General features: G+C 37.0%; 2 protein-coding genes across 3 annotated transcripts; one reads left to right on the top strand and one right to left on the bottom strand.

The window, feature by feature from the left end:
* Positions 1-43,458: 43,458 nt before the first annotated feature.
* LOC134806872 (uncharacterized) lies at positions 43,459-115,829 on the top strand. 2 transcript variants are annotated; one of them, XM_063780286.1, is made up of 7 exons: positions 43,459-43,903; positions 82,962-83,324; positions 96,972-97,089; positions 104,997-105,166; positions 106,298-106,369; positions 114,530-114,619; positions 115,648-115,829. In XM_063780286.1, the coding sequence occupies exons 1-6, from the start codon at positions 43,807-43,809 to the stop codon at positions 114,595-114,597; spliced, it is 888 nt and encodes a 295-aa protein (XP_063636356.1). In that variant the 5' UTR covers positions 43,459-43,806; the 3' UTR covers positions 114,598-114,619; positions 115,648-115,829. The 2 variants fall into 2 exon arrangements, with proteins under 2 accessions (XP_063636356.1, XP_063636354.1); XM_063780284.1 differs by lacking the exon at positions 115,648-115,829 and having other exon boundaries at positions 114,530-114,690.
* On the bottom strand, positions 93,684-95,290 carry LOC134806670 (uncharacterized). Its single transcript, XM_063779998.1, has 2 exons — positions 93,844-95,290; positions 93,684-93,764 (listed from the first exon to the last, which is right to left on the bottom strand). The coding sequence occupies exon 1, from the start codon at positions 95,288-95,290 to the stop codon at positions 94,286-94,288; it is 1,005 nt and encodes a 334-aa protein (XP_063636068.1). The 3' UTR covers positions 93,684-93,764; positions 93,844-94,285.
* Positions 115,830-144,179: the final 28,350 nt, after the last annotated feature.

Here is a 144,179-nt window from a genome sequence, read left to right as displayed (position 1 = left end):
GCCTTGCCGATGTAGCAGTACATAAATTACTATTAATTAATTAATGTTCTTGTTCACGTTCAATAATCAGGCCTCGGAGTTTTCATAGCACGGTAAGACAAAAGTGAAATATGGAGTCGATATTAACATTGAAATACGGTATTATACTGTATTTAAAATAAATTATTTTACACCATGCATGAAATAAAGCACCAGATAATTATTAGTAAAACACAGATAGGAGTTATTTTTAAACACAAGTTCTATTTAATAAATCGGATATAAATATAATAATTAAATAAATAAAAAATTAAAAAACACGACTGCGAAAAAGCGAACTGAAAAGATAAAAATATTTTTTAGTTGTGTTAGTTACTCAACTTAATGAATGTAAAAAATTATTAGAATATGAGTGTTTAGTGAAGGTTATAAACAACAAACGCAAAAGTTTTATGCTCATTTAGAATCGTGACTGTACCTGTGTATTTTATTTCAATTGCAGTCGTGGACCTTGATGTATTGACATTTTCCCATTTAAAAGGTCCCCGACTGCAATTGAAATAAAATACACAGGTACAGTCACGATCCTAAATGAGCATAAAACTTTTGCGTTTGTTGTTTATAACCTTCACTAAACACTCATATTCTAATAATTTTTTACATTCATTAAGTTGAGTAACTAACACAACTAAAAAATATTTTTATCTTTTCAGTTCGCTTTTTCGCAGTCGTGTTTTTTAATTTTTTATTTATTTAATTAATTTTGGGGTCATGATTTCGTTAATAACCATTTGTAGTCACTTTATATTACTTTTGCGAAGGCGTCCTCAGTACAGAAAGGCACGCAGAGCGCCGCATATATCGGGCTACGCCCGACTACTTTGGAACGCGTACAGTGCGCCACGAACGTCGGGCTACGCCCGACGCTTTGAGCAAGAGGGCACTGAAGGAGTCTTGGTAAGGGTACAGCGTGTCACGTATGTGGGCCTACGCCCGACACTTAGTATGAGAGAGTGGAAGGCGCCTGGCTTTGGACCGAGTGCAGCGCGCCACGTACGTCGGGCTACATCCGACTCTTTTACCATTAGGGCGCCGAAGGCGCCCGGCTTTAGAACGCGTACAACGCGCCTCGTACACGCCCGACGCTTTGAGTAAGAGGGCGCCGAAGGCGCCCGGCTTTGGTAAGCGTACAACGTGTCACGTACGTCGGGCTACGCCCGACACTTTTAGTATGAGAATGTTGAGGGGACTGGCTTTGGACCGCGTGCAGCGCACCACGTACGTCGGGCTACGCCCGACGCTTTGAGTATGAGGCCGGCTTTGGTAATCATACAGCGTGTCACGCTACGCCCGATACTTTTAATATGAGAGAGTCGAAGTCGCCTGGCTTTGGACCGCTTGCAGCGCGCCACGTACATCGGGGTACGCCAGAACCTTTAAGTGTGAGGGCGCCCGGCTTTGGTATGCGTACAGCGTGTCACGTACGACGGACTACGCCCGACACTTTGAGCAAGAGGGCACTGAAGGCGTCTTGGTAAGGGTACAGCGTGTCACGTATGTGGGCCTACGCCCGACACTTAGTATGAGAGAGTCGAAGGCGCCTGGCTTTGGACCGAGTGCAGCGCGCCACGTACGTCGAGCTACATCCGACTCTTTTACCATTAGGGCGCCGAAGGCGCCCGGCTTTAGAACGCGTACAACGCGCCTCGTACACGCCCGACGCTTTGAGTAAGGGCGCCCGACACTTTTAGTATGAGAAAGTAGAAGTCGCCTGGCTTTGGACCGCGCGCAGCGCGCCACGTACGTCGGGCTACGCCCGACTCTTTTAGTATGAGGGCGCCGAAGGCGCCCGGCTTTGGAACGCGTACAGCGCGCCACGTACGTCGGGCTACGCCAAAACCTTTAAGTGTGAGGGCGCCGAATGTGCCCGGCTTTGGTAAGGGTACAGCGTGTCACGTACGTCGGACTACGCCCGACACTTTTAGTATGAGAAAGTAGAAGTCGCCTGGCCTTGGACCGCGCGCAGTGCGCCACGTATGTACGTCGGGCTACGCCCGACTCTTTTAGTATGAGGGCGCCGAAGGCGCCCGGCTTTGGAACGCGTTCAACGCGCCACGTATGTCGGGCTACGGCCGATGCTTTGAGTATGAGGGCGCCGAAGGCGCCCGGCTTTGGTAAGCGTATAGCGTGTCACGTACGTCGGGCTACGCCTGACCCTTTTAGTGTGGGGGCGTCTTTGGCGCCTGGCTTTGGACCGAGTGCATACCGAGTGTGGAGCTCACCCTTCGGCCTTAAAAAAAATGTCATCATCATCATAAAATAATGTTAAAATTAAATCAAACCATACGGTTATAATGATACTTTCACGATTTGTTCTGCCAAAGTCGGTGCAGAGTTAGCTTAGACGGACTCTGTATCGTATCGATTAATAAATAGAAGTTATATTTTAAACTTTTCGATTCCATAAGCGCAATTACAAACATGTTTTAAAAACTATGAGTAGTATGTACCTACCTAATATAATATAAGTAATTATATTTTTTTATGATCAGCGGTCAAACCCTTTCCTTTTATTTTAATAAGTATCCCATTCAATAATAATATTTGGTTTTATGAGATTAGCTTCTCTTAACATATTTTGTCAATTCTTACTTTCTCAAAATGAAACTTAAACCCACATGTTGCATATATAGTATCAATCGGCTTTCAGCCCTTCATTTTGATACCCTACTCGATAGGTTTGCACGATATTTTTTTCTAAAGGTTGCGTAATATGGCGTATTAAGTCCGCCATATTGTTTTTATAATGACGTCACATAGCCTATGTTACCCGGGATGACGTAAGGATTCTAATGATGTATCATACGTCTAAATCGGATAAGGCATTCAGAAGTTAAGGTGGAATAAAGAAACTCACATACATACAAACATGAACGCTGAAAACAATACACTCTTTTTGTTTGGGCAGTCGTGTAAAAAGTAGGTGAGTTGACCGTGACGTCACGATGTAATGTTTTATATAAATTCCATATTAGCAAATCGTTTTGACAGTTCTAAAAAAGTAACTGATTTGACTAATAGGAAAATACCCTATTTAAGTCATACCATACTCTTCCTCATTCAATGCTTTCACTCGGGAATGCCTTTTAAAATATTCTAACTTATTCGTCTAAGTAGTGAAATATTATATTATACAAGAGCTAATCTTGCTTTTGTCGTTGCTTAGAACATACATGAAATTAAAACGACCCGAATTATACTTGATAAGTACCCCGATAAAGTTTGCACATGGTTATAAAATCTATTAATATATTTACCAATGTTGTCGACACAACATTGTGGGCTCCCTACTTTATTCAGGTAGTGACCTCTGTCAATCACAGGTCCAAATAAGCTTAATTGAGTTGTAAATATTCAGAGCGACCCAGAAAATATCGAGAGCATTATTCCCTACTTAAGTCGAGGCATTTATAGGATCGTTGAATTTCGATAAGGTCATAAAGACTTGTGCTATTAAACATTATGTTTAACATGAAGAAAGATTACCTACCTACATGATATGTAAATTGCCGTAACAAAAGTACTTGAATCATAACTAATAATAATATTTTTACAGGTAATACTTTCCGATACGATACGAGGCGTTACCGACAAATAAGGAAAATAATTACAATTGTTTATTTTATTTTGATTTAGATGAAGTTTGGTAGTTAGATTGGACCGCGAGCCACGAACAGTTTTCCATGACCAATGAAATCGCCTCCCGGGCGATAACTCGTATATTGGTTAACGGCTATGTATGATGATCCCTCATGGACGTCAGCTGGCGCTCCGTTGGTGGGTTAATAAAATAAATGTTGTCATCGCCTCCCGTTTGATACTTGACAAAGTACCTAAACTAGTTTAGATGTTATTATAAATTATAAAACCATTTACGGACATAAATGGTAGGCGTGTATTTTGTACATGTTTATGCAAGTAACTGACGGTCTTTCCACCGCTATACAACCGGCTGACGGTTTTTTAAATTTATAATAGCATCTAAACTATCATCTGACAAAGTATCAAGCGGGAGGCGATGACGATATTTGCTCCTGGCCCGCGGTCTAGATACTTAGTTTGAGTTCCGGGAAATGACATAGGATAGGATAGGATAGGTTAGGATAGGATAGGGATTTTTGTATCGTAAGTCATGTGAATGAGAGGAGTGACAACGGAGGGAAGGGGTTGTATTTAATTTGTAATAAATCGTGCATTGTTCAACTATTGCTAAACATTTTCTTTGTGATAAATATCGTATAAAAATATAAGTAATACTCCACAATCCACAAATAATTCCGTTGCATAAACATTTTAACCGCAGTAAACGATTGAAAACTAAGTTGATCCCTTTGATGAACAATTACCAAACAACAAATGAACATCAAACGGAATTTTGAATAAATCAAAAACGGCCACCACTTTATTCTCACATCAAAGCCGAGGGCTGGTCCAAGGGAAATCTGATATCAATAACGTATTTGGAATACTGATTTATGAAGTTTGGCTCTACCCATGTGATTTGATGTACCGATCAGGATGTAGCTTATGCTGGCTCGATTTATCCAGCCACGCCAAACGAAGGTCGGAATATACTATAATAATATGTATAAAGGAGTACTCTTTCAGCCACAATACATCGTAGGACGTCATAAGGTGACATTCGGATGGCAACTGCAATTGCATTAGGTACTGCTGCAGCGTTGGCGCGGGCGCTGTCACTGTCACTTTCCTGGTGAGTGACGTACGTTACCGCCGCTATTAGGACGTTCAAAAGATCCACTCCCTAGTCGCTAGCAGTAGGTATATGGTAGCTGTGATAAATTTTAGAGTCAACTGTTGTTGTTTTTCTCTATAGGTAGGTACAATAAGTAAAAAAAAATATTATTAAATACCACTACCACAATTCGCTTCCACTAAAGAGTTTATAACCACTTAGGGCTCCCCTACTAACCGTAAAAAGTCTTACGTAAAAAGTCACACCTATTAAAATCAAGTTAAATTAAACCATCATAACATACGAGGCCGATAGGTCAAGTGAGCTACGGAAAACCTAACACCATGCCAAAACCAAATAGCGTAAGTTATCAAAAACGAAATGAACGAAATCCCTTTCAAAATATATGCCCGACTTTCTTAGTCACGCGAAACACATCCACGCTTCAGATGCAAAAGGCGATAACTGACTGGTTATTTGAAATTCACATGAAAGCTACTTTGTTTGAGTAGAAAAAGTCGAGGATTCCAAACCCTTACTTATGCTTTGGTATGGAAGTGTGGTGGCGCTTATTTCGTTTTAGATTTAATGTGTTGATAACGCATGGCATGGCAATATGGTTTTTGTTTCTTGGAGTTTTAGTTTCTTGTTAGTGTTGCGGGAATTCTTTTTAGGTGCCGACTGCCGACTGATAAATGGCAGTGTATTGTGTACCTTTTTCCCATCTACTCCTAAACTACTTTTATAAAGATTGCCCAGAATTCATTGCAAATTAGGAAAACATAGATAAAGGCCTTGTATCCGTCATGATAAATTTGCGAGCCCCGCCCCTAAAAGTTTTTTTTTCGGTAGCAAGTGAACGCACAAAGACATCCTGGTCGTATTTTTTTTGAGATGTTTACTCTCCGACGGTAGAACACCCACTGACAGCGTCGTTGCACTTGGGCCCTATCACACTGGCGATTTGCGAGCGAGTTGAAAGCGAGGCGAGGGCCCAGCGGCAGCGAGTTCGCTGCGAGTGTGCAACGATCTCGCCGCAAGCACAACCATGTGCTTGTTCAGATATTTAGGTACCATGTTCGATCCGAGATATCTGATTTAGACCGTACATTGCAGTTTGAAAATAATAATCACCACCACAGGTTAATATACATATAAGTAACTAAATTTTAAATTATGGTCAATACCAAATCTGTCTGTGGGAAATTCCGTACACAAGCGTATTTTCCTAAATCAAAAGCAATCGCTGTTTTATCGACATACTCGTAGTTAACAATAGTGTAACTGTTTCAGAAAAATGTGCTCTTGCTCTAAATTTGCGATAGGTTTCCTTAGAAATCTGCTCTTACGATGATCTATGGACGTATCGGCTTAAAATTTATGGGCGCATATATTTCATATCAATTACATTTATGCAAATAAAAACAAGACCAAAATAAATAAAGACTTTTCTAATTAATTATTAAGTCACGCTTCAAGCACTGCGCCGTATAGCATGCCGCAGAGCAGTTTCAAATTAGGTTAAGGTTTTTAAACCGCACCTACGACCTTCAGTGTTGTTAGGCGGCAAGCCACAATAAATCATTAATCATTTAAGTCTAAATACCTACTAAAGTAGTCTCTAGAAATAGATTACCTATATTGAAGAAACGAACATATTTAAGTGAGTTTATAGAATTATTTTTATACGATTTGATTTATTTCTTTCATGTACTAATATCTTTTCTTATCTAATTTGCGGTGGTTAAGCCTTTGTACGACACATTTATGTTTTATCTGAGGTAACCAATATTCCTTTCTTTTCGTACAATAAAATGTTTACTTTAAGCAAATCGATATATGTAAGGCTTAGGTTTAGGTAGCCATTTGTTGAAAACCTCGTTCAACGGTCATACTTGTGTCGCTTAACTTCAAACTCGGGTAAATCCTTTCGACCCTCTCAGAAAATATGTACGTTACGTACAAATAGCCATACATTTGACGTGCCCCTCCCCCGCAAAAATCGGCAGACTGTTTTTTACAGAAAATTACAGACCAGGCGTCTCTAGTTGTTAAATGCTCTAAGATATAGGGCTTAACAAATAAAATTTAGCCTAGGTGACCGCCAGTCTTCGTGAAAATTGATTGAGTTCGATGTATAAATTTCTTGGAGGATATAACCAAATGGAGACGCCTTGTCTGTAATTTTCTGTACAAAACAGTCTACCGATTTTTGCGGGGGAGGGGCACGTCAAATGTATACGTAACGTAAAAATAGCCATTACAGATAAACGTCAGTCATACATTCTGCCGTCCTAGTCTAAAAGGCAGTTTTTTGACAAAAGCTAGTTTCGAGATAATCGCAAAAAACCAACCCAAACATCTTTCTTGAATTTCTACGAAACGGAAAAACTTTTTCCATTTTTTCTTTTTGTATGTGGTAGGTATATATATGTACTTATTTTAGGCATTTATAGTATGTTTCTAAACATCTCAGTTTTTTTTTAATTTTTATAAAAAAACACTTTAGTATTATGGTTAAAAATGTGTAGGTCGTACTAGTCAAGAAGGCGGTAAACATGCGTTATGCGGCGTTCTAACTTAGTTACGAAGTAGAAACTAGGTAAAAACGCCGTATATGTCACATGCTGCCTTTTTGCTTAGTAACAATGAATAATTCGTACTAGAGATCCTAAGTTAAAAGACCTTATAGCAGCTGTTCGGCCTTTTTGGTTAGTATACTAGGAAAAATTAAGATTTTGTCCAGATTTTCGACTAGCGTGCTAGTGTAAAAGAACGTATACCACCACAAAACACCTAATATACTGTTTTATAGATTAGTATTTATGGAAGAAATGGGAATAAAAAACAGTCACGTAGTTTAAATGTTTATTTATATGCGAACAAAAAACGCCATACTACTAGGCTATTATTAAAAAAACGAGATCCAGCGATTATTTTTTGGATTATGATCTTAATTACCATACAAAATTAATATTTAAATCGGGTTATTCCCACTAGTTACCATCAAGTTTTTACCAGTGGTAACAACTACTGGAAAACAAATCCCATTAGTTACCACTGGTAACAACTTGATGGTAACTAGTGGGTATAACCCGATTTAAATGTTAATTTTGTATGGTAATTAAGATTATAATAGCCTAGTAGTATAGTGATTTTTGTTCATATAATAAATAAACATTTAAACTGTACTGTAAAAAAATGTTGGTGGTAACTACTGGAAAAAAAAATCCCAGTACATAATTACCACAAAACTGAGTTGGTGGTAGCTATTTTATTTATATCATAGGCTATATTTACTCTACTAATGACATTACATATACTTCTAATGAGCATGAGCAACGAAACTTAAAAGAGTCGTAATAAGCTCAGCCGAATTTATACTTCAGATAAAAACGGAGATTCGTACTCATTTTAAAACAACGTGTTAGATTGTAATAAATTGCACATACAATGACATGAGGTATATCTATGCCAGTACTAATGAAATAAAACTAATGAAAATAAAAAAACTAATGAAATAGAGGAAAAATAAGTTTTGTATGAAAAACTGATATTCGCTGTATTTTTTAACTATGGTATCTGAAGCTACACATTAATTACAGGCATAGATATACCTTATACAGTTAGTACAAAGTTTTAGAGCAATCTAGCTAATCGTTTTAAAATGAGAGCGTAACTACGTTTGTATGGAGAACCCAGCTTGCTGCTGATTTAAATCTTAGCAAATATTTATCTTTGTAGGTGACCAGTTTTTGCATACACGTAACTCAAAATAATACATTATGTTTTACCGAATTCGTGGCATCTCTAATAGTTATTTTAGTTTGTTATATTGATAGGCATCGAATCATCGAGAGTTTCATCGCACGGTAAGACGTTAGCGAGCTATGTAGTCTACATTAGCAATAAAATTAAACTCGTATTAATTCCTGCACATACTCTGTCATTTATTTAATTCTAAAACGCCTTTTAGCGGTTGTAATTAAAAATCAGATTCAAATTTTAATAAAATTATTTTTCTATTAGATTACAAACTCATAGCTTTTACTATTTTAACATACAACTATTACCTAATACACAAACATACCAACCTATTTTAAGATACATATTGCTTTTTTTATAAAACGTCATACGTAAACGTCAGGTGACTTATTAGGCTACCAAAAGCAAGTGAGTGGTTAGATATTGACAAACTACAATAAAAATAATTCAATTCCGCTTGAGGCATTGCTTGGGGCCTATGGTGCGATATGAACTAGATAAAACCTACTTAGGTATTTAATGGCCTAATATACATATATATTGGTTTTTGGATGGACCCAGGTTCCATACAAAGATACCCATGGTCCTTTGTTCTGGTTATCTAAATAAATTAGGCGGAAAATGTTATTCTGCCCATAAGAATTCTCATTAAATTTCACTTTTAAACTCTTCATTATGTCAAATACCTACTTGACTTATAGGGAATTAAACCCGATACGATTAGCTCTAATATCAATTTGATTTTATTTAAATAAAAGTAGTCAAACCGTCGAATGAAAAAATAAAACTTAAACAACGTTTGCTGTAGAAAAGTACGTATGAACAATTTAACCATCACAAACTACGCTAGAAAGACGTATTTGCTGTCGAGCGAAAGTATTTGCGAGGCAATTTTAAAGTATATACCTTGATAAAAATGATAATACTCGATGGTACTAATTGTGAACACTACATATTATTTATAACATATGATGGTAATGCAATAATAAAGTATTTTTCTTACCTTGGCGTTCGGTCAATATTTCGCGCGCAAAATGCCACCTCCGCTCGACGCATTCCGGCAGCCACAAGCCTGCGCTTGCGGCTGACGGCTTTTACTTAGCGTAAGGTGTCTTTCGGCGCGCGGGGAGCATGACGAAGGTTGGAGCATATACTGCGTTATAGACTAGTTAGACGCACTTTCAACCATTATAAAAGTTTGTTTGCGTTTAATACGAAGTATATATAGGTATAATACCATACAAAATAAGAAGAACGTATAACAGTTATACGTTTCTAAAGACTATTATGGTGACGTAAAAAAGTTAAGTGATACTAGGCTTAAATGACGTATGCGACATTTAAACAAAAAAAAATATTATACCATTTTTCAGACTAGTATCAGATCTAAAATTTTGCTAAAGATCCTAATCTTAAAGTGCGTATAGCGTCTTTTACGTATTTTTAGCTTAGTTTTTGGCTTATACGTTATGTTAGGCTAGACATGGTGGATAAGATTTTACGCAAACAAGAGCGTAAAAAAACGTATAGCTGCATATACGTTGTTTTAGCCTGGCTTTGTCAAATAGTCGCTTTTTAGACTAGGAACGCTTAGAAAATTAGTGCAAATACGGTCTTTTACGATATTTTTCTTGAAAACTAAGCCACTTATCGGAACACGGGCCAGTGCCTACTCACAAGGGAGCATAAAATCTAGTTCTAGTAATTATTCAATATTTTATTTTATATTTAATAATAATTACTCATTAGTAAACAACGATTCTCCTAGAGATTTATAAACTAGGTATACATTTTCAAAATTAATAGTAAACAGCAATCTAGTATTAACTAATACGTCTCAATTAAATGCTAAGACCAGTTAATTAAAACAAAGTGGAAAGGTAACGAAACGCAATTTATTTTCTACTCAACACAGAACCGATTCACATGTAAATTTATTGTGGCAAGAATAATATTATTAAAAATAATCGCTGGTGAAAAAGCTAGTAGTTGCGTGACTTCTAGTAAGAAGGGTGCTGCTTTAGTGATTGGCGAAGCGGTATTTATTACCACTGTGAGTGTAATGTGTCCCAGTCTATTTGTGAATAATACTAGTTTGTGGCTAATTACTGCACCTCGTATCGCGTCTATTTTTTTTGATTCATATATATTATATATTATACAGTATAGAGGCGTCAAAAATTTGCCAATATTATCTGTGTGGATTTGGTTGACTGTTTGCTGGTTAAATTTCTCAAGAATTTATTCAACCAGTCAAGCAGTCCAGCACAAGCCCTAGGTTGAAAAATTACGAGTACTGTATTACCTACTACAGGCGAATTGAAAAATAAATTTGCGGCGAAGGAAATGGCCTCTACCCTCGGCTACACGAAGCCAGAGAAGCATATGATGTCGGCAATTAATAACCTATAAGTTTAATGTACTTACGACGCATTTGCCGGAATGTTAATAAACGGGATCTGTACCCGCCTACTTGCCGCCCGTGCCGCCCTAAAATAATTCGTTTATGAACCGCTCTGCTTTTCTTAGCCCTCCGGCTTAGATCGTGAGAGTCACTTTGCTTCCACTAACTTACGCCCACTTCCGTGAGTGGCCGCTCGACGCTCGAAACTTGAGCCTTTTTCTAACTAGCCTCGTAAAGAAATCAATAGCGCCGGTATGTCATGACCGTTAATACAAAACTGATGAAGTACCCAGTTTATAACCTGGAATAAAATGGGTATAAAAATAACTACATATTTCATGTATTTATAAGTATTTGTAATCCTCAGAGTTGGTACGCATTACCAGGCGTGGCTCACTCCGCGATTTCGTCGTTTTGTACAAGTACATCCGTCCCACACCAATTTTGGTGGCTATAGCCATAAGCTGCGCGTGGCGCTGTCGCCACCTAGCGGTCATATCTGTCCTAATCGTAACAGACGCGTTTTGTTAGAGAGTGAATCTTCTGTACCTAGTACTATTATTTATTCTGTGGCATTACCAAGAAATAACCTAGATCTAGCTTAGGTACATATGTACAGTCAGCATCAGCACTATTAGCTTAGCACCCCTGTAATATTTATATGCAATTATGCAGGGATGCTGCGCTGACATATTCGATCCATATCGTATCTTTAGCAAATTTTTGCCGTATCTTAAAGTTCGAATCAGGCCGGCTGTCCCTATTTTTCTTTCTGGATACTGACTTATTGAAAAATATATTTTCACAATTTGCTGAGGACATCTGTTGGAGAGGAAATACCTACTTAAACAAACCATTCTGTTGTCACTAGGGTATACTCTCGGTACTTGTTTTCCATACAAAATCTGTCCCGAAACCTGGAATTATCGGTTCCCGCCATATAAATTCAATACCGGGAGCATTTCCTAGTCATTACTTAATGCATTTTGAATCCTAACTTACATGTAACTCACCTGTTATTTGTACAGCGTAGATTAAGCCCTTTTTTACATTTTATGTTTTTCGGTGAAAAAAAAACCGATAACCTAAATCCCCTGTTGGCGTTAAAAAGTCCCTGATGCTTAATCCAAGGGCATATCAATGCCGGACTAGGTGTCATTCGTGGCTAATCGGATCGTTTCACGCGCATGGCTTCGGATCCAATTTCAATATCGATCACGAGTTTAATAGATTTTAGATTTTTATTGTCTTCAAGCACTTATTTGAAGATTTAACTAAACGGATACAGACAGTATTACGTACTTACTTTTGTGCATTTAGTTGGAACTAATAATTCTGCGGGAGTTCAAATGATGGGCTAATTGTGACCAAACAATTAAACGTAAAGTATTTTTATGTCACTTGGGTATTATTTAGTGTAAACCGAACCGAATTTTTGAACAATTAGCAAAAACTAGTTTTCATCTATCGTACTTAAATTCCAACCCTTCCATAGTTATATTGGTTGAAACTAGGTTAAAACAGATACAGAAAAAAAAAAAGAAACTGTAAAAAGGAACTGAAATATAAAAATAAAAAGCAGTTAAAACTCGTTTTAATCACGGCACATTTCGGAAACCTAATCTTTGCTAAAAACGCAGTCAGATAAACTAGATTTAGCCAGTGCATCTAGTAACTAGTTTTCAGTTAGAAAAAAAAAAAAATTATCATTAATGAGTAAATAAATTAATGCTATCCACTTGCCATTCTATTAACTAACACCTTTAAAATGTATGAACTTTTTCGAAGTAATGACGGCTCTGATCTTTATGCAGAGCATTTACATTTATTAACCCTTTGAAGCAAGTATAAAAACATAAAGCAAATTAATTACTAAATAACTATTAAAGTATTTTTTTTGAACCCCCTACGCTTTATGCCAAAAAAATCCATTTTTTACCAAAAATGTCTTACATCATTTTGGAAAAGACCTCTTCACACTGCTAGATCAATTTTTATCAAACATTTTTAAGCACCACTGCAAGGAAACTCACTTTCACGTTTAATAACCCGTATCGATTGATTGGTCCATGCGTTTGAGAGCTACAATGCCACAGACAGACAGACAGACAGACCGACAGACATTGGCGTCAAACATATAACACCCCTTTTTTGCGTCGGGGTTTGAAAATGAATTTGTAGACCTGTTTGTGTCATGCAAAAATATTCTTGTAAGCAGGTATTTTCAATTTAATATTAACGTGATTATTTTTTGTATATATGACAGACTAAAATGCACTACTCACGTTTAGTGATAATGACAGAAGGGGACGGTGGTCATTCCATGAGGGTCGAGCCAAATTGAAGGCCTTCCCATTGGGTTCCAAACACACATTTTTATTATCATCCGGACGCCATTTAATTTTCGCTGGCAAGGCCAGTGTTTTAGCAATGTCATATATGACTTTATTTTTGCTGTTTTTCAAGCTCGATTAACTTTTATGGGCCATGACGCTTTTTTGGTAACTTTATGAATTGTGATTGTTAGATTAAAGCTAATTGGTTTAATCAACCGGCGCGTCATGAATTCAGCATTAAAACTTTCATAGAAATCTTAACAGATTAGGTTCAGTTTTTTTTTTAGGTTTGATAATTTTGTTGCTCTAATTTGTCTACAGTTTTTTTATTAGGTAAGTCTAACTTGCTTTTTGTTTGTATAAATGCTTCAGACATTTTCCCTAAAGAGGAACTAACCGTATCTACTAATACTAAAAGAGCCACGGCCATATTTTAGTAAATTAATTTTACCCAAGCAGCAACAGAGCAGCACAGTTAGCCATAAACTACGCTTAATATTCAAAATTAATAATCTGACGCAAACTTCACAGCTCAGATAGGTCATATTATTTTGCACGTGTCTGGTCACTCCACCGAAAGTTAGGGACAAAAACACGTTCATTAAATATTTCACTTTGGTCCCTCTATTCTCTCCACCTCACTGTATGTCTTGTAAGGCCACGAAATAGACTTAAATTGTTATAATAGCTAAACAACCACCGCATCTCATTACTGACAGTGACTTCGTCCGCGTCGACGCTGCATCAGTAACGTTGCAACAGCATTGCTGCTGCGGTCATTAACCAAATGTTAACAAAGTGAATTTTGAATTATATAAGTACCTACAGTGTAGTAACTAAAACGTCACCTCCGGTTTTCCTGAATTTAAATTTAAATAAAACAGCTAAATCAGTCGCAGAGGGCCTACCGCGAACCACGTTCGACGTGTTGCCTCCCTGTCACGTTTACGTACGAATTTACAAGTGCGACAGAGAGGCAACACGTCGAACGTGGTTCGCGGTAGGCCCTCTGGTTACAAAATCCTCCTCTAACTTGCCGCTAACTGCGCTACCCCAGCTTCGAAAGTAATAAATGATCGTTGACTAGGACCAAACATTATGCGCTGTCACGTCCGGGTCAAGCCGAGTAATGAATGCGCACAAAGTTATACCACGACCACCCTTCATTTCCTTTCATGTAGACTTTTTGTAATGCTAATAAAGGTCATTATCAATTAATCGAGCTGCCATTTAAAGCTGTCATGCGAGAGCAGACTACAAATATAGACTTTTGCGTTTGTTGAATCTGATCAGTATCGTATAATATGTGAAAGTTTCTTTATACTTATGCGTTTGCGTGGTTTATTGTATCTCTGTTTTGATACATAAGCTTTTCATTCTAATTGATTGGACAAAATGATATAATATAATTTTGTGTTCGTCATTAAAGGCCCCAAGTAGGTATACATATTTATCACTGGCCGAAACAGTTTTACTCCATGTTAACGTATCCCTTAGGCGTTTCCTCCAAAATTCTTTGATGTCTACACATCTCATCTCTGTTTTAGTGTTATCAAATAACAATATAGGTAAGTCATGTTATATAATTTAACAACAAGTTGAACAATTTAATTGCAAATTGGAACATACCCATACTAGTACCTAGGCATTATTTGGGTTAAATCATATTAATTATTTTTATTAGTTTGAATTGATATTTGCAGTTAGATGTATTTTATAATTTTTGATGTGTTTTTTTTATTGTATGTAATTTCCATGTTGACGTGTAAAACCTATTTGCTCAATAAATGTTGATGTTAATTTTATGTTCCACACGTTGATTTTACTGTTAAATATTTGTTTATACTATATAGCGGCTAACAAAATACACCTACGTTCCAAAACTTCATTAAAATAATATATCTTGTAGTTTCCTAGTGAAATGGCTGTGATACCTGTGACATACGGATATATGGATGAACGGAGAGACGAACATGACTTACATGACAAAATAAGGGTTCCGTTTTAGCTCTTTTGCCCAAAGAACATTTAAGAAAAAATAAAAATGTCCATTTTGCTTATTTATTATGTTCATTATGTTCAAATGTCTTCCACAATTAGAGACTAACTCTTATCCGAAGTGAGAGGCCAATTCCAACGTACACTGATATCAGAAAGACAATATTACTGATGTCATTCAGTTATAGTCCATTTAGCTCGTACTTGTCCATACATGTATTGGCTCGGGCGGGATAACTAAGCGATATGTAGGTACGTTCGTCAGTGTACGTTCGTATTGGCCTATTTGTTACACACGCATTTATTATTATGTTATTTGTTGCATACGCGCGTTCATTTCGCTCGGACTTGTCCGTACGTAAAAGTATTAGCACGAGCGAGACGCGAGGCGAATGATAACTAACTGAGATCATTCAGATGTCGTATTTATGTCAATTGTACGTTCGAATTGGCCTGTGTATCTAATTGAATAAACATCAAGAAAAATAAAATGTACGTTACGTGCCGCAATATTCCAAAAACCACATCTTTCCAATACATCAATTTTAAGGCCGTCCAAAATATGCTGTGCAATTAGGACCCAGGTGTTGGCTTCGAAGGCCTCTGGCGCTGCGCCAGCAACTGGGCAAACAAGTTTTATTTTTCGGGGTTCGGTTTGGTGACACTGCGCGTCCGAGCAACTCTGATTGATTTTTGGATGTTGTTGACAGCGAAAACGTATTAGGCCAATCAAATTAGATCCAAAAAAAGTGTTGTGAGGAATTAATTCCCAGCAAGCCGGAAATAATTTTAATAATTCATTTGGTCCTAAATGCGTATAATCCGAGTTTGCTATATCCCAGGTGTGGATAAATTTTGGGAGCCTTGGGAGATACAATTTACCTTGGATTGACAAAACCACTCGATGTAGAAGGAACCCACCGTCAATTACAATGTCACTACCAGCAAGGTTGTGGTGGATTAGAACTGGTGAAAGAAAAAATGTACTTATACCAAAACAAAAAATAATATCAAAGTGGCGGTCATTTTTTACAATCTTTTCGTATCTTTCGGATCCTCAGATGTCAATTTTTATCATGATCAGAGCAAATTTTCCATCAGTCGTACCGTTATTGAACTACAAGCAAAAAACTGAAAAAGAGCAAAACATTTTCCACAACTCCTGGAATGGAGCAAACTCTGATTACACTAATTTAGAACCAAATGAAGGTATTAAGATGATTTCCAGCTTGCTGGGAATTAATTCCTGGAAAAAATCTAATTTGATTGGCCTATATGTCTATGAAGAAGTGTTAAAAAGAGTAGGAGAGAAAAGGCAACTGTTGAGGACAATACAGAGTTGGAGAGGGAAAATGATTGGTCATCTTATACGACGTGACGCTTTTATAAATAACATAATAGAAGGAAATATTGCAGGCAAGAGAGGAAGGGGAAGGCCGAGGATAAGCTACATAACACAAATAAAAGAAAAGGTAGCTGTAATGTCGTATAAGGAAATCAAGGAGGCGGCCCTGGATAGAGTCAAATGGAGAGACCTACACTGACAAGAGTCTAACTCTTAAATTTACGACGACGATATGTCTATGAGCACAACTGAATAATTTGTCTTAAATGGATTCAACACAGTCATAATAAACGACATTAGAAAGCGCTAGGATGAGGACATGAGTTTTGTTGTTGAGTCATTTGCTGGCTGAGTATTAATTTTAAACAGAAGACCTCTACCAAACCACAGATGAGTAATGGAATTTGTATGCAGCCTTGTAGCCGCGTAAAAAGAGACTGCAAATTTTTTGAGTGACAGTAACTATGTAGATACTTCGCCACGTAGATATTAACCAGCAAAGTTAACCTTGCCCAACATTTTTTGATTACCATTTACCCTTAAGTTTCCCTCTGAGTTAGAAGGTCAGATGGCAATCGCTTTCGTATAAACTATTTACCTACGCTAATTCGAGTAATTATCTCACCAAGCAAGCCCCATGCCCCATGCTCCTTTAGCAAGCTTGCTAAATTCCTGTACCTACAATGCCAGCAAGGTTTAAGAATTAAATGGCCTCCTAACCTAGTCGATTGTGACCCTGCCTACGAAACAGGAAGTTCCGGGTTCGAACGATAAAGGGATTTATTTGTGTGTTTATCACGAGTTCTTGGATTATGGATGTTGTCTATGTATCCAGTCGATCTGTGTAAGATTATCCTCAAATATTAGGCCGAGCTCCGCGTAGGGCCGAATGTCCAGAGCTGCCCACAGGTGAGCGCATACACGCGAGGCCGAAAACCGAGCTCCGGGATATAAATTAAAAAAACCTAGGTTAGGTTTTTTTAATTTATAATTATTAAATTAGTGTATTATATATTTGTGACAAACTTTACTGAAACATAATAAAATTGTGTTTAAAACGCTAACAAAATCCAATACCTAATTTCTAACTTCTTAGTTAAAAACGGTAAGAGATTTTCTGTTTTAAGGCGGAGGTGAAAAATTTCAATCATGAAGTCCCCGGTGTCGGGTGCCTTGGACATAGTTTCTAATAGGCGACGTAACGTGACGCTCTAACAATGAAAACACATGGGACGATTTACTAAACGACGTTCCGCACGTTGGTATAGGGAATTATATAATTCTTACTCGTATTACTTATGTAGCAATTGGCATTGCCCATAAACGCCTGTCAAGTCTAACAAAGAAAACACAAATTTTGTGTTTGTTAGAAAGGGACAAAAACAAAGGGTTGCTAAGTTTTTCGAAAAGGTAAGAGAGTGGGTCTTTCATACAGAAAATAAGATGTAGATTGCAGAAAAGTCTAAGAAAACAAATCATGTCAGGTCATGCTGAAATACCACAAATATTTTATTCTCTGTGACAGTTAAATAAAATGTAAAAATGATTAAGTACAAGAAAAGGATTACCTCATTATTACAATTAGTCGTTTTGACTCGTAAGAATATAATCATTTAATATTATAATAGAGGAAGGAGGAGACTGAGCAGGAAAGCGGACCCTGGCGCCAGGCCGGGAAAACGCTAGGTCGAAGAAGAAGAAGAAGAATATTATAATAAATGCATTTAGATTTACTACAGATAATTGATAATAGGTTACATCCCAACAAACAATTTGGTCGTATATCAAGTAGCTATACGACTCGAAGTATTATAAAAGTAGCATAACAGTCGTCATTTTGACTGATGGTGCATTATGCAACTAAATAGTCGGATAAACTTATTGTCGTGTAGCAAGGTCGAATAAATGTTTATTCTACCATTTTATACAACTAAATAGTCGGTGAAACTTGTAGTCGTATAGCAAGGTCGAATAAACATTTATTCTACCATTTTATACGACTAATAGTCGGTAAACTTATTGTCGTATAGCAAGGTCGAATCAACGTTTATTCTACCATTTTATACGACTAATAGTCGGTAAACTTATTGTCATATAGCAAGGTCGAATAAACGTATGTTCTACCATTTTATACGACAGTCGTATAGTAGGTATCACGACGACTCCTATATAACTTTCTTACACGACAGTTGGTTGCATAGAGGTCCTCATTATTACGGTCGTAATAATGTCGTAATGGCGACCGCTATCCGTATTTAAGTAGCAAAAGTGCTATTATACTACCGCTATTCAATCAACAGTCGAATAGATGTGGTAAAATAAACTTTTATACAACTTTTGAAAAGCTATGGCGACTATTCCAAATCAAACGTATAGATTATACAACCTCAAGTGGTATAACTGTCCTATAAGGTAGCTGCTTAATAATTTATTAATTAAAATAATTAAATAAGTAAGAATTTTAAAAGCGCATCAACAATTAGTTATAAACTTATATAGCAAACATCAGTAAATTTAACTGCGCAGTAGTTTACAGATATAATATACACTTTTGCCTCCAATATCATAAACCACCAACTTAACCCATTAACGGCTGGCGGTGCCATACGGCATCGCTTTTCCTGTGCTTAGTATTTCGCTCTCTAAAGATACAATAAGCAGAAAATGAAGGAGTTTTGTGATTAATTACATACTCAAGGATACCAGTTATCAATTTAATTACATGTTTTAAGCAACTTGAATTGTTCCTGCTGGTTTCAGGTACCCAAAAATTGGGTATAGAAAAAAATACAAATTTTTGGTGTTTATTCTAAGTAAACTGGTCAGAAATCGTTGGTTTTCTGGTAAAATATTTATGTAATGTATTTTATCAGGACGTGGGATGTATAATTGATGCAATGATATACATAGACTATTAAATTTTGATTTCAGATTTTGTATATGGCATGAGAAAATTCTCCGATGCCGTACGGCACCATTAGCCGCTTATGTGGTCTTATCACTTGATATGTGTTACATGTTCTATGTTTTATTTTCCCCTATTTGTTAGCGTTTTCATCATGATTTTAGAATCTTATCGGGCTTTTTAAAAATCTCGAATACAATTACTGTCAAAAAAGTAAGGATTTTGAGTTTTAGTGGCTATGTTGAACCTCTTGCCCATACAGTCTATCTAGGTCCAACCCACTTAGTTGGTTGTTACTTCATTAGTAACATCACTGGTTGTTATTAAGATATCTGGTGTGGTAGGGTGATGCTGTTTACATCTAAGACATCGTGATCCCGGTTTCCATTCCATAGAGAACTTCAGATAGAACCATAAACCGACTCTTCCTATACGCCGAGCCACTGATTTTCTAGCCAATATAGTAGAATTGGGAACATCAAGCTACGTTGTGATGACAGTTTTTATCACTTGCTGGTTATTAGTATACAGACGTATGCAGACTTCTTAATAAACAGTCTGTCCTCAAGGGTTGCGACAATCTCAGACTGGTATCCGAGTTGCTGATGATTTTCGCTATGATGGTGTTGGTCATTACATATTTGGTACCATGTGCTGAGGATGTACGTAGAATGTGCTTTGGAACAGTGTAAAAGCCAATCTAGATAACAATGTTGCAGGACTTTTTGCCAAATGTTTTTATAACTTTCATGTTCAATAAATGCTGACAAATAACAACATGTTTTTATTGACACGGTAGAGGGCTAGCGATGCCATGCGGCATCAGTATTTTTTTTCTAAACTACAGGTCGGATTTAAATTTTAATTTCATATTTCTGTTTCTGAGGCCTAATTTATTAATATATCTGAAAATCATCAAAATCGGCGACATAAAAATAATTCAGCCGCTAATGGGTTAAAAAAAATGGCTACTTATACCTTCTTTCAAAGATACAATTTCACACCACTTGCTGTTAATATTGATGTCATTTTGACACAAGCCAAAGCGGAACTTGCGTTGAAGAAATAAGTTATTTATACGACCTTTAAGCGGCAATAACTCAACTTAAAGTCGTATAAATATCGTATTTCTAACCACTACTCTTCCTTAAGTCGATTAAGCGTTGTAGTAGTTACTATTTATACGATGAAGTGTCGAATCGGCGACGCATATACGACGACTATGCAACTAAATAGGTATTAAAACGACCATTATTCAACTTTTTTACGACTTTAAGTTGAATAAGCTGCGCCCAAATCGCGTCGTATAAACGTATATACGACGTTTATATGACCATAAAATTTGGTCGTATAAACCTAAATTTTGCCTCAAATTGTTAGTTGGGATATAAATCATCATATCATTTTGCACAAAGACTGTTACAATATTTAAAATTAGTATAAATATTTCTTATTTTGTTTGCTTTAATTATCTGGTAGTTAGCACTACCAGACTTTTTTTTCTGAAAGGCATAAACTTACTCTGTAATCCCGCTTCGTATTCCAATGCAATAGGCCCCCGCATATTCCATTGCTAAGGTGTTCGGTGTCGTGGCAAAGCGCCAAGTTGCACTGATTCTACCTGTTTCTGCTCCTGCTCCTGCCATGCAGCGATTATCATGTTTGAATGGAACGTAGGTACATGGCTAATTTATAACGGATACCTGTACTGAATATTATGAAGCAATGACGAAGTAAATACTAAATAAACTGCCTATCTTTTAACTGAAAACAAAGTATTTTTTTTTAAATAGAAAGCTAAATTCTGCTGATGAAATTCACGAGGAATCGAGGAAACTACACATATCTTATAGGCATATATGCATAGATTTATGTATTTTCATTCTAAAAGTGATATTTGATGAAATGTAACTGCTGATAAAGATCAAAACGGGACACCCGAGCGACACATATTCTTTAAGTATTTAATCTTGGACTTGAAAATCATTCAAGCAAGGCTTTTATTTGATAGTAATATAATATTGTTTCTCAAATTATTACCTACTTTATATACCTACCTACGTTAAAAGCAGCAGTTGGGATTCAAACATTTACTGTAACAAACTTCTTTTCCATTCAACTTTACTCCGCCGGCTAAAATGAAGTTAAAGTTGAACAATGAACAATAGGGTTTCCATTTGATGGAACCCAAAAACTAAACTTGGGTGCAATGCGGTATCCATGAAGGCTTTTGTTCTGGTTTCGAAGCGAATAATTTACCTACATTTCTATACACTGTACTGAGTTTTTTTAGCGTTGTAACGGCCTTTAAATATGTAGATAGAAGATTTTGGGGTTGAGCATGGTATAATAATATACTCCGCCTGGTACTCCATTCCCGTCTTTTCTAGGTCACCTAACTAATGTTACTGTGCATTCCGTAAGTTTGTCTATCTAATTTGAATTCTCCCCTCATCTACTCGGAGGTTAGCTGGAAGAGATCCCTTACAGGGATAAGTTCGCCTTTGTACCTTTATTTCTGTAAATATTATGTAAACCTGTGTTGTGTACAATAAAGTGATTACTACTACTACTACTACTACTAACTGACACGGGCCTACGTCATCATGCGACAGCGCTATATGATAATATGCGATAGCGCTATATATAGCGGCCATGTTGTTGTGACGTAGGCCCGTGTCACTCTGGGAATGGAAGACCATGTTTTTTTAGACTATGGGGTTGAGAAGAGTTAAGACGTAGGTAGTTACGCTTTAAAAAGTAGGTACGGTTCGTTATCGACACCGATCTACCTACCTACGTGTAGTACTTTTTAATACAAATGTCAAATATATGAAAGTTAGCTAAGCTGTTTTAAATAAGTGTTTTTTTGTTTTTCCTCGTTTATTTATTATTTAGTTGATTACACTTGAGTTGAATCTAATATTAACTACGTAAAGGCTCCTCTTTACGTTGGGCCAACTCCAACGCCAACGAGGGACGCAGCCATGCGGTAGAATGAGATAGCAATATCACTTGCTCCCTCTAACGCATAAATGCGTCCCTCGTTGGCGTTGGCGTTGGCCCAACGTGAAGAGGAGCCATAATAATGATTAAATTTAAAATATATCGGTTATTATTAATTACTTATTTAGAAAATAGTACCTACTTAGGTACAAGTGTAAGAAATGAAGAGTATTTATTATATAAATAATAACAGAATTCTAAATGATCGTTAAAATTACCTATTGAAAGAGACCTTAAAACATGACAGTATTTATAATACATTACAGTTAAGGCCCCATGGGTTCTACATTGTTTGTTATCATCACACCGTTGTTTTATTAGACGTTTGTGATATTTACGACTTAAAATAGGGTTCCAGGAGAGTCAGCCGTATATCAATAGTAATATCTCAAAATTATCTCTTTCTACACATGTTTGTATTATTATATCATATCGTAGATCTTTCATGATAGTGTCCTCTGAAATTTGATAGTTTGAATCACTATTTTATAAAGTAGAACACGTTTATAAATAAGAGAAAATGCAAATAGTCCTGCCTTTTGCTGTGCCTGAGAATTTCAATATATACTCGTACAGTATTTCACAGCGCATACTTCGATTCTTCGGACACGTGGCTAGACGCGAAGATAGTCTAGAGGTATTGATGATGGTCGGTCACGTAGAAGGGAAGAGAAGTAGAGGAAGAGCGCCTACCCGGTGGATAGACACAGTAAAGGCATATGCAGGACCCAAGGCCCAGACCTGCCTGCAAATGGCGCAGGATAGGAGTGCCTGGAAGAAAGTGGTATTAAGCGTTGGTAATCATGACCCTCAGCAATGAGGATACGACTGGAAAGAAGAAGATTTCACAGCATGTTGAACAATTTTGGACTTACAATACTTGAGTGACCCGTTTTAATACTTTGAGTCTCACGGAAGTTTCGTTATTTTATTAAGTAAAAGTATTTCACAGATTGCGATGAATGTATGTATATAGGCCCCGTGCATGAACTATAGGGGGCAGCATAGGAGCCGTCAGACTTTTGGCGCGAGGCGTAAATGTGTCGTTTATGCTTCCGATGTAGCCCACAAGATGGCAGAACCTACCTACTATGCACAAGGAAACGTACCGACGAGAACGGTAGATGGTAGCCCTTGCTTTGGCAATGTACATGTACACATACGTTTCCGATTCAGCCCACAAGATGGTAGACCCTCCAACGCGCACGTCCCTATAAATTAATGCTCCATATACTCTGGATAAGGTAGATATTTAGAAGCATGGTAGAAATAATCCTCCAAAGTAGCCTGTAGAGTATGATTTCTTGGTAGTGGAGAGCAAAGGGGGAAATGATAAAAGATTATACAAACGAGCGAATGGAAAGGAACTGTCTTCTTGATGAGATTTCATGTAGTTAAGAGGTAGATGTAGAAACCCAGAAGACAACAACAACCTAGAGAAAACAAAAGACCTAGAGGACGAAGTCCAAAGTGATGGTCGGACCAGATCTCCGAACAGCTGGAGCTACCTGTTACCACCGCCCTCCATCAAGCCACAGACCGAAACAGTTGGAGGCAATTCATAAAACGTAAGTGGAGTCACGATCCTCAGCAATGGGGGAATAAGAAGAAACGAACGATTAAGAAGAAGAAGAAGAAACCCAGGGTGAATACATAAGGAAGTCATCACGCGGTAGGAAATTCTAGCAGATTTTTGTAAACCTTTATCCGAATGACTGGTGAATTTTTATTTTATTTTCATTTGTAGGTACTAACGTATTTTATTAAGTCTCTAATTTTATTATTGCATGGAAGCCGTGTATTTCTGTGTGTATTTCATAGTTTAATGCAACTGCAACTGTTGTTATTTTCCGGATACAAAGCATTGTAGGTATTTGGCTTATTATTTAAGCGTGAATTTCTAATACGGTAAGGCAGTCGGTAACCAAATTTGGTGATTAAGAATATTTTGTATTTACGTATTCACAGGTCTTCATTCTCAGGTCTCATTAGATAGAGTCTGCTGATTGACAGATTATATAATTTCAACAACAAACGGATATTGCTCATGCCTATACAGTATTATTCGTCATCCTCCCAAATTTCGGATAGCAAATCGATTCTTCAATACACAAATCGCTAACTAGGCGCTGATTTGACTCAAGTCCTTACGTCAGGGACTGTCGGTTACACAAGTGGTTATAAAATGTTCACTTCTATAAAAAGACGTTACTGTAATTTGAAATTAAAAATAACCCACTTTTTCCATAAATATAAAATGCAGTTAAATTGCATCATTCAGTTTAACTGCATTATATATTTGTAAAAAGTATTTATACTTTATTATTTTTCCTATTTGGCCGCCGCCTACTCTATGGATGAGTGGCTGTCGATAATGTCACATATATATTATATGTATTATATGTCACATATATACCTATTTCATAAAAATATGAAATGCAGTAAGGAAAACGTTTATCTAAGATAAGATTATAAAATAGTGATTTAGTGTACATACGATGTACGAAAAGACATTAAATGTCGTTTCTTTCGTTTCAGGTATGTAGGTTTATTTTTAGTTATTCTCTTACGAATGTAATAAAGATAAAAACACATAGTAAATAAAACTTTTGTTTCAGATCAAGCAACGCATTATTATTATTTGTCCATCATACTATTGATAAAAAAATTATCTTATATATTTATGAACGTATTACAGATAGAACGTGGTACAGAAAATTATTTATGATATTTTTGGCATCAACAAAACAAAAAGACGAACCTAAAGTGAAGTAAGTATAAGTTTAGTAAACGATCTTTGTTATTATCAACAAGCTCATATTCCGCAATATCATAACAGAGTAAGTATGTGATTGTAATTATCGTTTGAACCCCTGGCAGCTGGCGTTGGAATGACGCCAGCTACCTGCCGGGTAAATAAATAATCCGGTAACGACAGGGGCATTTAATATCGTCCTGGAACGGTAATGACGTGCTTTAGATTTAAATAGTCGGGAATGAGAGATTAAAAAAGTATTAAATAATGTTTCAATACTAAACAATAGTTAATTTTCCAAACGTTCATCGCCTAATTCTCGTAGCGGTGCTACGAAATGATATTCGTAGAAGCTTAGAGTCATGTGGGTCAAGTTGTTAAGGTTTATCATAACGATACGCTTCATATTATATATATATATGGTACCGTAAAAACTAGTTTACTGTATCGCCTGTATAATTGTAGTTACAACATAAACTTTTTATATAAATCACGCAGACTTCAAATTAGGTACATATTTCAATTGTATAAGCGGTTTATCTGGCAAATAATCAAAAATAATATTAATTCGTTTGTTTAGAACTTTCATAATGATGCAATAGATAACAAACTATGAATAGGTATTGAAAAAAATATGTCGTAAAAAAACTTTCACTTTTGATTCGGTTAAGTTGTGTTCTAATGTATGGGGAAGACAAACAAATTATAGCCAGCCTTTTATAAATGTAGTATGATACCTTTGGGTATGGTGCTTTACTCACGCTAGCGTCCCCTTCCCCCCCCCCTTCCCCCCCTGCCGCAACCCCCCCTTTTTGCATGAAATATGTCCCGGTTGACGGTTTTTATTATTTTTTGAGAAAAGTATTAGAATTAGGAATAAAGTGTCAAGGTAAGAAATAATCCTTAATAAATTCTAAACAAAAAAGGTTATATGCAACTTTTTGGTAAGACTCACCATATTCATGTATTAACTTGTTGAAGTTCAATATAACATAGTACGTGATAGTACTGAAAGAAATCTTATACGGAGAATAAGTTTGCAAGGTTATTCTCCGTGTAGGATTTCTTTCAGTACTATGTTATATTGAATTTCAACAAGTTTTTCAACGGTTAAATTTTGTCGAAGTTCATCCAGCCATAACATGAATATGGTGCGTCATATCAAAAATGAATATAACCTTTTTTGTTAAGAATTTAATAGGGATTATTTCTTTCATTGACATTTTTTTCCTATATTGTATACTTTCCCGAAAAACTGAAATAAAATGTGAATCGGGACATATTTCATGCAAAAAGGGGGGGTTACGGCAGGGGGAGGGAAGGGGACGCTAGCGTGCGTAAAGCACCATACCCAAAGGTATCATACTACATTCATAAAAGGCTGGCTATAATTAGTTTTTCAAAAAACACAATTTGACCGAATCATTTATCGTGTTACAAGTTAACGCAGCGGAACAAAAATGGTTTTCATATGATTACTTTATTCCTAGGAATGAAATTCTCCTATAAATACACATTTTTTCGTTGCCTTTTTATTTTATATATATATAAGAAAAAATATTACGAATAAAATTCGACCATTTCCGAGCATGTTGAGAAGACTACTTAATGATCAATATATGTAAATAATTTGGAAACATCATATGTACAGTTACCGAGGGTATGGATATTAGTAATTGACTTACAGGCCTATTCGGATTTCGAGATAATCACAAGATCTAGAGACGGCTTAGAGATCAACTAGAGCTACATTAGATATCGACTAGATGTGACTTGGATATCTAAGTCATAACTTGTCGAAATCGTTCAAGAGGACCTCCAGAATCGCGGAAACGTCAAATTTGACATATCCATCTTACAAATATCTTTAAATTATCCATATCGTAATTTGTTGAAGTCTAGTAGAAATCTAATTCATTTTCCGAATCGAGCCGTTAGCATACATAAACTTTAGCCACATACATTTATGCTGCAGCAGCAATACTGTTGCACTCGCAATCAGAATATACATATGTATAGGTACCTTTATTTTTGAATCTCGCAGTGGACACTTGGGGCCCACTCAATTAATCTCAATATTACTGCCCGATTTGAACTTAAAATACGTCAAATAATAGATCTAGAAACGATATGGATTAGATGTGTCAGTGTCTAAATTCACGTTTTTGTTTGAAGAAACGTCACATTTGTCACTAACATATCTAATCCATAGCGTTTCTAGATCAATTAATTGACGTATCTTAAAGTTCGAATCGGGCCGTTAGATCGGTCACATTTATGAGTGTAGTGTAATATTTTGCAACACACATTTACCTGTGCACTTTTATTTCGTTTTTCCCAGCAAGCGAAAATAACGCCAAACACGTTTATTTACTGAAATGGCAAAATAAATATGGTGCACAAACAGCTTAAACTGCCAAAACAGGCTGGCTTCGCTGTAATCGAGCTACATGTTATTTGCTGTCAATTTATTTAACTAGTGAGTTCTGTAAATATTTCGACAACGAAACCTTATAGGGGAGACCGAGGTGAGTTTTGACAGAGGAGAGTTGTGACATTGTCGATTTTTTGGAATCTAATGACTGTTAGCGAGCTCGCAACAGTGTGCGTTTGTTAGCTCGTAACTTGAACTAACAAACGCGCGCTATTGCGATCTTGTTTTTAGTTAATAGATTCCAAAAAATCAACGATGTTACAACTCTCCTCTGTCACAACTCATCTCGGTCTCCCCTACGTAATATCTGTGGAATACCTGTTTTAGTATGTAAGTACAGTTCGTTTTTTTTTAGCATAAGAAAAAGACTACGCGATCTTAACAAGTCTTTTCATTGAACAACGCTTTTTAGGGTTCCGTACCCAAAGGGTCCATGACGCGCCTTCAGGTTATCTGGAAAAACCGTAGTATAAGTTTTCATACGAAAACCCGCCTGCTCAGAGCCTTGGTCTTTCCCATCTTCATGTACGGAGTAGAGACATGGACAATACTGGCAAGAGAGAGACAAAGAATCGACGCATTCGAAATGTGGTGCTGGAGGCGAATGCTTAGGATACCGTGGACGGCCAAGCGCACAAATGCGTCTATTCTTTCCCAACTGGGCATCAAAACACGTTTGTCCACCATCTGCCGACATCGGTTGCTGGCATACTTTGGCCATGTAATGCGAAGAGGAGCCGAGAGTCTTGAGAAACTGGTTGTGATTGGTGGAGTGGAAGGCAAGAGAGGTCGCGGTCGCTCGCCAACCAGGTTGACTGACCAAGTTAGAGAAGCCACTTCCTCGAGCAAATTCTATCAAGCTGTGAGGGCAACAATGGATCGAGACCGATGGAGACAGCTGATCAAGGATGTGAAACCTAGTGATCACGATCCTCAGGAATGAGGGAACGACTGAAGAGAGAGACCCAAAGGGTAAAACGGGACCCTATTACTAAGACTCCGCTGTCCGTCCGTCCGTCTGTCACCAGACTGTATCTCACGAACCGTTATAGCTAGACAGTTGAAATTTTCACTTAGATGATGTATTTTTGTTGCCGCTATAACAACAAATACTAAAAACAGAATAAAATAAAGATTTAAGTGGGGCTCCCATACAACAAACGTGATTTTTGATCGAAGTTAAGCAACGTAGGGCGGGGTCAGTACTTGGATGGGTGACCGTTTTTATAGATGGTACGGAACCCTTCGTGTGCGAGTCCGACTCGCACTTGGCCGGTTTTTAGAAATCAGTAACTATTACTTACAAAAGAATGTAAATAACCGTATATGATTCATAATTGTTACATATTATTTGCCGATACTTATTTTTCAAAAGTGTTTTCAATAAAAATACACATCAAAATTGTTTGTCTTTTTTTTCTAAAGCTAAAAGAAACGACCTATAGTAAATAAGGTCAAAAAATGAACCATAGACACATTTTTAGTTTGCTGCTCGTTTATTTTTACAGTTAGTCCAGTTCTTTAGTATTAGCCCTTAATAGTTTACATTTATTCTTTTCAAATAAATCGTAAATTGTTTGTGTTATATTCCTCGCTAAACAGGTCAATTTGAGCGTACACTGACATCAGAATGATATATATCTAAATCATGTCATTTAGTTATAGTGCACCTCGTTTGCGCCAATACATGTACGGACAAGTACGAGGGAATGCACTATAACTAAGCCAAAAATGATCATAGCGTCTTCTTGAACAATGTTTGCCTTCGGGTTCACCTATGGCTTCAATACAGGCACCTCTCGCCATTTTCGACCTCTCTTACAATTGCTGAATATGTATATTATTAAATGCTACACATGATTATTAAATAGAAACTTTTTTTTTTACGTCTTCAAATACATAGCCCAAATATAATTATCGGTAAAATGTTAATACCTAATTCAGTCAATATTTTTATTTTAGCAATTGGTATGAATATAAGAACTTTATACTTATATTCCAATATATTTAATATCTTAGAGACGACACATGTGAATGTTATTAAAATACCTCTTGTAGGAAATTACATGAAATACAGCCCGAATGAAAACAGACATTAAACGTTTCGCCATTTATTTCTGAGTGAAGTAAAAATCATAGAGAAAATATAAGTTTTAATATTTGACACAAATTAAAAGAGTTCGCAAGATCTCTAATGAATAATATAGGTAAGTACCTTGTTAGTAGGATTTAGCAATCGAGCCTGATACATTTTAACATTGCTCTTGTAGTTTATTTACTACATATTATATTTCACGCGTAATGTGAAATATTTCACAGGACTTTCGCTAGCGCCAGTACACGCAACGCGAACCATAATTTAATTTCACGTTAAGGGTCATTTGCGTAACTAATCACTGAAGAGCACTCGATCCTAGGGGATGTCGCTTTTCGCTCACGTTACCGGTTCCAATTTGACGTTTAGCTTTCACCAAATAATATTTAGTGAATTGCCCTGCAATTGTTTCTCTTTGTACAAGTTTACGATTTGACATGCGAAATCGGTAACAGGAAAATTAAACTTTTCCTTAAGGGAAAAGAAGACGACTTCACTGACCACTTCTCCATACAAACGTAGTCTCAATTTTTCTCTTTAGATACAACATTAGTTATTCACGATACAAGTGCGGAAAAGAGGAAATTCGAAACGAGTGGCGATAAATTAAAACACGACCGAAGGGAGTGTTGTAAATCGACACGAGTTTCGAATTACATATTCGCACGTGAATCGTACCTATACAACGTTTTACAGTACATATGGCCCCTCTAACTAAACTTTTGACATACGCACGGAAAGTGCTCTTTCCCGCATTAGTGCGGGAAAGTAGGACCATATGTACTGTAAATAATTTTTAAGTAGTTTTATGTACCAGCACTGCAGCTAAAATCGGAAAAAGTCAAACTAAGTGACATAGCTAATAATGTATCCATTAGAGGAGAATAGGACTAGGTTTGTATGGAGAAGCGGCAGTTCACTATCGTCTTAATAACGTGGATAATTTTCCTGTTGTTTGTTTCATAAAGTAAATGATAGCAGTTAATAGATAGACTGTATTTTTTCTTGAATATTAATACATTAGATACCAAAACTAATGACTGTGACTATATCTAATATAGCTTTAACATTGTATGGAAATTTAGAAACTATCAAAGGAATATCAACAAAATGTTATATAACTAAAAAGTGTATTTTCTAAGTCGCTACTTAATTTATAGGGTATACAGAGAACTTTCAGATTACTGGAGAAATCTGATCATATTTAGCATTTAGGTCAAGTTCTCAGAGAGCGTCCTGCGTTGGCTTTTTCTGTTCTCCTCGCATGTTGTTTGACTAACATTGGCTAAAACTCGTGTGATAGGTAGGTAGTTAAGTCCCGGTATCACTTCCCATTGAGTTATTATTTCAGGGGACGTTGACTCTCGTAAAAGGGGGTACCTTTCAAAGTTTTATTACAAATAAAATTATCAAAATTAAACGTAACAAGTAAAAAATTACGACATGCCCAAATTGCCTGTGACAGACGGACAGACAGGAAGATGCACGTGGTCCTATAAAGCTTCCGTATTTTTTTGAAATGAGTAAGTATGTTAATTAAATTAACCGATAATAATTAAAAACCTGCATGTATTTAGCACATAGGCACTTATAACATGGAAGTCGTTCCATGAACTGGCCTTTTACGGAGATCTAACTTTTAATGCGAATGACAGAGCAAAATTTCATTTAATGGAGCAGTATTCGGCGCCAAGATCTCAGTAACACTTCCGTAACGGTTATTCATTCCACGCCCAAACTTAATTAAAGTTTTAATGAGCCGCGCCTCATATGTATTTTGATGCAGGCTAAGATTATGGGAGAGGTCGTGATGAGGTTCCATAATATAGTGCCGTGCAGTATGAAGTTAAATAGTTACTACCTACTCGTACTTATACATCGTTATTTGGAGCGAATTACTTAAAACCAAGCCAGTAGAAATATGAAGGCCAATTTGATTTTATTTCGAACTAGCGACCCGCCCCGGCTTCGTACGAGTTAACAAATTGTACACCTAAACCTTCACCACTCTATTGATAGGTGAAGACCTCATGAAAAATGGTCAGTAGTTTTTGAGTTTATCGCGAACAGACAGACGCGGCGGAGGACTTTGTTTTAATATGGTGTAGTGATAACTAGCCTGAGCATTTCCCTTATATCAAATAGTGATGACGATGATATTGTTCTCTCAGACGTATCCGCCGACAAATCAGGACTACGGTAATTTTTTCCATGGGCTTGAATGTGACTTGCGAAACCGAGTTTTATTTTTAACCTCCGGCAGCAAGTCACGCAACTCACCATTTGTGTCGTAGGTGTATCATATGTGTAGGGAGGCTTAAGTCGAGATTTTAGAAGCTGGCGTTTAGCATCAAGATCTTCGAGAAAATTCTACGGGTGCGACCGAGATAGTACTTGAGTTCATAATAAACCATTTATATACCCCAATACTGGTCTTACCTAGTGCGGGGTTCACTGTGCCTTTGCTAAATTACCTTTTATGTTAAATAAAGATATTTTTGTTTTTTGTTATAATAAATTGCAAAACTACAGCTTATAATATCAAAGATGAACTTCAAACTCGGGTGAATCCACCTGTCAGATTATACGATTTTGGTATTAAGAAAAGGATATTATATTTGCTGAGAGGGTCGAATGGATTTGCCCAAGTTTGAAGTTAAGCGACACAAGTATGATATACGGAGTGGACTCCTTTTTGAGAGACTGGCCAGATGTAGCTCAAAACGGGAGGAGTGGAAGAAGAAGGGGAAGGCCTTTGCCCAGCAGTGGGACACAATAGGCTCGCAACAATAATGATAATATTAATGATAATATCAGCTATTATAGTATTTTTCAAACTTGATGGATACCCAACGGGTGTCATCTCCATATATTTTACAACCTAAAAACGCCAACTCTCGCAACATTCTTTTGAATTAACATCTGTCACGCTACCCATCGATTTAAAAAAATACTATAGTTCGGATTTAAAACCTAAAAACTTACCTTACCTTACCAGGTTTAGCAAATATCTATTTCCAAACAACTGGCTTGCGTGTATCCTCGGACTATTATTCCAATTTTTAAATGTCTAATAGAAAACTCAATTAAGAGATAAGGTAAACTTACCGGCAGTAACTGCTATTAACTAGTGCCTTGAATTTAATTTTGCTGTTGCTTTTCATTCAAAATCTGAATGTATCTACCTATTTATTTAAAAGTGCATGGTCGTATTAAAATAAAATCATTTATTTCAGACGTTAGTCCATCGGGGTTAGTATAATTATAAAGGCATTGAATAATCATTCCAAGATAACCACGATAGTTTACTTGGAATAGCAAAGTTTAAAGCCCCCAAACTATGCATACGTGTCAAGCGTTCAGCGCTTAACTATACCGCAGCATGTCTGTGCCCCTACCACGAAAGTTGAGTAAACCGGAAAATTAACTAGTATATCATTAACTGCATCATACATTACTGCTTAGGTTTAGCATAGAACTGGAGTTAATCATGTAAGGGAGTAGTGAATATTAACAGACTAAGTACGTAGTTCTTAAGATATTATCAATGTTCCTGTACAAAGCCGTCAGTCACGATGTGGAAACAGTGGACTGGGCCCACTTCAACGTAGTTTTGTAAAATAAGGTAATGGTTCTTTGATGGCTTAAAAACTTTAATGAATAACAAGTATGTGTGTGAAAGCACTAGTAAAATACAACTACATTAGGAAGTAATAACTAGAGATGCCCCGAATAGTGAATTTGGCCGAATACCGAATATTCGGCCCCTCTCTCGGCCGAATACCGAATATTCGGCATGGCATGCGAACATTTGTTGAGTCACAATTATTATGAAAATTGTTCGCACAATGTTTGCTAAGATATATTTTAATGTTGAACTGAATTAATGAATTTGGTTAGAGTCAATCAAATTAGACTCATGATAAAAATTAAATATTTTGTAATCAATAAATTTAATGCTCATAAACGTGCCTTGGTATTTAACTAATTTCCAAGAATACATTTTAAATATTAAATATACCTAGTTTTTAGTTATTTTTTGTGTAATTTTACATTTTAGGTAGGTGCAACCGATATTCGGTATTCGGCCGAATAGTAGGCCACATTCGGCCGAATACCGAATATTCAGTAAAGTAGCCGGTTCGGTAATAGGCCGAATACCGAATAGTTGCCGAATATACGTGGCATCTCTAGTAATAACGTGGAAAACTATGTGAATGGTAATAAAAATATTTATTTATTTATTTATTTATATAAGCCTTCCACGTATCCCGGTTTAGTTCCTATAAAAATTTTGCTTAACAAAAATTTACCTAATCTCAGTTAGGTGGTGATTCTTCTTGCATAGGTACAATGACAGACGAAGAAAGAGAGACTGTGTGTGTGTGCGAGAGAGAGCTAGATAGATAGAGATACAGAAGATGATCGTGAAGATGGATGATGGTCCTTACTATTATACAAAAACTCTTTATAAAGTTAGGTAAAAAGCTTCAAAATTAGGCAACAACCTCATAATTAACACATTCATTGCCACTAAGTGCTACGGGTTACGCTCGTAGCGCGTAGCCACGTTTTCGCCGTATGGAGCGCGTAGTCGCTACGAACAGTGTAGCCGACTGTCGGGTTCTTGGACCTGAATGTGTTAAAGTATTTGAGGGAATGCGTTGGATTGCAATTTGGGATGGAAAATAAGCTATTTTTAATTAATTTATAATTATGACAGTTGACTTTCCCTTTAGTCAGTTTAGATTTTAAATAAAATACATATCTGCATCTTAAATTAATGCCAACAGAACAACTTACTTAATACCAAATCATATAACACTCGTTCGCGACATTTCAAGTTTTTTCAAATAAGAAAAGAAGTTTTTTAAAGAAAAGTACACTAAAATATTGTTTCATATTTTCTATAACTGTACCCACGTTTGTTTTTATTTGTTAGATCTAGAAAGTCAGCAATATCAAATCTACCATCTTGGCTTTTCGAAGCCAAGTCACGCTCGATTGAGACTTTTATCACGAAAAAAAAAAATTCTTTAGCATTATTATATTCCGCTTCAAATAATGAAAAAGAAAATGTCAATTTTCCAGTTCTTATCACCTAATAACGAATATTATTTCACTTAGAATTTCCTATTTAAGTACTTACCTAACAAACAAACTCAACTTGTTTAAAAGTAATTTAAGTGAACAGTTTATTAAAAGAAAAGTGAAATTGATTTGTTTCTCATGTTAATTGGGCAGTAGGTATTTCAACAAATGGAAAATAATATTTATATCTTCACGACGCCATACATTTACAATTTTATTTATGTTTCCTTTATAACTAGAACCTATCGGTAAATACAATAATAACAATTTGTGCGGATCTAAGTACGAACTGTTATCGCGAAATCTTTACAGAAATTGTGTCACGTTTTTATCAGTATCCAGTTACCTAAATATGAGACTCGACATGAAGATTTACAACAGGGTTCAGAAACACAGCAACACTAAATTTCTCGTATATAACAGCAAGGGTAATAAGCATCATGTATTCGTACCGTGCTCGCAATTATATCGTTGCTTATCTGGTGATGTACGGATGTGACATACTGTCTTAATTGTGTGTATAAATTTAATTGGCCCGTTGTTTTGGTTTTGTTTGGGATCTGTAGCATAGCAAGTAGATGGATGGGCGAATAATATTAAATAAAAAATATTTTACTCATAATAAAAATGTTAAAATTGTATGTTATGTTATATTGTAATGTTAGCAAATGTCTGTTGAATAATGATGTTGCATTTTTTAATAACCCTAAATCAGTATTCTCGTACTGTATAAACTAAGACTAGGTTCGCCTCTCTAGAATTTTCTACGTTAATATATCTTCGGAACGACTTTCTTTGCTGCTTGGTGCCATAATATAACTGTTATCAGAAAACAAATCGCATTTTGTAGACATTTTATTTTTCACGAGAGAAATTTTATAAATATAATTTTCAACACACCAGCTCATAATGGATCTCTTTATTATTCAAGAAACCGAAGAGAAAATTGCATTTGCATCGTTTAACCTTCGTGTCTTGAAACCCTCACAACGTTCAAGATTCTATGTCTCGAACCACTCGCTACGCTTATGTTTCATGTTTGGAGTATTTCGCTTGCTCGGGTATCGGTTATAAAACGAGGGCTATTAATCTAGATACTGTGACAAAAGTTCTTCTGTGACCAATAAGATTTGATCTAGATCTAAATCTAGATAGACATCCACTGGTCGCAATTGTCTGGTATAATAAATATATGGAGGCCCTTACTGGTTTTATGTGTACTGGCCTGTGGTGGTGGTATAAATCGTATAGTACTTTTTTATATGGTAGCTGCAACCGCGGCAGTAGATTTTCAAAAGCTCTATTTACTGCCATAGCCCATTTTGAAGACAGTATTTAGAATTGTTATAAATATTATCGAGACACTTTTTGAGCCCACTAAATGACAGAGTTAGGGGAAAAGCTATAAATAAGGCAAAATTTATTTTGAAAAGGCCACTAAAATTTTTGTTTATGCTTCTAAACGAATCTAGTAGGTAAGTGTTGCTAGTTTTGCGTGTTAACACATAACTAATGTTGAAGTTGTTTTCGTTGACACGACATAACATTTACTCAGAGGTTTAACTTTGTGCAAACACTTTCATGTTCAGTGGACTTTACTATTACACATGACGTTATATTCATTAAAGGGCAAATAAAGTAATAATAATAAAAAAACAAATCAATATTAATAAAAAGTATATTAAAATAAAAATCAACAAACATTTCATTGGTCACGCAGCCACGAACGGGACGTTATCTACCAAATAAAAACAATGTTAACAGATCTAAGAAAGTTTAGGGTCACGCAATAAATAAAGTGGACGGCAATTTCGCCGCATGTTTGTCCGACACCTTATTCGAAGTCATACGGTTTGCTTAAGGGAATGTTTGTGCTCCTAATTTAGTTCACGGAAGGCAGTTGATTTCGGTTAGGTAAGTTAGTTCGTTTTCTCGGTGTAAGTAATTAAAAACGGAAGAGACGGGTAACCAATAAATTTTATGAAAATCAAGTACCTACGTCACTTTTTCGGTTTAATATCCAGGATATTTATGAATTAATTAAATTAAATGATACATTTCAATTTAGTACTTAGTTCATAAACAACATCACTATCCGGTCTTATTAAAAATATAGACTCATTAAACCATCTAAGTAATTCCATTTATGGACTAAGTACAGAATAAATATTGCGTAAGAAAAATCAAGATGGCCTCCGGCAAAACATAACAACGTCTTAATTCAAAACATAAATTACTTATTCAGCACCGCCTCTGAGGCGTTAAAAGCGTTTTGCATTTTTCCCGGTTAACTGCCTCTCTCCTAGGCATTATATAGGCAATTTGAACGATCTTTGTTCCCTGACCTAATTTCATAAGTATCAATCAGAAGTTGAAACCACTAAGCGCTGGATAGAGGATGTAGTAAGAAGATAAGAATGTTCCGTAGATTTTTTTACAAATTATAGGAATTTATAATCACACCTAATGTTGATCGCTAACCAATGAAGTTATAGTAACGATAATTATGAATAGGTACGTCAAGTGACCTAAATTAGGTAATCTATACCGGGTGTGGCCTGTGACACGAACAAATAATTAAAACATAGATTGTACTCCTCAAACGGTGACACTTTTGTTCAACAACTTTTAAAAATTATGAAGTATTTATACTCCCTATTTTTCATTCAAAATAAATATTATCTTCAATGGACGCCATCGCCACGCCATATCATTGTGATTGCCGTTGCTTGTCACGCCTTAAACATAACAAAATTCGCAATACATTGCGTCTTAGAATAAACTTTAAAGTGTATTAAAAATCAAACCACAAGTTATTTTTAAAAGTCGCTGAACAAATGTTGGTCAGTATGAGGAGCACAGCCTACAGTTTAATTTTTTGCTCATGTTACAGGCCACACCCGGTATTTAAACCCAAGTTCGCAAAGCAAAAAAGGTGACACAACAAAGGTGGCAAAGGTGGCAAAGGTGCCGTGGCGTGGGTAATATTATACAAGAACCATTTCGGACCACTATTGAGGTTAAAAAAAATATTGGGCGCCGGGGCATAATAATATAATATATAATTGTTCATAACAATATATCTATTTATACCTACTTGACAAAAATACTGATATCCCACCAAAAACATAAATGTGAAGGAACTTCAAGAGATCTACCCGGGAAACAAGTTCTTTCAAAGGCCCTCTAGGGCTAGGGCGTGGTCTACCACGTTCTTCAATTGCTTAAAATGGGTTGTTATGTTATGTACTCAGTCATGTGACATGGCAAGTTTTTATCCATTAGCGAAACCGTTTAAAAGAACTTGGCATACTTCCACATTTATGTTTTTGGTGGGATATGGGAGTTTTACCCCGGCCACACACTCGACGGGTGGTATGGGAAGTAAGTATGCAGGGCAGCATGGCAGCCGACGACGCGTAGCGCGGACACACTTGACTATCGGCTCGATTCGGAAAATGAATTAGATTTCTACTAGACTTCAACAAGTTACGATACGGATAATTTAAAGATATTTGTAAGGTAGATATGTCAAATTTGACGTTTCCGCGATTTTGGAGGTCTTCTTGAACGATTTCGACAAGTTATGACTTAGATATCCAAGTCACATCTAGTCGATATCTAATGTAGATCTAGTTGATCTCTAAATCGTCTCAAGATCTTGTGATTATCTCGAAATCCGAATAGGCCTGTATGTCTCTGCCTAGTTACTTCCCAGGCTACGTCCCATGCCACTCGTCGAGTATGTGGCCTAGGCAATTACCTAGGCCACAATGTAGCTATACCATTTGGTATAGGTACGAAATCTTAATTGAACCATTACAGTCGACGAGTAGGAAAAAAACTTTTGTAGTAGGTATTTATTGAGCGTTTTCTATTAATAATAAACTGTTCTGTTCGATGTGTCAGTGTCAAAAGTGACGTTTTTGTTTGAATAAACGTCACTTTTGACACTGACATATCTAATCCATATCGTTTCTAGATCTATTAATTGACGTATCTTAAAGTTCGAATCGGGCGGTTAGGTAAAAGGATCGTTACTTATGGAATGGGGAGTTAAATATCAGAATTGCAAATGTACAACATATCCAATTAAAACCAAGGATTAATAAAATTACTTATTGTAAAAAAGTGGATAAACAAAATAGTCAGACGCATCGAAATAGATCGAAAGCACAGAATAAATAATAGTACTAGGTACAGAAGACTCACTCTCTAACAAAACGCGTCTGTTACGATCAGCACAGATATGGCCGCTAGGTGGCGACAGCGCCACGCGCGGATTATGGCAAACCCCAAAATTGGGGCCGAACGGATGTACTTTTAGCTACCTGTAGCAAAGCGACGAAATCGCGAAGTGAGCCACGCCTGCCGAAAGCAATGTATTTAAATACGAGTGTATATAAGGGGTATATTAAAGTAATAAATTAAACCTACGTTTATTGCCAAGGCATACTGCTTATTAGCCAATTACCGCAGTATACCACTTTAGATATGTACATAAATAATATCGTATACTTTTTTAATTGTAGACAACGTTTATTTCATTACTAAAATAGCACATAATCTAAACATAAAACGAATTAAAAACTAAACATAAATATATAATAAACTTAATATGTATAAAATAAATTACCTAGTGAAGACTGTCCCGGGTTACCCCCGTCGCAAAGGTACCCATCACACACGCTGCGTTGCCGCGTTGGATTGCGATGGACAACCTTTGCATCAGGAAAAACCCGGAGCAGGGGTCAAGGCCCCTTTCAAGCAGGCGACGACCCAGCTCCCTGAGGAAGGACTTATCCTCAGCGCAGCAGCAGCCTGAGGTCTCGACAGCGAGGAGGACGAATAAATATCGTATATTATAATAGTATGTATATAATACCTAAGTGTTTTTGAAGTGAAAACTTCTTTAGCGGCGCTGTGCACTTTTTGTGATGGGGAAAAAATGTTAAACTCGCGACAGGTCACGTGACCGTAACATTCGTAAGACGTAAGACGGACACGTGACCTGATCGAAAAACTGTTACAATGTCATTGAGTTTTGACTTCTGCAGGCACTCCTGGAGTGCAACCCGTTGTTTTTTTAGCTTTATTTTATTTACCAGTACCAACGAAACTCCGTTGCCGATTGTTCCTCAAACAAGGCCTTACTTATAGAGAGTTAAAAGCCGCATTATGTTACATTTCATGCAAATGAACGTTCACTCGGCTTTCAGGCGCTGGCCACTTTGCTGCGGAATGTACAATAAAGAGCCGGCTCAGCCTGGATTACGGCCTAGGCCGCGTTTTAAAATACGAACATATACAGATTAATGCACGAAATCGGTATTAATGTGGGATTACTTAATGAATCCTATTTGAGGATTCTACTTATTGTCATATTTTACGTAGAGAAAAAATATTATAGATTCATATTATGCATAACTTCATTGCTTTGTGATGTATGAGCTTCTATTGTGCCCGAAGTCCTAATGGGCCGTGGTAGGTAGTATCACCATTGTCAGTAGATTTGTAAATTTGATTTCAACAAAGTTACCAATTTGGTAATTGTCATCATCATGAACAACTGCTTGTATATGTCGTAGGCCGATCGTACGATTAGGCAGATCGTAATGTTCCTGTGTAATGTTTTGACGATAGTCACATCAAACCAATATACATGTCGTAGGCCGATCGTAAGATCAGGCAGATCGTAATGTTCCTGTGTAATGAATGTTTTGACGACGACGTAGGATAGGTTCATTAGGTTGCTTCAGATGCCCGAAGGGCAAACTGCCCAGAAATAGAATCCGTCGACTCAGGGAACGAGTCAAAGATTTTCACGTTTCACGATATGCCTAGGAATTTCACGATATACCTGATCTTACGATCGGCCGCCGACATATAGATAGGATAGGTTCGTTAGGTTGCTTCAGATGCCCGAAGGGCAAACTGCCCAGAAATAGGAGTCCCGCGTAGCGGGGCTACGTCGACTCAGGGAGCGAGTCAAAGATTTTCACGTTTCACGATATATCCAGGAATTTCACGATATGCCTGATCTTACGATTGGCCGCCGACATATATAATATATATGGCTGGAGGAGGAGATGATTTTCTCGAACATTTTTTGGACTTTCGGAGGGAGATTATCGGTAGGTATCCGAATTTTTTTCAGTTTTTTAGTGTTTAGTGGACGGACAGACGGACAAGCAAAAAAGTTTTTGCTAAACACTAAAAAACTACTTAGTTATAAGGTGTCCTTGTCGTCTGCGGAGTCCTAACAAAAATGTATGTCACTTATTTTTTTGGTTTTAATTTTATATAAGTGGCTTATAATCATGCAATTCACTAACTTTGCTTTAGATTAAAAAAAAATATTGTCATGTTCTCTATGATCATGTCGCACTTTACTCCACCAATTTATCTCTGCTTAACTGCAGATTATTACGCAACGCTTCACCGTAGTTAGTGGGCCCGTGAACCACGTTCGACGTGTTGCCTCTCTGTCGCACTTGTAAATTCGTTCGTAAGTGTGACAGGGAGGCAACACGTCGAACGTGGTTCGCGGTAGGCCCTCTGCAACAAGTAAAGACAGGCGTACGACCGGGTGGCGATCAACGAGTACTGAGCAGCTTTTGAAGAGAGTTTTCTCTTAGAAAAAGAACTCACCGACAGTGTGAACAACTAGCGCTTAACGATTCATAACTTCGTATCTCTTTATTTTAACATAGCCTAGATATATATATTTTATGCGCAAAAAATGGTCAATCGCTATGTATTTTAGCTGGTCTGGTTGGACAACTTCCATTAGTTTATAAAGAAAATTGTACGTACCTACCAGGCCAATCAAATTAGAAAAAAAAAAGTTTTGAGGAATTAATTCCAAGCAAGCCGGAAATCGTTTTAATACCTTTATTTGGTCCTATATGGGTGTAATCCGAATGAGTACACACGTGCAGCGTATGTACGCACGCGGAAAGAGCAGCTCTTCAATATTAAGCAAAACTTTGCGCCGGGGACGCCACTAGCACAAATAGGAGCGCCTACCGCAAAACATGAAAATCAAAATTCCATTATCTGTCTCTCTATCACTCTTACATATTCGAGGGATAGAGAGACAGGTTACGAAATATCTGTTTTAGCGTTCTATAAATAAACTGCCCCTGATGCTTACATGACAAATTTATTCGTACCAAATTATCTGTGAAAATCTGTCAAAAAACTGTTTAAGGCCTAAGTATAAGTTACTTTATGGTTTACAATATGTGCTAGTGCTGCACTCTGGCGGCAAAAACATTGCAGTAATACCTATTTGTTTACAAATAATCGTCAATAAATGCAGGCCCATAACAATATACCTTATACACGTTACCAGGTAACTAGGTTAAACAATCGTAATGTTAGAATGAATAAAAAAATTAAGTATCTACACAATTATTCTACATAAGCCGTCTGGCATAACGTCCATCTTTTTTAATATTTAGATTAAATAAATAAACTGTTGAACGCTCTCATTTGTACTAACTGTGTATAGTAAAAAGATATTTTCATCCTTATCCAGGTTGTAACCGCGATTGGTAGGTGCAATGTGGAAGCGTGAATAGAGATAAATAATGTCCGCGCATTGATGCAAGTGGAAAAGTGTAATTTGCGCGAAGTGCTTCGTTATACGTGCATTTATAAGAGGGTATTAAATTTAATAGGGCTCCATTTGCTTATTGCTTTGTTATGTTTTGATTTAATGCAAACATCACTTTATTTGCGTATAAACATAGGTTAGTATAGTAATATTGAATACTAGCTGTATTTCACGTTTAGCGATTTGTCTTCACTGTAAGGTTCTAAGAAACTTTTGTCAAGGTTCAATTCTAATGGCTTTCGGTTGCACAGTGTGTTAACGCTTTTGAGATTTGGCTTGGCCCCGACTTCAAACATATTGGTTGCTAGCGGATAAAAATGGATAATATTTTATTTTATCCTTTTTGAAGTCGGTTTTTCCTTTTTTAGTTAAGGTTTTTTTTAGTGTTAATAATATATTGAAATAATATTATGTTAATGATTTGTTAGGTTAACCTAGTTTAGTAGTTGCAATATAGTTTTATTTTAATGAAAAATATCCCTAAAAACCCTTTAAGTACAGTTGGCAGCGATAGGCAGCATCTTTTCCCTAACTTATACGAAATCATCCCATAGCCCGCTATCTGGTTCAAAAGAATAACATAACGGCGATTTTATAACGACAACGCTCTCGAAAGTGTCGTCAAAGTTGGTCGCAATGGGCGAAGTTTGCGGTGCCGCGCTAGGCCCTCAGTTTTATCAGAAAACCAAGAGGCCCGGCCTGGTTTACTGCGTAGATTTGTACTTTTATGTAAGTAGGCATGGAGTTTACGAAAAATGAAAAATGTTCCAGGAAGAGGAGAATCTAAGTACAATATGTGATCTGAAATATTAATTTATATGGAACTAGTCGAATAACTACTCAAATTATAAATTAATTTTACACTTTTATTAAGTTAACCTCTTTGTGTTTCAGAAGTCGTTAAATACCTATAAATAACGCGATTTCCTTAATTTTGTCATTCAAATATAAAACGGCTTTTACCAATTCTAGCAGAAAAAAGCAAAACAGGAACTATTCAATTATATTAACAGTGGCGAGCAACAATAAACTCCGATCGTTCCTAATGATGTTTCGTTTAACGGCCACAATAAAAATACAAAGTAGCCGGCAATTCAAACGAAAATTGACTAACGCGGCACGTGGTTTAGAGGGAAGTGAGGATGCAGAGTTGATACACACCCCCCGCCGTCAGGCAAGCAGCCCTATCGCGCCTCAGTCTGTTGCCTCTCGTAGCGGTGAGCGCTCGTCTGCCTGCTCCACAATCAACTTCGGTTGCGTTGCGTCACTCGTGAATAACAAGTGCAACCGTACTGGATAAGTGGCATGGTGGTTCGATGGTGTTGTTAAAAATGGTGCGACGGCGGGATTGCAGGCGCTCCGCGTTCACCAAATTTTGCACCACACTTTTGTGGTTCCTTACCTGTTTCAATGGTAAGTTAGAAGGGTCAAATTGGGTATGAAAGCCCTACGTAACTCGACACGCTTCGGTGCACGAGACCGTTAAGTTTGGAGTGTTTTGTCATACTCGAATGATTTGGTTGTTAGTTAGATAATGACTAAGTTGAAAAGGAATGAGCGAGAGATTAGTAGATCAGTGTTGTTATCTTTTAATCTACATTAATTGAAAAGGGATTAATTGAGTTGTCTAATTTAACATGGTAACTTAAAATTATTTAATTCTTTTAAATAATTTTCAGCGGTTATACAATTCCTATCTATATAATTATTTTTTAAACATCAAATTTACATTGATAAAATATATTCTACCTTTAAAGCTTTTAAAGTATCATTATCCTTATCACCCAATACGTCCCATGCTGGGTACCCGGCACAGGTTTCCTCTCATTTATTAAAATATATTAATAGAATGTACCTACTGGAATTAAATTGAAAAACGACGCACGTTTTACTCATCTACTGATATATCCGTATATAATTATTCTAGTAACAAAGCAAATGTTTATTCTGCTTAATTTACAATTGGCACGGGTCAAAATATTATTGTTTATTTAGGAGAGATGGGCGGGATTATAAATAAATTTCATTGATTTAATCTCTATATTTTAAATGAAATTAAAAAAAAATGCTTGATGACATTCACTTAGTGCAAAAAAAAAACGCTGGTGACCTAGCGGTAAGAGCGTGCGACTTGCAATCTGGGGGTCGCGGGTTCTAACCCCGGCTCGTACCAATGAGTTTTTCGGAGCTTATGTACGAAATGTCATTTGATATTTACCAGTCGCTTTTCGGTGAAGGAAAACATCGTGAGGAAACCGGTTTAATCCCAATAAGGCCCAGTTTACCCTCTGGGTTGGAAGGTCAGATGGCAGTCGCTTTCGTAAAAACTAGTACCTATGCCAATTCTTGGGATTACTTGTCAAGCGGACCCCAGGCTCCCATTAGCTGTGGCAAAATGCTGGGACAACGCGAGGAAGAAGAAGTAACAAAGCATAATGTATGTTTATTCTGCTTAATTTCCAATTGGCACGGGTCAAAATATTATTGTTTATTTAGGAGAGATGGGCGGGATTATGAATCCTATATGAATCTATCGTATCTACACAGCATAGTAAGAAAGAGAAATATAAAAACAAAATCAAAGGAAACTATCCTTAGTGTATAAATAAAAACGGTAAAAGCGTTTAGAAATTTATTTGGACATTATTTTGTTTTGCTGTTACAAAATCAACAAGATATAGCAAAACGCGGATTTTTTTAAGGGAAACACGCTTTCTTCCATTAAAATTATGTTTCCTTTTTTTTTAATAGTAATCAACCAATCACTAATTCACTATCGTATCTACACAGCATAGTAAGGAAGAAAAATATAAAAATAAAATTTAAGGAAACTATCCTTCATCATCATCATCATCTCAGCCATAAGACGTCCACTGCTGAACATAGGCCTCCCCCTTGGACCTCCATTCGTATCGGTTGGAAGCGACCCGCATCCAGCGACTTCCGGCGGCCTTAACAAGGTCGTCTGTCCATCTTATGGGTGGACGTCCTACGCTGCGCTTGCTAGTCCGTGGTCTCCACTCGAGCACTTTTCGACCCCATCGGCCATCTTCTCTGCGTGCAATATGGCCTACCCATTGCCACTTCAGCTTGCTAATCCGGTGGGCTATGTCGGTGACTTTAGTTCGTCTACGGATCTCCTCATTTCTGATTCGATCACGCAGAGAAACTCCGAGCATAGCCCTCTCCATAGCTCGTTGAGCGACTTTGAGTTTTGAGATGAGGCCGATAGTGAAAGACCACGTTTCGGAGCCGTAAGTCATCACTGGTAACACACATTGATTAAAGACTTTCGTCTTGAGGCACTGAGAGATGTCGGACGAAAAGACATTACGTAGTTTCCCGAACGCTGCCCAACCGAGTTGGATTCGGCGGTTGACCTCTTTCTCGAAGTTGGACCTACCTAATTGGACTACTTGTCCTAGGTACGAGTACGAGTACTTGTACGAGTCAACAACTTCGAGTACCGAGTTCCCAACAGAGACTGGGATGGGCACAACATTGGCATTTGACATAAGTTTCGTCTTGTCCATGTTCATTTTCAAGCCCACCCGTTGTGAAACTCGGTTGAGGTCATCGAGCATCATGCTGAGTTCCTCCATCGACTTTGCCATGACTACGATATCGTCGGCAAACCAAAGGTGAGTGATGTATTCGCCGTTGATGTTGATGCCAAGTCCTTGCCATTCCAGGAGCTTGAAGGCGTCTTCCATTACGGCAGTAAACGCCTTCGTGCTCTGCTCCTGTACTCGGACCGACATGGTGGCGTTACTATACAAACACTTCAACACTTCGATGTACCGATAGTCAATATGGCATCGCTGAAGAGACTCAAGCACCGCCCATGTTTCCACCGAATCGAAGGCTTTCTCATAGTCCACAAACGCTAAGCATAATGGCAAGTTACTCTTCTGTCTTCTGTATAACTTGCCGCAGCGTATGGATGTGGTCTATCGTACTATAGCCTTTTCGGAAACCGGCTTGTTCGGGAGGCTGGAAGTCATCAAGTCTGTGTTCGAGACGGTTTGTGATGACTTTTGAAAATAGCTTATAGACATGGCTCAGAAGCGTGATGGGTCTGTAGTTCTTCAATAGTTTGTTATCACCTTTTTTGAAAAACAGCACCACCTCGCCTCTATTCCATGTTTCAGGCGTTTTGCCCTTGGACAAGACAGAATTAAAGAGCTTCTGGAGGACTTTAAGTACCGGTGTTCCACCCGCTCTCAGAAGCTCTGAAGTGATTCCGTCTTTGCCCGGCGCCTTGTTGTTCTTAAGCTGCTTCAGGGCCATCTTAATCTCGTACAGACTGATGTCCGGGATATCTTCGGTATAATGTCGGGACAGCTTGGCTCTTGGATCTCCTACCAAGCTGTCAACGGGCTTTGCGATCGAAGTGTATAACTGTCCATAGAACCTCTCGATCTCGCCTAAAACCTCTGCTTTGCTCGACGCTATGCTGCCATCTTCCCGTTTCAGCTTTGTCAGCTGGCTTTGCCCAATAGACTTGTACTTTGCGAACACTTTGGAGCCTTGGTTTCGCTCAATAGTCTCTTTAATACGGTTAGTATTAAAGACTATAACTATCCTTAGTGTATAAATAAAAACGGTAAAAGCTTTTAGAGATTTATTTGTACATTATTTTGTTTTGCTTTTACAAAATCAACAAGATATAGCAAAACGCGGTTTTTTTTATGGGAAACACACTTTCTTCCATTAAAATTAAGTTTCCTTTTTTTTAATAGTAATTAATTCACTATCGTATCTACATAGCATAGTAAGGAAGAAAAATATAAAACAAAATCAAAGAAAACTATCCTTAGTGTGTAAATAAAAAAGGTAGACGTGCAGCAACATGTGGGATAAGTTGGTTAACAGTGGGTTGGTGGTACACAAAGACTACCACAAATAACTACAGAGAAAAGGCAAGTTATAAGTAGTTAGGTACTTTTAAGATGTCCAAATAATACAAAGAGCTCATAAGTAACATTCGGAGGTATTAAAAAATGTCCAACTAAGTACTTGTATCTATATATAAATATAATGTATAAATCATCTACTGTCACAATTACTTCGACGATTGTAGGTACTTAGTCAGGATAGACAAAGGGTCATTGCGCTAGTTTCTGTCATGCTCTAGGTTTCGTCCACTTGACGATCAATATAATATATAGTTTATGTTACTTATTTAATTATGTTTTATGTTTAGGTAATATCGATTTATATAAATATTTAAACAAAACATCCAAAACTCAGAAACACATATTTTTGATAAACACACAAACTATTGCCCTCACCAACTTAACCCTTTACCAGGCTGACATTTCAAAAATGACAATCGACTGTCATACTTACTCATCTAAAATAGAACATATGTTTGAAGTGCCGTATGTGGGAAATAATATATCCCTTAGCCTGGTAAAGGGTTAAAAACAGGACCTCCTGTAGTACCCAGGGACAACCGTCCAACCAACACGTTCGGAAAAGGTTTTTGAAATTTACAATATTTCTGAAGTAATACTAAACTGAGCTGAAGCTCATTCTCTAAATACCAATTTTTTTATTAATCTTATTTTATATTCGGGTATACGAGTACATTGTTACACGTAGTACTCGAGATTGAATATCTGAAGATTACAATAAAACGAGATAACGGTTATTTTATAACATAATACTTTCAATAAAGCAAGGAGCTCAATATCAAAGGATTACGTTTCACATAAAGAAGTAGATTACTTACGTATTTTGAGTTATAATGATTTTGGGGTTTCGCTGGAGTAATAATCCTTAATCTCGTACTTTGAGGTTAGCTATTATAACGTATAGTTATAAATTATTAGATATGTGAAATTTGGAACTTCGTTAGACCATTTTTGATAGCACCGTACCAGTTGTATACGGCTCGTCTAAATCAGAAAACTTAATACATAGACACCACAAAAGTGTTCCTAACAACCTGTGACTTTTCACGACACTGTTCGGAAATGTGGCAATAGATGGTCTAAAACCAAGCTGGAAAGTAGGCAATAGCTGTAGCACCTGAACCACCACTACTACAATGTTTCATTGTTATCATCATCTGTCATTGGTGACGGTTCGTTACAGCAATGAGTATCATTTAAAACATAAAAATCAATAAAAGGTCTTTTTTGGCGCAACTTTTAGCTTCAAAAATAAAATTAGGATATTTATAGGACCAATTTCTTGTTAAAAAAAAAAGAAACGTCAAAACCATTCAGTTCATTTTTTTTAACAATTATCCATTCAGTTCACGCTTAAGGCGTTTTTTTACTTATGTAGCTGTTTGTGTTTTTTTTTACCAAAAAAGCTTCTAAGTTTAGAGTCGGTTTGAAGCAAATAACAGAAAAACGCCTCTTAAAAGTGATAAAAAAAAGTAAAAAAGGCGGAATCTGAAAATACTTACTGAATTGGATAGTGTAAATTGTGTTTGACAAAAAAATACAAGAAACACGTATCTACGCTTGCTATAAAAATGAGTTCTTCTAGTGACGAAAATGATATTCTTAACTACGCTGACGCCTACCGAAATTCAAGAGACAGCACAGGCAGTGGCTAGTAATTTGCTACCAGAGAAATCCCGGGCTAGTACTTATAGTTATGCAAATGTTTTCTTATTTCCTCGCAGTAGTCGTGAAAAGCACTATGTAATGCCTCGGTCGGAAACGCTAAAGATGGACTCGTATTATTTGAGGGCCTCCACTAACGTGTCGGCCCTCAAACGCACTCGTCCATCTTTTAGCGGTTTTCCGTCCTCTCCTACAATGTACTATAGTTTTATATTAAAAAGGAAACATATTGAAAACTGGTGTAACGTTAATTCATTTTTATTTAAAATAAAACTTTTGCTTTAGTACCTATACTCACCAAACCGAATGAAACATAAATTAATATTTAAATATTTGTTTTATCTCGTAGGAACTATAACCACAACTTCGATAACGTATCTGTCATAGTAAATATATTATTTTGGTTAAACGAGTAAAACCAAATCTTTTAGGGTCCCGTACCCGAAGGGAACAGTCTACATTAGTTTATTTCTTTTTGAGGCATGTTAATTTGAATCGATAAGAACTCTGCTTTAGGCGGTATATCATTAAATTTTTACTAGAGAATATGAAGCCATATTCCACCTAAATAACTATCAGTTAACCAGTTTAAAAAAACGATATAAATTAGTTCCCAGTCCTGGTTGTGCCCGTACAGCAATTTTTCTAAAAATAAGTAAATTAATTCGAAGATATACATATGTTAAAGGAATGAAACAAATGCTTCATAAATTACCATTTGAATAAAAACTTAGTTGGTATGAAAAAAAACCGGCCAAGTGCGAGTCGGACTCGCGTTCCAAGGGTTCCGTACATTAAATCCGCTCACGCTTGACTGCATATTTCTAATAGGTTTTCCTGTCATCTATATGTAAAGAACTATTTTGTGTATTTTTTTCAAAATGTTGACCCAGTAGTTTCGGAGATAAAGCGGGGGGGAGGTCATTTTTTGGCTATTTTCTTAAATAACTTCGAACCTATGTAGGTACTTACTTTAAAATTATAAAAAAAAATATTTGAAATTCTCAAAATGAGCTCTTTCATTCAATATAAAACACGATATAGTTTGAAAATCTTTTTTTTTAACTTTCTCATTTACCCCCCAAAAGTATCCCCTATGTTTAAAATTCACAGACAGACAGACAGATGCATGAGTGATCCTATAAGGGTTCCGATTTTTTTCCTTCTGAGGTACGGAACCCTAATAAGGTTTCGGTTTTTTCCTTTTGAGGTACGAAACCCTAAAAAACTCGTAACGTGCGAATACCTGTAATCGGACATGACACCGAGATGAATGAAATGAATGTTTTCAAAATTTTGCAGATTATAGAAAGCCGTTTTAGCCGACCCACTAGCTGTCAGTTTCGTTTGTGTTCGGTGTACCTACTGCTATTATATTGCTCACAACGGTATGTAGGCATCGTATGCTTAAAAATATTAGCTAATACAATGTAAAACTACAATCCAACTTTCAAATTATCGAAACTTTTTATGCAAAAATCATAGATTTAAAGGGTACGAGGTCTACTACAGTTCACAGAGCCACTAACTAGTAATAAAAAGCTATGAATATTTATATAAAACAATTGCTCTACCTAGGTAGCTATGTCCGAGGCACAACAGTTGTGTACTGTCTTGAGTACCTAAATAAACACAGGCCCCACACAGGTCTACACAGCCGGATAAAAATAATACTTCCTAAATGCTTAACTCTCGGGCCCCTCGGCTGTTTTCGTCGTCTTTTTAGAATTTATTCATACCTTCTTCAAGCGCTTGTCAAAAAGAAGCTATTGAATTTTATATTCATTACATGCAAGAACAATTTGTTTAACTTTATAACCTTAACCCTGAATAGGAATCCCGATAAATACGGTCAGAAATAAATTTGAAAATTGGAATAGAAACTCACGTTACTAATTTTTACGATATTTACGGACTCTAAAAAGCTTCGTAAATTTTTTTTATGATCCACGATTGCATTATTAGAAGTATCTGTATGTACATACATACCTCCTGTCTTGAACACGTCTACGAGTATTAACTTTTCTTTTCAGAAGCGGTATCATGGTCGCATTTTTATCACCTGTCATGCCATGCGTCACTTTCGTGCTTGCATATTTGTTAGAACGTGACAGGCATGGTGACAAATGATAAAGAGCTGACCATCTTAGCCTTACAGGTCAAACTTGATGCTGTTGCGCTTTTTCTTTATGGATTTCCTTTGGTTTGCTTCTGAGTAAATCATGGGTTCTGTTTGCAGTAAAGTTCCATTATTGCATTGTAATCAAAATTACAGATACTTTATATCTTAATCAGAAAACTGAGGTGGTTCAAATTTAAGTTCTAAGATTTGAATCAGAAACAATATACCTACCTAAATTATCTACCTACCTACAAAATTGTGCGGTTCGAAGCTAAATAACTAAAGCTGAATATAACACGTAAAAACGCAGCTAGAGCACAAAGCTAGTGGAAATTTATGGTAACAGGCGTGAGAGTTTATAACCAGTCATAAATAACGTAGATTCTGTTTTTGGTTACCGAGTGATAGGCCATATTTATCAAAGCGTGTGATACCATCCGAGCCGTAACGCATGAAACTGATCGAAGTGTAGGTTACCTGAATTAGACAGATAGTGGAACCGGATTTTTGCCCTACAAGTTTTAATAATTCTAAAGATGGAAAAGGGCTGCTTATATGGTATGTGACATATTCTTAAGCATATTTGTAACATATTTATTACGAAAAGTTAGAATGAGCACTAGATATAAGTTAGGTATTTCTATATTTTTATTGTTAATTTGTAAATTTTATATTGAATTAAAGTGCAAAGTTTATTATGCTTCATTGTTCATAATATGGTTCATAAATTTATCCCGCGCGCGTCTTTGTAAAACGAAAATTAGCTTATTATTTTGTCGATAGATACCTAAGTAAATACATACATGTAAGTATGCTGCACATGTTTCGGATAAACCCTGGTGCTATGGATTAACTTTATAAAAATTGTATGAAATAATCTTTTTTTTCGGCTTGCCTAATTTGTTTTTCTACAGATTTTCCTGGTATAGAATGTAAGAACATTTTTTTTAAACTGCATCAAAAAATTGTTTTATTGAGAAATTTACTTACAGTTAACGCTGTTATATAAAACTATTATTTGAGTCTTATAAAGATTTCCATATTATTTTGATACACCGGTGACCTTAACCACATTACTATGCTTTCTCGTTTTCTAAGTCTTATTATTACAATATTTTTTAGAAATTTAAATTAAAGCAGGCAATTTAGTTTCTAGCTGTGAATTATACCTAACAATTTCATCCTTTATATCTAGAACGCCATGTTGAAAAGCAAAATCCAGTACCTATGAAAACCATTAGTGGATTATCTTATGGCTGCTATTTAACTGATCACCAGATTTAATAAAATTTTATACCAAAAAAATCTACTTTACCACCCTAAAATAATAAACGATCACCAAAATTATAACACCATTTTAATGTGAAATGATTACCAATTTTATTACATTTTACTATCATATTAAAGGAAATGACACCAAACTAACCATTATTAACCCAAAAATTGTAAATGATTACTAAATTTCAAACCCCATTTTAATGTGAAATGATAACCAAATGTTTACATCTTGCTATCCTATTAAATAAAATGACACCAAAATAACCATTGTTAACCCAAAAATAGTAAATGACCACCAAAATTAGAACTCCATTTTAATGTAAAATTCTAACCAAATTTTTAAATCTTGCTATCCTATTAAAGCAAATACTCCAAAATAATCATTGTATACCCAAAAATAGTACATGACTACCAAAACTGTAACCACATTTTAATTAAAAATGTGCAAATATTTAATATATCGTTATCCTATTAAATTAATTAATCCACTTCCTCACCTTTTTCTAACCTAACCTAACCCACTTTTCTAGTAGCATTTCCTTTCTGTATGGGTCGCAGTTCAAACCTAACCTAACCCACTTTTCTAGTAGCATTTAGTTTCTGTAAGGGTCGCAGTTCAAACCTAACCTAACCCACTTTTCTAGTAGCATTTCTTTTCTGTATGGGTCGCAGTTCAAACCTAACCTAACCCACTTTTCTAGTAGCATTTCGTTTCTGTAAGTGTCGCAGTTCAAACCTAACCTAACCCACTTTTCTAGTAGCATATCGTTTCTGTATGGGTTGCAGTTCAAACCTAATCTAACCCATTTTTCTAGTAGCATTTCTTTTCTGTAAGGGTCGCAATTTAAACCTAACCTAACCCACTTTTCTAGTAGAATTTCTTTTCTGTAAGGGTCGCAGTTCAAACCTAACCTAACCCACTTTTCTAGTAGCATTTCAGTATGCTACTAGAAGAGTAGGTTAGGTTAGGTAGGTATACGGTGCGGGGTACGGGGGGTTGAGCGGGAGGGGCTAGTAATTTTGGCATCATTTTACTTTATTTGGTAATATGTATACATTTTTTGGTAATCATAGTGGTTTATTTAGGTGAAAATATCGCATTAATATGGTCTTCAAGATTTGGTGATCATTAATGATTTTTGGTGATCATTCAATATATTTGGTATTCGAATACAATTCGAAGTGCAGTCGTAATTAAAACGGTGGTACTTTTGTAATTTTAGACCTTATGTTTTTGGTGTTCAGTAATTTTTTTTGGTATGCATGATTTTTTTATTAAGGGTACCAAAGTATTTTTTGGTGGTCATTATATTTGTAGCCTTATCTTATTACAGATGCTCTTCAGAATCCAGAAATAATATATGATCACGAACACACTCATACACAAACGCACACGCAAATACGGTTAAAAAATTAATCTCAATGCCTCAATTTTATAGGAACATGTTCGACGAAGAAAAAAAATGCAAACTATCAAATAAATATAATATGTAGCGTCATGGACGCAATACATATTTAATTTTGGTCCTGCATAATAAAAAAAATGTTTTATCACCTACTTACATCATTTCACATATCAAATGAAAGAGGTTGTTGCAAGAAACTCAATTTTTTTACTCTTACAAAATTAAAATTTATTGAAAAAAACAGGCGGAAATTGACTAATCCCCTCACTTTATATCTCCGAAACTACTGTCAAAAAATTTACCTATAAATTTCAGGAAAGTTCCCATTTTCAGTCATTTGTAATAATATACTATTTTCCAAGTTCAACATCATCTATGTATAAACGTTTAGTGCTCGTAAAATATACTTTAAATAGAAAAATCAAACGAGCATACTAAACGAAAATCGTACTATTAACGCTTGGGCAAACCATAATTTATAAAATAAGTACAGTTTTATGGACTTCAGGAAGGCATAAAGAGGCTCAGGTTTATCGCAACTACTTCACGATTTATTTGCAGGCTGTAATGTTTTTATTCCATCTCTCGACTCCCGCTGACTCCATTATAATTCTAAGAATAGATAAAAAACAGTAGGAGGTCCGAACAATAATACAGGTAATACACTGTTTTTTCAGAGATAGGGTTAATATATAATCATGATGAATCATACATTATAAAAAAAACTTAAGTAGTCCTGAGGCAAAAACAATAGCGACATACTTTTCAGTGAAATTACGGGTTAATTACCTTAATTAGTCTGTTCGAGATCCTGAAAACGGTGAAGAATAGATATACTACTCCTAAAAATACGTGTGATACCTCATTAGATTCATCATGATGTCTAGAAAAATGTATTCGAAGCGTGTATTAGCACACCAAAAATATCAAAAGTTATAAACAAAACAAAGGGGAAAAAAGTTGATATTTTTTATTTCCTCAATATCTCAAAAAGTATTAATATTAAAGAAACCAAAATTAATATTATAAAAGAGGACGATAACTTCAATCAAACATTCCATAGTTGCAGAACTGTATCTCTATTATTTATGCTTTTTATTCAACGCTGAACACAGCCCTCCGTGCCTCATTTTCGGGAAACGCGCGCGGCGTGATAAAGCGATTACGTAAATTCAATATGATTTTACAGGTATTAAATATTCATTAAAAAAAATCGTGTATTTAAAACATGTCAACAAATATAATACTTGTAGAAATTAATCATAAAATTATTTTTTCAACTAGTTCGTCAATTGTTAATTAGCAAAATTTTCTCAAACTTCCTTCTTTATTGAAAACGATAAAAAATTTATAAATAACTATAGTATAAAAGTTCTGATAAAATTAAAAGTTTGGTTATAATATTGTTTTATATTTTACAATTTTACCTTGATTTCTCATCAATTTTCTATGTTATTCTAAAACTTATTTTAAGCAAAGTATTTTACTTTATGAAAACTTTTATAATGTGATCTTATTAAGCATGTATATGAAAAGAGTTCTAGAAAGCGAGAAAATTTTACAATAGTTCTTTATACTTTTTTTTTCGTTTTCAATAAAGAAGGAATTTCGAGAAAATTTAGTTCATTAACAATTGCCTAACTTGTTGAAAAAATAACTTTAAGATAAATTTCTACAAGTAATACATGTGTTGACATGTTTTAAATACACCATATTTTTTAAAATTTTCCAATGAATATTTAATACCTTTAAAATGATGTTTAATGTCACGTAATAGATTTTTCATATCTCATGCTCTAAAAGTGGGTCGTTGTTGTTCTAAAAGGTGCGCAGAAAGTGATACGTTTATGCTCTAGCGCAGAAAAGTGGTGTACTCCTCTGCGTCCCCGTCCCACGAACAACTGGGTGGAAACAAAATGGAAAAATAGTGTCTTTATTTCCTCGCTTGGAACAATTGGTAATTGTTTAGTTTTACTAATCCCACGTTGATCCTTTTTTTATAAAAAATGATGTAAGTAAATTGTTAAAAATAAATTATTCTTGATTTCTTTCGTTGAATTCTATTTACTCGATTTCATAAGGCGGGAACCAAAAGGAATACACCAAAAATATTTTTTAAACCTTACACTTGCGTTAATGAGCAAAGGCAGAATCTTATACAGCCACAGTTAAACGTTTGTACGATATTAAATTGGTTTTTAAAGTTATTTAGCACTATAATCATGAAAATAAAATAAAATACAAGATAAAAAATTCTTATATTATTAATTAAATTGTTATTTAATATTTAAAATACTTTTATTATGTTATTACGTGGTGCGGCGCACCAAGGTCGCGGTGCGGTCCGGTAGTCTGTTGCGGCTTTTAGAACGAAAAAGTATAAAATTAAAAAGTAAGAGGCAATCCCGCTGATTTTCATACTATAATGAACAAATAATTTTAAAATTACTGCAGTTTGTTAATAAATGTGTGTTTTCGTAAATATTGCAATCTAAATGATTTTCGCTAGGGGTTATTATATTAATCTTCACACATGTAAAGTCTCCGATTGCAAGTAAGTCCCAAGGAAAAAAATCATGGCCGTAGGTCTATTAGGTACTTCAATTACTGATTTTGCGAAATTGCCTTGTCTTGTTTGGTTTCCTCGCATTCGATATGAAAAGTAGAGTGTTTAACTCGGGTGAAAGGCACCATTTCTGTCTCGGACTATTGGCACTCTCACTGCGTTCGAGCGCCAAACTACCTCGTCAGAAATAGATGCCTTTCAACCCTTGGTTAACAATCTACTATTTCACGCCGCGCGCGTTTCTCGAAAATGGGGCGCGGAGGGCTGTGTTCAGCGTTGAATAAAAAGTATAAATAATGGAGATACAGTTCTGCAAGTCTGGAATGTTTGATTGGAAATATCCTCCTCTTTTATAATATTAATTTTTGTTTCTTAAATATTAATACTTTTTGAGATATTGGGGAAATAAAAAATAACTACTTTTCCCCCTCTTTTTTGTTTATAACTTTTGATATTTTTTGTGTGCTAATATACTACACGCTTCGAATACATTTTTCTAGACATCATGACGAATCTAATGAGGTATCACACGTATTTTTAGGGGTGGTATCTTTATTTTTCACCGTTTTCAGGATCTCGAACAGACTACATTTTTTAAGAAGTACTTGTCGTAGCTGCGGTGGTCCCGAATGAATATTTCAGACAAAATACATGTTTTGTTCTCGTATCAAACTTTGAAGGGAAAGTTTGATTCTACAAATAATGTGTCATTGTATTTATATTTGATCAAAATTATGTTGCCTAGTATGCCTGTTTTGTATTCAAGATATTTTTTAGTTAGTATGGAATTGAGTATAATTATATTTACTATCAATATTTTTCAGATATATTTCTCAAATCAGACAAATGTTTCAGTTACATTTTGATGTTAATTTCATATAATTTTGACATAATTCACCCGTCCGTGCATTTTGTTTTTAATTAGAGGTATAATGCTAGTGCGAGTGAGATGTGCTGCGAGTATTAACACGTTCGCGGACGCGGATTGCATGGCATCCGTTTTTGTACTCCTCCTGGTGACGCGCCTGCTATTGCATCCGTTATTCTTTTTAAATTTCTTCGTTGAAATGCTTATCAATCCGCTTAACCACGGTAAAATATTATTCACCAACTTTTCCTCTACCAGTCACCAGAGTCAAATAATGCGTACTGCCATATTACATAGTTTTATCGAAGTTAAAAATTATCCTGTGACGTCTCCAAATTGGCCCCCCTTTCTGTGACGCAGATGCTATAGCATTCGTCTTTGTATGGCAGCTCCCTTAGTAGCCCGGCAGGTGCGTCTGGGCGTGGACACATGTAATTTGGGTGAATTTCGTGCGCGATAGTGATTTTGACGTATTTTTATAAAATCGTAATTAATGTTTTTGTTACAATTTCTTTAAGTTTTTCATTGTGTTTTAATAAACAAACGTGTTTACTTGCTGTGAATTACACTACAGTAAAATTTTGATAACGGTTTATGTAAAAAAGTGAGGCATGAATGTGTATACCTATTATTGAAATAATTACGTTACTAGTCATAGTTTTGGTCATATAATTGTGAATTATAGCCTGTTGGCGCTCGATGATCACCTCCCACAAGGTAAGCACCTTATGAGGCGCATTTGTGGTATCATTCTGTGTATATTTCACGCCTTGTATTTGGTGCAGATGCATCCGAAAAAGAATATAAAGTTGGGTGAATCATCGCTTGGCAGGAAAAGTGGTGGACGCTTTACGTCCAGAACTTAACGCGGCGGTGCGTTACAGAGAACTCAAAAAGTGTAATGCGGTACATATTGACACTTTTGAGAAGTAGTATTGGCGTAAAATGCTGCGTATACCTTGGACAGCTAGAAGAACAAACCTCTCATTTTAAGAGAGCTCAACATTGCCACTCGGCTCTCTACAACATGCTATGAGACCCATAACTGGGCCTTTAGATTAGAGTCGGTCTCCAACGCATAATTTGTAGGTAGTAATTTGAGGTCAAATTAACAGCGAACGTGCTTGGGATGGGGCATGTATGAGATGGACTCAATATTACAATGATAAGCAAAGAGGGAACAAAACAGAAGAAGAAAATTGTTTGAAGAGGTCAGCAAATGAGTCTTTAGAGCAAAAATCGCGCCTTTAGGAAGTCAGAAGTCTCAGCCATCAAGTCCATCGAGCACGATGTATGAATGCTATAACATGCGATGTCATATAAGATCCCATCTTGACTACGTCATGTGACAGACATGCTTATGCATCCGAATTGTATAGCATTTGTTGTCACATAGCGTATAAAAAATATACTTCATATTGACGTGGATTGCATAGCATTCGCCTTGCATAGCATTACGCGTCATATATGTCACCGTTAAATTGTAAAAGGAGTTAGTTTATAATCTAACTAGGGAGATTGTAAACTATCGAAATATTGTGTACCATAACATACTGCTTACAATTTAACGCTTTATTTTTCGGTAGATTATAATCTATCGAAGTGAAACCGTCATATTGTGAACTGTACGGCTACCACCAGTTTTGACATTGACAGATTAACTCGCGTTTACGTAAATTACTTTCTATACATCTCGCTTGCACTAATATGCGAGTACGAGCGAGATGCATAGAAAGTAAGTTACTTAAACGTGAGTGAATATGTCAATGTTAAAACTGGTGGTAGTGCTTCTGGCGTACGAAGGAACGCGCCTCGAACGCTGATTGGTTGAACGTCGTGAGCCGTGCGCCGCCATATTTTAGTGTTAATAAATACATAGATCTGTTGTCGAATGTAAACAGTGTTTTGATTACTTTAAATTGATTTCGTGTTGGAAATTACTAAATACCAACTTTAAAATTAGTTACATGATATGTTGCAGAACTAAAATTAATATCTGATTAACCAAAGAAATGATATGATATGATATGAAATGATAATAAAGAGGGGAAATATTGCTGCGTTTCTGATTTTTTATTTTACGTATTGTTACGTTTATGAGTCCATATAGTCTTGTTGTAGCGGTGGTGGCCAAGTGGAAATGACGTCCGAAATACAATCTGGAGGTCGGGGGTTCAAATCCTGGCTCGTACGAATGAGTTTTTCAGAACTTATGTACGAGTACTAAATATCATTTGATATTTACCACTAGCTTTTCGGTGAAGGAAAACATCGCGAGGAAATGGTAGGTATATGTTAAGTCACCAATCCGCATTGGGCTAGCGTGGGGACTATAGCCATAAGAGGAGGCCTGTGCCCCGCAGTGGGACGTTTATTCATCATCCTTCGTAGGCTAGGTGATTTATAATATGAATATAAGTAAAAGTAAAATATAAAAACACTTACAAAACAATAAAAAATACATATAATCACATTATAAAAACCTAAGCTAGGATGCCGCCAGCAGCGGGGCAAGGCCCAAACTGCCGGTGGTCAGGGCTGCAGAGAGAGGAACCGGCGGACTATCCGCGCCGTGTCCAAGATCACCGCCTTCTGAATCTGACCCTTGATCCAACCACCTAGTGAGGGTCTCTCAAGATTTTCGTCGAGACTCTTCGCTATTAGACCGTTCACTGAAATTATTATTTGTAGCTCGGTTTTAATACTCTCGGGTCTTTCGAGCTCGGTCATTTATAAGGTGTGCGTGGGGATATAGATCCAACACGTGGAGGCCATTTGGAGAGGTTTGATGTCATGTAGAACGCCTGCTGAAACCCATTCACGGGTACATCAATAGATACCCTTGAACCGGTTTCAGCAGGCATTTGAAGCTATTGTAGAGAATATGGACATAGTACTGGTCTATGGTTTAAGGTTGGGTGGAAAAAAGACTGGGCTATTGCAAAGGAGGCCGGACACCTGCCATAACATTGCTCGCACAAGTTATCGAGGCAGGGGATGACTCGCCACTAGTTAGATGGAAACCTGATGCGCCGTCGTAAAGACGGCCAGGCGCAACACCGGCGTGAGTGGCTCAGGGGTGTCGTGAGGTGTGCTGCGCTTTTCCGAAGTTACTCGGGGCTTTATGCCCTTTTAGCACTTCCACCCCTGGAGCATATAGCTCTGACGACTCCCCTCTGGACGGCTAATGAAGGCAAGCCAGAGCTGAGAGTCCTGGTCCTGGGTCCCCTTGAGGTCCACTCCGACCGACGAAGACACGCCGGAGACGGAGACCCTGACCGACTCTCTTATTATTATTGTATAATTTTTTCCTTTCACGAGAAATTGACGTTTCTGATTTTATTATTTTGTTACTATTTTTTCTTACATAGTGTCAGAATTATTGATTCTCTACTTAATAATAAATACATACTTGATAACACAATATTTGAAGCGTATTTGATTTATATGACTGATACCCGTGTTTGATTCTTAACTCTATGGACACAGAACAGCCTACCGTAAGACCGACCAATCAGCGCACGAGGTGCGTTTCGTCGTGTGTCGGTTCGCAATTTTACGGTTTCTCATCGATAGATTATAATCTACCGAAAAACAATCCGTAAAATTGTAATCACTAAGTTACGGTACACAATCTTTCGACAGTTTACAATCTCGCTAGGTAGATTATAATCTAACGACTTTTACAATTTTACGGTGACATATACAAAGCTAAAAGGTATATTTGTAGTGACAGGAATGCTATAACAGTCCCAATATTTCCATACAAAATTTAGGTGTCCAACTGGTGTGACAGAGCGTCCGCGAACGTGTTAAAATGATCAATAGCAAAAACTGTTATTATAATCAATTTTTACATTTCTTCCAAAGCCATCGTCGGTGCTTGGGCTGAAACCGAACTACTGTGCACAATGGTAACATCAGACTTACTAAGTCAGAAAATATGGATCGTTTCCAAGTCATGCATTTTTTACGCGATCGCTTTGTACCTTCCAAAATGATATCCCGTGCTCATGAATATTAAAATACGTAGGTGGACTTGTAAGAATCCAGTGGTTCGATTGCTCAGTGAAGGAGACAAAACGGATTTGGTCCGGAGGGACAGTGTTTGTTACAATTTTGGCCAATGCCGTGGGAACACAGCCATGTGGAAATGAATATACAACATAAATAGTATGACAACACACGGTGTTTTTTTAAAGTCAAGTTCATTTCAAGTATTCTATGTATATCCATTTTAGGATTTAAAAAAATAATTTAAATAATAACTATGCCCCTCAGAGTCCTTAAAAGCCTTACCCCGAAGTTAACGGAGTTTAAAAAAAACACCGAGTATAGCTGAGCGTAAAAAACATTTTTATTTGAGGACTCCAAGTATGTATACTATTACGAGTAATGCCTTTTCTTGTATTCTGATAACATGCCTTTTTACAAAGTTTAACCATGAAATTATTAGAGGACTAATAAAAGTCTTGAAAATGCTTTTGAATATTTTAACGTCCCACTCAAGTGAAGCCACGTTCCAGTCACCTACCTATATTTAACCAGAGTAAAGGATGACTTACGTTAGACCGGGCCGTGTCCGGGCCGGAGCTTCAGCGCATCGTTTTCTATGGAAAGCGTCACGTGATCGCCTGTCATGTCATAGAAATGTAAGCGCCGGAAGCTCCGGCCCGACACGGCCCGATCTAACGTGAGTCATCCTTAATGGTGCAGTCAGCATCAAATAGATAGTGACGGCCAAAGTGGCCAAATATTTCGTAACACACCTTTGTTACCATAGAATTCTTCTTCTTCCTGCCCTTATCCCACGTTATGTTGGGTTGTCACAACATGTTTTTCTCTTCCATTCTCCTCTATGTTTCATCACCTCAGCACTTACTCCTTTCTTTCTCATATCTTTTTTCACACAATCCATCCATCACTTTGTTGCCATGGAATTAAGAACGTGTATTTACCGATTTAATTGATGCTGACTGTGCGTAAGTATTTATGTCAGTTTACTTCATCAACTTAACAATAAGGCGGTGTCATCATTTTCATAGCTACCCAAATGCTGGTACGTACGAAATATCAAACACATTTTGCATAAGCGATAGTTACACGCACGCACGATCTGTTCAAAATTTCTCTGACACACATTTTTGAAAAGCCTTATATTTCACAAACGGCCATTACTGTCAAGCACAACATGACCCGGCCATAAAACACATTTTTAACGCTATCCAATGTCCACCAGCGATGGCCATTTTATCGAGTACGGTCTCTGATCTACATATTCGTTAAACTTTTTTCTTACCATAGCATACTTAATAATTTTTCGTCTTATCTGCTAAAGATAATAGTCAGCAATAATAACGCTATTAACATGATGGAGATTCTAGCTGAAACTTGGGACCAAAATAGAAGGATTTTCATATTTGCCTTAATAAAGTATTTGATATTTTTACGATGGCAAATTAGACCTAAAAGTGATATTTGGATGACAATTGCATTACTGTTGGAACATTTCTCTTGCTGCGTTGACGTGGGCGGCGTGGTGTTACTTGAGACAAAAAAAAAATTATCATTGAAAAAAAAAAAACAAAACAAAAGCATCTAACTGTGCATTTTCTCGACGAGCAGTTTATTACTGTACTGTTGTTTTTGTATACTGCGTTGCGGTAATGAGGTCAGTTCACCGTACTGACACTAGTAATTCTTGTTTGGTTAGCAGCTTTACACCAGGATACCCTTGTTAAGCCAGGCAAATGCATTCGAATTGTGGGGTGAAGTTAGCGGCAAACTTAGTTGTTACAACAAGTTATTCAGTATGGCTGTAAGCTACCAATGCATGTGTATATTCATGATTGACAAGTTATGTATTTCTGTAGTCAACTTCGGAGTTTGGCGCCATAAAACTTTAAGCAGAGGTGCAATTTAAAAATGTCTGAGAAAAACAAAATGTATGGGGTATGATTTGTCGATAAAATTTATCGTATTATAAGTAGTTAGCGGCTCCACCAGAGCTCTCCAAACATATCATAGGGGTTCTATTAAAAAATGGTTGAGAAAAGAAATACGCATGGGGGTTAATTTCGCGATGAAATTCATTGTAGTACACTACGATCACATCATCATTAGTTAACGGCTCCACCATATCTGTCTAAATACTTCGTATAAAAACGATTAGATAAAATCGTCTTGATTTAAATTAATAGTATTGTTTTCTCACTGAAAATGTTACACGTATGTTACCATTAATAATAAACCAGGGTCGTATTTGTTGCGGACGCAGCAATATCTGTCAACTTATTTGTATGCCCGGGATGTCGCAGCGCTGTATAATTCCCAGTTTTGCGAGCTCATCGCTCTGTAATGCCAGCAAAGTGGATATGTCCGATGCGACATTAAAACGGGGTGATTTTACCGACTATATTAACTGCCATTTCCATTGGGTTGGTCGTGTTGCATAAATAAACTGATAGAAAAACTGAAATATGTAGATTTAACACAAAATAAGTGATTGTGGCTCAGTTCACGACAAAGAAGATAATAGACCTAGGTACTTAGTTAATAAAATTCATGGTTATTAACTTATTGTAGGTAATTGCGTAACAAATTATCTGCTATTATACCGAAAGGGTCTTTGTCCAAAAGAATAATAACGCGTGTGTTTCGTTTCTTCTTCTTCTTCATCGTTTCCTCATGACATCTAAGGGTCGCGACCACATGTGGTCTTTATTTTGTGCAACGAGGCTCTCAATTCTGCAGGATTTTCCGCCGTCTTATTATTAAGACGCCTATTATTAGGCACCTGAGTAGACCCCCGGCAGGCCTTCTTAACTATATGTATCTACCCAGCGGGTCGGTGGATGTCCACTACCCCGTCCTCCATCTGCTATGCGAACCACAATGCGCTTTTCCAATCTATAATCCATACTAATATTATAAAGGCGAAAGTGTGTCTGTCTGTCTGTCTGTTACCTCTTCACGCTTAGGCCGCTGAACTGATGTAGTTGAAATTTGGTAAGTATAGAGATAGTTTGAGCCCCGGGGAAGGACATAGGATACCTAGTTTTTATGTCGGATCTCATCCCTGAAGAGAGTGCAAAGGCGGGTGGAATTGAAAAAGTTAATACATTGCCTAATAATTGAAGTAAGCAATGCACGAATTGAATGATTGCTATTAGCATTATCCAGGCGCTATACCTACTTTAGCTGCTGTCACTAATTCCACGCAGACGAAGTCGCGGGCAAAAGATAGTTATTATATAAAACTAAGAAACATGAGCAAATTACCACGACACTTATAAATATGCTAAGAGTACTCTTAATACAAAAAATCAACGTTTATCTCTACCGTTTTAATTGCCCCATTTGCATCGCAGAACGCTTATTCTCACAGTCATTTAACTAAGTCATTAACTCGTTTATTAAAAAAGTCCGAAAAAACACCCGCCGACATACCGGACATGTCCATTGCGAGCGCGACATTAAAGCTGCTGCGTTTATCTTCCTTTTCAGTCCCCATTGTGCTACGTTTTGTGTGAAATGTTTGCATTGTATCGACTGTATGTACAGCAGTAACGTAATCCGCTTTAAAGTTGAGAATAATGAATTTTGTCTACTCTGATAGTCATTGTAAATTAATTTAAGTAGTTAGGTATATAAATATGTTATTTACCTAAATATAAATCAGCGGGTTTTTATGCCGGTTTATTAAGAACTATAGTCTTATAGTCTAGTAATATAGACCACGGACTAGCAAGCGCAGCGTAGGACGTCCACCCACAAGATGGACAGACGATCTTGTTAAAGTCGCCGGAAGACGCTGGATGCGGGTCGCTTCCAACCGGCACGTATGGAGGTCCAAGGGGGAGGCCTATGTTCAGCAGTGGACGTCTTATGGCTGAGATGATGATAGTCTTATTAGATTAAATACAAATTTAACACATATTTCAAGGAACTTTCGAAAAGGTTAGCACAGGCACCAGTGACCGCTGAGCTGGCAGCTTCCTCGCTGGAAATGCTGCCAGCATCTACGGCACCATGACGCAGCGGGATATTTTTTAGTATTTAATTTTAAGATTAGTATTATTTATTTTTAGATTAAAGTTTTAAGTTTTTTTGATTACTTATTATATGTATATTTAATTGAATAGATATGTGTTACCTAGTATTTAATCTAAGACTAGTTCTCAATATGTAACTTAATATATGAGAAAATGTTTTTTTTACAGAATTCATAGCGAAGTAATAAAATATCAGTCAATAACGTACTTTAATGTTGTAATATTTTCTCCTATTAACACTACCACATAACTACTACAAAGCTAATACGTTACGTACACAATGTAGTTAAAAATAGTAGTTGGACATATTAAAACTTATCGAAAGCCTATCGAATATCCATACAATTTTTAAACAGAATTAATAATATACCTACGTCCGTTCCTATATTCAAGTGTAACGCAGTAGTGTAACAATAAACGACTCCAACCCAATTTCCCGTGAAGCTTCCGAACTTCGGCACGATCGTTTTTTACATACGTAGACAGAATATTAAACAAGATTGCAAAACTTACACCCAAAATAATCAAAATTCAAACAACATTTTTGTGCGATCGTTTTTTAGTATCTAAATTGAATAGAACCCGATCAATCAACATCAAAAATGTAAGAAGAATCAAAAAGCTTTTTCTCTGACGTGAAACTTTTTCATCGAGTAGTTTAAGAATTAACCTTGGTCACATTAAGGATGACTCACGCTAGACCGGGCCATGCCCGCGCCGAGGCGTCCGACATTACATTTTCTATGACGGTTGATCGGTGATCACGTGGTGCTTTCCATAGAAAACGAAGCTCCGGAAGCTCCGACCCGGCCACAACCCGGTCTAACGTGAGTCATCCTTTACTTAGATTAACCGGCTCCTCATTAACTGACTTCGACTAACCACCTGATCTTAAGGCGCCGTGGCACTTTTGTTCAGGCCTGATTTAAGATAATTATGGCTTCGGAAGCATCCCTGAGTGGCCTATAATATCCTTTGGAGTGTTCGCACCTTCAGTCGACTGTGTAGGTAGTATGAGGGCATCGAAGGTGCACTACCATAGGAGTGCACGCACACATTTTGTCGGGATACGCCTTGGAAGAGTTGCAACGCATCTGGGTATGAGAGTGCCATGGAGAGTTGTATGACTAATAGCGGCAATTTTTAAATTTTAATTTTTTTTTTTTATATACTTGAATGGGATCCAATATTTACATTCTACGACTCTTCTCTTTCCGCACAGACTCTTTTATATGTAGAAAATGGTGGACGGTGGTTCGATTCCAGTCTGGGGCACTGGAGGTCTTAGTCATTTTTTTTAGTATATCACATTTATTTCCGTTTAGAAAATGATGGGTTTAATTTATGCCAGTTACGTACCATTCATTTAATTCTTAAATTTTTCTTCAATGATAATAAAGAAAACGTACATAAGCATTAGTCAACCTTCTTCACATGTCGCGAACGCAGTGACCGCACAATTTACTATTCCTAACCACAATACAACGCCCACTTACCCGGACAAAGCCACTGGCAATAAACATGTCAAATTTATAATCGACAATTGATGATCACAAGGGGTAATATTGTGTAATTCATCAAAGTGACGGGCTTTGTATTAGATGATTAGTCCCATTTATTCGACTTAGTAAGGTACCTACTCTGAATGTATTTCAGTTTGACATTTATTGTTGAGATGTTTGTAAATTGTTTTATATTTGTTATACCTAAAGGTTTAATTATTTTGCTATTGTTTTATTTTAGGGCGTCTTCATTTCTTGACGCCAACTGAGGCATAGGTAATGAGCCGTTGGGGGGTTTCTGGAAATTAGTGGGTATAAGTTTTAATTATGAAAGCAATAGGTAAATACCTACCTACGTAAATTGAAATGTAATAAATTCCTGGATAAAATGAAAAACACATTAAATTTCATATCGAATCGCCAAACAATTCGATTGTATCTATAATTAATTCCAATAATAATCTTATTTCGTAACCCATACTTAATTACTTATCATATCAAGTTATTAAAGGAGTTAGTAACTATTAAAAACAGCATATGTGCCCTGAAAACTCTTTGTATATAAAGACATATTGAAAAAACACGACCAGAAACTCCCATAAACGCAAATTGCGAGCCATAATTCAATTTACGGAACCTAATTACTTAACGCACTTATTTAAAATCTCTTCAGATTTCTCTCGCACATTTTGCCGCATTCATTTGACTTATTTTGTAAGTGATGTTGTTATTTATTATGCTAGCGCCAGACTTACCTATGGTAACTTTTTTCAAGGACATATATAAAAAAAAAACAATGAAATTATATCGCGGTAGACCCGTTTGTGTAATTAAATATAGGTATGTACAAAACGCGAGAGTTTAAAGTGTTACATATATTTTATGTCAAAAAATTAATTTCAATTTGGGGAAATTTTAAGATTTTTTTATCAAATTTGTCTTTGCTTGCTGCTGGGTTGCCGTTAAAATAAGGTGCTAATTAATAGGTCATCCAGTATATTCATAGAATGGACAATATTTAATATATTTTTGTTTTAGGAATAAGTAAATAAGTTGAAACAAATTTGTAAATAAAAAATGATATATTTGTAAAACTTCAGACGTCTCTTTACTCATGTAAAGCATCGGCATAATGTGTTCATTTCGTGAGCGACAAGCTACATGTTCAAATTGTACAGTATGTACAACCCGAGGAAAATCGAGTTGCTTTACAATTAATCTGGCAACATTGATTGGGGTGGCTCTTTTCGCGTCTCTACAGCTCCCTAAAACTCTTGCGAACAAAGGCTATTTATATTTTGTATCAAGATTCTGTACTTAAACGTACCTAGAAATATATGTTGTATCACGTCTTTAAATAGATTTAGGAAATTTCATGGGAAAATATTACAGCAAAATAATTCAAAAGTTGTAACTAGTAAAAAAAAACCATAAAGCAACTGAAAATTTTTGTGATGACGGTTTAATTTTTTTTATTGGATTTTCATTAAAATTAAAAATTCTTTTGCAGCAAAGTTCATTCAATTACCGAAACCACCACAGCAACATTATACTATATAGCCCACTGGAATCTGTTAGGTAGTACTTCAAAAACGTGCAATCATGATTAAAGCAACGTAATTATCGCCACAAAACATGGCCACCCCAGTGAAGAGAGCTACAATATGACGTGTATGTAATTACTTAGCAGAGCGCCGACTCATGCCTTGTCATTTTCCTTAACATCGCTTAACGCCTAGAGCCCGGACATACAGTTTATATGACAAGGCTCCGAAAGTCGTTACACGTAAAAGTTTCTGCATTGAATGTCGAGATTCGAATTTCATATCGAGCCGCGAGTACGATTGGCATCATCAGCGCTGAATTGTATAATACCAAGGGTTACAAATAAACCTAAGCTAGGCTATTTTTTCTATAAGTGAAAGATGCACAGCCTCCTGAGACTCAGAAGCCCTTATAAAGGCTTTATTTCTAAACTTTATTTTAACATTTATTAAATAAGTAAAGGTTCTAAATTTAAAAGCTTGTGGGTCTTGGGAGGATATATTTACAATAAATACATGCTGAAACCTTTCATGGGCTGGGCTGGATAGGTACCAACCTTTATTTATTTTGGTATAACACTGTAATGCTTATATGCAGAAATTAATGAAATTAAATATTTACCAACCAAGTCTATTTAATTAAACAAATTGCAATTAGTAAAATGTGCCGTAAAAACGTCAATTATGCGTTTTTGAAGAGTAATTACAATGTAATCTTTATTTCACGTGACGCAGATTTAATTAAATTAATAAATTGACATTCAAATTAACAGTTGTTTTTGTGATTCTTTATGAGTAAACTATGTAAGTACTTTTGTATATTAGTACACATAGGTATATTACGTATGTACAAAAGTTTGAATGTGAGTATAAAATTTAGCATGCCTAGTTCTTACTTAGGATCAAATGGTGAAGTCTGTATCTTTAGGTATTTAAATAAAAGTAAACAAAATCTACCCTCAAATGGCTCCTTAAGCCAGTTGAGGGTAGATGAATACATTACACGATCAAATATTGTAGATTAAAGTCAGGTCGTTCAGTGACAGCATGGTCTAATAAAACATGGTCTTCCATTCCCAGAGTGACACAGGCCTACGTCACAATAAGATTGCCACTTTATTTCAACATAACATGTTACATGGGTACATTATACCTATGGTTAATAAGTTAAAATATTTCTTTATAATTTTATAATTTTCATTTATATGTATTTTAGCTTAAATTTTACAATAACACGTCATTTTTAATTACTCGTTAGCAATATCTTCCGATTCACGAAATAAATTTCAGACTTTCGGGTAATTCTGTTTATACTACTGGCAACACAGGATAGCGCTGTGCACATTTGACAATTCGGATCTAGATAACTTCATGCCCTGACCGTCATCCTTGTCGAACGCGTATTAATTGTTATTTCCTTCTCGCTCAGTGTCAGCAGTCGCAATGTTTTCCAAACTTTTCACGCCGTAAGCTTGGTAATTAATGTGTAACTGTGAATTAGTTTTTCAAACGTTTGTCTTGTATAGATAAATAAAGTTTAATTTAATACATTAGATTTGTTTTATTTTACTATGTTTCTACATGAATAACTTAAAATTAATGCCGTTAAAATAATTTTCACCGTTGGTTAAAATTCTCCCACATTTCAAAGTTTGAGAACCTGTAAACAGCATGATGACGTAGGCGCGTGTCAGTTAGGTCATACGCGAATCTCGGAATGGAGTACCAGGCGGAGTATATTATTATACCATGAGTGACAGGTCCAGACGGTTTTGTATTTGGTTGGTTAACCAATAAATGTTATAACTACCCGAAAATGTAGAAATTGTTTGTTTACTTTTATTTAAATAACTAAAGATACAGTCGCATCTGTTTAACTTTACTTACTTACTATCAATATGTTAATAGATATTGTGATAATTGAGAAGTTTGTATAATGTATATCATACATATATCCATCAAAAACTGGTATTTACTTTACTCGAAAATGATGTGTTGTTATTACGTAAAAGTTTGTATTGTTTAGTGCTCTATTTCACAAGAGCAAAATAGTCTCCAACTCGGGAAATTTGTCATCTCGCATGACACAAGATGCGGCAAAATATTGGACACCACTTACCCTTAACGGCCTATTACGTGTCACGCTAAACGGCGCGTATACAAACACCACAGAGATAGGATCGCGCGGAGATGGGAATGCAAAGTAAGCTTTAAATTAAAGTAGTGTGGAATACACGGTGGTAGTAAATTTAATACGCGACGATTTAATTCTTTTAGTAGGAGATCCCACATATGGTCGACCTTCACCAATCTGTCTGACGGATGAAACTATGAAAATATGAAAGAAAATATGTTCCAGAACATAAATAAATAGGGTTGCCTAAAGAAATATGGTCAAGGCTATTTTTAATAAATTTTTGAAAAAAAATTTTTTTCGGCAAATTTCACCGATTTGTCTGACGAACGAAATAAGATTCAATGGAAAGTATACAACTTGTACAACATAAATCACCTAGGTTGCCTATCTTTTTCCGGTCACTATTATGTGGTTGCCGTGTTTAAAGAGGTGATTTTATATCGATAATTGCACTCATCTGTCTGACGCTTGAATTATACATCAAATTTAAGTTCACCAATGATCATAATCCATTGTAGGTACTTACTTCGGGTCTTACCAATGAGTTATTCGGAACTTGTGTACGAAATGAAAACATTGTGAGGAAACCGGACTAAGCCTGATAAGGGCCTAACCTAGCATTCAATTTATTTATTTATAGTAGGTACGGCGATTACAATAATACACTGTGCATTCATTAATCATTAAACGAATGTAATTGGAGTAGAACTCTATAGGTACATCATATTTGTACCGTGCAGCGCCATCTGCTTTATCTGTGAAACTCAGGTACGATTTTTTCTTGAAATTTGCAATGCTACATTTAATCCGGGACATACGAAGTAAATACAAACCGTATTTTACTTGCTATCTTGTTGGCGATCAGACTGAAACAGATTTTTAGGGCGTTGACACACTGACCTTATTCCCATGCTTTGCTCTTTATATTTATATTTAGTTTTTCGCAAATTAGGTACTTACTTCTACTTATGAAATCTGTATTAACTTTGATGAAAATTTAGTAGCATGTAAAACCACCCAACTATTATGTAGTCCAAGACCTACTGCAACTATGGCCCAAGATTTCAATAGGCCTGCAATTAAGCATCAATACAAATGTTATTTTTGGCTTAGTCTGTGTTTTTTCTATATTTTAGAGAAATATTTAACCTTAGAACTACGAAATACATTTACGAGTAATAGTACACGTTAACGAAGATCTTTGAATTAATTTGGACCATATTTGGGAGCTTTTAGACTATAGTATGGTAGTTTTACGGCACTTGGTTTGGATGGAACATCATACGGCTATTAAGAATATTAACTTTAGTACGCATAAATTTGTATTTAGCATTCATGTTATGATAAAACAATCGATAAGCAGGGTAACAAGGAACTAAAACAGTCATTAGTTACAGAACGACTAAGTCAAAGTCAATAACCATATCCCAAGTTCCGCAAGTCATGTGCATTATGAAGTTAAACGAGTTCGAGAGGAAATGAAAAGTAATTTCATTTTTCACGTCTATGAAAAAGTTTTAATAGGTTCCGTGACTCTCTGGCTATCTAGATTTTGAGAGCGCTTAATGGTGTTCTTGTGTTCGGATAATTTATATTTTAAGATGATAATAAGCCAGCCGTCAGTGGCCGTTTCGTGTCAAATTTGACGTGGGTTGGTGAAACTGTCACAGATATTATAAACGCTGTTTTTGTTTCTTAACTTCTAAAAGTGATGAAGGTTGAAAAGAATCTGGGTATGACTGAGCTTTGGGGTAATACGGCATATGGAAACTACCAAGTAAATACCTGTAACTTCACCTAAAATTCGAGACTGAATGAAGTCATTTGTGTCGTGATGATTTGCTTCAATTTCATTGTATAAGTATTTAAGGATAGTATTTAGGATAGTATTTACTACTGGGGTGAACTTCCCGACATATGTATTGCAATAAATAACAGTATGATAGATTTGCCGCTACTGAATTTAGCTTGACTTGCAAGAAAAAAACTACCCCGGTTTAAGCTTAGGGGAGTTAAACTAAAAAAAAGATCCACTTTGGAGATAAGCCGAGAACGGACAAACATGGTGAAATTATAAAGCCTGGGCCATGAAAAAGCCGCTCCGACCTACATATATTTTTACAGATGTATGGTGGACACATCAGCTTCACGATTTGAGCGACATATTAGAGATGTTGCTCGAAAAACGATTAGGTACGCATAAGCCATTATAAATTATTAAGAGCTATATGTTGTTTATGTTTAAGTTGTACCTATAGCCTACATTTAATATATAGGATTCAACGTTAATGTAAGTACTCATAATATTAAATATATTAAAAACGGGTCACTCACGTATTTTAAGTCGAAAAAACTCCTCCTCCTCCTCCTTCTTCTCGTCGAAGAAGCTCCTGATGATACTCCTCGGTACGGAGTGAAACATGTCGAGCGTTTTCGACTTCAAATACGTGAGTGACCCGTTTTTAATATATTTAATATGTCTGTGTCTCACGGAAGTTTTGTTATTAAAATTACTCATAATATTCTTGTAAACATAACATAATGTTCTGCTGATAAATACAACTCTGCACGTTGTCGGTTTGTGAATAAATGTCACAGCGGCGAGACACCAATTTCCTTGAAAGCACGTTACTGACATTTGATACGGCCGTCAAGGCCGGTAGTGTGTTGTGCTATATTAGTAGGCAACTGTCTGCCCTACTGGGTAAAGCTGGGTCCACATTAGTATAGTTTAAGCGTATCGCGTATCTTTTCTCGCCCAGACTAATGATATAAGCGTTCGTGCAACACGATGGAGATATTATAGCGGAGTAACTTGTGCCAGAAATATATGGAGCACTGCACTTTTGTCTTATACAACTAAGATGATCTAGTGATGTAAGTAGTAGGAGATTAACCCCTGGCTACCTCCCCACAGGGGAAGGAGAAATAACCTACCTGTAGCTATAAAGTTGGTATCGTTTTCATATAAATTGAGAATGAAGGACTGCATTTTAATATAATCGTTATAGGTACTTTATCAAAGAAAAAAAACAACGGGTTGCACTCCGGGAGTGCCGACAGAAGTGAAAACTCGATGACTAGTCCAAAATGTCTGCAGCACTATGTATAACTGACCCATCCTACTTTCTATTGAAAAACTTTAGTTCCGAAATTGCTGGCCAGTGAGCTTAAATTTGTAGTTAATTGTTTAAAATTCGAATAGAAATTGTAAAGTTACCTTGCAGACCTCGCATCTAAATATATTTGATCATGATATTTTGAGTTTTATTCACCAGTACTAGAGTTCACTTTTATTAGCCATGTCATCAAGATGTAGCTTTATTGAATTATATTGGAGTGATATAATCATATAAAGTTAGAATGTAACTGTGAGATCCTCGTATTTCAGCCCGTACAAGATTAGAACATTGAGCTTTATTGCTTAATGTAAAAGTCCAGTTTTAAATAATTGACCTGATTATGATACGTTATGACTAAATTTCTTTGGTAAATAACATTGTCCGTCTCACATGACGTCAGCGCCTTACGCGTTACGCTGTCTCGAGTTTATCATTTTTTCCCCACCTCATAAAGTGCTCAGCGTCGCTAAAGAAGTTTTCACTTCAAAAATGTATTTATTATGCACGACAATGTACATTGTACGTATTATGTTTGTAGCCTACAATATCGCAGTGTAGTAATTTTGCAACGCTTTCAATAAAATTTAGGAATTTAGCCTATTCATAATAATGTTAAAGATTTTGTTCATTAATTTCGTTGTGACAGTTATGATAATTTCTCATAAAATATATTTCAGAATTTGTTCTATTATCCCCGTGCGTAACATCGCGTTTAACACATATCCTATGGTTCTACTTACGTCTAGTAAAAATCATAACTAAATGCAACTGGTTAGAACAATTATATTGTTCAAATGCTACTCTTCTTTCCCCTGCCCTTATCCCACGTTATGTGGGGTCGGCACAACATGTTTTTTTCTTCTATTCTCCTCTGTCTTTCGTCTCCTCAGCACTCACTCCTTTCTTTCTCATGTCCTCTTTCACACAATTCATCCATCGTTTTTTGGGTCTACCATCCGCTCTCCGTCCATCAACATTCATCCCTAACATTCTTTTGCCTATATGGCATTCATCCCACCTCAATACATGCCCATACCACGTTAACCTACTACTCCTCATTTTCTCCATTGTTCAAATGCTACTACTACAAATGAACCACCCCCGTTTATGAAACGAGTAAATTTAATTCAGCAAGTGCGAATACACATTAACAAAGCCGTGCGAGACCGTGGGCGCTCCGAGATCACAAGAAATTATACGCCGAGTAACTTTCATCGTCGGGTGCAAACCTATAGGAAACAGCGGGCATATAATATTGGCAAAACGATTTATAAAGGAATAAATTTAAAAGTGGAAAAATTACTGTCTTGGGTGAGACTTCCAGAGGCCGTGAGTTCAAGTACCCAAGACAGTAATTCTTCCACTTTTAGATTTATTCTAAGCTTAATAGCATCGTTCGCAAACGTTTCTGCTTGTTAAAATTTAAGATTTATAAAGGAATTTAATAAAAGCTTGTAAAAACATTACATGCGTTAGGTAGGTAAATTAGCATGAACACAAGTGTACCTAATGCCCATACAAGTATAAAAAAGTTACTAACTATTTAGAATAAGAACTATTAAACATATTATTAAAAGAATAGACAAAACAAGCAAATATTAGAAACAAAATAAAAAACTGCGAAAATGCCCAAATACACTCGGTACACTTTCTTCCCAATAAGACTACGTAAATCGAATTTTGTCCCATCTACATCCTTTAAAGTAGCTGTTTTCTCATCGTAACAGTATCGTAAAAGTCAACATTGCCTACCAAACCTCTACCAATAAGCTGTCCTAACAATGGGAGAAAGTCAACCAAAGGTAGCGGCTTTCCTGTGAATTGTCCGTCTCTTAAAATATTTGTTAGTTTGCTTCGGAAAGGCTGACCTACATTCGTAACGTTTCCATCTCAGCGGAACAAGGATATTTTTGTTTCGCTTAACGCTACTTTGTGCATTCTAGCATGTACCTACAGCTTTAATTTAATTAAAACATGAAATTACAAGATAAAACTAAATTTATCTTTTAGGGCATACTTTTTACGAATTACCCGTGAAATAAAAATATTTATCTTATCTTGATAGGTTCATATAATATAACATTAATTAGTATTAATACCACGTTTGTTTTACCAGTAGGAAGGTAGGTCATAACTTTCGTTTACTCGTTTTAGTTTATCATTCAACTCCCCATTATTGCACGTGTTACGAATAAAATAGCTCAGTAATATCACAAAGAATATTCCAATTAACTTTCAATTTAACTTTATGTTATATCATTCAATATCTGGCCCCGGCCCCTTGAATAACTCAATTCAAAACTACAGAGCAACATTAAATTTCAGTTAATCGAAAACGATCGAGTGGAGCTTTACGGTCAGGGGTGTTATTCCAGTCTTCCAAAGAGGGTTCAGGCGAACCATACTTATACTCTCCAATACTGCGCAGCTGAACAGATTACCTACCAGGTTACAGTTACACTGGTGAATCTGGGCTTCGAATGGTCTAGTCTTTAGAATAGCCCCAGCATCGAAGTTCGCAACTCTAGCCACGCTTATTGGATTCAAACTAATTGTAACAATACGAAATATTGTAGCTGCTAATAAAACTACGTTTTGTGGTTTTCGCTGGTGGCTACATGGCGGATAATGGTTTTATTAAGGGTTTTTAGATTATTGCCGACATTAAACGGTTTATAATTCGCTAACGTACGCCGGTATCATTAAATGGTGAAATTATACTGATCTAAATAGCATGAATATTATGCTTCGGTTAAAGGACAGTGCATAGCAAGATATGTTGTCATTCCGGACCGATCCTATTGACTGGGAAAAAGAGTCTGAAGACCGCAACCACTGGAAGAAGACTCTGGGTGAGAGAGCAATTGCACACGATGAAGCATAGTTTAACCTTCTTCACACAAGGCGAGAGTTCACACACCAACGCGCTGATTTCTCATTTTGGTCACGGCGGTGGCGGTGCACGGTGGCGGTCTATGGGAGAGGCCTAGCAGCATACGAGTATAACAAATAACAATATAAGAGTTAAAAACATTAATGGTCTTTGTAATGGATTATTTGTGTTGTCACTTAATATATTTAAAACGGTTTTATGAAATATATTAATCTATATAATACCTTTAGGTAGGAGTAATTCTTGTATATTTATATATATATTTCGGGGATCTCGGAAACGTCTCTCTAACGATTTCGATGAAATTTGCTATATGGGGGGTTTCGGGGGCAATAAATCGATCTAGCTAGGTCTTATCTCTGGAAAACCCCCATGTTTGATTTTTATATGTTTTCCGAGCAAAGTTCGGTCTCCCAGATGTATTAAATAAAATTTATTCTATATAATCGCTTAGTTACTCAGCTCAGTGTATTGTTTTGTTTAGTCTTGTGTAAATGTTCTTATAAACTTTTAAGTAACGACATTGTTTTGTATCGTTATCTTCAATTGCTAATGTTTAACAACAAAAATAAAACTGTTAAGTCCTCCGCAATATCTAACCCCATAAAACAAACCATATTTTATCTTTGTTGCAATAAAAACTTGGCTCTAGCCACTGTTAGAGCCGCTCAATGCCTTTATCGCAAAGTCAAACTTTCTCGATTGCCTGTAGCAGAAGTGCTCTTGATTTCGATATCGTGAGTTGTTAACAGTCGTTTAACTTGCTATTAATAGCTCAAACTATTCTACGCCTTAATAGGTGGTACTTAGATAAGATCGGCTATGGTTAGGTTCAAGTTTTCATTAAAAGATTTCTTGAAGTTTGCCTTATTGCTTCTAAAACAGTTTTTTATTCATCATTATTTACTCGATTATTAATTAGAGCGTGCGTTAAGTATTTATTGTTGTAGTATTATATATTATTTAGTATTTTCATAGTAGAGAAATTGTTCAAAATAATTGACCGTGTTAACAAAAGTGTTTGTTTTTGAGTTTCTTCAAAGCAAAAGTGATTAGGAAATTTCACTCAACCAAGTTTATGAATGTTCGGGCTGCGACCAGTAATGTTCCTATGAGATGAAACACTAGGCCCAATTTTTTTCGACTGATCAAGTGGCTAGTCAGATACCACGTTTTCTTGTGCGTACCTATAAGGGATTTGCGATGACTGGGCACTTTAGAGACGAAATTTTCAATAAGCTTTAAATAAATTACGGAAAAAGGAAACCGGAAACGGAAAATACAGTAAAAATAGGACATAAAGTAAATATATATGCAGTGGTATCTCAGTAAGGGTACCAAGAAGCACTATAATAGCTATTATTGACCATGAAACCAATTTGTAGTAATCAAATGCATTTTGAACCTTAATTTTCATTTTTTTTATTAGTACTCGTAAAAACTCCGCAGAAGCGTAAGGTGAAGCTTTAAGGTTCGATTCGCATGGCGACTGCAACAACGTTGTTATTGCAGCGTTACTGCTGCAGCGTTGACGCGAGCGATGTCTCTGTCAATTTCCTTCCCGGCGTAGTGACATTCACAAGCGATAAAAATTGTATCTTCTGCTTTAAAAAAGTATTGGAAAAATAAATTATTCAAAACCACAAAAAGCTTATCTCAAAAATAAAGTGATCCCGAAAAAATTAAATACCTAAAAGCGACACGATAAAAATGACGAAGTAAAAGTGCGATCGTTACTGTCAGATGCATGTAGCGCTGGCAAAGGAAACCCATTATTAATAGCCAGCCAGCCCACCGGTTTCCGTTAGGGAATAATATATGACATTTTGGTCCGGGAAACTCGAAAATAGGAGAATTAAGGTGAAGGGGCCACACAGTGTAAACGGGGCGTTTCGATCCAAACATATATTTGTTTTGAAAGGTTAAAAAGATTCTTTCACAGCGGTTAATACAACCGAAATGGTTTTTCTGGAATTTTGAAATTTCAAATCGGACTACGTTTCTCGGAATTATTATTCTCGGAAATATTATAAACCAGAACCCTCCTTCTTGGAATTAAAGTCGTTTAAAAACAGTAAGGAATTAAGAATATGATTTCGAAATAATTAATCAATTGAGAGAAAAAGTAGTAACCAAACAGTAGTGGCCAAACAGTAGTAACCGCAATTCCAAACGTAGGTACCTATCTTATTTTTTTTTCGGAAAAATCAAGTGTCAATTTATGTTTATTATTTCCATGCCTATAACTGATTTTTGTTTGTGTTTTATTGGGATTATTAAACACAATTGTTAGAATACCTTAAGAAAACATGAGCCAATCAGGATAAAGAGAATACACCTGTAGCAAAACATGAGTGAAAAAGTGGTAAAGATTGTTTTTTTTTTTCCTTCTAATATGTTCTCAATGCTCAGGTGAAAAGTTATGTGTGCTACACGAAATCAAAGTAATTTACATATTGTGCTTTTGATTCTCTTGTTACGCTCGTGAATCTGTTACAGAATCATTCGATTCGCTTCCACGAGAGTCAAATTAAGCACTCGAAGAAACATCGAAATTTGTTCACTGTCTTATTGCACAAATAACTATTGCAATTTAGAGCACCACAGTAATTCGACACACATACCTAATCGTATTGAGCTGAACTTTGATGTTTACTGGTAGATTGGACTTATTGAATAACAGAATATTACTTACCTAAAATGATTAATTTGGATAACATTGAAACGATCTTTGCGGTGAAATAATCATATAAGCATTTAAGCAGGCCACTGACGAGCCCTCCAAATGGATGCCGTTACAATGGATTCATCCAAATGGACGGCATCCTAATATTAAACATTGTACGTTTTTGACATTCACGGACCGATTTTGGATTGCAGCCACACTATTTGGACTGTTAGAAGGCTCGTCAGTGGCCACCTTAAGTTACATTGCGGACTGTTGGTTACGTCCAATTCAACCGATCGATCAAAACCCGCAATGTAATGAAACTCGCATGCGAGTTCTTGCATCGTCTAAATGAGCCCGTGGAATGTTTTCGGTTACGTTTTTCAAACGCTCAAGATAGGCAAGTCAAGTCAAGGCAAGAAAAACAATGGCAAGTTCTATAAGTACAGCACATAAAGTCTAATGCAGGTGGTATCTGAAATAATTTTCCTTAACAACCATATATTTATAGTGAAAAGTAACTTATTTTAGATTTAATTGCTCCCCGTTCCTCTATAATGATGTACAAACAGAATCCTCCAACATATAAAATTGTCCGCAAACCCAAGGATCTTGTTACGCTTGCCTATTCTTAGTCGAGGATCTCAAAATCAGGGTTGTGTGTATAGCCCGAGGTGCTTAGCGAACCGAATTAAATATAAATAACATGAGGTAGTAGAAGGGTCCCGAATTAAATTAAAAATAAAGTGACTTGTGATGACTGCGGGGTTCAATTTAAGAAGAACTTTTATCTTATGATAGGTATCTGTTACATATGTTATATCCAAAACCGTTACAGGTATGGGCTTCGAAGGAAAACATGCCTACTACACATTTGAATCTTATTCTACAAAATCATTTATTTACAGCGAGCTGCCAAAGTACGTGGCTGTTTTATGAATGCATTGCATACATAATGTGTCCCTAGTACCTTAACTAAGAAGTATTTTTTGAAAATTCTTCTACGCAATGGATATTTTCCCTAGTGTAGTGAAAATGGGGTTGAAAAAAAGATGTCAACTACTACTTAAGCGAAACAAGTAATGGCGGAGGCAAATGTAGGTACCTACAATAAATAAGAAATAATTATAATCACTTATGTAATACATATACCTATACATAAGAAGAAGGAAAAGTTTCTGACTTACGGATTATTATTAATTACAGGTTAAGTAGATATTTATCCAAAAATATACTGAGAGAGGTTAATATTCTTTTGGGAGAAATATAACATTTTATATTACTAAAATGTGCTCAAAATAAACAAAAATGATCACTCTCAAATTCATAATATCTTGTATAAATTTGTTTCAACGATTTTGTTTTTCATATTACACGTGATTCTTCTTTTCATGGAATTAAATTTCTAGCTGACGTTATCACGTCGCCACAATGCCCTCTGGAGATAAAACCGCAGCTATCTGACTTTGTTCAGGTCGAGCGTTGCTGACTCCTGGCGTCTCCCTCGTTAGTGAAATTTTGACGTCTTATGGATATCCCCGAGAGTGTTTGACTATTAAGAAGAAGTCTTGAAACTTGCTGAGTCTATAATTTTCTAACCACGTTAGGTATTCCTTAGAATTACTTTCTGATTGCGCTCCTGAGATGTTTTTTTATTCTACAGCTTAGGTTCTAATTCTAAGTACACAGTACCTATGTATAACATTGTTACCATGTAAGAACCATTCAATTATGTATTTAAGATACCGACCGGTCTGGCCTAGTGGATAGTGACCCTGCCTGCGAAGCCGATGGTCCTGGGTTCGAATCCCAGTAAGGGCATTTATTTGTGTGATGAACACTAATATTTGTTCCTGAGTCATGGGTGTTTTTTATGTATATAAGTATGTATTTATCTATATAAGTATGTATATCGCCGCCTAGCACCCATAGTACAAGCTTTGCTTAGTTTGGGGCTAGGTTGATCTGTGTAAGATGTCCCCTAATATTTTTATTTTTATTTTTTTTAAGATAGGTAAATATGTTTTTTTTTCATGGTTGGATTATATTAGGCACAGGCTTACTTCTATAAGAAAGACATCGGTCATGCAAACCGGATAAATTGTGTAGTATAAATTTCATATGAATATTCTTTTTCTTACCCCGGCCGCTCGGTGGCGCATCAAGTAATATGTTCTTGTATATAAATACTATGTCTATGACGTTATAGCAGTAGAAGTACCGTTTGGATACAAACTACCCCAGCATTACTGATGCATTAACGCGTCGCGACATTGCTGCCGCTAATGTCAAAAATCCGGGCATCAACATTTACGGCAGCAATACGGTTAATTGGCGGCGATGTTGCGCCGCAGTTGCCATTCGTATAGTATAATTTATACGGTTTCTTTGATATTACCAGCTGTTATTTCCTCATTTAAGCGATATCCATTAATTCACTCATTCCTAAACAAGTGTTAAGTTTTAATTAATTAAGACTGTGACAATTTGAAATCCAAATAATACGTAACACGCATTCTTTGTATAAAAATGCGCTTTGTAAAGAAAATGTTGAGATGTGTGCGTTGTGCGCGGGTCATTTTCCATAAAAAAAGTTTATGTAGCTTTAATATTTTAAAATTTATTCATTTTGTGAGTCTACCATGATTTAATAAATTGGAAATATACAAAAAGGTCCCCTCCAAAAACCTGCAGACTTTTTTAAATCGTGACTGCCCTTCTAACACCGATGATGAATTCAAATAAGCTTTCAACAGCATTAACTTGAAATTAAGATTAATATTAATGGCTTACAGATTACGAAATAACCTAATGAATACGTACAAAATGAAAAGTGTTTCTTGATATAAAGTTGTAATAATGTTTTAACATTGTCTAATTCGAGCAGTTCAAGTATTCGTGTTCATTAGTGAGTCATAGTACTACTGAACGGTGCCGAGTAACGTAGCTATACGTTACTCGGTACTTCATGTGTATTTTCTAAAGTAGGTATTGCGATTAATGGATTCGTTTTTTCAAATATTTGTAAAAATGTAATAAGGGAGATCGTTATTATTCAATGTAGCTTTACTGGTTATTTTCGCAGGTTCGCATTGAATTGGCATTCTTTTGCAATTTATTGATGTTTTACATACATTTACATAGGTAGGTATGTGATATATTAAAGTTAATGTAACGCTGCCTCCGTCCATGTCAGTCAGGGGGTATGTCAGTCTGCCTCAATGCTCCACAGAAAGAATTCTATCCATCAATTTAACATTTCCCCTTTATATTAAGAAAACGAAAATGAAAGGAATGCCTAACGCTTTGTATTATAATGAAAATAATAAGGATTTATGACAAAGCAGCAAGGACATATTATTCAGAAAATTTCTCAAGCCTTGGCTGTAACGGTTTTGTTATGGATATGATCTATCACGTTGAAAAAATGTCATTGTTGACAGCTGACAGATCATATCCATTACCGTTTGATAACAAGAATATTACTATCTGAACAGACCTCCAGACTAGCTTTGTAATTATAATTTTAATCATCATCAATATTTAAGAGCTATGCTCTTGTCGGTGGAGTAATCGCTCTTCAGCACTCTTCTCTTTGCTGGGCCAGCCTGTTAACTCCCTCTTGCGACACGACAGAAACTCTATCTTTTATTTGGCTGAGATATGTGAGCCTGTCTGTGGTCTAATTTGCGTAAAATAAATTACAATTTTTTTTTCTTTGTTACAGATTTACATGCAATAAAAATAGTGAAAGTTGTGGTGCCAGAAATAATCCAATATGGCGTTCAGGACGCAGTTATACTAGATTGTGATTACACATATGGGAACGATACGTCGGGACTAGTGGTGAAGTGGTTCTTTAGGAATAAAACGCGACCAGTGTACCAGTGGATACCGTCACAGAAACCGCAAGATTTGGGTATTTTAAGGAGTAGAGTAGACTTGACATATAAGGTCTCGAATGATCCGCTGAAGATGCACCGAGCACTAAGGATAGTGAAACCGAATACGGACATTTCTGGAGACTACACGTGTGTGGTGTCCACCTTTATGACGGAAGATCAGAGGACAAAGCAGATGATTGTTTTCGGTAAGTAATTTTCTCATTTGCTGCTTATTTTCCGTGAATGACTAAGGTAAAATCGAAGTTGTTTGGTTAATAACTAGAAAAGACAAAAGATCTGCATATTATTAAAGTAAAAAAAAACTGCGTGAATCTTTATACGTAACAAAACTTATCTCGGACCCCAGATCAACCATACAAAACCACTACGGAGATAATATATTTACCTACAAGCATTTATAAATACGGAACCCTGAAAAAAGGATTTAGAACTGGTACAAACAATATTTTTAACTTGTACATATTTTACAAATGTGTTTCTTGTAAAATTGGGTCCCCGCTCTTCAAATAAGGTTAGGTCGAAAATAACGATAACTCGTTCCGAACCGACCTCGAGCATTCGACCAAAGTACGGTCTTACACATTCGCCAACTTATGTGCAAAATATTTTATCACTCGCCTTGAAAGCTAGGGAACGTTCGAAAACTTTCTATCAGAATATTACCCCACTTTCACAAATATAACATAGAAATTACTATAAATATTGAGGTTTTTTTAACCGGGACTTACATTAATCTAAGACGATCTAAATTTCAATAAAATTTAGAAACAATAAACAGTGATGTGCACATGATTTGATTTTTTTTTCTTAGAGGGCAATTGATTAAGTCTTATTTAACGCGCATTATTAAAAACTCAACTCAAAACTGTATTTAATTAGGTACTATGCTTTATACCTCTGGTCGCTCATACAACAATACTTGCCAAGACAAATACAATTTTGGTTTGTCAAAATTAGAATTCAAAGTATAATGGAGGGGTCTCTATTGTTTCCCAAATAGTTTTAAGTCATAAATGTCATAATGTATTGTTTGTCCGAATTTTCGTTAGTCATAATTGGTTTTTCTCAGAAACGCGCAACTTTTCAGGGTTGCCATAAAATAAACCTAACCTAACCTATCCTATCTATAGAGTAACCTTACGAAAATCCTGAAAAATTAACGGTTTCAGTTTTATGACTAACGATAATATGACAAACAATACATTATGACTTAAAACTTTATGGGAAACAAAGGGACCCCAGAATGGAGTGGGAGAACTTTTATAGAGGTTAGGTATACATATTTTATACTACGTTTGTGGCAAACAAACGGCACGCCTGATGGTAAACAGTCTCCGTAACCTATGGACGCCAGCCTCTCGAGATATGTGTGTGTATAAATAAATTTAGAACGATAATTAATACAAGAGGCACATTAAAAGTTTTTTTATAGAATTTGGAATATTGTACTAATTAGGCAGTCAATCTTAATATTACCGCTTAGCTAAACTTTTTCTCATTAGGATGGATAAACTCCGAAAATAACCTGAGCACAATTAACCGTGACTTATTGATTCTCCGAGTAAAATTACGCCGATTTTCAGCTTCGGAGCTGCAACGATTCGCAGACTGGTCCTTTGACATAGTATCATTTGGCAGAATTACATTATGCAGAGTACTCGTTTGCAAGTAGATGGATCAATTGATAGGCACTCCGATTTACTGTTCGTAGAATGATCGTTTGGCAACCGTCATAATAACCCAAGAAACCAGTCCTAAATAATCCTCAGAATTTTGATATCAGTTTAACACAAAGTAAACTAAACACATTTTTGTTATACATACATATATGTAGACTGAATAAAATGTTATTATTAATGTTACGAAAGACTGACACTATTAAGTGGTAATATTTTTCTATACTGGCTGCCGCCTACATAACATAAATGAATAAAATATTTTTGTGAAGAGGAGTACCTAAACCGATATTCAATAAAGTGTATAAGCAATTAAAGTTTTATTTTATGACTGTTATATTGTAACATTTATAACTCTGTTAGATAAAATAAGTTTTTTTCTATGAAGCGAAGGTCAATAAATCAGGTTTCAAATTGATAAAGTTACAATAGAAAGGCCTCAAGATTGCTAATAAAAATTTTGGCAACCGTAGTGATATAAAAAAGTGCTACGATTTTTCGAAATCTCTACTGGCTGAACCAACTGCACCTTAAGTTACATGATTCGACAACATTTTACAAACACCCAAGGCGAAATTCAGAGTGGCCAGTCCAGTATATAACAAAATACCTCTTATACAATCTCCTTCCTCCCTACTATTGTGTTTTTTGTAGGGCTTAGCAGTTTTATATTGGGTAGGACGAGGTCAATTGAACCCTTTTCCATTTTTTGATAACAACAACAAAATAAATAATATGCATTAATTTGTATCCACGAGTGTCTCTTGACATGTCTCGATCTGAGAGGCTTTATTAACTGGTTATTACATACATATCCACCCCTCAGAGTATAGTCAGTAATAACAATTTTACCCTGTATGTTTTTGGTGATCGGATAAGTAAATATCACTAGCAACGTCTATGTAGCACTAGTCTTTAACATCGGTTAAAGTAAAATTAATTAGTGGCTTCTAATTCAAATCTATTCTAGTTTCAATATTTGTATATGGCTATGTAAGTTATCATGTCTGTTTAAAACAATTGTCAATTAATGGTTTTCAAGTAAGACAATATAGGGTAATATTGAGTTTGAAATATCCGTCGCCCGTCGGGGTCAATTGTAACACAAAAACTAAATTAGAAAAAAATACTTACTTAAAGCTTAATAAAAGATGCTGGAGCATCAATTTAAAAATGTATTTGGCTCCTATATGATTTTAACTTTGTATCGTTAAATTTTGATTTCAAAAGTGGTTGAATTGGCCCCGGTCTACCCTATGTCGGCATCTGTTTTCCGCCCACATCTCTTTTTATCCGATGCCTTCTGGTCTGCATAAAAAGCTTTGTTCGCAAAATGTCAAATATAAGTACTGTGATCTAAGTCGTATGAGTTATAAATGCTTATAATTTATAAAACACTGCTAATACCTTATAACAGACAACGTAGGTACTTAAATACTATCAAATAACTTAATTCCTGGCCCAATGTGAAACCTTTTTACATTTACTGGCATTACATTGATTATAAAAGTAAAATTACTATGACACTGTGAAAACGTTTTATGGTGTCTCAACCTTCCCTAAGAATCACTGTATTGATAGAAGGAAACCACCTGAAAATCGGTTTAGGAGTTTTTGAGTTCATCGCGCAAACATAACAAAAACACACACAGACAGTTCAGTGGGAGATTTTGTTTAATGATAGTGATTAGGTGTAATAAAAAAATTAACTAGTTTCCTGTTCAGGTATACAGGGTGTCCCTAGCCATTGGACAAAGCCGAAATGTACATATGCATTAGGGTATTTAGAACCAGTATACAAAGTATCATAACAATCGGTGTAGCAGTTACGAAGAAATTAACAAATTACGATTTTTTTCTTTGGAGCAACCTGTATGTGTTAGTAGCTCCTGAGGTAATAAATAGTATGAAACCTTCTTCGACCGTTTTGATTATCTTTTTTATTTATTACATTAATAAGATTCTGACTTTTGACAAATGTCATCATTGCCGCACATTTTCAAACAAATTGTTAAAAGCACTGCCAATGATTAATACAGTATGTTTCTTTTTGTTGTCGATTATTGGAAATAACTTTTGTTTGATTTTTTTTTTTTTACTTTCGTTCTAATTAAAAAAATATTACTGTTAGAGCATTTCTGAGAAGTAGCCCTACGTGGGATTTCAGGGTTTGTCCAATGGCTAAGGTCACCCTGTATATACAGGATGAAATTTTAACCACCGTTCATACTCTGCGTAGTGACGTTATAGGTCATACTGAACAACTTTTATTATGAGGCCAGTGCTGAATTGGCAAAAAACAAATTGGCTATCCCATGGAAATCAGCGGCATCACATCAACCGGAATGTATGAAACAGACATTTTTTTTTCGCGATTTGGCATTGGTATACATATTTCTAATTGTAACCTGTAATTTTTAACCCTTATTAGTGCAAGGGGATTTTATTTTCCATTAGTGAATTAAAATGTTGTACCTCTGAAATACTTCAAGTTAGCAACAGCTGTAGGGGTGGGTTCAATGATCTTGGTTTCTGATGTTCCAAGTTGCTGTACCTAAGTACTATGGAATATAAATGAAGAACGAGAATTTGCAATATCTATGCATAGTGGTGAACTAGGAGCCCAATGACCCTTTCTCCCTAAATATAAAATTAAAGGTACTTGCAGGCGTAGGTATTACAATTTATTTAGGTATGATACTGATCTGTCCGTGTCAAAGTGACGTTTTTGGTTGAAGAAATGTCACTTTTGACACTGACAAATCAGTGTCATATCGGAAACAGATCGAATAACTAAAACTCTAATACCCACGCGTGACAAACGAAATATTAGTGTGACTAAGATAATATGTATGTTAGGGTGGTTCACGTTTGTATGGGAAAACAATCTCTAGCTAGAAGAAGTGGCAGCGGCACCCGCTCATTTTGTTACACTTATTATGTTGACAAAATACGCCAAGTTTTTTAATCTTATTCAACTACAATACAAGGGGGTGCTCAAACACTTTGAAATTTTTCAAAGTTGTATGAAATCCAAAAAATATATATATTTTATTTTTATTGTGATTCAAAAATTATTAAGTAAAAAAACATTTTAATTACTATTTTTTATGATTTTTAGGTGAAATTAAAATAAAATTACTTTTGCAAAATTATAAAAAATAGAAATAAAAATGTTTTTTTTTTACTTCAAAACCTTACTTTTTTTACTATCAATTTAGCACAAATAAACATTTGAAAGTATAGACAGGTGCGCACATATTTATGTAGTAATTTTAGTGTGTAATTACTTAATATAACGCAATTGTTTTTTGTATGGAAAGACAACCACCTTAATAAAATAAGGGGGTGCCCCGTCGGAAAATATCAAAAACTGTTTTTTGAACCACCCTAATATATGTTAGTACCTATACCTTACCCGTCTATGTCTGCTGATACGTTATCATGTTATCGATTCATTCACTCTACAGTTCTATCGAATCAGGTTTAAAATTGGTATTAATTTGAATATGTTCGTAAGGACAATTTGATATTTAGGCAATACCACATATACTTACCTGCGTGATAAATACTTCTGAACAATTTACTCCCTTACTCATAAAACTATACAAGCTTCATTTAGTTAATTTATGTTTTATTGCTTGCTAAAGAAATTAATAAAGGTAAATTTTCATCAATTAGTTAAATATACTATTTCACTAATATGTGTACATTTTATTAACATTATATAATACTTAATAAGCGTATAATAAGTTATTACCAAAATTTTTGTGCCTTTTTCAATATTTATGAAATAATATACTTAATTTCAAAATTTCATATTAAACAGCAATTTCATGCAAAACAAGGAAAATGCTACAGTGTACAAAAAATATACGAGTTATTTTTTTTACACATTCTTGTGTCAAAGTAAAGATGTTATTGATTACGAAAAGTATCATTTAATTGCCAAAAAAGGGTTACATATATCAATTATATGTTTAAATAAGCGTCAAAATTCGCCCTTCGGCGTCGCTCACGCCCTTTTTGGTCATGTGCACACGTATTTTAGGCATATATTTACTTTTACTAGAACCTGATAAGATAATAAAAATAATTTATTATCTTATCAGGTTCAAAATAGTTTTCACGGTTCTGTTATAAGTTGTAAACTCCAATTTGTGCACAATATCCGGGTTAAAGTGCCTTTTCCATAAAACCCCTATTTACGTGGCTTTACCGTGTCATAAAAATATACGTTATAAACAAAAATAAGTATAGGAATCGAGTATATCGGTAACAAAAAGGTGTTATTTAATGAATAAAACTTGTTAAAAAAAAAACATAAATTAAATTTATTAAAAATATACATATATGTATTATTGCTATATATAATCGAATAGTAGAGGGCTAAAAGTATATACCAAGATTTTTTTTATTATTTTTTCCTTAAATAATAAAAAAATTAGACATCCTTTTTGTGGGGTTCCATTGCTATATTCAAGAATTTTGGATTTCGCTCCACCCTAGCCTGCATCCATGGCATGTCTTATAAGAATTTCTACTACAATTCCACGTCCAAAGATAAACATTCTTAAAAGCTTCGGATTTGTTTCATGCCAACTCCGTTCCGGTCGACAAAATGTTTTTTTTTTTCTTTATTTAGGTAGGTAGTTTTAGCGGATGGTGCTGGGTCTAAAATACGGCGTTGCGTGAACAAGAGATTTCCTTTGGCAGGATTGGTCCTTAGGACCCAAGGATGGATTTAAGAAGTGGAGCCACCGAGATTTTTGATGTAAATTTTTAGGGGGGGGGGGGGGGGCTCTCAAGTTGATCTTGATATCTATATCATTTAAGCTACTAGGCCAAGTTTGGTATCGTTTTTGTATAAATCGGGGATGCCGAATTCATTTCTGATATCATAATGACACCATTCAGAAGTAAAAACACATAAAATATGAAAAAAATACTTTTTTTTAAATTCCTCTTCACGCTTAAACCGCTAAACCAATTTAGTTAAAACTTGGTACAGAGATAGTTTGCGTTCCAGGGAATAACATAGCCTACTTTAAATCTCAAAAATCATCCTTTAAGTGTGTGAAAAGGGAGGTGGAAATTTGTATGAGGATTCAATAACCGCTGAACCGATTTAGATAAAATTTGGTATACAGATATTTTGAGTCCCGGGGTCTTCCCGTTCCCGAATAAAAACTATCCTATGTTCTTACATAGGATAGTTTTTATTCAAAACAAATCTCTTAAAAGTGAAAAGGAAGGTGTAAGATTGTATGGGGAATCAATAACGGCTGAACCGATTTAGATGAATTCTATGTCTACATCTTTGATTTACTTGAAAATGATACTAAACTTGACATAGAACCTAAACTTAAACAATTATTAACATCAGACGTCGCCGACGCTTAAACCCCCCCCACCCCCCACCTGCATCAAAAATCTGGGTGGCTCCACTTCTTAAATCCATCCTTGGGTCCTATTTATTATTATTATTGTGGTGTTGTGGGCCTTTGAGTGTCGCATCGACCAGCATTGATCTATTGTGACGGCCCTTTAAAGTTCATTACTAATGCCCGTTGCATCCAGAAAGTTCCAGATTCTTTGGGCCGTAATGTTCTGTACCTCATAGGGTTGCACTACGTGTCGCCCTAGGTAGGTACTTCTTTTTGACATTAGTGGTCCACAAGAGCAGAGAATGTGCATTGCAGTCTCCTCTGACTCCTGACAGAACCTGCATGTCGCATCTTGTTTCTTCCCAATTTGAAACATATGTTTATTCAACTTACAGTGTCCAGTCAGTATTCTGGTCACCGCGCAGGTTTTGTGCCTTTTGAGTCCTAAAAGCTCCTTAGAAGTTCTGCTGTTGAACCCTTTGATTAGAGCTTTCGAGTGTTCTTGTCCTTTAACGAACTTCCACCACTCGGTTGCTCTCGTTTTTTCTAACTTGCTGAGCAGAGAATATGCATCCCGTTTTGTGATTCCACAGAACGGTTCTGGGCCGACCAGGGGTGTGTCTGCGCCCTTTCTAGCAAGTTCGTCCGCTTCTTCGTTTCCGTTAATGTCGGAGTGCCCTGGTACCCAAGTAAGTGTGACCTTGTTGGAGTTAGCCAGTGCATTTAGGTTTGTTTTACAGTTCTGGACTAGTTTTGAGTTTGACTCAAGGGATTCTAGTGCCAGCAGAGCAGCCTGGCTGTCTGAGTTGATGTAGATATGCTGGTGTCTTAGGTTTCTATCCAGGTTGAGCTCCGCGCATTTGTTGATGGCGAAGACTTCTGCCTGGAAGATTGAGGCCTGTGTGCCCATGCTGACGCTAGCTCTGAGCTTAGGTCTCTCACCATAGATCCCACATCCTACATCATTGCCTTTTTTGGAACCATCTGTATACCAAACGTGGCTTCCCTCTTCGACGTACATTTGGTTGTTGATCCATTTGTCTCTAGGAGGTATTTCTACTGTGTACAGTTTGGTGAGATGACATTCGGTGTGCGTGTCATCAGTGGGCATGCTAAGGGTTCTATTTGCAAAGACCCAGGCCTTTAGATTGGCTAATGCCTGAGAGCGCCATTTTGGCCTGTTTAGCGTGCATATTCTGTAGACGCACTGCTTGGCCTCCGTTTGCACCTGCAGGTGGAGTGGTATGATGTCTAGCAGTGCATCTAGGGCCGCTCCCGGTGTAGAGGAGAAGGCGCCTGTTGCTGTTAAACAAGCCGTGCGTTGCAGGCTGTTTAGAGTGTCTATTGCTGTCTTTTGGTTGGTTTTGTTACACCAGACTGCGGAGGCGTAGGTGACAATTGGCCTCACTACCGCTGTGTATAACCACATAGCAATTTTGGGTCTTAAGCCCCATCTTGCTCCTGCCATTCGACAGCATGATCACATGGCCATTTTCGCTTTTTGCATAATGTTTCTCAGGTGAGGGTTCCAAGTTAACTTTTGGTCAAAAGTGACCCCTAGATACTTGACCTCTTCCGAGAACGGTATTATTTGTCCATTAAGTCTTGGTTTTATTAGTTTATCGAGCTTCCGTTTCCTTGTGAATGGTACTATTACAGTCTTGCTCGGATTAATGGACAAGTCATTTTCTCTACACCATTTGAATATTGTGTTTAGAGCTCCTTGCATTAGGTTGGATATGGTGCTGAGGCAAGGGCCTTTGACGATAACTACAAGGTCGTCGGCATATCCTTGTGTGTCAAAGTCTTGGCCTGACATGATTGCAAGAAGTTGGTCCACTGCTAGGGTCCATAATAGTGGGGATAGAACGCCTCCTTGTGGGCACCCTCTAGTGGTATAAAATGCATGCTCTATATTATTCATGGTCAAAGTGGCTACTCTGTTCGAGAGCATGCTATGTACCCATTTGGTGGTGATTTCGTCTACTCCCTTTGATGTCATACCATTGAGTATGGTCTCTGTGGGCGTGTTGTCGAAAGCACCTTCAACATCAAGGAACGCACATAGAGCGGTTTGCTTTTCCTCTAGGGTTTTTTGCACCTTGTCAACCAGGTCGAGTAGGGCAGTCTCCGTAGATTTTCCCTTTTGGTAAGCATGTTGGTTTACGCTTAGTGGTCTCTCCACCAGGTATTTCGCTCTAATGTGCTGATCAATGATTCTTTCCATCGTTTTGAGTAAGAACGATGTTAGACTAATGGGTCTGAAGGATTTAGGCTGTGAATAGTCCTTTTTCCCTGCTTTTGGTATAAATCGTACCTTGACCCTAGTCCATTGATCTGGTATAATTCCCCACGCAAAACTTGCTCGGAATAGTCGGAATATTCTGACCAGATTCTGGGAGGAGGAGGTCCTGTCCTTGCTGTAAAAGCGCTGGAAACACTCCGTCTTCTCCCGCCGATTTAAATGGTTTAAATTTTCCCAAAGCCCATTTAATTTTGTTTGGTCTAAAGATGTTAGTTGCCAAATTCCAGTCTATATTGCGTGCCCTGTGGATTTGATTATTCCTTTGGGCGCATAACTGTGTGTTACTGGTTGTGTACGAACCGGGGAAGTGGGTGCCTCTGAGCAGGTCTAGAGTTTCCTCTTCTGTGTTCGTAAAAGTGCCATCTGGTCTTTTAAGAAGACCGAGGTAGTTGGTTGGTGTCTTGGAGAGTATTTTGTGAATTCGTGCTCCTTTGTGAGTTTGGGCAATCTCTTCACAAAACCTTCTCCAGGACTTCCTTTTTGCCTTCCTGATTTGTTTATTATATTCAGTCAGCTCTCTACCATACCTTTCCCACTCATTCGGTGTGGTAGAGTGATTGAATATGCGACGTGTGGACCTGCGGAGGTTTTCTAGCCTTTTGTTCCACCACGTCGTTGAGTTAGTAGTTTTTGACTCCTTCAAAGGACAATTTTGTTCGTAGGCCTTAAGTATGCCTTCGGATAATAAGTCGACTGTTAGGTTGAGAGAGTCTGGTGTTTTAACATATTTTGGTAAATCCTTTAGACGGTTTTCGAGGTCAGCCTTATAGGCTTCCCATGACGTTTCTTTTGGATTTCTACGCATTAGTGATTCCCTAGCTAGAGAGTCTTTAACACTGAACAAAATATGTCTGTGGTCCGACATTGAGTTTTCGCTACTGACTCGCCAGTCGACTAGGCAGCTTGCCGCCTTTTCAGTAGCAGAGGTTATATCTAATACTTCTTGCCTAGCTCTAGTTACGAAGGTGGGCGTGTTGCCCTTATTCAACAAGTGCAGACAATTGGTAAAGATAAATTGGGATAGTAACTCACCCCTTTTGTTGATTCCAGTGCTCCCCCAGATGGTGTGGTGGGCGTTGGCATCACACCCCACAATAAGTTCCGCCTTTTGTGCCTGAGCGTACTCTAGCACTAAAGTCAGTTCTTCTGTGGGGTCTTGCTTCTCTCCGGGCAGGTAGGCGGAGCAAACTATTACCTTCAGTGCTCCTCTCCCTTTGAGATTGACATAGGCAGCTACGGTGTCTTCACTGCATAGTTCTGCAACAGGCAAGAAGTTAATGTTTTTGTTAAATACGATGCAGGCTCTCGGTGTATCACCTTTTTCGTCGATTAGTACCTTTCCTGCTCTGTTGAGTCCTGTTACCATGGATTTGTTGTTTATCCATGGTTCTTGTATGAGGGCGATGTCCAGGCCATTTTCGCCGAAGAGTTTCTCTACGACCGCAGTGGCCGCTATGGCGTGGTGTAGATTGGCCTGTAGGAACATCACCCCCCTACCCCTGGTTGCGTCGTTATTTACCACGGCGGTGGGCACTGTTGTGCCCTTGGTGGCCTCCTCCGTTCCCTCTACCCCTTGGACGGTTTTTTCCCCTGTGGCCTCCCCTGTTGGCGAGAAACCGCTGCATCCCCGAGGATCCTGGAGTAGGATTGGAGGTGGAAGGAGCCGCCCGCTTTGGGCCGGAAGGCACCTTTGGGGCGGGTGTTTGGGTTAGGGTGGTGGGTGGGACAGGGATTGCAGGCTGCGGTGTAGGGTTTTGGGTGGGTTGCGTTTCTGGCTGTTAGGTCTTAGGTTGGCCCTTTAGCCGAAACTGGACCTCCCGGAAACCTAGGTTTGCCTTTAGGCCCTTTTTTTGAAGGTTCTCCACCGACACGTCGTCTAGAGACAGGGTTACCATAACCCCGCCCTTTTCGACTTTGGTGTGGAGAATCTTCCATAACTCTGTGTGCAGCCCCTGGTTCTGCGCATAGAGTAGAGATAGCGACTGCTTGACCTTGGAGTCGTCTATCTCAGGAATGAACACCATCCCTATATTAGGCTTAGGAAGCTCATTTTCAGGGATGACCCCGAGGTTGGCTTCCGGCCATGGTTTTAGGGTTGGTGTTATTTCCTCAAGCCAGGCTTTAGATCTTTGGTCACTGCATGTAATGAGTAACCAGCCTGGCTTGTAAGCGTAACCCTTAAACTTTGGTCCCTTGTCCATTTCCAGGGTCGCAATCTTTTGCAGGATGGTATTGCATAGGGACCCCAATTGCGCGACATTCATCGGCTTGGAGTCCTTGATTCCGACCCGGACTTGGCTAAGGACCTCGTTATAGGGTTGTGGAGGTTGGGGTTGGGTTGTAGGGCTCTCACTCACCTTTGGGAACTTGCTAGCGTTACCCTGTGGCGATTTCTCCTCCGAGCGCGGCCGTTTGGCCGATTTCGGCTCGGGTTTGGAGTGTGAGGACCCGAACTTGTACCCCATCTTTTTAAATTCCGCAAAGCTCTTTGCGGACAGTTGTAGCGCTTCCTCGTGCGCCACTCCTAGTCCTCTAAGAGCTTTGTAGCGGCCCTTCACAGAGCCCGTCAATTTCTTGACGGACTTGCGCATGTCAGGGTTGGGAGCCTCCGTTGGGTTGCTTGGGCAATGAGTATCGCTCCTTTCAACCGTGTCGGCGCTCTCCACTCCCTCCATGGCTTGCTCCGATGTTTGGGCAGAATCTTCCGCACCTACCATCAGGGGCATTAGTTCCTGGCATAGGTCTTCCAGGGTACCTTCAGTTTTTTTATTAGCTTCTTCCATACAAATCTCACGAGAAGCTAGGGAAAAATGTGGTCAGTTGCCAGCAGAGCCCCGCTTGCTGGAACAAGGCAAAATACACCTCGAGGTTGCCCGGTATCGAGAATCATCGTTAGCGACTGAGCTCCCCCTCAGCCACGCATCTCTCGGCACGATTGGTCCACCTTAGATTGGGGTTTTTTAAAGAGGTTGTCTCCTCTTGGAGTGGAGTAGGAGTTGTGGAGTGAAAGGGAAGTCTAGGGTTTGCATTCCGGGTCCCAAATGTGCGGAAGGGTTATTCCGCACATTCAGGCTCCGGACTGCAAACCCTAGAAGAAGGAAAGTTGAGACGGGAATAAAGAAAGGAAGTGACATTTTGGATCATGGGATTGAAAGATGGAATTCTAGGGTAAGGAAAGGAACACCTGGCGGGTTGGAATGCCACAACATTTGGCGTGGCCCACACCAGGCGGGGCCCTCATACTTCGCTACTAGTGGTCCGGGGTAAGTTGGTAAATATAGCGACGCCCGATCCGACCACTAGCATTGCCCAGGAGGGACGACCCACCCACCAATGAGACCCTGGGTGGGTTCGGCCCTGATCCGCGGCGGCAGATACAGGGACGACGGGGACGTGTATGATGGACTTGAGGTGTTGGCCAATAGCCCAGCGTGGCATACCTGAGCGTACCTACTCCCTCCTCCCCCCCCCTTGGGTCCTAAGGACCAATACTGCCAAAGGAAATCTCTTGTTCATGCAACGCCGTGGTTGACCTTTTTATGCTCTGAGCACACTCAACTATTTGTATTTTATTTTAGGATTAGAAATAATAATATTGCAGTAAACGATAAGTTATAAACGTTCTCGGAGATTAATTTATTGTAATAAAATACTTGAAAAAAACCCGCCAAGTGCGAGTCGGACTCGCGCACTAAGGGTTCCGTACCATTTAAACGTACCAAGGTACGTAAAAAAACGCCAAAAAAATCACGTTTGTTGTATGGGAGCCCCACTTAAATATTTGTTATATTCTGTTTTTAGTATTTGTTGTTATAGCGGCAACAGAAATACATCATCTGTGAAAATTTAAACTGCCTAGCTATCACGGTTCATGAGATACAGCCTGGTGACAGACAGACGGACGGACGGACAGCGGAGTCTTAGTAATAGGCTCCTGTTTTTACCACTTGGGGTACGGAACCCTAAAAAATAATCAATGTCTCGCGCTTCTGTGGTACTTCTAAGTTGGGGTTTACGACTTCATTATGTTAATAAGTCACTGTAAACTTTCAACGTCATGGGGGTAGTCAAAAGTTTTGCGTCATAGTGAATTTAGTAACTTATGATCATAAAACATAATACAATAGTTCGGGACTAGTAAACCAAATTAGTAGAGCTAATAATGAAGTTCTTAGATACAGCCAGCAAAACTATTACCTACCTGTTATACCATACTTATAATACCGTCATTTAAATATTACTTCCGGTGACCAGAGGGCTGGCCAATATTTTGCCCAGCGGATAAGCATTGCCATCCAGTGGGGCATTGCGGCCAGCCTTCTAGGCACCCCACCGAGCGACTACGCCTTAGGTCAATTTTTTTATTAAGAATAAGTTTTTATTTTAAGTGTTTTTACTATGTTTTAAAAATGTTATAAAATAAAGTAAAATTTGTACGTTTTAATTTGTTATCTTCTCTTTCAGTTCCCGAGACAAATTTCCGCCTAATCCAGAACAAGACTGATGACGACACAGTGAACGTCATTTGCGCTGCAGAGGGAGCGTACCCAGCACCCAATCTTACGCTAGCAACCCCTGAGAGGTAAGTATTTAAAGTCACTGTTGCGACTATGTTATGTTACTGTCGTTGCCATCGCCCGCGTCAACGCCGCAGCAGTAACGGCGCAATGTCACCTAAAGAGATTGAGAGTAAGCTTTGAATACATTTTTAGGGTTCCGTACCTCAAAAGGAAAAAACGGAACCCTTATAGGATCACTCGTGCGTCTGTCTGTCCGTCTGTCACAGCCCATTTTCTCCAAAAGTACAGGACCAATTAAGTTGAAATTTGGTACACATATCTAAATTCGTGACCCAAAGACGGACATCTTACGTAAACAAATGAATTTTAAACATGGAGGCCACTTTTGGGAGGTAAATGAGAAAATTAAATAATTATGTTTTTTAAACTATATCGTGCTACATATCAAATGAAAGAGTTAATTTGGAGAATCTCAAATATTTTAATTTGTAATTTTAAAATAGATGACAGGAAAACCTATTAGAAATATGCAGTCAAGCGTGAGTCGGACTAATTACTTAGTTTTGATCCGACCCCTACGGGTTTTTTAAAGGCAATTCACTAGCGTTTCACATATAAAAAATACATTGTTAAAAATTGGGTAATGTACGGAACCCTTGGAACGCGAGTCCGACTCGCACTTGGTCGGTTTTTTGACAGTGGAAAATATTAAGAAGTTTAAGAAGTATAACGCTCCTGCGGTAGATGGCGCTGGGGGTCCCCTAAACCCATATGGTGGAAAGATTTGCTGGCTATGGATGAGGTCTTGGTGGCTCAGATGGCAGCTAGAGTATGGATCCCGAGGCAGTGAGTTCAAGTCTCACCCAAGACAGTAATTTTTTCCACTTTTAAAAAAATTCACAGATTTCGTGCCTCGCACGACTATCGAGCACATTGGAAATGAATCTACGGAATTCGAAAAAATATTGTCGCTGAGCGACTTTTTCCTTATCCAGACGGATAAGGAAAAACCGGGCAAGTGCGAGTCGGACTCGCGCACGAAGGGTTCCGTACCATAATGCAAAAAAAAAAACAAAAAAAAGCAAAAAAAAAAAACGGTCACCCATCCAAATACTGACCACTCCCGACGTTGCTTAACTTTGGTCAAAAAATAAATTAATTAAAAATTAAAAAACACGACTGCGAAAAAGCGAACTGAAAAGACAAAAATAATTTTTAGTTGTGTTAGTTACTCAACTTAATGAATGTAAAAAATTATTAGAATATGAGTGTTTAGTGAAGGTTATAAACAACAAACGCAAAAGTTTTATGCTCATTTAGGATCGTGACTATACCTGTGTATTTTATTTCAATTGCAGTCGGGGACCTTTTAAATGGGAAAATGTCAATACATCAAGGTCCCCGACTGCAATTGAAATAAAATACACAGGTACAGTCACGATCCTAAATGAGCATAAAACTTTTGCGTTTGTTGTTTATAACCTTCACTAAACACTCATATTCTAATAATTTTTTACATCCATTAAGTTGAGTAACTAACACAACTAAAAATTATTTTTGTCTTTTCAGTTCGCTTTTTCGCAGTCGTGTTTTTTAATTTTTAATTAATTTATTTTATTTTATACTTTTTAGAATTTTTACATTCATTAAGTTGAGTAACTAACACAACTAAAAAATATTTTTATCTTTTCAGTTAGCTTTTTCGCAGTCGTGTTTTTTAATTTTTTATTTATTTAATTAATTTTGGGGTCATGATTTCGTTAATAATCATTTGAAGTCACTTTATATTACTTTTGCGAGGGCGTCCTCAGTACAGAAAGGCACGCAGAGCGCCGCATATATCGGGCTACGCCCGACTACTTTGGAACGCGTACAGTGCTCCACGAACGTCGGGCTACGCCCGACGCTTTGAGCAAGAGGGCACTGAAGGCGTCTTGGTAAGGGTACAGCGTGTCACGTATGTGGGCCTACGCCCGACACTTAGTATGAGAGAGTCAAAGGCGCCTGGCTTTGGACCGAGTGCAGCGCGCCACGTACGTCGGGCTACATCCGACTCTTTTACCATTAGGGCGCCGAAGGCGCCCGGCTTTAGAATGCGTACAACGCGCCTCGTACACGCCCGACGCTTTGAGTATGAGGGCGCCGAAGGCGCCCGGCTTTGGTAAGCGTACAGCGTGTCATGTACGTCGGGTTACGCCCGACACTTTTAGTATGAGAATGTTGAGGGGACTGGCTTTGGACCGCGTGCAGCGCGCCACGTACGTCGGGCTACGCCCGACGCTTTGAGTATGAGGCCGGCTTTGGTAATCATACAGCGTGTCACGCTACGCCCGATACTTTTAATATGAGAGAGTCGAAGGCGCCTGGCTTTGGACCGCTTGCAGCGCGCTACGTACATCGGACTACGCCAGAACCTTTAAGTGTGAGGGCGCCGAAGGCGCCCGGCTTTGGTATGCGTACAGCGTGTCACGTACGTCGGACTACGCCCGACGCTTTGAGCAAGAGGGCACTGAAGGCGTCTTGGTAAGGGTACAGCGTGTCACGTATGGGGGCCTACGCCTGACACTTAGTATGAGAGAGTCGAAGGCACCTGGCTTTGGACCGAGTGCAGCGCGCCACGTACGTCGGGCTACATCCGACTCTTTTACCATTAGGGCGCCGAAGGCGCCCGGCTTTAGAACGCGTATAACGCGCCTCGTACACGCCCGACGCTTTGAGTAAGAGGGCGCCTTCGGCGCCCGACACTTTTAGTATGAGAAAGTAGAAGTCGCCTGGCTTTGGACCGCGCGCAGCGCGCCACGTACGTCGGGCTACGCCCGACTCTTTTAGTATGAGGGCGCCGAAGGCGCCCGGCTTTGGAACGCGTACAGCGCGCCACGTACGTCGGGCTACGCCCGACGCTTTGAGTATGAGGCCGGCTTTGGTAATCATACAGCGTGTCACGCTACACCCAATACTTTTAATATGAGAGATTTGAAGGTGCCTGGCTTTGGACTGCGTGCAGCGCGCCACGTACATCGGGCTACGCCAAAACCTTTAAGTGTGAGGGCGCCGAAGGTGCCCGGCTTTGGTATGCGTACAGCGTTACACGTACGTCGGACTACGCCCGACACTTTTAGTATGAGAAAGTAGAAGTCGCCTGGCCTTGGACCGCGCGCAGTGCGCCACGTATGTACGTCGGGCTACGCCCGACTCTTTTAGTATGAGGGCGCCGAAGGCGCCCGGCTTTGGAACGCGTACAACGCGCCACGTATGTCGGGCTACGGCCGATGCTTTGAGTATGAGGGCGCCAAAGGCGCCCGGCTTTGGTAAGCGTATAGCGTGTCACGTACGTCGGGCTACGCCTGACCCTTTTAGTGTGGGGCGTCTTTGGCGCCTGGCTTTGGACCGAGTGCATATACTTGGACAAGTTGCAGGAAGCGCACATCTATCTTACGCTCTGAGCCGTAGGCCCTAGGTGGAGCTCACCCTTCGGCCTTAAAAAAAATGTCATCATCATCATAAATGTTAAAATTAAATCAAACCATACGGTTATAATGATACTTTCACGATTTGTTCTGCCAAAGTCGGTGCAGAGTTAGCTTAGACGGACTCTGTATCGTATCGATTAATAAATAGAAGTTATATTTTAAACTTTTCGATTCCATAAGCGCAATTACGAACATGTTTTAAAAACTATGAGTAGTATGTACCTACCTAATATAATATAATTATATTTTCTTATATCAGCGATCAAACCCTTTCCTTTTATTTTAATAAGTATCCCATTCAATAATAATATTTGGTTTTATGAGATTAGCTTCTCTTAACATATTTTGTCAATTCTTACTTTCTCAAAATGAGACTTAAACCCACATGTTGCATATATATTATCAATCGGCTTTCAAAGCCCTTCATTTTGATACCCTACTCGATTGCACGATATTTTTTTCTAAAGGTTGCGTAATATGGCGTATTAAGTCCGCCATATTGTTTTTATAATGACGTCACATAGCCTATGTTACCCGGGATGACGTAAGGATTCTAATGATGTATCATACGTCTAAATCGGTTAAGGCATTCAGAAGTTAAGGTGGAATAAAGAAACTCACATACATACAAACATGAACGCTGAAAACAATACACTCTTTTTGTTTGGGCAGTCGTGTAAAAATCACGTTTGTTGTATGGGAGCCCCATTTAAATCTTTATTTTATTCTGTTTTTAGTATTTGTTGTTATAGCGGCAACAGAAATACATCATCTGTGAAAATCTGTGAAAAAAAAGACGGACGGACGGACGGACGGACAGCGAAGTCTTATACAGAATACAGAATAGAATACAGACCCGTTTTACCCTTTGGGTACGGAACCCTAAAAAGTTACAAAATAAAACTACAACTTTGAATGATAATTATTTTATTCTTAGACTAACCTCCCTCTCCCTCTCCCTCTCCCTCTCCCTCTCCCTCTCCCTCTCCCTCTCCCTCTCCCTCTCCCTCTCCCTCTCCCTCTCCCTCTCCCTCTCCCTCTCCCTCTCCCTCTCCCTCTCCCTCTCCCTCTCCCTCTCCCTCTCCCTCTCCCTCTCCCTCTCCCTCTCCCTCTCCCTCTCCCTCTCCCTCTCCCTCTCCCTCTCCCTCTCCCTCTCCCTCTCCCTCTCCCTCTCCCTCTCCCTCTCCCTCTCCCTCTCCCTCTCCCTCTCCCTCTCCCTCTCCCTCTCCCTCTCCCTCTCCCTCTCCCTCTCCCTCTCCCTCTCCCTCTCCCTCTCCCTCTCCCTCTCCCTCTCCCTCTCCCTCTCCCTCTCCCTCTCCCTCTCCCTCTCCCTCTCCCTCTCCCTCTCCCTCTCCCTCTCCCTCTCCCTCTCCCTCTCCCTCTCCCTCTCCCTCTCCCTCTCCCTCTCCCTCTCCCTCTCCCTCTCCCTCTCCCTCTCCCTCTCCCTCTCCCTCTCCCTCTCCCTCTCCCTCTCCCTCTCCCTCTCCCTCTCCCTCTCCCTCTCCCTCTCCCTCTCCCTCTCCCTCTCCCTCTCCCTCTCCCTCTCCCTCTCCCTCTCCCTCTCCCTCTCCCTCTCCCTCTCCCTCTCCCTCTCCCTCTCCCTCTCCCTCTCCCTCTCCCTCTCCCTCTCCCTCTCCCTCTCCCTCTCCCTCTCCCTCTCCCTCTCCCTCTCCCTCTCCCTCTCCCTCTCCCTCTCCCTCTCCCTCTCCCTCTCCCTCTCCCTCTCCCTCTCCCTCTCCCTCTCCCTCTCCCTCTCCCTCTCCCTCTCCCTCTCCCTCTCCCTCTCCCTCTCCCTCTCCCTCTCCCTCTCCCTCTCCCTCTCCCTCTCCCTCTCCCTCTCCCTCTCCCTCTCCCTCTCCCTCTCCCTCTCCCTCTCCCTCTCCCTCTCCCTCTCCCTCTCCCTCTCCCTCTCCCTCTCCCTCTCCCTCTCCCTCTCCCTCTCCCTCTCCCTCTCCCTCTCCCTCTCCCTCTCCCTCTCCCTCTCCCTCTCCCTCTCCCTCTCCCTCTCCCTCTCCCTCTCCCTCTCCCTCTCCCTCTCCCTCTCCCTCTCCCTCTCCCTCTCCCTCTCCCTCTCCCTCTCCCTCTCCCTCTCCCTCTCCCTCTCCCTCTCCCTCTCCCTCTCCCTCTCCCTCTCCCTCTATCGCTATTTCCACCACCACAAGAATGCATAGATTGTCGAATAGTGCGTTATCTACGCCCGTCTCAATCAGGATAGATAGAGTTAGACCAAGAAAAATCTGCAGCGATTTTGAAAGCCCACGCAGTGCAAGTGTTATTCTGCCGTCATAATCCCGATAATTCACAACAAACACCGATAACGAACTCTGCGAAACATGAAGTCATAAATGTCCTGTGAAAAATGTCGTTCTAACTTTTTGACTATTTTAAGGTTAGGCTACAGGGCAAGCCCTTAACCCGATCGTCTTTGTTTTAGGCTCAAATTGTAGCTGACTAAATTGTCCACAGCCGTTTTTCTCAAATTTTTGATATCATTCTTCGTTTCCAAATTATCGAGCACCAAAATCAAAAATTCGGAAAAAATTGAATTTTATTTTCACTATTTCGACCATAACTTTTTTTGTTTTTGACTTTCTCGAATAATTATTTTTGCACCTTACAGCTCTCGTGATTATGCGTCTTTTGCGCCTATTTTTTAATATCATATCTTCACAACTTTCCGAGATATAAGGGGATCGCACTTTTTCGTGAAATCGGACCGTATACTGGAGCGAACGAAAAGACATTTCCAATGTCAAAATATTCTAAGCATCGTTCGCAGACGTTTCTGCTTGTTAAAATTTAAATGAGATTGATAGTGACGTCACCCATGTCAACTCTGCAGAAGCGGAACCATTAATATTGCACAGATTTGTTCATTCGCAATTAACCTTTGCTTATGACATCTTTCTGACCTCCATCGATCAACAGCTGTAATGCGTCTGGATCACATAATAAGGAAAATATCACTCGGTATCTTTCGTTGTTCTACAAATTGTACAACTTTTCTAAGGCTAGAGCAACATATTATATCATTTACAGTTACACAGGACATACTGATGTTGTCTCAAATACTTTCAGATACCTAAGTGGGATTTACTAAAATTATTAAAATAAAACTTCTCTTTAAACTACTAAAATGTCGCATGTAGTCAGATATCGGTACTTACTTAATTGAATATTTAAAGAGAAAATTATCATTAATTATTCAATTAATTTCTATGATCAAACTGTTGTACGGGTTTTTAGTAAATATGGTAGATATTTATTGTCTTGTTCTTTTGAGCAACACTAGTAGGTAGGTATATAAGCCCACTAATCATGATAAGTATACTCAATGTCAGTACATTGGAGTCACCTATGTTCCTATTTACTGCGTTATTTATTTCTAACACTGGTACTTAGTTACTTACACCTTTTTAATGTAGCTTCTATACTGTAGGTAGCATCTTTGATCAAAAGACAAAAAGATTGATTGACGCATTAATATTTTTGATCACACTGCCAACAATAAACATGAGAAACTTAAAAACATGTTTCTAATCTTAAGCGTAACCGAATGGTTTAGAGGAGGATGGTTATCAATACCAATCGCACGTGTCTTGAAACTAGAAAGTGCATTCTGCTGTAATCAGGTATTATAAATTCTGTTCAATTCTGAGCTGTTTCATCTAGTCCGCTTAACCTCAAACACTGAAGTTTCCGTTTCGCGATTTCTCTCTAATTCCTACCAAACGCTGTAAGCGTCAAAATTATGCTGACCTGCCCTGTCCGCCTCCGACGTTTAACATGCGGTTGTGGAGAGGGGATTTTGAATTGAATTAGATATGCCTGAGTTCAGTAGTCGTTTTGCCGTGTTAGAAGCCATCAATGCATACTAGCCGCATTGCGGTTTGCACGGTTTGCACCTGATACATATTTCCAAACACCAGTCGTCAATCTGGTCATTCATACGCTGTGTTTGAGATTTATCAGATTTTGACAGCGAAATGTTTACCTAAATCGCTGCACTCTAGTATAGTTTCCTAAACAGAGAAATACTTAAGCTATTAGCACAATCGAATTATGTACATATGTATAAGACAAAGGTTCAATTCTCTAAAACAGTCCTACAGTTTGATGAGTAGGTATGTTAAATTTGTACAGGTAAAAGATACATCGGTAGGTATACAAAGAGCCGATGGAAGCGAGACCAAATCTTGAACACAGGACTGGTATATACCGCGTTGACCAATCCCCGCGGAGGTGTGTGTAACTGTGTAATAAATTTCTCAATAGATGCGTGGAAATACAAATAAGAAACTTAAATTCTAATACGAGTATACGGCGCGGCGCATCACGCGCGCTCAATATCATTTTGCCGGCCTAGACCGGGCATGTTGTAATGAAATTCGTTACTGGCTCTCTTCGCTGAAACGCGCGCAACGAGAGGTTTCGTAGCCTACTATTACGAATGTAATGACATTACGATATTTAAGTATACGCATATTTTTTTGTTATAGGTTACTAGATGGCGTAACAAGAGACCTCAAACTGGTGAACGGAAGGTATTCGGCCGTGGCATCAGTGACGCTACGCGATGAGGATCTGCCGTCGCCCGCTGAGTTCATCTGTACCCTGAGGATACCGCAAGCGAAATACGCGGTGCGGAAGGAAGCCATTTATTACCCAGGTAATTTAGAAAAATGCTTACATTGATAAAACACAAATAACACAATTTTAAGTATGCCTCTAGCTACTTAATAAAAAGTCGGTTAAAGAAAAACTTTTAACAAGAGTACATAAAATAATTAGAAGGAAAAATATGCCTCATTATTGTACCCGTGTCGACAGGGTATTGCCGGAGTCCCAGGATTGACATGCTAATGCCTTGTGCAAATTAAGTCCCTCCCACAACCCGACAGTTACCTGCTAATGGCTGTGAGAAACTAGGAACTACCTTTGGGGCTCCAGTGACAATAAAGAGTGAATTAATTAAATTTATGCCCCTTTGGAATCTGTGATTTAGTAACAAGGGCGCTAATGACAATAAATCAAGGGAAAAATAAAAGTGGGCAAAACAATATTTGCTTATACCAAAGATTTTATAAAAATGCTTCAATAAATATAAAAAAATATTTAGAATAGTTGCAAGCAATATATTAAAACAGTTTCGAAAAGAATAATACAGGACGAAATAAACACAACGCTGTTTATTTATTTAAAACAAGCAATTTAACCGTTTTATAAGTCGACGAACGTCATTAAAGGCCGAGCCCGGCAAGAATAGGGGATGGAAATATTTTTTTGAACGTAGGCATGAAAATAACAATTTTGCGGAATAATTTGCGAGAGGGCCATTTAAGCTTTTTATCAGCAGAAAGTTTGTGTACACAGCTATCTTACTGTATAAAGTTGAGATGAAACATTTCCTGCAGGCAGTCCTCGTGAATAATTTTATGCTTCGTTAAGTCCATTGTAGTCCGAAATTTCTTTAAACATAATATCGGTGGGTCGGACAGAAAAACATTTTTTTAGGCACTCTGCCGATCCTAAATTAAAAGTCAACAAGGCATATACTTCTACGTCGATTGGTTCCAGTGACGTAATATTGGGTCTGATTGAAAGAAAGATTAATATGATGGATCAACTTTTTCCAATTACATTACATTTTTCGATAGTATCCCCGAGGTATTAGACTAATTTACTTTTAGAAAATAATACAATAGCAATAACATTGAACATTTATCTGTGGACAATCGTTCAAGTCAAATCCCACCTTGTGATGCTGGTGGGTGGAAGTATAATAGCTGTTTTGTTGCAGGACCTATAAGCACAACTCCTGAGATGCCTACGGCAGCGGATATGCAATTGGCCGCAGCTGTTGGTTCAAAAGGTAAAAATAATGTTCTTTTAGAAAACTACTATTAGATTTTTAGAATAATTTCAACACAAGTTTTCACTGCTACCGTAACGATTAAATTGATTGTATCATAATCGTGCTTCAAAATTAAATATGAACGATGGTGTAGATGGCGAACATTACATTTGGCGATGGTGTACATTATGCGGTAATTCTGTCAAAAGTTGACGTTGCCCAATCCAGTGACCACAAAACATATCTCTCATCTATGTCATCGATTCCTAGTTTAATCGATGACATAGATGAAAGAGATATGTTTACGCGCGACCCGCACACATTTACAACTTTAGCACGAGAAAAGGGCCCCGAGGCCGATTCTGATTGAATGATTTGTTACAGCTTTTATCTTGTTTTGAGAATGATCTCGCTGATTGGTTCATGTTACTTAAACGTTAAATGAAATGTAAGTCGTGCGTTAGATGCGCGGCAATTACCAGGACGATCGTCGAGTTCGTATCAAAACAAGGTCAAAATCATAACAAATTGTTCAGTCAAAATCAGCCTTCCTATAAGTACTAACTTATCTTGATAACACGTGTCCCGGCTCATACTCATGTGTGCGTGCAAAATAATAACACGATGTATTCAGTCGAAGAGGAAAGGGCCCGTATAGGTATATATGATAGGTATAAGTTTGATTGCGACAATTTTATTCGTAATAGATACAAAATTAAAATGTGTATATTAATGGGTAGGTATAAACTACCTTGCAACACTTTTTTAATGTATCTATAGTTATATTTGGTGTAACATATTTATAGGTATTATATTATATAAAACTTATATAACAGAGATAAATTCTAATCTTCTATAACAAGTTCTTTTACACAAAGCCTTATTCGAGAACAAAGAGACGACTATTGTTCACGGTGTAAATTGATATCTGCTAAGAAATTAATACCTTTAATTAATGTTCAGCGAAGTAGTGTCAATTTCGCTCATCCAATTAGTAGATTGAGACAATATAACACAGATTAATTTTATCATCCTCTAAAGAAACTTGATAATTATATTTCAGCATTGTGAAATGTTAATATATATTACCGGTTACATAATAATATGTAATAGTGCTAAAATACAAATATTCCGTATTTTAAAGACATATACTTGTAACAAGCGTTTTGGTCTTATTAAGCTATGGACTATTGGTGGTATTCAGGGTTCGTGGGTCTGACGCTCTATTGTCACACTACACGTCTGTGTTATTCCTAAAAATCTATTTGCCAACTAAATTAATTCTAGAGAGAGAAAATGAGTAATATTGGGCGCCAGCACGCTATAGAGCGTACAAAATAGGTAAAGCTAAGATGAGATAAAGAAAAACTATTGTTTAAGCTCGACACAATTAAATATAATTTCCAAAGCTTCACACAAGGAAAACAGTAGTAGTACAGTAAAGCAGTACAGAAAATAACCTTATGCTATTAAGTATACTAAGAACACTATGCTATCGGACTGGCTAGGCAGTCTCAGTCAAAGTTTATTAAGTCTCTATACTAATTATGCACTGAGCACTTGAAGTCTATTAAGAGGCCACTATTGCGTGAAGCTAATTAAAGTCTATTGATACCAGCACACCTAAATCACGTGTCTATAGTAAAAGGCAGTCTGGCTGTGTCCACGTGTTACGCCAGAGGCGCATAGGTTGGAGCCAAAAGCCGCGGTGACACGTGCCGAAACCGTCAGCCACGTGTCCAAGTGGCCGCCTATCTACCACGCCAACGTCGCGATGCGCAACAGTAATCACGAGCTCGAAAGAGCCAATAACAAATTAGATCTGACCACACCTGAGTCACGTGTCCATAGCGGAAGACGGTGAAGCCGTGGCCACGCACTGCTCCAGAGGCGCGCAGGGGAACAGCCAAGAGTCGCGGTGACACGCGGTGATACCGTCAGCCACGTGTCCAGGTGGCTGCCTGCCCGCTTCGCCAACGTCGCGATGAACAGCACGAAGCTCCAGCCCAAGATCCACAGCAACGCCCAGCGCCGACACGTGCCCGAAGAAAGAAACCCAGGGTAGAGACCGGCATTAAAGCCGGAGTTCAATTGAAGCTGCCGATGCTACACTGCCGACATTTATAAAAAATAATCCTAATTTGCCCTTACAGGGACTTAATATGGGACGCCATGTTGAGTTCTGTTTACTTGCTACAAGAAGTCGAGGTGTGTTCCCATATTTTACAGGGATGGCTCCCGTACAAAGCGACCAGAGAAGATCTACACCAACTTTCTCACATGGCTGCGGAAATCTCAGTCACTTGATCGCGCTCGACAATCAATTTCCTCTCTTGTTATTTTTTTAATCTACATCCGCGCTTCACAGCCAAGGAATTTTGCCAGGCATTGCAAACGATGTCCCAAACAATATTTGAAAATTATCATATTAAAAGACTAACGATATTGAGTATTAATATTTTAGAAGAATTAAACCTAAATCTTTCAATCATTAAAGAAAATCTTTAATACTAAAATAAGAACCATAAAGTTTCCTAGAGTAACAGCTTGCGACTAAGTGATCAAGTGCCATCTTGTGCGGATAGATGGCGCTGAAGACAATCCTGTGCGGTCTGTCCAACCACAATGCCGCTAGGTGTCGTTGTGAGTACCAAACTAAAAAAATAAATTTCCCCTGCTACGTTTGAAACGTAACATTACCACCCAACTTAGATAAAAAAAAAATTTTAATGTAAGTTAAACATTTTTTTTTTTTTTAATCTTATTAACTATATTGACTATGCCATGAGGTATACACAACCCTAACTATCAAGTTAAACTATGTTTACAACTAACATGCAAGAAAACTATCGACTAGTGAGAGATTGGGAGAGTAAATCTCGGCGGTGCAGCGAGCGAAGAATAGTTCTAAGCGGGGTGCACGTCCGAGCTTTATCTACTCCACAACCACTAAAAGTTAAGAGTAGACTGCAGAAACACCACAACGTGGCGTACGGACAGGAAGAAAACAAAATCTCAACCTTATCGACTCCATGGAGGCGTGCAGCAGAAGAACACGAACTCCCCATGCAAGGACCGCAAGCGAGAATCCAATGCATGAAATTAAGTAGACCGCGACTTAGCAGTCAAATGCATTCCTAATTAAAAGAAACTACAAAATATTCTAAGTGTCAAAACCGGTGATACATTTTTCCCCTTTCTCCCCTATTGTACCAAATGTGCAGAAACACACCGAAGACTACCGTCCCCTTTCAGAGATACAAAGAGAAGCATTCAGAGTAAACGATTTTATCAAAATATAAACTTATGTAAGTGTATGTCCTTAAGAATTTGTTCCAACAGGAGTGGAAGCAATTTCCCGTACACTGCTTATAGAGAGAGAGAAACAGTGCACAACAAGCAGAACGTACCTACTCAGAGAACTTCAATTTCTAATCAAAGTTTAAAGTTATCACAAAAGTTAGAGTTTTAAAAGAGATGGGCACTAGATTGCCCCAGTCTCCCCTTTTCTAGTGTCAATATGTGTAAGAACACACCATGAAATTATTTTCATAATACGAAACACAAGAACTGATCCTTGAACACAGATCCAATTAAATCTTTATGTGAAACGGAACGCATATAGTCTGACGTATAGGCTTCCCATTCCAAAAGGTCGTAAGCGCCAAAGGAATTGAAAATGGAGGTTATATACAAGTGCATAATGAAAAAATTTCGCTCCAGATGGGATTGAAACTTCATCCAATGCTCAAGGGAACATGGAATTATACATCACTGCACTTGCAACCACAATCTTCACTTCACAAAGCACTATTTCATCACTTTATTAGATGCACTAGACCAACCTTAAATGCAGAAAACCAGCTGACGCGTTAAGCATCAAAGGACGAAGTCATATCCAAGAAGAACTTCTTGACATCGAAACCTCGATGTCAATAAGCAACAGCAAGCAAGCAAGCAACAGCAAGCAAGCAAGTCACAAGCCAGCAGTATCCTCATTGCCTGAAACCAGCCATAGAAGAAATCAAAGCGAAATTCAGCATAACAAAGACACTTTATTGGGTTATGGTGAAAATCCAACATAACAAAGACACTTTATTAGGTTATGTAAACTAAAAGTCCAGTCCAAGATATATTCTAAACAGTGGGCTCCATGCCAAACTATTCAAATAATATGTAGTGTTGATAAAGTAACTAAATAACTTGCTTTGTTGTTTTATTTCACAACCATGTTCATAGAACATTTAGATAGCAAAGTTATCCAGTGTCAGTGACCCTAACCTAGAAATATTTAAAGTAAATAACATTTACAAGAGAAAGTAGGTATTTGTACTTTGCAGAGAGGCAATAAGTACAGAGTTCATTCTAGAACAGAGAGAAATACCTGTGCAACATTCCTTTGTTGAACATTGCATAAATTAAAAGATAAGTTTCTTAAGGTAATATAGTATATATATCGCCTATAGTAGTGACATCTATAACTAACATATAAATCGCCTGTAGAAAATCTAAATCTGCATGCTTGCAATAAGAAAATATGCTTAAACTATAAAGTAAAGTAAGATAATAATTATCTATCAGCTAGGAATAGGTACCGTCAGTATGACCAGGTACAGTATGTTCATGTTTAGAACACAGAGATGAGTAACATTTTCTCATCATAAACATAACTTCTAAGTAAGAAAAAAATTTGTTTTTATACCTAACTATAGTGAGTAAGTACAAGTTAAGAGTAATTGGGGTGGTAGTTAAAGTTACTTTAAGAACTAAGTTTCCTTAATTAATAAAATATATTAAAGTATGTACCAGCAGATGGCTTAGTACAGAGTTCTTATGTTAGAACCTGGAAAGTAGCTTCACTTTTAGTGAGTAGTAGAAATAAAAATAGAACGCTTTAGCCCTAAATTACCAGGCCTATAAAGCAATAGATACATAAATATAGCTTAGTTAAAGGGAGACAGAGCGAACTAACTTTGACCTTCCAGAAGAGATGACCTGTGCCGAGAGAACCAGAGATGGCTGCGAGACAACGTTGAGAGGTAAAAAACCACCAGCAATATCTGCAGACCTGAAATTTGACCAGCGACCAACAAATTTGAGAAAAAGAAGCAGATTAATTTTAGTGCTGTCGCTTGGTGCATTTTGAAAAAAAATTAATGTTTTAAGTTTTAGTAGTAGTAATAGTGGTCTCTTTTTACATAAAAAATGGGTGCATCTTTGAGCAACAGTAAGCATAGATATGTAAGCCTATTTTACATACAGAGTAATATTATTATTAAATCATTAAAAAATAAGGTACAGAGCAGTACAGAGTAGTCAATCTTTAGAGAATTTCACATACAAAGTTTCAGAAAATACAGTTTCTTGTTTTTGTTGAAAAGTAATATTACAACTTTTAAGGTAATAGAAGTAACATAGTAAAAGGTCAAAAGGTCAAAGTATTAAATAATTTGTAGGCAAGCAAGCAGAGCAAACAGTGGCGTCTTAAAGATAAAATTAGAGGTGTGCACAGTGCATTACCGAGCTCAAAAAATAGCAAAGAGAGATTTCTTCGGAATCCACAGACTGTGACAACAATATTTGAAAAAATAAAGCGTCGCCCCTTAGTTGGGTGTCAAATGTAACAAGCGTTTTGGTCTTATTAAGCTATGGACTATTGGTGGTATTCAGGGTTCGTGGGTCTGACGCTCTATTGTCACACTACACGTCTGTGTTATTCCTAAAAATCTATTTGCCAACTAAATTAATTCTAGAGAGAGAAAATGAGTAATATTGGGCGCCAGCACGCTATAGAGCGTACAAAATAGGTAAAGCTAAGATGAGATAAAGAAAAACTATTGTTTAAGCTCGACACAATTAAATATAATTTCCAAAGCTTCACACAAGGAAAACAGTAGTAGTACAGTAAAGCAGTACAGAAAATAACCTTATGCTATTAAGTATACTAAGAACACTATGCTATCGGACTGGCTAGGCAGTCTCAGTCAAAGTTTATTAAGTCTCTATACTAATTATGCACTGAGCACTTGAAGTCTATTAAGAGGCCACTATTGCGTGAAGCTAATTAAAGTCTATTGATACCAGCACACCTAAATCACGTGTCTATAGTAAAAGGCAGTCTGGCTGTGTCCACGTGTTACGCCAGAGGCGCATAGGTTGGAGCCAAAAGCCGCGGTGACACGTGCCGAAACCGTCAGCCACGTGTCCAAGTGGCCGCCTATCTACCACGCCAACGTCGCGATGCGCAACAGTAATCACGAGCTCGAAAGAGCCAATAACAAATTAGATCTGACCACACCTGAGTCACGTGTCCATAGCGGAAGACGGTGAAGCCGTGGCCACGCACTGCTCCAGAGGCGCGCAGGGGAACAGCCAAGAGTCGCGGTGACACGCGGTGATACCGTCAGCCACGTGTCCAGGTGGCTGCCTGCCCGCTTCGCCAACGTCGCGATGAACAGCACGAAGCTCCAGCCCAAGATCCACAGCAACGCCCAGCGCCGACACGTGCCCGAAGAAAGAAACCCAGGGTAGAGACCGGCATTAAAGCCGGAGTTCAATTGAAGCTGCCGATGCTACACTGCCGACATTTATAAAAAATAATCCTAATTTGCCCTTACAGGGACTTAATATGGGACGCCATGTTGAGTTCTGTTTACTTGCTACAAGAAGTCGAGGTGTGTTCCCATATTTTACAGGGATGGCTCCCGTACAAAGCGACCAGAGAAGATCTACACCAACTTTCTCACATGGCTGCGGAAATCTCAGTCACTTGATCGCGCTCGACAATCAATTTCCTCTCTTGTTATTTTTTTAATCTACATCCGCGCTTCACAGCCAAGGAATTTTGCCAGGCATTGCAAACGATGTCCCAAACAATATTTGAAAATTATCATATTAAAAGACTAACGATATTGAGTATTAATATTTTAGAAGAATTAAACCTAAATCTTTCAATCATTAAAGAAAATCTTTAATACTAAAATAAGAACCATAAAGTTTCCTAGAGTAACAGCTTGCGACTAAGTGATCAAGTGCCATCTTGTGCGGATAGATGGCGCTGAAGACAATCCTGTGCGGTCTGTCCAACCACAATGCCGCTAGGTGTCGTTGTGAGTACCAAACTAAAAAAATAAATTTCCCCTGCTACGTTTGAAACGTAACATACTGACTTGATATACATTTATTTGAACGCTATATCATATATATTTTAATAGAAAGAGACCATATTCCGGCAAATAATTTTTTGTGCCTACCTAAGTACTTATGCCTAAAGAACTGGTTGATGATCACGATTTTAAACTAAATGAGGGCCTAAATTATATAAATAACTAAAACTAAAACTAATGTAGGTACCTATATAAATAAACTAAATAAATGTTTGGATAACGTACAGGATATTGAATATTTGATCAAAATAAATAACTAATATCGCGAACCAGGTTACGATAAATATTCAAATTATTTGTCATTATTTTCATTATACTTTAACCCCCTTATTCATTAAAATTCAAACGATTATCAACGGTATTTCACACACGTTTATGGATAATTATATTGGGTATACCATTAAATACTCATCGTGATTGAATAATTTATTTACTTGCTTTCCTAAGCAGACTTCCATTTACAGTTTAAGATGATAAACAAATGTACGTGACATTTAGCAGTGGTTCCCCGTGCATGTGACGAGAGGAGTCATTAAAGGGGCCCACAGATTACCAGTTCGCTGGACGATATCAGCCTGTCAGTGGTTCGGAGCTGTCAAATTTTGCGTTTAACTTGGTTTAACTGACAGGCCGATATCGTCCGGCGAACTGGTAATCAGTGGGCCCCTTAAAATTTGTTACTTCCCAACGGTTTGTTTCTAATACGGCAAGATAACAACTGCAGAGCAACTGATATTAGTATCTATCTCACTAATTAAGTAAACTTCAGTCTTTGAAACGATAGCGCAAATGTCACTCTGACCCAGCTTGATAATAGTTAAGTGATTTTTACTCGACATTGAAGCTAGGGAATTTAAACCGGTTTATGTTGAAAAAAACCGTATATTATTGTTGAAAAAACCGGTTATTAACCAAAATTTCATACAAATAAAAACCGGTTTTCATTTCGTAGTTGAAGCGCATAAAATGCGACCGTAATACACCAGCTGATTGATATTTATTTTGTTCACAGGGGCAAATTTGTACACCGCGATCACCATGGTAGCGCTGCCAGTTCTAGCTCAAATATTAGTATTATAAGTCAACTGAGAGAATACAAAAGGTAAAACATTTTCCTCATTGTGTAAGAAATCGTACACCGTCTCAAAAGACAGTTAATTTACTTAAATTTCAATATTGTCCAAAATACCTGTATTATTATGCGCAGTTAGTGGAAATTGTTTAAATATGGAGTAATGTGGACCATGGACCATGCTAATATTTTGCCAGTTGTTGTTAGTATGTCCCTTTAGTAACCGTTGTCTAGTTTTTTTAGGCATGCCAGATGTAATTTTTAACGTATTCTGTTAGTAAATCTAACAAGAGTTTTTAAGGAATATTTATTTACCAAATAAGTACTATTAACTCGAACTGTGGATCTTCTAGTACTACTCTAATTATGGTCATTTATGCGTAAGTATATTTGGATTTGTAGTTCATAAAGAAAAGATGCTAGTTATAGTTTGCTGCAACATTTAATTTCATATCATTATTTGTTTATGGGCAAGAATATTAAAGTTACATATTTTTGTACCTATATTATATATACCTACCTATATATATGGTCTGTATATATTTGGTCCACATTCATCACCCTCTGTAAATTTATATTTTTACTAAAGAAAATATATGAGGTGATCCATATTTAAACAAAATCCTTTAATTACATATAAAATTATCTTACTTTGAGATCGTTCCTGATGCTTTAATTTATCAAGTTCAGAAATTTATCCTTTTTCATGAGCAATTAGGAATGAATATAGGTTTTAAAAATAAGAATCTTAAAAGGGAATTTAGATTTTGCTGTTTATACCTTAATGTTATTACTTTAAGCGTTAAGATAAACACAGTGGTTAGCGTGATAGGGAAGAGCCGGAACGGGGTCAATACCCTAATCTATCTATTCTACACACATTATAAAAAAATTGTTAACGTGTATGTAGGTAGATACTATATATTACCGTTCAATCAAATCGTTCGAACTTGCTGGTATTTTACCTACACTCTGATCTAAATGTTTTTACTGTTTTAATTAATTTAGATAAGTAACTATTGTTAATGTTGCATCTAACATCTGTTTAATTGTTACAGGTTAGGTCCAGTAAATAAAATGGTTCATATTTTGTCCTGAAGGCATTCTAAGATAAACATATTATTATGATCTCTAGTCATAATCCAAAGTGGCACTAAACTTTATAAAAATACCAAAGTTTATAAAAATAGTTCACGGCTCTCATTGTTATAATTTTAATTTTACATTGATATACCTACCTAATCCGTTACTTTTTTTAAGCATTTAATGCTAAGTTTAAAAAAAGTCGTAATTTAAAATTAGTAAGGTCAATTCAGATAAGTTTGGCTGAGGAATAAGTGTGGCTGGCCTTCATATTAGGGCAAAAGGTCTACCGCGAACGTTCGACGTGTCGCCTCCCTGTCACACTTACGTACCTACGTATTTACAAGAGCGACAAAGAGGCAACACGTCGAACGTGGTTCGCGGTAGGCCCTCTGGTTACATGTTGATAGGTGTTTATTGCGAGTCCCTTCATATGTTTGCCAATACCATGCAATAAACACTTATAATCAATGTGTAAACAGGCCCCAGGCCACATTTAACCAAGCAGCCACACTTATCCGTATTGACCCTAACTAACAAGCAAGAAATTTAAAAACATTTACGATTTCATATTTTGGATTAACAAATAGAACAGATTTAACTTTACGGTGTTATTATGACATAATATAATGAAAACGTGTTTGACGAAACATAAATGTGATTTCAGTGTCCACTTTTACCAATTTTGTTACGGGACACGAATAAAAATATGTTTTCCTGCCTGGTATGTAAAATAACAATGTCCACATTTACCGCCATAATCATAAAACTTAGCAACCCCTTACAAACCTTTATGCTTTTGTCATTTTCTAACAAACAGAAATTACATATAACAGAACAATTATCAACGGTTTGTTAGATTGGACAGACGTTAAATAATAATGCCATTAATGTCTACACAAATATTTAGCATTAAGTTACCTTTCAAATTTGTTGTTTGTGGTAATATTTAAGTAGGTCAACTATTACAATTATAGTTTTAAGAAACTCAAGCCAAAGCAAGCACTCAAGCAAATAGGCCGAAGAAACGCGTTACTTTAAAGACAATGAGAACTATCATAGACAATTATGAATCACCTTCGAAACATGAGCACTTCATTTACCAAGGTTTCTTACCTGGAGAGCGACACTATCAACTTAAATAAACAATTGCGTGTAGACAGCTAAAAGGTACAGCTCTGTTTTCTATGAATTCCTATTATTTAAACAACATTAGAATAATGTAAATAACATACCGTTTGGAAAAAAAATGTACAGTTTCTGAACACGGGCCTAAATGCCGAAGCTCGTGTTTTTATGTGTCTGTCATGTCTTTTCAAAGTAGTTGTTAGCTAATATTATGGCTTCATTTGTTTTGATAAGACCCATCAATTTTTAGAATAATACGTATTGCCATTCGTAAATTGTAAGATCGCTGTATTAGTGTTCAAAAAAGTACTTTCTGCATCGAAGTGACCCGTTGTATAGGTATGCATCTAAAATATGGATTTAAAATATGGATGTTTAAGGCACATAGTCAATCAAGCGTTAGAATAATTGTTAAACAGCGTAAAAACAACGCCAAAATTGTTAATACGCTTACGCAACAGAAATGAATTCAACACCTTTTTTGTGCACATTTTATGCACAGTTATTATCTTATTCCATAATTAAAGAAGCTGCATTGCTTTAAAAAAAGAAGAATTATTACTAAATGTGTCAAACATATTTAGTTAATAAATTTTTACTTTTAAAATGTAACAGTTCATGAAAAGCGCTAAAATAGTGATTTCAAAAATGCAACTATACGTGATTTAATTTAACTCATAAAGTGAAAATGTAAAAAATATCTGCTTAAGTTAAGAGTTCGTATTATAGAAGAATAAATTGAGTAAGTATGTAGTACACGAAAATTTATTTATTTTTAATAAAATAGAAATCACAATATACGTATTTCGGTACAAATAATGTTTAGTTTAAAAAGTGTTTGGATTTGAGGGCCGATCCCTTTTGACACAGGGTACCTATCTAGATTGTTTTGTTTTTTTATTGTTATTACATCAGTTTGGACATCATTATGAATTATGGACAATATTAAACATAAATTCAAGTGTTTTCGCCCTTATTCGTAAACGATATTTATTTTTAACTCTCGATGCAATTTAAGACCAATTTTAAATCAATTGTGAATTTGAAGTTCATGGATAAGGGCTTGTAAATAATTATTTGTAATGGAATTTGTATGTATAATAAATGTAAGTTTTTTTTAGTAAGGAAATAATAATAATACATTTGCTGTGCATATTGCCGTTTATGGATAAGATCCACTCAAGACTTTTATTGTGAGATTTCTTAATTAAAATAAAAGGATCGTTGTGTATTAATTTGTTTTAATAACCATTAACCAAACACCTACATATAAGCTAATTTTGGATTATTTTATTTATTTTAAAAATGATCACAAAAAATAATACCTAAAACCTAATTAATACAACTATTTTGGGCCACCTCACACTAGCGTCTCCCGAGCGTCGGCGTCTAGTCAACTAAAGGGCTGTTGCTTGCGCATAGCCATTGTTGGCGCAACTACTGCCAAATGCGCATAGCCATTTTCCGTAGCGCTGACTAGACGCCGGCGCTCAAAAGACGCTAGGATGGGGTGGTCCTATAGGTTACATATATGTATCTAGTTAGCAACAAGTTTATTTATTTTAACAGTAGTTAAAGAAGTGTAAACCACAACATTACCAGTAGGTATTCAAGTTTGGTGCTATCTAGCATCACACAGTTTTAGACATTAGTTTCAGTAAGTAGGTATGTCTTTTTATTACTTACGCTAAGTTGGTAGTGTTAACGTGCATGGTTTACTTGTTTACTTACCGACAAACTTGGTAAAGTAATAATATGTATTCCAGAGGCCGTGAGTTCAAGTCTTAACCCAGACAGTAATTGTTCCACTTTTAAATTTATTCTAAGCTTAATAGCATCGTTAGCAGACGTTTTATGTTTGTTAAAAAATAGTTATTTGTACAACAAGAGATCAAAGTTTGATATTTCTTCGAGTGCTTATTTTGAGTCCCGTGCAAGCGAAAGATTCTATAATAGATTCACGAGCGTAGCGAGTGAATCTAATTTAGAATCTTGAGCGTAGTAAGGGATTCAAAAGCGCACGAGATGTAAATAACTTTGATCTCGTGTAGTACACAAAAATTTTCACCCTAAGCAGTGAGAACATACCTAGAGGGACAGAGATAATAGCCCAAGTATATCGAACTTGTATTAGACCCCGCATGTTGAAATGACTATAAAGGTCACTTGAATGTCATTTTGTCAGCAAAATGCGATTTTGCTCACTGAGTGAGACACAATCAGTGAGCAAAATGCGATTTTGCTCACTGAGTGAGACAAAATGACTCAGTGAGCAAAATCTCATTTTGCTCACTGTTTTTAAGAAGCAAAGTACCCTTGTTCGAGCTGCTGAGGTGAAAATTAAATTAATGTATTCCGGCTTTGATTTTCCAGATTTGTATCTTCATTAAATGCTCAATGTTTTAATATTAGCATTTCAGATGACTTCCGTATCTACAAACGTTAACTTTCTAATGCAAATTCAGGCATGAAAATGGGAAAGATTCGCGAGTGAGATAACTTGGTTTGCTGCAATTTCCACATTTAGAATGTTCAAGAGGCTTTAAGAAATTCAGAGGGTTTGCTATGTTAATACGAGTATAATAAGACTTTTAGTGAAGTACCAGAGAAATAATTATAAAACAATACATAGTTCATTACGATAGAAGTGCGAGAAATAGGAAATTACGTATTCGCACTTATGTATCGTGGTCTGATTCAATGTTGGATGACCTTGAGATGTTGGTGGCCGTGAGGATTGCGGTGTGGTATAAAAGTTAATATAAATTGATAAAACAGCAATCTATGGCCACCAGTGGCCACCCTCCGATAACCATCACGTTTAAGATGACACTATTGAGCGCACTAACAAATTACCTTCGGCAATTTGCATAACGTCTCACGTTTGTAAAATGACGACGCCCTTTGTGAAACTTGGTCGTATAATTTGACTGCGACAGATCGACTGAATACCGTATTACTGCAATGTTCTGCCGCCAGAGTGCAGCACTAATTTGTTTAGTAAACCATAGATAGAGTAACTTATACATACTAGGCCTTAAACAGCTTTTTGACAAGTTTTCATTATGATAATATTGATGCACCAAGGCGGTTTGCTTATACAGGTGGCCTACCGCGAAAGGCGAAAATCGAAATTTCTTTATCTCTCTCTCTCGATCGAATAAGCAAGAGTGACCGAACTTTCGATTGTCATGCTTCACGGTAGGCCATGTGATTGACCTAATGACGCATGATGTGTCATTGATGATGTCAATGAGGTTTGTTTACTGTATGTGCTAGTGGTGCTACCTACGCAGAGCTTTGCCTAATATTCTCTATTCATTGTACCTACTCTGTAGTTAGTTAGCGAAAGCGAAGCGGCCTGCCTGGCTAGAGCGCCACTCACCGTGATATTCTTCAGACTCCTGAGGAAGACCACGTGCCCCTTGTAACTTCAATGCGTTGCGATTTTTTCGGGAAGGCATGGTAATGCGTATAAATTGCGAGTCCCAAATCGTTTGACTCCGCAAACGACCAGTGCCGGATTAAGATATTTTGATGCCCAAAGCATGGTGCCCCCTCTCCCTAGGGTCATCAAGATTACATTTAATTTTTTTGGTAAATTGAGTGAAGTTCATTGCCGCATTACAGCTGAGAATGGAAATCAGTCAGATCATTTTATCAAGAAAATTGACGGTGCCGCAGCAGTAACGTTGCAACAGAGTACCTAATGCTACTGCAGTCGCCACCCGAATGTCACCTTTATCATATCTTAGAATGTTAGTGAAACCGCGAGCGAAGCGAACGCGAAAATTTTTCGATATAAAAACGCAATTTGGTAGATAGTTCTACATTTTTACTTTTAGTATGGAAATCAGTCACATCACTTTATCACGAAAATTGACAGTGCTGCAGCAGTAACGTTGCAACAGAGTAATGCTGCTGCAGTCGCCACCCGAATGTCACCTTTATCATACCTTAGAAAGTTATTGAAAACGCGAGCGAAGCGAGCGCGAAATTTTTCGATATAAAAACGCAATTTGATAGACAGTTGTACATTTTTACTTTTAGTCCCAACCAGGCGCGAATTCAGGATTTCATATAGAAAAGGGATGGGATAGTTTTCTATCAGCCTAGCTTCGCATAGGGCTATTTAAGGGTCTTAGCGAGGTTGTTTTCATACAGAAAAGAATTGAATTGGCGAAGTGTGAGCAAGGCAGAAGGCCCAGCTGCGAAAGAGGAAAGCTTGGATCCACGCCCAAGTGTAATTAAGGCAGATGATCAACTTTACCGTAAGGCGGAAGGCCTCGCATAAGACCTAACGCCGAACTGCAAAAGAGTGGCTTGAAATCGAATCTATGCATGCAAAGAGAATAGATAGTATAGAGGGGTCCTGTCATAGTAAATTTTGTAGTCACAGTAAATTTACTGCCATCTATCTACACACGACTAAAACTTAAAATGAAAATTATAAAATTATCAAAAAAAATTATATATAAATGATTTTATTATTTTTATATCATTTTGACCCATGTTCATTCACTGATATCTATGTGTTAAAATTGTTAAATATGAAACGGTGTCGTCACGCCATCTAGCCGAGTAAAGGCTAAAGTTGTGTGCGTCATCTATCAGAGAATGACTTTTTCTTGATTTCCGAGGCACGTTTTTTCCTTACACTTTATTCATCTTATACGAAGTTACATATGTCTTTGATGCATGTAATCACGACTCTTCTACTGCTCGCTCTTTGGCTTCACTCGAAAGCGCTACTTGATAGGATGCTTTTAGTATTCGGCTTTCACGGGGCCCCTTATAACACTTTGACAATTAGGTCTCAGGATCGCGGCTAAGGAGCAACTTGGCTTGGCCGACAAATCTGGCGTGCAAGAAAGCAAAATTCGCTATAAAATCGGTAACCTATGTCGAAGAAATCGGCTGGACGCAAGCCCGAAAGCAAGATATTTTTTCCATGACTTTAAGGGCCTCCGCGTAAGGTCAAATCGAAAGCCTACGTTGGAGATGTTCTTTACGTACCCTCACTCTCTTACTTGATCCCTACGACCCTTCGTTATTAAATGGGTACTTGTACACGTATAAAAGTTTCATATGGGTACCTACTCCACGACGACTGCAATGCTGATGCAGCCTGCGCGTTTTTTTGCCTACGGTTTTGGTGGTTTTGGTGTACGGTGGTGGTTTGGTGGTGGTGGACGTGGTGTCCTAAGCAAGTGCTTATTTTGCTTAAAAGGGATAATCCGGCACTGCAAATGAGGTCAATGTTTTTTTTTCAAAGTAGGTACACATTTTCGTGGCCATTATTAAGTACTTAATTACGTATGAATATGGATTTGATATGGATGCGATATAATTACGATTAGGTATAATTCAAGACGGAGAAAATTAATAATTATGCAATTATACTCGTGTTGATAATTATGTGTGTTTATTTTACCACTACGTAACTATGTAAACTCATTTTTAGTTTTCTTGATTACCTACTTAATGTTTACTCAGTTCCCCAAAAGATGGCACTGTGCAATGTGTGGCAATTAATTTATTGTCGGTTAATTTTGTTGTATTATTAAATCAACACAATTATTCAATTAAATTTATTGATATCCGTACCCCCTCTTCTAAACTTAGAGTTAATTTGACAAAATCCTTCCTCAGTGGCTTATTCATGTCACAACGTATCAAATTCAGCGCCATAGGTTAGTTTACCACGGTACTCTATAGTAGTAGCACATATTTGAAAAAAGTTTGCCCCTCTTTCCTAAGTAGCGCCATATGATTCAGGGGCAAACTTAAGTCAATCAGGTGTTGTGGCTACCCCCCTTTTAGGGGTTGAATTTTTATAGCCAATAACCTGGCCGTGGATTTTTTCGACAGATTAGTAAAGATTTCACCAAAATCCGTTCAGCCGTTTTCACGTGATGCGTGGTCAAATAAACAGACAAACAGATAAACAGACAAACAGACAAAAATTCTAAAAGCTGTTGGAACATGTTCTGTTATCGATTCTAAGTACCCCCAGCCAACTTTTTTTCAAATATCTTCCATGTACAGACTTTCCACCCTCTTCAGCTTTATTATTATGTATAGGTATATATATTGCAGGCAGGTTCTTAAACCGTCTAAATGGCCCTTGAGGCCCTGGGAAAGGTGAAAGTCAAATAAAAGACGACTTACTCGTACGCTAATGACTGACCAAAACTGAACAAAGTTTATTTTCAAATATCTTTTTAAATATAAAATTAAGTACCTACTACGGTGATTAAACGCCTATATTCAAATGAGATTTAACATTTTTATTGTTTGATCTAATGTTAGTTATTTCCATTAGTGATCCAAATTCATAATGCATCAAACACTCCGAAACGTAACGAAATGGAATAAACAATTCAACCCCCTGTGTACAGGAGCAATCAATCAAACAGCGACCGTGTTGCTACTAAATTAGAAAACACTTTCGCGTGCATTAGACCGAACGGTAGGGATGGGGATCGGGAGTTAATTTGTTGAGTAACAGGTGTATTTAGTGAATGGTGTAAGTATTTGAAGAGAGGGGTGTTAGAATTATTTTTCACAAGCGTATAATTCAACTTTATTTATTTTATTTAAATTATCATTCTTATTCAGCTTAGGGCAAGTGTAAATGCATGCATGCATACCTACCTACAATATATTTCATATTTATTTATAATTTTAGAAACGATGTTGTGTGTATTTCAGATTCTACTCTCCTCTGGTATTTTTATTTTGATTTACCCACTCAAATCTTCATAAAAAACTTAAAATTTTTATTTAATTATTTTTTGAATACGATTCTTATAATGGGAATTATTAATCTGTTTTAAAATGTAATATTAAATGTAATAATAAATGCAATGTCAGCGAACGGTCTCATAGCAAAGAGTCTCGACCAACACCTAGAGAGACTCTCGCTGGGTGGTTGGATCAAGGGACAGATGCAGAAGGCGGTAATTTTGGACACGGCGCGTATAGTACGTCGGTTCCTCACTCTGCGGCCCTGACCACCGGCAGCTTGGGCCAAGCCCCGCTGCCGGTGGCACCCTAGGTTAGGTTTTTTATAATGTGTTTATATGTATTTTTTATTGTTTTGTAAGTGTTTTTATATTTTACTTTTATATTCATATTATAACAAACCTAACTTAAGACGAAAAATAAATAAAGAGAATGTAATGTAATGTATTTAAATGTAATATTGTTTTATAATGTAACAGTTGTAAAAATATTTCAATAGTACATTACGATACAAGTGCGAAAAATAGGAATTTGTGAAAGTTGTGAATTACCTATTGGCACATGTAATCGTACAACGTTTTACATATTGCCCTTTTAATTTTCGACATAGTCACGTAATGTGCTAATTATCGCACTAGTGCGGTAAAGTAGCACCATATGTACTTTAAAATATGTTTTACCTTATTTTTACGCTGGCCTTAAGAGACTTACACGCACCCTTTGTTCTTATTTTACCTAGTATGTACTCCCTGAAGCTTCCCAGCACTAGAAAATTTCGGCATTAGTACTGAATAATAGATGTTCTGGATACGCTCTTGAACGAATTACTGGGCTAAATTATTGAGCACCTCTGACCGCCGGTGTTGGGAATAAATCGCACTTCTTATTTGACTTGTTAGCTCGAAGTAAGAAGGGAACTCCGTAAAACGATTGAGCTGTTACTCGAGTATTCTTTCCCCGTTGTTCGTCCATTTACGCTAAACAATAGTGGCGTTTACTTATTTAAACAATATTAAATAACGTATGGACACGAAAAAATCTGGTCATGCATGATTAAGGATGACTCACGTTAGACCGGGCCGTGGCCGGGCCGAGGCCGGGGCGGAGCTTCCGGAGATTCGTTTTCTATAGAATCAGCCGTCGTAGAAAATGACATGCCCTGGTACGCCCCGGGCACGGTCCGGTTTAACGTGAGTCATCCTTTATGGTACTAAATCATTTAAATGAATGAAGATTTTCAAGCATTTTAAATGATTTGTGGATATCAAACTGCATAATAAAAATACAATCATAATATAACGTTAAGTTGTTTGTGAGTTTCATCATTTATATATTCCACTAATATGACAGGTGATTGGCGATCACGTGATGCTTTTTATAGAAAACGAAGTGTCGGACGCCCCGGGCCGGCCCCGGACCGGTCTAACGTGAGTCCACCTTTACTGTTGTGATTTGAGAAGTTATTAAATAAACTTCTATAAATTCCTGTAAATACTTCACGTAGTCACGCAGCAGCAGATAAAATAATCATGTTGAATAGCGTCAGCTGTCGAAAGACCCTCATAAAAATCAAATGAAATTGTCCAACATATCCAATCCTTGTTCAACAAGTTCCGAGTGAGTATCACCATAAGCAGTAGAACACTGCTCAACTGGTACGTACCTACCATTTAATAATGAATATGGGTTTCCAAATATACCTACTTAATAGATAATAAATTATAGGTAACAGTAATTCATCACACTAATAGACATAGCAAGCCACTGTGCACTGTTTTATTATTGTATACCATAGAATTTAAGCGAACACAAACATTTTAGGTCAACAATGGACACAGTTTGTCATCTTAAATTTCTTCAGCATTCGACTGATTATAGTGTTTGTGATGAAAATTGACATAATTATGAGGGTTCAAAAGTTGCTCCAAAGTCAATAGATATTGTAAAAAACGGCCGCCATAATGAATTTCTTCTTCATCATCTGCAGAACAATCAGATCATGTAAAGGCCCATTAACCCTTCGGGTGGCAGCACCTCCGGTTGAACGGTAGGGGAAATGGCGCGGCCATTTTTTTAAATATGCCTCTGCGTGGCAGAGGCCGCGAGAAGGTTCGGTCTTAACAAGCCCGTAATTGGCAGAGACCGTCTCGCGGCATCTGTGCGACGCTGCATTTTGCGCCTAAAATAAAACCGTTAAAACTATGCCTTGCTTGCTCACTCTTGCAAGATGCATTCGTCAATAAACAAGGATGGTATTCCCTAACGGTCGAATTCCCGCGTAAAACAAAGTTTGTTAGAAATGACGTGATGTTCCTGCCCCACCTCGCCCATTACGCGCCGACCATCGTCGAGCCGCGAACATTCAAACGGAATACGCACTGATAAAAAGTGAAATAAACTGTGTGAATCGTGTTAAATGTATTGTTTTGTCATAAAGACTGCTTTTTCTACAATCAATTGTTTTATTTCGTAATTGTACGTATTTTTACATGAAAGTAGAAAAAAATTGGTGATGTGAGATTAGAACAAGTCTAGCATAATTCACATAAATAGAATAGAATTCATTGGTATACAATCAAATAACCCATTTTATGCTGAATTCAGTGATATATAGTTTATATATATCATTCATACATTTTTTTTGGGAAACGGTCATATTTCTAACACGCGCCAAATTCGCGATGATCACCCGTTGAGGCCCCGCCACTTGACGTATATTTTTCCAAAATGGCTGCGCCACTCAACCGGCTTGTTATGTCTGTCCGTCTCGCGGCCACCGCCACTTACCGTAGAGACCTCGAGGAGGACAATGCCACTCGAAGGGTTAATTTAATCCGTAGTTAAAACTTACGAGTAAGCTTTTTCAACAGCTTTGACGAAACGCGATTTACAGTTTCAGGCGAACTACTAGTATTGGTAGGTATAAGTATAATTAATACACACTTCCTAATTGAACTACAGGCCCTATATTTGTAATTGTCCTTTGTATACTCGTACGTGGCGCTACTTAGTGTTATGATAATAATATCGTATGGTTGTAATTGTAATTACGTCATATACTTTATATAAACTTAATACATATAATTTATCCTATTACCTATATAAATTTATTTCTCTAAATCTCGTAAACTGGCCGTTATGACGCACTGAAAAGGCAACTTAATCGGAAATTACTGGCTTAACAAAATCGAACGCGTTTGGTGTATATTGCGTAATAATCCGATGGAAACGGCCTATAAATCGTTCGCCAATAAAAGCTTATAACACTGTTTTAACGAACATTTATGTCGATAACTAAATGTTTAATAGTAATTTAACTCGCTGCTGAGAGTGCGAGCGCTTTAGTTTATTGGAATTCAATGTAACAGTGTGTTGGCGATGAGAGTGAATAGATCGAATATTGATAATGTACATAAGTTAGTACGTTGTTTGTATTAACAATCAATTCAATCGTTTGTGTACCTTCATGAATTATTTTTTCATTTATCATTTGGCCTATTTCGAAACGGTAGTTCAACGAAGGTTTATATAATAGAGGAGGGCGTGGAATAAATTAAATATAGAATGATAATTATTCAAATTTAGCACAAATTCGTTATTTTTTTCAATATACATAGTATGTTTAGGGATTTTTATAGATATTACACTCGTATATACGTAGGTAGAACTCGTAGCATTAATGTAGACTTTCCGGACAATAAATATACTATTCTGCTCTTCATACCACGAGTAAGTATTGGTCTGACCAATTTAAATGCATTTTTATACGTAATCAAGCTGATAATACAAAATAGTAAAACCAGAATGTAGTTTGGCGTAAGTGTTTGTGGGTGTTGGTGGTAATCAGATGATAGAGTCAGAAGGTGTATTGGCAACGGAAGTTTTCAATAGTTTCATCTATCGACATACTGGTCATACCTACTTACCATGTTTCTGATAAAATATAATCTATTTAAGCGTTTATTCATGCTTGTCAGGTAGGTATCATTTCATAGTATTTAAGCATTTATTATTTATAGTACATACTTATAATAATAGCACCAGACATACTCATAAATTTATCGAGCAAATAAATTTCTTTTCCATTTTAAGCTTTCTCGTCACGTAGGCATGTCAAAATTCTCGTAGGTTTGATCGTGTTATTACGTGCGTCGTGCAAAACAAATGAGACGGCCTTACATGGACTTCATATTATAATTGCTAGATGTGATTTTTACGTTTCAGGTTTTGTTTCAGCCTACAACGAGGCGAGGGCGATCATAATAGGGCTGATTTTTATTTTGTTGTCGGTTTTTAATTTGTGTCGTCGGATTTTGATAAAAAAGTGACCTGTAGATTATTATTACGAGCCCTTCTTCGACTCCTCGCGGTTTTGAGCTACCTACCTAAAACTGGCCCGTATAAATTAATGTAATTACTAATGGGACAAGCACATCAAACAGCAGTTGATGTTGAAATTTTATACCCGCTTAAATAGAAATATTTGTAATGGCAGGATGGTTTTAGTGGCAATGGGCAGGCCACATTGCACGCAGAGAAGATGGCCGATGGGGTCGAAAAGTGCTCGAGTGGAGACCACGGACTAGCAAGCGCAGCGTAGGATGTCCACCCACAAGATGGACAGACAACCTTGTTAAGGTCGCCGGTAGACGCTGGATGAGGGTCGCTTCCAACCGGTACGTATGGAGGTCCAAGGGGGAGGCCTATGTTCAGCAGTGGACGTCTTATGGCTGAGATGGTGATGATGATGATGATGACCTAAATATTTTATCCAGTTTGTTACTTATTTATTTTTTTGCGTTCATAATATGGAACCGTTAAATATTTACATGTTTCCACATAACTATTTTTCGTCTGGGATTCGAACTCTGTATGTACTGGCATGTCTAATAGCAACTTTTACCAAGATATGCGTAGCATGAAAGACTTCCAGCTTCGTAGGGAGGATCACTACCGACTATACTTAATTTTTTTAAAGGTCGTTTAGTTATTAAAAATCAAATTAGAATAATATACAAATAAATAAATATATGGGGGCGATCTTACACAGATCAACCTAGCCCCAACTAAGTCTTCTGGGTCAAATGGTAAGCTTTACTTTTGCAATAAGATGACGCTTCCAGCTCTCTACATCAGCAACAAGGTGAGTCTGTAAACTTCACTCACGTAGTAGTGACTTCCTTGCTCAAATTACGGGCCAGGATGTATCACACTCGGAATGAAATATTTTCATTCACAAGCCTCTTCAGAGTCTTCAGTCTCAGGCTACGTTGAATTACAGGTACGCTACTACGTTGAATGTTGGGTTTATAATCTAAATACTTACATGTTCTACTTTATTCTTTACAAATAAGCATTTTATGTAGGTACTTATTTAGAAAATAACAGAAAACGTGGTAAATAAAAATTGGACAAACATCAAGGACTAGCAACTACGCTAACAAGACTGGCCAAGAGTAGAAAATACTTTGCAAAGGTGACTACCGACGCCCGCTAGGGCATGGCAGCAGAAGAAGAAGTGCTAAACAAAGCAAATAATTACTGAAAATCAAAGTTATATTATAATGCTGCCTATGGAACATAAAACGCGGCAACTGTCAATTAAAACAACTTAATTTATATTGACACAGTACAAGCAAAAAAGAAAAAATCCGACCAAGAACATGTCGGGCCAATGTAGGGATCCGTTAGTTAGCTTAGGTTAGGTTAGGACAGGTTGTCTTCCCAATAGGCAGCTTCGAACGTTTTTTTTTTTCGAAAATATTAAAATTATCATAAAATGGTTCGGAAAGTCCCGCACCTTTTCGTTTAAAAGACAATATCTGGGAGACCGAGCCTTGCTCGGAAAATATATAAAAACTCAAAAATGCGATTTTTCGCCCCCGAAAACTCCCATAAAGCAAATTTTATCGAAATCGTTAGAGCGGTTTCCGAGATCCCCGAAATATATAAATAAATAAATATACAAGAATTGCTCGTTTAAAGGTATAAGATATACAACGACATCCCACAAAGTAAAAAAAGAACATCACTATACTTTTTCTGTTGGGTTACTTACCATAAAAAAGTACCCAGTAGGTAGGTAGGTACCCGAACTGTAAAGTGATTCACAGATCCAATAATAAATTAATGTGTGCTTGGAAGTTTAGTCTAATATAATGATGCCTAAAATAAAACAAACATTAACAACTTTGCTATATATTGTGCGTATAATAATCTTGTGACTATGTATCATTTGAATGAAACCCGGTGTCCCAATTATAACTTGGAATAACTTATTCCTTTGACAAAAGCCGTGATTTTCACATAAAGTTCTCGTAACTAACCTACACTTAACGTGAACTTTATACTAACTAGTTTCGCAATTATTAGATTTTTGGTATCCGATGTATCTATAAATCCATACTAATATTATAAATGCGAAAGTGTGTCTGTCTTACCACTTCACGCTTAGAACGCTAAACCGATTTAGTTGAAATTTGGTATAGAGATAGTTTGAATCCCGGGGCAGGATATAGGATAGGGTTTTATTCCAGGACCGATTTAGATCAAATTTGGTATGTAGATATATGAAGTTTGAGTTGTGGGAAAGGATACAGGATGATTTCTGGGTCGTGATCCAAAACCACTTTTTCTGACTCTGTAACTGATACACATTATCATAATATGGTAGTATGTATTTGATACAAAAAATAATTTCTTTATTTTTCAATTAAAATTAATATTATAAGTACTAAGTAATCATGGTCACCCTATTACTTTTGACAGACGCTGTATGGAAAGCATCAAGACGTCACATTGAGTAGGGTGACCACATTTTATGCAAAAATGTTTTTTTCTACTTACCATTTGATATTCGTAGATATAAAAAAAAATCACAGATTTCGTGCCTCACACGACTATCGAGCACATTGGAAATGAATCTACGGAATTTGAAAAAATATTGTCGCTGAGCGACGAGAAAGTCTGGATAAGGAAAAAGTTACAAAATAAAACTAGAACGTTGAATGATAATTATTTTATTCTTAGATTAACATAAGTATCCTGGACATAACGCATGTGAACAAACAAATTGCAAAATTTCCACACGCGTATCGAAGTTTGAATAATTGTCGCCGTGGCGCATAAGTATAGGTACATATTTCATTCTTCGATTAATAAGCAGGATATATTAATGTTCAAAGTACAAGAAAATTATTACACGGCAAATCCGTAGTCAACTCGAGAAGTGGTAGCCACATCGCCGTTATCGTCACTCGAGTCTTGATCGGCAGCGGCCCATTTTGCTGCAAGATATGAAATTTTCTTGACAGCAGTTTGACGCGACGAGAGATGACCATAACAGCGTTTGTCTATGTTGCACCAAACCTGAGTTCCAATAGGTACTACCAGGGTTCAGGATCAACTATCTTGGGTAATGCTCTACCATGTGATCATCATGACGAATCGGATGTCCAAAACAGCGCGTGCCTATGTTGCACCAAACCTGAGTTCCGCTAGGTACAACCAGGGTTCAGCATCAGCTCTATCTTGGGTACTACTCTCCTAAGTGCTCATCAAGACGAGTCGGATGACCAAAACAGCGTGTGCCTATGTTGCAACAAACCTGAGTTCCTTTAGGTACAGCCAGCGTTCATCATCAGCTCTATCTTGGGTACTACTCTCCTAAGTGCTCATCGAGACGAGTCCGATGACTAAAACAGCGTGTGCTTATGTTGTATTAAACCCGAGCTCCACTAGGTACTGCCAGGGTTCAGCATCAGAAGATGGACGGCTGTGTGCAGTGAATGTTTGAGGTATTGTGAAAGGAAGGATGATAGTCGTTGTTCAACTGTAATAATTTAGTCAATCTTATATATGTATACTGTAATCTAAATGTAACTACTTTCATGGCGCATTAGTTATACACTGTAATGTCATGTAAACGTGTTTTCAATAAATAAATAAATAATCAGCTATCTGCTAGCAGCCGCCAGCAACATGCTGAGGTGAGACCATTTCGTGGCACTTTCTCTTTTTTATGTTTCTCTGTATAAGTTTTTATTTTGTGTTTGGGCTCACGAATAAAATCATTTTTATTTCTATTTCTACCTCTACCTCTACCTCTACCTCTACCTCTACCTCTACCTCTACCTCTACCTCTACCTCTACCTCTACCTCTACCTCTACCTCTACCTCTACCTCTACCTCTACCTCTACCTCTACCTCTACCTCTACCTCTACCTCTACCTCTACCTCTACCTCTACCTCTACCTCTACCTCTACCTCTACCTCTACCTCTACCTCTACCTCTACCTCTACCTCTACCTCTACCTCTACCTCTACCTCTACCTCTACCTCTACCTCTACCTCTACCTCTACCTCTACCTCTACCTCTACCTCTACCTCTACCTCTACCTCTACCTCTACCTCTACCTCTACCTCTACCTCTACCTCTACCTCTACCTCTACCTCTACCTCTACCTCTACCTCTACCTCTACCTCTACCTCTACCTCTACCTCTACCTCTACCTCTACCTCTACCTCTACCTCTACCTCTACCTCTACCTCTACCTCTACCTCTACCTCTACCTCTACCTCTACCTCTACCTCTACCTCTACCTCTACCTCTACCTCTACCTCTACCTCTACCTCTACCTCTACCTCTACCTCTACCTCTACCTCTACCTCTACCTCTACCTCTACCTCTACCTCTACCTCTACCTCTACCTCTACCTCTACCTCTACCTCTACCTCTACCTCTACCTCTACCTCTACCTCTACCTCTACCTCTACCTCTACCTCTACCTCTACCTCTACCTCTACCTCTACCTCTACCTCTACCTCTACCTCTACCTCTACCTCTACCTCTACCTCTACCTCTACCTCTACCTCTACCTCTACCTCTACCTCTACCTCTACCTCTACCTCTACCTCTACCTCTACCTCTACCTCTACCTCTACCTCTACCTCTACCTCTACCTCTACCTCTACCTCTACCTCTACCTCTACCTCTATCTCTATTTCTATTTCCACCACCACAAGAATGCATAGATTGTCGAATAGTGAACACGTTATCTACGCCCGTCTCAAACAGGATAGATAGAGTTAGACCAAGAAAAATTTGCAGCGATTTTGATAGCCCACGCAGTGCAAGTGTTATTCTGCCGTCATAATCCCGATAATTCATAACAAACACCGATAACGAACTCTGCGAAACATGGAAGTCATAAATTTAATGGCATGTGAAAAATGTCGTTCTGACTTTTTGACTATTTTAAGGTTAGGCTACAGGACAAACCCTTAACCCGATCGTCTTTGTTTTAGGCTCAAATTCCAGCTGACTAAATTGTCCAGAGCCGTTTTTCTCAAATTTTTGATATCATTCTTCGTTTCCAAATTATCGAGCACCAAAATCAAAAATTCGGAAAAAATTGAATTTTATTTTCACTATTTCGACCATAACTTTTTTCGTTTTTGACTTTCTCGAATAATTATTTTTGCACCTTACAGCTCTCGTGATTATGCGTCTTTTTAGCCTTTTTTTAATATCATATCTTCACAACTTTCCGAGATATAAGGGGATCGCACTTTTTCGTGAAATCGGACCCTATACTGGAGCGAACGAAAAGACATTTCCAATGTCAAAATACAGGTAGGTATAGTTTAGTTTTAATTTGTATAAGTGTGTGATTATTGAGTTTTACATGTTCGAATAATTAATTAAAGAGACTTTATTTATATATGTATGTATAGGTACATGTACCTACGTATATATTGCTATTATTTTTAAATGTTTATTAGAGTATTGTTTTATTAGGGGACATCTTACACAGATTAATTAGCCCCAAACTAAGCAAAGCTTGTAGGTACTATGGGTGCTAGGTGACGATATACATACTTATATAGATAAATACAATACTTATATACATAGAAAACACTCATGACTCAAGAACAAATATTTGTATTCATCACACAAATAAATGCCCTTACCGGGCGACAGGTTCACAGGCAAGGTCACTACCCACTAGGTCAGACCGGTCGTTTTAAGCTATAAATTGACCGATCTATTTGTGATTCAGTTCTAAATATGATATCCATCCATTAAAATAAAATTATCTTATTAAGTTTATTATGTACGTGTATATTTTTAAATTATTTTTTATTTATAAGTTATTGTTTAAAATAATAAACTTACCTAGTTTTAAACTTAATACGCACTAATGCGGCAGAAGAAAAGGGGTGTATGGATGTAGGTAACATGTGTTTTCTCCAATATGCTCGGAAATGTTCACCTTATTGTAGCAAAAATAGTACGCGAAGTTCTTCGTTATTGTCAAACTCTAATAAAAAAAAATCAAACTATCGCTGTCCTGCTCTAGCGGACGGGAAGTAAAAAAACACTACAGTAATAACTTATTACTGTAGTGTTTTATACTTTTTAAAAATAAAAACGCAAACAGCCAATTATTATAACCGCGAGCCGCGTCTACACGTCCCGATCAGCTATCATTTCAGCTATCATAAACAACAGAAGCTTAGCCGCCGCCATTATTGTATTCGCGCGATGATCAAAGTAATTGTTAATAATAACTTAGCGCCAAATGGCGCTAAGTGTAAACTTTGCACGACGATAAATCTTCCCTGGACACCGGAAATTAGATTAATGGTGATCGTTCTCGCGGAAAACGCGTTGATAGTACTAACATATATCTATCGGTACGTGCAAGCTATTTATACACAAGTACGCATTCATACGTAGATTGCAAGAGGTACTAATTTGTTTTTCTCCAATATGCTCGGAAATGTTCACTTTATTGTATCAAAAATACGGCAAGTACTTCATTATAGTCATCAAATTAAATAAATTCAAACCATTACTGTATTGTTTTTACTTTTTAAAAACATGTTTAGACTAAGAAAAATGAACAGCCATATAGCCGCGGGCCGCGTCTACACGACGCGGTCAGCTATTATTTCAAGCCATAGGATAGAGTGAGATAAACGACCTTACATGTCTCGTTCTTACAAAACCGTCGTGTATGATCGTGCGAATACTGCTTAGATAATAAAATCAAAGACTTATAGTACCTATTGAATGAACGAATATTGAATGGTATTGAATGGCAGAATAAGTTGTGCCTATAACTTTTAAAAAATAATTAAAGAGGGAAATTGTGTTTGAATTTTGACATTATTGATGTGAAAATTTTATTTGAGTTATGCTTGATGCTTAAATAATAATTATTTTTCGTTATTTCCGTGCATGTTTGGAGAAAAATGTATGCTAACTATTAAACATATTATTAGAGAACCAATTTAAAAATAATTAAATGGCTTGTTTATTGAAAATGTGCTTGTCTATTGGAAGTGGCATACAAAATGATGTGCAGAATGATATACCTGCGTCTATTTTCTGGGTTAAGAAATAAAACTCTTCATTTGCTTAATACCCACATGAAACCAGCCTTTAATGTGGAAAATGATCATTACAAAATGCAATACATACCTACAACTTAAGAGAGATAGATTATTTTCAAGAGTAGTGACAAAAAACCAGGTTCTACAATGCATTTCGTTTGTTCTTCACAGCACAAGCATTGATTGATTGATTTTATGCTTTTATTTCTTTCGTATTTAGTAAACAGACTAAAATCATAAAGCTATGACTGGCGAGTCATGCGAGTGTTTTGAAGGCTAAAAAAAATAGAACCGCTAAAAATATATGGCACGCTATCGCCATATCTGAGTCATTTCATACATATGTACCTATGATATGTTGTCATGTCATAATGTCCAGTGTTTTGAGGAATCACATTAAATTATAAACAAAAAAAAACCGGCCAAGTGCGAGTCAGACTCGCGTTCCAAGGGTTCCGTACATTAAGTCCGCTCACGCTTGACTGCACATTTCTAATAGGTTTTCCTGTCATCTAGTTATAGGTAAATAACTATTTTGTGTATTTAAAAAAAAAATTGACGCAGTAGTTTCGGAGATAAATAGGGGGGGGGGCTCTTTTTGGCTCTTTTATGAAATAACTTCTAACCTATGTATTTTAAAATTTTTAAAAATATATATTTGAATATCTCAAAATGCTTTGATTTGACTATAATAATATGTTACAAACCGATATACATAGGTAGATGAAATTTGTAATGGAAAAGAAATAAAATAAAACTTGAATATGTTTAAATGCTTTACTGCGGCAGTCGTGCATCTAAAGACCTCGTTTGCAAATTTTCACTTACCCCCCTTGTTGCACAATGTATTATTTCTTCTTACTCTTTTTTTCGAAAGAAGAACTTTGTATTTAGGTATTTACGTGATTAGAGATGGTGCTTAATTGCTGATAATTTTAGCCCGAATGCGGCAGTGCGCTTCAAAAGTTGCAGTATTTTAATGTTAACAAATGGTTATTAACCAAAACCTAAACGGACTATATTCGTTTACTTAATAGTATCTTGACCAAACCTTCACTAAAAGTCGAAAAGCCTTTACTAAACGAGTCATACGGTATCGCACCGGTGATACGTCACCCGGATCAGCGGGTGGAGTGGACTCGTGAGATAGTCCGATAAATTATTATACCGTGCCGGCCATTCATACGCGACATTTATCACTGGCCGGGTTAGGTACGCTTTGATTTCGCGTTAGGTGCCTGTGGTGAAATATGACGGCTAATGCTGCCACGCTATGGCCCAATACTGTAACTCAATATTTAGTTCAGAGTCCGCAGTATAGGCTCATATTTATATAAATTAATACTTATTCCACCTTACATTGCCACCAATTTGTATTTATAATCGTTATGATTATTGACAAAAAAAATTGCTCACACTTCATGATTATTTATAGAAAAAACTTTTCTTAATAAATTTCGAGTGACTATAGGAAACAATATAATCATCTAATGCTGGTAAAATACATATTTATTGATACATTATTAATTAGTGGAAAAGAACAGCCCAAACAGGTATCGAATTGAATTATCATTTATGCACAAGAACATATGGTGCATGTACTTAGAATGTTTATGTGCCTATCCAATATCATTATTCAGTCAGTTATACTTTGTAATAATCCTAATATAATTTTAACGTGTTTATTAAATAAACAAAAGCATTGAAGAAAAAAAATTAAGAACAAAAGAAGAGACACAACAAAAAATAAAATATTGAAACAGACGTAGTCAGTCACCGTCAAAGATATGTTTACACTTTAGCACCTTACTACTTTGTAATGGGTGTCCTTCTGAATCCCTAACAACGTTTGTCCTAAAGTCACTTGCCCTAACTGGTTTGTCCTAATGGGCACATGCCCTAACGATCAATTGTCATAAAGAATATTTTCCATAATGTAATGGTTAGCCTAAGAGTCATTTGTCCTAAGCATTTGTACCATAACTATCAAGATTCCTAATGATTTATACCATATTCTTCGAAATCCCTAAGAATGTTTGGCATAAAATAACATGCTCTAACTGTTTTGACCTAATGGCTATTGGCCTAATGATAAATTGACATAACAGTGACTTTTCCTATTGATCAATTATCATAACAATTACTTTCCATAATGAATGGTAACGACCTGTTGCCACAAAAGTGGGTTAGGTTAGGTTAGAACTGCGATCCTTGCAAAAACGAACTGTTGCCACAAAAGTGGGTTAGGTTAGGTTAGAACTGTGATCCTCGCAAAAACGAACTGCTGCTACAAAAGTGGGTTAGGTTAGGTTAGAACTGCGATCCTTGCGAAAACGAACTGTTGCCACAAAAGTGGGTTAGGTTAGGTTAGAACTGTGATCCACGCAAAAACAAACTGCTACCACAAAAGTGGGTTAGGTTAGGTTAGAACTGCGATCCTTGCAAAAACGAACTGTTGCCACAAAAGTGGGTTAGGTTAGGTTAGAACTGTGATCCTCGCAAAAACGAACTGTTGCCACAAAAGTGTTAGGTTAGAACTGTAAAAATGAAACGAAACGAAATAGGGAAATCAAAATTAGGGCATACGAGTGTTAGGTCAAGTAACGATAGGCTAAGTAAAATTAGGTAACATGATGATTAGGATATATAATTTTTAGGCCTAACAATAATTATGCAAAACAAGAATTATGCTACATAACATTGGGATAAATACTCAATATGGAAAGTGCCATTAGGGAAAAACATATTAGGAAAAAAAAATCGTCCATTCGATAATAGGGAAACCAAAATTAGGGTATACGAGTGTTAGGACAACTGATCATTATGACAAACAATATTAGGGAATGCAAAGATAGGAGAAAAAACTTTAGGGATTCAGATATAGATCCATTGTAATAAGGCGAAAAATGTAAATATATCTTTGACGTCGACTGTACATAATAAAACTTCATAGCAAAGGGTGTAGCCGTGTACATGCATGGTGAAACTGCCTTCGGCGTTACAAAGGTTTTCCGTATGCTGAAATATTTATCTTGTTATTTCACCAAATACTGTTAACCTTAAAATGTTAGTTGTTTTTAATTGAAAAAAGGAAAATCATATTTTTCACAATTACTTATCTCGTTATCCGATTTTAATTATCAAAATTAACATCAATTTCGCGTTGCAAAAATATTTTCTTTATGATAATTGATAATTATCTGAAAACCAACAATAATTTTAGGATACTTAAGTATGTATTTGGTAAATTACAACGTAAGTATATTATTATCAAGACAAACATTTCAGCCAAATCGAAACCATTATTAAAACCATTATCTAATTATCTGCCCCTTTTGTAAGGCTCATATAAAATAATAAAATAAATAGGGATGTAACGATACCGATACCGATATATCGGCCGATATAATCGGCAGGCCGATATATCGGCATCGCCGATTTAAAATCAGCCGATAACACAATTTGAAAAGCGCGCGAAACGAATGACGCTGCTAATAATTTGAATAAACTTTGTTTCCATAACAAAGAATCTACCTAAATTAAATTATAATTCTGATTTGGATTTACTTTGGCATTGATTGCTTGATGGTTACCTAAATACATGTTTTCTTTGATTTTGATTTGGCATTTCTCTTTATTTGTTTTACAGTTTTTCACATTTCACAAAATCGAATGTCTATTATACATAAGTAAGTATGTTTTATGCATATTAAGTATATAATTCCTTATCTATTTTATTTATTAACTAACTACTGTGCCAATGATATCGGTATCTGTGTCGGTATCGCCGATAATTTACTTCAAAAATCGTTATCGGTATCGTATCGGCAAAATCATGTATCGTTACATCCCTAAAAATAAATATTAAATGCAAAACACAGAACAAAATATTTATAATTCATATATGTACATCCATAAAAAAAACTACGATTTTTCATTTCTTTTATTGTAAATAACTTCCACCTCTCCAACAATAGTTATATTTTTCTGTCTCTTAAATCTTGCAATTTCGAATAATAATGTTCACTATTCAATGTTAAACAATCCAAAATTCAGAATATGTTCATGGTCAATTTCGATTATTTATAAAGTAATAAGCTTAAAGAAAACAGCTATTTTTGTCAAAACACTATCTGAAAAAGCTTTTTTTTCGACAGTGTTTTAACGATGCAGAATGTGCTCCATAGATAAGCACGGTGGTTTATACGTAAAATGCATCAAATGTGCGACGAATATAATTCTGTGTGTTTTTGGGGTCGTGGTCCTGAATGTCAAAAATGTGTTAAGATGGTCATAATTAACAAATGTACTTGTTCGTTAGTGAATAATGGCTAAGACTAAATATATGAAAGTCAAAAGGACGTTACCAGCTTTTAGGAGAAAAACTTTAGCAAGTAAATAATCATTTAAAGAGCCGTTACACTAACGCTCCAAGTTAATTAGGAATCGCTGAAAGTGTTAAATCGACCCTTTCAGTTATTTAAAATTAATTGTCGACCATCAACTAACCAATTAGTTCAATTTGAGGGGGGACTAAATAAATTTAATCCAATTTGTTGGCACGACTAACGATTCGCAATGCCAAGCGGAATTTAGCATTCTCTTCTTGAAATTCCTCTGTGAAAGAAATATACCAAGAATCAATATATTCTTGGAATTGGTAAATATGGAAGCGTAAGTTCTATGAATAATGGGTAGATTCACAGTCCAATGGTGGTTAAATTTAATTAGCTAGTAGGTCATTCATTTCGTTTAATGTGTGTGAGATTATTAACACGGTGTTATATTAAATTATGAGCCAGTTAACTATGATTAACTTCTACAAAATTTGCGTTAGTTGCTGAATAATTATGAAACGTTCAGCCACCATTAGCAAAATTAAAAAGGTATAACTTTTAAGTAGATGTAATGTTATTACTCTCCTGTATTTTGATATAAAATGTTTTATTTATCTTGGATATAGAGTGTTTAGTCACAAGAAAAGTACATTATTGTTGAGATACGTTTGTTTATTCGGTAAATATTATGGTAATCAATTAATCATTTACAATAATCAATAGGTACGTTATTCCCCCTGGTGCTCAATCCTAATAAAATGGAATGGGATAGCGGACTGTTTTAATGTAAGGGGAATTTTACTTTCGATATGATATAAAATTATGCATTTTAATGTTTACAATAAATTAGAAAAATCACGTGACACAACCCATCAATAAAACCTGAAGATATAATGACATTTTCTCTTTGAATTAGAATTTATTTATAGGTATACCTACTTGTGGAAACGTGTGGAAACGGGATAACAGTATTTGATCGTGCAAAATATTTCTCGCCACACCATCTCCCAAAACTCTCTTAATTAAGTTGCATTTTATCCACAAAAGTAATACAAATTTTCAGTTGATTCTTCATGTTGGCTGGCAGAATTGATCTTTAAGTGACCTTAAGTGATATCTAAATATTAAAGAGCGTTCATTTGGATTTGATTAATAATGTTTTACAATACGTATAGTATAGTAGTACCTAGTCAGAATGTATGTTATGTAGCTACCGCTGATGAACAGTTACGTCGTTTTTTGTTTAGGTCTGCAACAATCCACTCGGCTGCAAATTGAAACAGAAGGTGTCCTATAAATTCGTCCGCTCGGCGGAATTCGGACGAAAGTTCCTACATTGTGTGTGAATAATTTATCAAAAGTGTCTCCAGCGTGAGGGGTTTGGTGTAGCAAAGTGAAAGTCGGCTTGTCAAATGTAGGTGCAAATGTGCTGCCTTGGAATTTCCGTTTATTGGTAGAAATAGATACCTACTATTAAAGTTTTCAAGGTTTTACGTATATGTAGAGACTAATAGACTATATTTACTCGTAATTTCCGAGTTTTCTCCAAGCACTTGCATCCTTATAGTCTGGAGCCACTTTTGGCAACATAATCTCACCAATCCAAACCCCATTTGTTATTGAGAAAGCCACTGCCATCTGACCTTCGAACCTAGAGGGTAAACTAATCCTAAGTTAGCTAAGTTTACTTACTTCTTGATTTTTTCCTTTGCCAAAGAGCAACCGGTGATATAAAATTATATTTAGTATATAGGTATATAAAAAGCCAATAGCGAAGCAGCGCTCAATAACTACAAATGTTAGAATATGTAGCAGTGGTGCCAGTCATAAATATTCGTAAGAAAGCTGAGTCTAATATGGCTTGCCTTTTTATTGATTTATAAATTGTCTACTGATAGCTAATGATATTGGTAAACTTCGTTTTTTAAGCAGTTCGGTCGTCGCCAGTCGTCGAATAAATAAAATCGTGGCACTCTTTTAGTTCATAATATGGTTGACAAAAATTTCATTTAGGGCTTGCAGTCAAAATATCATCTGGGTCAAATCAAAAGAACCAAAACGGTTTATGTCAATCTTTTCATCCGAACTTTTAATTTTCCAGTCTAGACTTCAACGTATCGACTCGCAATATTCGAAACCTTGTACAATTCATTTGTGATGTCTTGAAATATGAACTTTATTCGTTACAAAATAAGGTCCATTATAATACTTTGTGATAGAGTGAAATAAGAGTTAAAAAAAGTAAACTGGTGTCATGGGACAGAACTATCAATCTCGACCGTCCAATCCTGGCCTGTTTGTCTCTCATGTTTGCTCGACATCTAGTTTCGATGGCAAACTTCATTTCGAGCCCAGATTTAAACGGACGAGAATGTTTTCATGTGATGTCTGAGCTTTCTGGAAAAGGACAAATGCTACATGTATTTGATGCATTAATGTGTAGGTACCTTGTTGTTGATAATACATGATTTCTGGGTCGTAATCCTGAACCACTTTTTCTGACTGTTAATGATCCGCACTTTCGTATGGTAGTATTTCATTAAAAGATAATTAGTTTAATTTTTCTTATTTTACAAGTAAAATTAATCTTAAAAATCATGAAAGTAAACCTTAGTAAATACTTTCAATGAAAACTATAGCGAACGTATGACACACACTAATTAGACCCCGTTCTATGCAGCCTATTTTAGCGATAGCTAGGAACCCTACACTGAGCATGCTCTTGCCCAGTTTTATTCCTACTTTACTCTTTGTCATTAATGTATTTTTTAATAAAAAGAGCAAATAATGGCGCTAAAGATATCTACACTTTGTTCTAGCGAACTTGCACTGCAAAATGTCACCAGCAAAATTTATGTTAGCTAGGTACTATTATCGTATTTGACTAAGCTTAGAAAATAGTGGCTTCAAGCACTCCAGTAATTGCAGTTCTTAGTGCCTGAGTGCTGAGTCTCTGGTCTCTGGGTCGGATAATGAAGAAATATTACGGCATTGCACCCTTTACGTCTTGCCTACATGTAATATATGGCGCTCCGTATGACCACTCTCGCTTAGCGAGGAAATGTTAGTTCCTAAATTGTTTTTGTTTCTCAGATATAAAACATAATAAGAAATTCACATATTAAACACAATATTTCCTCCCGCGGACGCTCCAGCTGTGGAATGACCTCCCTTCCGAGGTTTTCCCGAGGGTCTACAGTATGGGGTTCTTCAAAAAAGGAGTGTACAGGTTTTTAAAAGGTCGGCAACGCGCATGTAACACCTATGGAGTTGCAGGCGTCCATAGGCTACGGTGACTGCTTACCATCAGGCGGGCTGTATGCTTGTTTGCCACCGATGTGGTATAAAAAAAACAAAACCCAATTCGACAATCAAAATATGTATGTAATCCATGAGATCATGCCGACATTTGATAGTTATAATCGCTACTTAAATATAATTATCCTCGCTGGTTATTACGAAGTGGCCTGAGATAATTAATAGTACATTGTGCAACATGGGGCGTCAGTTAAATATTGCAAACGAGAGTATAGTTAAATCGCGACGGCTTGCCGGAGCGATTTATAGACTCGAGTTTGCAATATTATTACGCCGCGAGTTACACACAATGTTTTTCATCACACTTGCGATACAAAAATTAAGTTTTAAGCCAAAAAACTGATAATTATGGCACTAGAAACTTCATAACTCCCTAGGAAAAACGATTTTTCTATAACTCCCGCTAAACCTGCGTGCAATTCCACATTTACTGAGCGAGTGTGATAGAAACAATATAATCCCACCAAAAACATGCTAAGACAAAAAAATAAGCTATCGAATAAAATTTACACTAGGGATATCAAAAAATCCCAGTATAACTTGAAAGGCATCCATTTAATTAACAAATCGAAACACAAAGATGATTGTTGCTTTCTAAAGTACGGATATTCCCAACAATAGGACTTGAAACATTGTAAAAGACAATATCCCATTGTTAAGCAAATCATCGTCTGTGTTTGCTCATACTGTGATTCCGCTTAATTAATATGAAGCAGTAAAGTAGGTAGATATCAACAGTTATACAATTATATTTGAATTGAATAGTACCTAATTGCTTAAGTATAAGTCAAAGGAATTATAATATTCAGTTACAATTCATATGTAGAATTGTTATCAGCAAGTACCCATAGTTCGTTTTTCTTAGCATTAGAAAAGAGGTAAACAATCTTACCACGTCTTTTTATTAAAAAAACATTTTTGAAAAATAAGTAACAAATATAACAATTGTTAATCATACACGATTATTTAAATTATTTTGCTTTCATAAGTAATAGTTACGTTAAAAAGCGTTTTTCAATTAAAAGACACGTCAAGATCGCGTAGTCTTTTTCTAATGCTAAAAAAACGAACTACTTATAATCATTAAATTTTGACGTTGACTAGGAATGCTTATTAATTTATTAGACCGCCACATTTTGCAACGAATCATCGCATTAGTTAATCGAACCAAATTATTTTGTCGCTACACTAACTAAATAATTTTAGTGATCTGAAGCCTATGAGTAGAATTCTAATTAGCATGTAGCTATGTAATTCCAACAGCTGGATCTAATATGCAGTAACATCGCATTATCAATGATTTGTAGTACATAATAGGCGCGTTCCATAGCAACCCACGAGATTATTATAATATATTTTTATTATGGTAATTATAAATTCCTACACAATATTTTTCCCTCACATGATATACACCGTGTTTTTATTGAATTCCGTTAACTTCGGGGTATGGTTAAGTACGTTTAAGAGAACTAAATGGCATAGCTAATTTTGAAAAAAAAATTGTTTTGCTTTTTTTTTTAATTAGGTTTAAAAAGTAATTAAATGTAGCATATAGCGTTGTTGTAACACGGGTATTA

This window comes from Cydia splendana, chromosome 3, assembly GCF_910591565.1.
Source record: "Cydia splendana chromosome 3, ilCydSple1.2, whole genome shotgun sequence".
NCBI lineage: Eukaryota > Metazoa > Arthropoda > Insecta > Lepidoptera > Tortricidae > Cydia > Cydia splendana.
The sequence above is the reverse complement of the archived record's forward strand: the minus strand, read 5'-3'. Positions and strand labels throughout refer to the sequence as shown.

Coding starts and splice junctions, on each gene's coding strand:
- LOC134806872 (XM_063780286.1), top strand. CDS start 43,807: ATGGTGTTGTTAAAAATGGTGCGACGGCGGGATTGCAGGCGCTCCGCG. Junction 43,904..82,961: donor GTTCCTTACCTGTTTCAATG/GTAAGTTAGAAG, acceptor TCTTTGTTACAG/ATTTACATGCAATAAAAATA. Junction 97,090..104,996: donor ACGCTAGCAACCCCTGAGAG/GTAAGTATTTAA, acceptor TTTTTGTTATAG/GTTACTAGATGGCGTAACAA.
- LOC134806670 (XM_063779998.1), bottom strand. CDS start 95,290: ATGGAAGAAGCTAATAAAAAAACTGAAGGTACCCTGGAAGACCTATGC.